Consider the following 144179-nt stretch of genomic DNA (forward strand, 5'->3'; position numbering starts at 1 on the left):
CCATGCTCTGAGATTAGAACAATTGTGCTAGAACTTCAAGATAACCGAGTGTTTCAGCTTGCACGGTCTAAACTTTCACCTGCCTCACACATCACAATCCGGTCCGGACCACGTAAGCCATCCAACGCGGGTCTGTATCAGTCTGTCGAGCAGTCCAGACGTACTTTTTCCTTCAAACCCGAGAGAAACGTGGGGCGCTTTGCGGGATCCCGGATAGAAGACATGCAGGACTCTGACAGCCCCGGCCTACCCAAAACCCTTCCCGGACCTGCGTCTTCACCCTCCTCATTTTCTATCCGTCCTTCTTTCTCTCTTGCCTTCTCTGCCGCTCCACCACCCCGGCCGCCATGCAACACCCCTGTCGGAACTCTACGTCTTTGTCGCCTACATCGTTCCAGTCAGGCTCCACCCTGCTTCTCCTCCATCGTCACTCAATCCATCTCCTCCAACCGCCCCGCCAATTACCATCCGCTATTGCTATACACACCATGTAGGACAATTGTTTGATGAATTGCCGGAGCTAAAAATGTTGCTCTGTCTTCTTTCAAGCAATGAATTCCGATTTGGAGTACATATACGAGCACTATGTTGAGTCGTCCGATGGATCATCCGACGAGTTGGACTACACGGATGAGATAGCGATGATGTAGGCGGTCCTTGAAGACCTAGAGCGTGTGGAGGAGCCATATGCACAGATGTTTAAGAGCACATGCAGAGATACCATGGTCAGGTTTGCAACTTTCCTGGTCGAGGTGGTTGGACCTCGGTACCTAAGAAAACCAAATGTGACAGACACTGAGAGGCTCTTGGCAATCTCAGAAGCAAGAGGATCGCCAGGTTTGCTTGGATCTCTTGACTGCATGCATTGGAAATGAAATAACTGCCCAAAGGTTGTACAAGGGCAATATCGGGATCATGTTAAGAAGCTCACCATCATTCTTGAGGCAGTTGTATCACATGTTGTTTGGATTTGATACATTTTCTTTGGCATGCCTGGGTCTCACAGTGACATCAATGTGCTGCAGGGATCATCATAGTTTGCGAGGCTCGCTAAAGGAAAAGCTCTTCCTTGACACTATGCCTTCAATGGACATGAGTAAACATGGGCTAGTATCTAGTTGACTGTATCTATCCTCCGTGGGATACCTTTGTCAGCACCATCTCTAACCCAGTTGGTCAGAAAAAGTCTCACTTTGCCCCCAAAAAAGAAGCAGCTAGAAAGGATGTCGAGAGGGCATTTGGAGTTATGTAGGCTCGTTTTGCAATTGTTCATGGACCTGCTAAACAATGGGACCCGGAGACCTTGTGGTAGGTGATGACATGTTGTGTGATCATGCACAACATGATCGTCGAGAATGAGGGTGAGCATGCTGCCACAGCTCTACAATTTGAGAATATGGGTGATCCTATCGAACTTCCAGACCAAAATCTGACCATTGAAGAGTTTTTTCAAATGCATCAACAAATTCAGTATCGACCAACTCACGAGCAGCTGAAGGAGGATCTAATTGAGCATCAGTGGGCGGTTAAAGGAGACAACAATGTTGAAATGTAATATTTGAACTTGTTTAAATTTGAACACTGCTGCATGCGGCTATTTGAATGTTTGTAATCTATGTATGCGGCTACTTGCACATCTAAACTCTATGTATGCGACTATTTAAACGTGCAAGCTTTCAAAGAATATTAGAGAGGCCCGATGTACGTGGGCAACGTTGGATGGTGACGTCCCGCATTCATGTCCATGAACTAGTCCCCCTGTCCACTGACAATTGCGGGAGAAAATTTGCAGGCTGCCATTGAAGATGCCCTTAGAACTGGGATAAACCCCAACAGTCGGAACCTCAAAACTAAAAATAGCAATTACTCTCATTATTTTATCTCAGCTCCTACCTTCTTGCAAATTGCTCTCATTTGACATTTTATTTCACATGGGGCTTTGAAGCGCAAAGTCATTTTTAGCGGTTCGGCATGTGCCGGCAATGATCTCACCACTGAATATCTGCTTTAAGATTTGGTCAACGAAGAGCAACTGTTCATCCCTTTTTGCTATACAAAATGAATACTAGGTCAAATACAGCTATTAGCACACACCTTTTGTCGTTACATCACATGCATGGATGTGACAGTTCACTCTATCACTTTTCTCTCACACACGTATGCATCTGTCTTTTCTCCCTAACTTGCAAACAAATTCATGGGCTTTTTTTCATTTTGACCACTTAAAAACATTTATATCTTTTAGATAAGTTCGTTTGTGAAACAATTTATATATTTGAACTCCTGGCGCCAAGACCACTAGAAATAAACCAATTTTTGATATATTTCAAACACGTTTAAATTTCAACGTTTCACATTTCGTATGTGAAACAAACCTATTTCACTTGAAAAATGTGGATTTTGTGAAACCAGAGAGAGGAAGTGAAACATCGGTTTTGAAAGTAAAAAGAAAAAAAGAAACTAAAATGACAACTTGTGAAACTGGTTATTTGGAAATGTGTAACAATTTATTTTCAAAGAGTGAAATATGTTATTTAAAAAATGAGCAACTGAAATAGATGTGCTTTTTATGAAACAAGCGAGTGAATAATAATATGTAGCTTCTGAATTGTGAAATAGCAAGCATAAAAAGTGAAATTATAATTTATCTTTGTGAAACTAATTATTCAAAAATGTGAAACGATTTATTTCAAAACAATGAAATTGTTTATTTCAGAAATGTGTAGTTGAAATATATGTTTTTTGTGAAACAAGCCAGTCAAAAGTGAAATGTAGGTTCTAAATTTTGAAATAGTAACCATGGAAAGTGACATTATAATATATCATTATGAAACAAATTATTTGAAAATCTGAAACAATTTATTTCAAATGAGTGATACAAGTTATTTGAGAAATGTGCAATTGAAATATATGGTTGAAAAATATTCAAGATTAGTCTCATTTTAAAAGTTATGGCAAAAGGAGTTCAAATATAAAAATATATTCAGAAACAAATATATGGTTTAAAAGATATTGATGTTTTAAATTAGTCAAGAGGAAAGAAAAGGTTGGATTTATTGTGTGGGAGAAGAGAGATAGTGGTCCTCCCACATTAGTATCATGCATGCATGTGAAGTAGTACAAGAGAGGGCCAACTGTTTAAAAAGAGGACAGAAATACGGATGTGAGAAATCAAGAAGCAGTGCAATACCAAAATCAAAAATGCTAGGCCCATATAATACTAGTACATGGCAGCTCTCTATTGGACGCCGGCTTGCCGCTACATAGTTCACCGCCCAATTTTCCGTTTTGGGCTTTAATTTGAACCGCAATGCCCAAATATAGCACTCCAAATCTTTTGTTAGGTTGGATCTTGCTGTTGCGACGAGGAGTCTCTCCTACTGCCTCCCTATTCTTAGGCAATCACATTCACATGTTTTTCTTCCCGTTCGTGCCTCTTGGTCACTTTTCCTCCCTCCTTCGCCTTTCTTCCAACTTTCTTGCTCCACGGTTTCTCTGGTGCCCGGTGAATCTGTGAACCATTGAAGCCATCTGTTGGGGGAAGATGGTTGGCGAGGAGCTGCACTAACAGAGAATGGGGTGGAGCAACTTCGGGGATTGCATTTCATCCCGAGGCGCGGAGACGACGGCGGCCGATACAATCGTGGTCAGGGAAGGCTGCTTGATGATTTTCCCAAGGGAAGCATCCGAAAGAAATTCTGATCGCCGGAGAAGAGATCGCGTGAATCTCATAGAGAAGGCATGCCGAGACTAGCCCCGTCGCCAGGTTCATCAGAGGACGCAAGCGATGATCGGTCCGATGGTTCCAAGTCCAAGTCCAAGTCCAAGGCGCCTCCACCCCGACGGTCATCGAGATCATCCGGCTCTTCTTCAGATGAGAATGGCGACGACTCGTCTAGTCCATCTCCGCCATCTTCAGACGACGACGATGGAGGCTCGAGATCTTCCTCGTCATCCTCGGATTCACAAGATTCCTCTCCCTCTGATTCGAAAGGCTCGCAGTCCTCTCGTCGGTCCCCTCCACCATCAAAATCAAAATCATCCCCGTTGCCGTCTTCGTCGCCCTCCCGAGCTTCCAGTTCCAGGAATGGTGGAAATTCCGACTCTTCACCTCCGCCGCCGACCGACGAGTCTTCCGGGGACGGCGAAGATTCCGACTCTTCGCCGCCGCAGAAACGGTCATCGCCTCCGGCGCAGTCGGAAGACTCAGAGCCTTCTCCGTCTTCATCCTCCTCTCGGAGCCCTCCACCTCGCTCATCTCCACCGCCGCCGCCGCGATGGAATGGTAACGTTGACCAAGCAGGTTCTTCACCTCCTGATGGCAGCCAGCCACCTCCTTCTCCTTCTCCCTCTCCTCCTCCTCCTCCGGCGCCGGCGAACCATTCGGTGGTCTTTATAGTAAATAGCCATCCCGGAGCACCGCCAGGGCTTGTATCCATCGCACCCCCTGGTACCGTCGGTGTGATGTCTGCTCAACTCCCAGGAGCACAAGGTGGCGCCGTTGGGGCTGGCGGCATGCAGGCTGTAGGTTCGTCAGCGAGTACATCCAGTACTAATGGTGCTGGTGGAAGCGCAGCTTCTTCGTCTGCACAACAGGTCCACTCATCACAAGCAATAAATGGCCAGGTAGCGGCTGCCATTGCTGGCGCTTCCGTTGCCGGTTTGTTGTTCATCATCGTGGCCATTTTCTTCATCGTGACGAGGAGGAGGAGGAAGATGATGGAGGGAATGGTCTATCACTCGGGTAATCTTCACCGTCGTAGTATATACTCGTAGCTTCAAAAACACGTAGCGCAAAATCCGATAATTTTTTATGTACGTTTGGCTTCAGATGGGAGCCGGAGCTACTACATGCACTCGGGCCAACTCACCGGCTCCAACCACCCGTCGCGGGTGTTCTACGGGCCGCCGCCGCCGGGAGCATCCAGCGGGTTCTCCTACGGCCCTATGTCGACGCCGGGGCCACCGGGCTCCTCGGACAGCTTCAGAGGGGCAGGGTACCCGTCGGGCAGCATGGAGTCCAAGTCGTCCTTCAGCTACGAGGAGCTGACGAGCATCACCAGCAACTTCTCCCGCGACAACGTGATCGGCGAGGGCGGGTTCGGGTGCGTGTACAAGGGGTGGCTCGCCGACGGCAAGTGCGTGGCCGTGAAGCAGCTCAAGGCCGGCAGCGGGCAGGGGGGGCGCGAGTTCCAGGCGGAGGTGGAGATCATCAGCCGCGTCCACCACCGCCACCTCGTCTCCCTCGTCGGCTACTGCGTGGCGCAGCAGCACCGCATGCTCATCTACGAGTTCGTCCCCAACGGCACCCTCGAGGACCATCTGCACGGTCGGTCGGTGAGCAGATGCATGGATCGTCGCGTGGGTTTTTGCTGCGATTGTGACTGAGGCTTCTGGTGTGGTTGATCTGACGCGTGCAGGTCGCGGCGTGCCGGCGATGGACTGGCCGACGAGGCTTAGGATCGCCATCGGTGCGGCCAAGGGGTTAGCTTACCTCCATGAAGACTGTACGTTGATCTCCTGAGGTGTATATATGCATGTTGTGTGTTGCGCAGAGTTCATGGCGAGAAATACTTGTGATTTTCTGATGGTGACTCGTACGTTTTCAAGGTCACCCGCGGATCATCCACAGGGACATCAAGTCGGCCAACATCCTGCTCGATTACTCGTTTGAAGCACAGGCACGGTCAACCAACAGATGAGTTCTTTTCTCTTTGTCTTCCGGTATATTCTTCTGATCGATCTCGTGTCTGGAATGTGCATGGAATGCAGGTCGCGGATTTCGGGCTGGCCAAGCTCTCCAACGACACCCACACGCACGTGTCGACGCGCATCATGGGCACGTTCGGGTACCTCGCCCCGGAGTACGCGTCCAGCGGGAAGCTGACGGACCGGTCCGACGTCTTCTCCTTCGGCGTGGTGCTGCTGGAGCTCATCACCGGCCGGAAGCCCGTGGACCAGGACCGGCCGCTCGGGGAGGAGAGCCTCGCCGAATGGGTACCGACGACTACGAGTTTCCTCGCTTGCAGAACACGTACTCGTCACTGACACAAGTTACAGCTCCCAACTGCTCCGTCGTCTTCTGCATGCAGGCTCGGCCGATCCTCGCCGACGCCATCGAGACCGGCAACCACGACGAGCTGGCCGACCCGCGGCTGGAAGGCAGATACAACAAGGCCGAGATGGTGAGGATGGTGGAGGCCGCCGCCGCGTGCATCCGCCACTCGGCTCCCAAGCGTCCCCGGATGGTGCAGGTAAGTGTGTCAGTCGCATCTTCGAGTGGAACAACGAGCTGGTGGTGACCACGGCCGAGATTTTCGTGGCGCGAATTAAGGAGCGTGGTTCGACCGGCAGGTGATGAGGGCGCTGGACGTGGACGTGGACGAGGGGAGCATGTCGGACCTGAGCAACGGGGTGAAGGTGGGGCAGAGCCAGGTGTTCAACAACAGCCAGCAGGAGGCCGCCCTCGAGCAGCTCCGGCGCACGGCCTTCGCCACCGAGGAGTTCACGGGGGAGTTCGAGCCGTCCGGGGAGTACGGTGCCGCCGCCAATACTCTGAACCAGCCGCGGCCTGCGGGGTGACAATCGACCAACATGTTTGTGTGTCGCTTGTAGTTAAGCTTTTTCTTGTTCTTTTTTTTTTCTTGTATGTGGACCGCCTTGGTTCAAGAAACTGCTCGAGTTTTAGCAAAAGTTGCCCTAAAAGTCGCATTGATTGGTTGAAAAGCTTGAAAAGAATCATAGGGCTTCAAGATTGGGTGCATGACAACGGTGAGAATGTGCATATGGAATTTCTCAACAAAGAAAAAGAGAAGGAATGTGCATGTGGGAAATTCGACCTAGAGATTTGAAATCGAAATCTTGGAGTTCTTTACCTGCCAACTAGAATTCATTTGATGATTCTGAAGCAAATTCAAATTCCACATGACGTCCCATGGCAAGAACCAATTTCTTTGCTCCGGCACTTCATTTGTCTGGAATCGAGCCATCTAATCCCTATGTTCTTACCAAACGCAGATACCCACTCCTTCCACCCTCCACACGATCCTCGATGGTCGCAAAGTTCATGACCACCATCTCTCTCTCTCTCTCTCTCCACTTGTTAATGCGTCCACAACTGAAAGACACTTGTAATGACGGTCCAATCCATTCACGTGCACTGACCTTCATATCCTTCCTAGAGCAGCCATATCCGAGTGAATCTTTGCTAAAATCTTATCCTTTTTGCGGTTTGTTTTTGGTTTTTCCCTTTCTCTTTGTTCAGGATTAACAATCTGAGTTGTTGCTCTTCTAATGGAATTTTCTACTCAAATTTTTAGGTTATTAGTTTTCAGGCTACACTAAAGGTTGCTGAAGGATACTAACAAGTAAGTCTATGACAAGATAATGAGTGGAAGCACGACACTGCGCGAAAGTAAAAAGTAGAGTAGAGTGTTTTACTGAGGTTCATATAGTTGGCGCTATCCTACTCCTCATTGATGGAGGTTTGAACCACAAAGATCTCGGTAGCAACGTACACAAAGAGCCCACTTAGTGGATATGTAGTTTTTCAACACAAAGAAAATGTGCATATGGAAACTTGGCCCCCGAATTAGAGAATGGGATAGAATTCTTGATTCCAGTTGTTTCACTGCCGCCTAGAGTCACTTGACGATTCCGAATCAAATTGAAATTCCAAGTAACGTCCCATAGCTAGAACCAATTATTTTTTCAGACACTTTATTTCTCTCGAACCGAGTCATTTCTCCCACTTGTTCTTCTCAATCACGTGTACACCACTCCTTCCATCCTCCGAACAACATTCCTCCGTGGACATGAAGTTCATGACCCCCATCTCTCTCTCTCTCTCTCTCTCTCTCTCTATCACACACACACATAGTTGTTAAATATGCCCAAAACTAGACACTTGTAATGGTGGTCAAATCCATTCACATGCTGATCCTCGTCAGAGTGGAAAGCCAAATCTGAGCAAATGTTTGTTGACATATTCCTTTTTTGCATCTTGTTCGCTTTTGCATGTTCTCTTGTTCATGATTCATAGTCTGAGTTGTTGGTCTCTAGTGAAATTTTCTGCTACTTTTTATGTTGATAGCATGTAGGCTACACTGACGAGGTAGCTTCAGGATATTAACAAGCAAGTCTATGACAAGGCAAGGAGCAGAAGCAAGACATTGCAGGAAAGTAAAGAGTAAGTAAGGAAATGCAAAGTTGGGGGGGGGGGGGGCTCAATGATGTCTTACTGTGATTTTGGACAGTTGGTGTTATCCTACTCGTTCATGGTGGTCTGAACCACAAAGGTCTCGGCAACATCAACCATAAAGATCCAACTTTGTGCTTATGTTTTTTTAGGACCATGAGTATGAAACTCATGTGTGTTACATTCAGATGTTATAAGCTGATGTTGTTTTTCAACAAAAATAAAATGTGCATATGGAAAACAGGCACTGGAATTAGAGAGTTGGAAACGAATTCTTGGATCCCAGTTGTTTTAGTGCCACCTAGAATCAATTGATGATTCTGAAGTACATTGAAATTTTGAGTGACAACCCATAGCTAGTCCAGACGCTTCATTTTCATTAACTGAGTCATTTCTTCCCTTATTTTTCTCAACCGCGAGTATGCCTCGCCTTTCATCCTCGAGACAACATTCCTCGGTGACCACGAAATTGATGACCCCATCTCTCTCTCTAAATTGTTAATGCGTACACAACTGAGAAAAACTTGTAATGGTGGTCCATCCATTCACGTGCATTGGCACTCATCCTTGCCCAGAACAACCAGATTCGAGCGGAAGTTTGTTGATATCTTACCCTTTTGCAGTTCATGCTCGCTTTTTGCCCATTCTTTTGTTCTAGATTCATAGTGTGAGTTTTTGTTCTTGTAATGATTTTGTCTACTCAAATTTTTAGGTTGGTGGTTTTTAGGCTACACTCAAGATTGCTTAAAGATACTAACTAGCAAGTCTATGAAATGATAATGAGCAGAAGCAGGACAATGCATGAAAGTAAAAAAAATATAGTAAGGCAATGCAAACATTGGGAGGCTCGATGATGTTTTACTCATGTTCGGATAGTTTGTGCTATCCTACTCCTCATCAATGAAGGTTCAAACCACAAAGGTACCGATGGCTTCGACTACAAAGAGCCCACTTGGGGCATGCCCACCTATTTCCACCATAGATTATGGACCATAAAGCGCAAGTCTCACTCGAGGTATCTTTTCCACTAAGACGGCGATATGTAGACCTTGAGCAAACTCTTAATTCCTTCACAATTGTGGATGAAGGATCTCAAATGACTCATAATTGTTTAGGAGGCGTACACATCCTCCAACAGTAACAAGCAAAGTAAAGTGACTTGCTAAACTCCTCAAAAAGATGTTCAATCCAAGCACTCCCAAGAGCTCGTAAGATCTCTCTCTCTCCTCTCACACACACAAAATGATAGATTTGAAGTGAAGAGAGACGAACACTAGGAAAGGAAGGATCTAGGTCTTTGTGATTCAAGAAAGAAGCTCGGAATCACCTAAAACAATCTTTCCTTCGCCAGATCTATCCGTGGCGGCTGCTCCGACGACATTGGTTGTTCGGTGGCACGCTGCTTTGCGGAGACGGCTCATTGGTGAGGGGCCGCCGGCGCGGCAATCATGGATCCACGTGGATTTGGTCCTGTGCACCGGCTGCCTTGGCCTCGTGTTGACCGGCATGGCAACACCGGGTCACACCGGTGGTGCCTCGGGCTGGCTCCTTGCTGGCATGTGCTCACAACGGCAACCTGGATCTGATGGGCATGGCGGCGGGTGATGCGTCAGCGCGCTGGGACGTGTGGACTTGGTCGAGCCGATGCGTGCCTCAGGCGTCGCTTGGGCCAGGCCTTGCTAGATGGCGGCTCGGTCTCCCATCGTCTGTGAGCGATATCTCGGGCGGTAACGGTGATCCAGATCTTATTCGGACTAGAGATGATGGTTGCAAACTATGATGGTGTAGCGACCTCTTGCGGCTCCACGGCGGCAGTGTACATCGAAAGATCTTCGATAGTTCATCTTTTCGATCTGATTGTTCACTTCGGCGATGAGATGCAAACTATGGACGTCAGCTTGATGCAGAGGAATGGTTGTGCAGTGGCGCATCGCATGTAGCTGCCGGGGTCGTGGAAAAGTGGTGGAGACAACACATTTGTGACGTCGATGGTGGTGCTTCTTAAGTACCCGGTATCGAGCTCCGGGGTGAAAGCACATAATTGAATTCTGGCAATGGAGATGGTTATACATCGTTACCTTGTTGAAGGCATTGCTCGGATATGCTCAGACAATTTCTTCAGGGTGAAAACCTAGATTCCGGCGTTGACTGCTGGATCCAGTGACTACAGCGTTTCAGCGTTGCTCCCTTCCTGAAGGTGTTTCTGTTGAAGAATCACGATGTTCATATGGTGTCTTGAGACGGTTGGTGCGGATATGGTCTTTCCTATAGTTTGCCGATCACGGAACTGATCACTTTGATTTTATTTTCTTTCTTTCTTTTTCTCGCCCATGCATAGCTTTGGTCTCATATGACTTTGCTATTTGCTCGCGTGTTTTTTGTGTGGGTTGGTGTTGGTTGTGTGCATTCTAGTTGTGCAGAGGCCGGGTGTGTGCTCATCATGTTTGTATTCTCTTGATGCTTCATTTTGAGCTAATAAAATCCACCCTTTTTCGAAATACAATCTTTCCTTCTTGAATTTTTTGGTCAATAAGTTTCTCTCAGAGAACTTACACAAGTTTTTTTAGGGGTATTCACACAAGTTGGATGGATATGTCTTGGATAAACGGGCCACCATGGACCATGCCAAACATGTTCAGTGGGGACCCACTTAGCCAGGTTTTGCATTGGTCATGACCCATAGACGTGTGTGACAAGCAAGTAAGGCCAACTCCAATGCACGACCCTATTTGGTCCGCGCATGTCCGCTTGGGTCGAAATGGGCAGAAATAGCGGCCCAAAGCGGCGACCCAAACGGACGGGCGTCCCTTTTTTGTCCGTCGGCGGCCCATTCCCTGTTGGGGAACGTAGTAATTTCAAAAAAATTCCTATGCACACGCAGGATCATGGTGATGCATAGCAACGAGAGGGGAGAGTGTCTTCCACGTATCCTCGTAGACTGTTAAGCAGAAGCATTATGACAACGCAGTTGATGTAGTCGTACGTCTTCACGATCGACCGATCCTCAGTACCGAACGTACGGCACCTCCGCATTCAGCACACGTTCAGCTCGGTGACGTCCCGCGAACTCACGATCCAGTGGAGCTCGGGGAAGAGTTTCGTCAGCACGACGGCGTGGTGATGATGTTGATGAAGCTACCGCATCAGGGCTTCGCCTAAACACCGCTACAGTATGACCGGGGTGGATTATGATGGAGGGGGGCACCGCACATGGCTGGGAGAGATCTTTGTGATCAACTTGTGTGTCTAGAGGTGCCCCCTGCCCCTGTATATAAAGGATCAAGGGGGAGGCCGGGCGGCCCTTGTTGGAGAGCCTAGGAGGAGGATTCCTCCTCCTAGTAGGAGTAGGATTCCTCCCTTTCCTACTCCTACTAGGAGGGGGAAAGGCAGGGAGAGAAAGAAAAGGAAAGGGAGGCGCCCTCCCTTCTCCTAGTCCAATTCAGACAGGGGAAGGGGGCACGCTGCCTGCCCTAGGCCGGCCCCTCTCTCTTTCCCTTATGGCCCAACAAGGCTCATTAGTCCCCGGGGGGTTCCGGTAACCCCTCCGGTACTCCGGTAAAATCTCGATTTCACCCGGAACTATTCCGATGTCCAAATGTAGGCTTCCAGTATATCAATCTTTATGTCTCGACCATTTCGAGACTCCTCGTCATGTCCGTGATCACATCCGGGACTCCGAACTACCTTCAGTACATCAAAACATATAAACTCATAAAACCGACCGTCACAGAACTTTAAGCGTGCGGACCCTACGGGTTCGAGAACTATGTAGACATGACCGAGACACGTCTCCGGTCAATAACCAATAGCGGAACCTGGATGCTCATATTGGTTCCTACATATTCTACGAAGATCTTTATCGGTCAAACCACACAACACTATACGTTCTCTTTGTCATCGGTATGTTACTTGCCCGAGATTCGATCGTCGGTATCCAATACCTAGTTCAATCTCGTTACCGGCAAGTCTCTTTACTCGTTCCGTAATACATCACCCCGTAACTAACTCATTAGTTATCATGCTTGCATGGCTTATAGTGATGTGTATTACCGAGAGGGCCCAGAGATACCTCTCCGACAATCGGAGTGACAAATCCTAATCTTGATCTATGCCAACTCAACAAGTACCATCGGAGACACCTGTAGAGCACCTTTATAATCACCCAGTTACGTTGTGAAGTTTGGTAGCACACAAAGTGTTCCTCCGGTATTCGGGAGTTGCATAATCTCATAGTCATAAGAACATGTATAAGTCATGAAGAAAGCAATAGCAGTAAACAAACGATCAAGTGTTAAGCTAACGGAATGGGTCAAGTCAATCACATCATTCTCCTAATGATGTGATCCCATTGATCAAATAACAACTCATGTATATGGTTAGGAAACAACCATCTTTGATCAATTAGCTAGTCAAGTAGAGGCATACTAGTGACACTATGTTTGTCTATGTATTCACACATGTATTATGTTTCCGGTTAATACAATTCTAGCATGAATAATAAACATTTATCATGAAATAAGGAAATAAATAATAACTTTATTATTGCCTCTAGGGCATATTTCCTTTAGTCTCCCACTTGCACTAGAGTCAATAATCTAGATTACACAGTAATGATTTTAACACCCATGGAGCCTTGGTGTTGATCATGTTTTTCTTGTGGAAGAGGCTTAGTCAACGAGTCTGCAACATTCAGATCCGTATGTATCTTGCAAAATCTCTATCTATCCCACCTGGACTTGATCCCGAATGGAGTCGAAGTGTCTCTTGATGTGCTTGGTTCTCTTGTGAAATCTGGATTCCTTTGCCAAGGCAATTGCACCAGTATTGTCACAAAAGATTTTCATTGGACCCGATGCACTAGGTATGACACCTAGATCGGATATGAACACCTTCATCCAGACTCCTTCATTCGCTGCTTCCGAAGCAGCAATGTACTCCGCTTCACATGTAGATCCCGCCACGATGCTTTGTTTAGAATTGCTCCAACTGACAACTCCACCATTTAATATAAACACGTATCCGATTTGCGATTTAGAATCGTCTCGATCAGTATCAAAGCTTGCATCAACGTAACCATTTACGATGAGCTCTTTGTCACCTCCATAAACGAGAAACATATCCTTGGTCCTTTTCAGGTACTTCAGGATGTTCTTGACCGCCGTCAAGTGATCCACTCCTGGATTACTTTGGTACCTCCCTGCTAGGCTAATAGCAAGGCACACATCAGGTCTAGTACACAGCATTGCATACATGATAGAGCCTATGGCTAAAGCATAGGTAACACTTTTCATTTTCTCTCTATCTTCTGCAGTGGACGGGGATTGAGTCTTACTCAACTTCACACCTTGTAACACAGGCAAGAACCCTTTCTTAGCTTGATCCATTTTGAACTTCTTAAAAACTTTATCAAGGTATGTGCTTTGTGAAAGTCCAATTAAGCATCTTGATCTATCTCTATAGATCTTGATGCCCAATATATAAGCAGCTTTACCGAGGTCTTTCATTGAACAACTTTTATTCAAGTATCCTTTTATGCTGTCCAAAAATTCTATATCATTTCCAATCAACAATATGTCATCCACATATAATATTAGAAATGCTATAGATCTCCCACTCACTTTCTTGTAAATACAGGCTTCTGCAAAAGTCTTTATAAAACCATATGCTTTGATCACACTATCAAAACGTTTATTCCAACTCCGAGATGCTTGCACCAGTCCATAAATGGATCGCTGGAGCTTGCACACTTTGTTAGCTCCCTTTGGATCGATAAAACCTTGAGGTTGCATCATATACAACTCTTCTTCTAGAAATCCATTCAGGAATGCAGTCTTTACATCCATTTGCCAAATTTCATAATCATAAAATGTGGCAATTGCTAACATGATTCGGACGGATTTAAGCATCGCTACGGGTGAGAAGGTCTCATCGTAGTCAACTCCTTGAACTTGTCAAAAAACTTTTGCAACAAGTCGAGCTTTGTAGAAAGTAACATTACCATCAGCGTCTGTCTTTTTCTTGAAGATCCATTTGTTCTCGATGGCTTGTCGATCATCGGGCAAGTCAACCAAAGTTCACACTTTGTTCTCATACATGGATCCTGACGGTGTCCTGGACTAGGGGGTACTCACCACGTCGTCTCCCGATCTATTAGATTGGGCCGAGGACCCCGGTGGCCGTATACTCATGGGCCAGTTCGAACAGCTACCGCATACAAGGAAGATTCCACAAGACTTGGCGATCAAGACAAGGACTTCTCCCCACCGGCGTATTCGGCTAGGACTCTTGTTATCCTAGGCCTCCGGTGCATTATATAAACCGAGGCCAGACTAGTCGATACAACATACAATACACATCAACAATCATACCATAGGCTAGCTTCTAGGGTTTAGCCTCTCTGATCTCGTGGTAGATCTACTCTTGTACTACCCATATCTTCAATATTAATCAAGCAGGAGTAGGGTTTTACCTCCATCGAGAGGGCCCGAACCTGGGTAAAACAAAGTGTCCCCTGTCTCCTGTTACCATCCGACCTAGACGCACAGTTCGGGACCCCATACCCGAGATCCGCCGGTTTTGACACCGACATTGGTGCTTTCATTGAGAGTTCTGCTGTGTGATCGACAAAAGGATCGATGGCTCGCCTGCAGATCAACTGCGACTTCGGCATCTTCGTCACCAGCTCGACTGGTCACCTTGGTTCGACCAAGAATTGCGCCCCGTGTTCGGATCACCATGTCCGGACGAGGGCCTTCATCAAACATCAACTCCGATCTCTATCAAGATCACGGAGGAATCATCTATGGAGTTCGGGGGCTCAACGTCAACATTGCCCTCAAGCGACCGTGCTGTTTTTCTGGACAGCGAACTCGTATCTGCCACCACCACCTCCTCAGTATCGCTTTGATGATCGCTTTGGTGGAATTGTGCGGAATTGAGTCTACAACAACCCTGGAAAATTTCGTCGAATTCCGATGGAGGAATCTCTGGCAATCCACGATATACCGGAGCCCTGTCAAATCTGGACGGGAATTTGGATGAGTTTAGGGCGTGGTGTCCATCTTCTAGCTCGGACGTCCTTTGGAAGATCCAACTGTTTATCGGCTGCGGAATTCCTATATCTACCAGCTCTCAAAATTTCGGCTCGATCCGACCGTCCAAACTCCGGGAACCTTCCGATTAGTGCATCACTTTTCGGATCTGTTTTCTGCGCGAAAACGAATCCGACCCGAGTTCATCTTTTTTATGAACAGGATTTCGGACATCCCTTTTGAAGGAAGTTTTGTATGGGGTATTGTGTTTTGTTCCCAAACACATCCCACTAGCTGTAAGATCTTTTGAACATGATCTTCAACATCATGCTGGTGTCAGACCAGTCCGGCAATATTACTCCACGGCTGCCGACCTGCGCTAGACACGGCGTCACTTTGTTGAGCCGAGCTCAAGTTCTTCGGATCATCATCTCGGCAAGCTGAACAAGAGCCCGGCATCGCGAATGATAAATCATCACCAACATCGCCGCCCCACGGATTACATGGAGCGGGCATACCGGCATCGCCGCACGGTCGCTTCATCAAGCCGGCATCGACCACGTCACGACCTGCATCGACAGGGCCGCACTATTGCTTCTTCAAGCTGGTGTCCATCACGCCGACCTACTTCGACTCATCGGCTGACATTGAGGCTTCGACATCTCGGCTGGACCGGGGGCTTCGCCATCTCTTCATCAACCTACTCCGGACACTTCGGCGTCACTAGCCGACCAGCTCCGTCATGTTAGCTGGGCCGAGGGCTTTGCCTCGGCGAGTCAACCTTTACCAGCATTGCCATGCCGTCGTTTTATCGCCCATCAGGCAATGGGTGTGCGGGGCGGGTCCCAATTTTAGGAATCACCTTCCTTCGGATTGCTACAACAAATAAACCAGGTGCTATTAATCCCAGTATTTTTTGCTTGTTTGGGTTCATTTTTCCCAAAGAATTATTACTCTGGTTTGTCCATCATATGTACACAGGTCTATCAAATGGTGGCCGCATTGACGAGAGTCGCATGGTGGTTCGGTCAGTTTCCGTACATAGTCCGGCGAACGCCGCATCCGGAGCTCGGACCAACCTGCGAATTCAGGCTTTGCCACGCCTTTACCGCATCACGCCGACGCCTTGCATCGACTTGACTTCGGCGCCAGGCCATATTTCTTTTATTACTCACTTTGCATAAATTATTTATTATGCAACGATTTTTTTAATTATCATTATTACTATTATCTCCGGTTTGCACTATTTTTTGTGCACAGGAAAATGATCCGGGGACTTCGGAGTCACTCTGCCGGTCTGCATTGACCGTGCTATGTCACCACTTCGTCGTGTCGAGCTCTCCGCTTCGCCACCTCGGGACCGGCTTGAGGGATGGAACCTTGCCCTGCATCAAGCTCGGACCGCGTCATCAATACCGAACACATTAACCAGCTAAGTCGCCTTCATGCTCAAAGCTTTAATTTCTAACTTGCGTTTGGTTCGACCAAGCATTATACTTTTTTGGAAAAAAGTTGCTTCTAAAAAATTTCCTTGTCCAAACTTTGTTTGTGACGCATAAATTCAAATAACCCATTTACTTGGGGGCTTCCTTTATGAAGCTTTTCCTGTTGCATATGATTATACTTGTACGGCTTCGTTCCTTGTTCGTGTTTTACGCCACAATATGCACCACATTGACTTAAGCGATTTCCAAGCTGGGTTGCCTCGCTCCTGTGTTTACCCCTACGTTCCCGATTGTTCGGCTAGGGAGTAAAGGGAGCACCTCTGCGATTGTCACGATCGGGTCACCCGAGCCGGACCTCAGACTGGGTGAAGCCGAAAGCTAGCGCTCTTATAGTTATTCAATGATGGTCGGCACACAACGGAACTCATGAGTACAAAGAATCTATTGCACAAGTCTCATAATAACAATGAGCACCGAAGAAAGGTATCGGTGGGGGTACTATTTTCTTCGAAGATGCTTCTTACTCTTCGCAGTAATATAGCATAAGTTCCCTGAGCGCGCTTTGTCTGTTACAGCCTTATGGCCTGATTGCCTGGTTATTGGAAACACCGTCGATATTCTCGACCGATGGAGTACATAACACTTTTCGGTCCTTTACGGGAGAGGGAGAAGCTGACGGTCGGTTAAGACGCGTTTAAAGTTCGGTTGAACATAGATATGATATAAGTACTTCGGTACATGCAATCATTCTTCTACCCAAGTCACTTGGGGGCTCCTAAATTTATATGAGCTATTTTATAGTAAATGTGTTTTCTTCTTGGTCGTTGCAAAGTCTTTTTCTATCGTTCCTTTTTCGACGTGAGTGTGTGGTCAATAGCCAGCCGTAGGCTGACCCGCTTGAAGTCTTGAGATCGGATGTGTAATGTTAAAGCACGACAGAAGCACTCTTTTTTTCTAAGACCAATTTTCGGATTGGTACCGAACACTTGATCTTGTTTGGATGTCATGTTTTTACTGACATTTCTTGGTTTTCCAAGCTTTTTGGCATTTTTAAACTATTTGTGCTTTTCCAGCATTAGTCTCGCAGTGCAATGCCGGACACCTTTAGGGATTCGACAAAAACATTCTCAGATATTGCTATATATGCATCGGTTTCGAATTGTGTCTTCGGTCAATAGTTGGGTTGCCCGGCTCCTGCACTTGCTTCCTACGTTCCGTTTTGTTCGGCTAGGCGTGCAAAGGGAGAACCACTGCGATTGTGCTTCCAGCTCACATGGTTAAGCACCTCAGTGGAGAAAGCCGAAAACTGACTTTCACAGTAAGCGTAAACTGGTCAGCGATCCGATGACTATGTTAAATGATGGGCCATTCATAACATTGGCCGAAGTGTTTACAGCTTGACCTCGACTGTCGCCGAACACTACCGGGGGCTATTAACTGGCCTCCCAAACTAAATCCTCGATATTTTGCTCTTACATTCGAGCTGAGGTTTCATGATCATGCTTAGCATGACAACCCAAAGAAAGGAACCGATAGCGGGACTATTTTCTTTGGAATACATTTCTTCTGTTAAACAGTAATATAACATATCTCTCTGCGTTCCTTTGTTTATAAAACCGTGTGGCCAGATTGCCTTGTTTGTCGTAAATCTTTGCCCTCATAAAGGCTTTATAAAGTAGGACAAAAATTCCTCGGCTACTGGCCAAGGAGGTGGAAGCCGATGGTCGGTCAACAAAGTTTTGTACAATGCGGATCCAAGCATTAATGACGTAAAGTACTTGGATACATAGAGTCATTACACATAATTTGTGATTTTACTATGGATATTGATCCTTAATTCGGTCACCCGTGCCCGCATTAAGGCTCGGGGGCTACTGGGCTTCGGGCTTATTATTTACAAATATTAAAGGGGCACATCGATCCCCTGATCTGGTGTTGCCACCCGACCAGTGTCTCGGGGGCTACTGCATTGCTTGTCCAATGCAGAAAATTTTATGTGCAATATAGTTTCCGAGGAGATTTTGATCCTCAGGTTGGTCGGCCGCACCCAACTTGAGTCTTGAGGACTGAGCACGCCGCTTTTGTGTCCCGAAGTATTCTGCCGAGCTAGGACTTGATCCTCAGGCCGATTTTGCAAATCAACCTGAGTCTCAGCGGCTACTGGGATCAGCGGTCTTATGTCATCCTTCATGTGCATCTCGGGTTTTAGACCGATACACACCTTGAGGGCTACTGGCTATATATCTCGGCAGAGAATAAATCGCACCAATAAAAAATATATCGGCCCATAGTCGGGGTGGTGCACCACCTCGGAAGCAGTCCGGCATAAAGCTCGGGCGCTAGTGGCTGGCTCCATAGAGGGCATTTCCGGCATTAAGCTCGGCTAACTCCTTCAACTTTTTTGAGGTGATATGACACCTCGGATATAATCCGGCATTGGAGCCTGGACACAGTCCGGCGTTGGAGCTCGGATATATTTCGGCGTTGGAGCTCGGATATACAGTCCGGCATTGGAGCTCGGATACATAGTCCGGCGTTGGAGCTCGGATACATTCCGGCGCTAGAGCTGGGAAGCGGTCCGGCGTTGGTGCTCGGCTGCAAAAGATACCTCGAATGCAGTCCGGCGTTGGAGCTCGGACGCAAGAGGACCCTGCCTCCCGGGAACAACTTCAAACCCGAGGTGTGGCATAAAAATAAACAAGGCATTGATAAAGGCCGTAAACTTAAAGGGGCTCCTCGGATACCCGACATGTAAACTCGTCGAATGCATTTCGGCAATCCTCAAGATCGAAGATAAAGAAGATTTGTTGAACCAGTTTTCAAGACCGGCAACCGAAGATGAAGAATAGTTCGGAAGAATCGAGGAGCGTCCCTAACTTGAAGACCGGTTCAGGGGGCTACTGACGGTGTCCCGGACTAGGGGGTACTCACCACGTCGTCTCCCGATCTATTAGATTGGGCCGAGGACCCCCGTGGCCGTATACTCATGGGCCAGTTCGGACGGCTACCGCATACAAGGAAGATTCCACAAGACTTGGTGATCAAGACAAGGACTTCTCCCCACCGGCGTATTCGGCTAGGACTCTTGTTATCCTAGGCCTCCGGTGCATTATATAAACCGAGGCCAGGCTAGTCGATACAACATACAATACACATCAACAATCACACCATAGGCTAGCTTCTAGGGTTTAGCCTCTCTGATCTCGTGGTAGATCTACTCTTGTACTACCCATATCTTCAATATTAATCAAGCAGGAGTAGGGTTTTACCTCCATCGAGAGGGCCCGAACCTGGGTAAAACAAAGTGTCCCCTATCTCCTGTTACCATCTGACCTAGACGCACAGTTCGGGAACCCCTACCCGAGATCCGCCGGTTTTGACACCGACAGATCCCATCTCAGACTTCATGGCCTCAAGCCATTTTGCGGAATCTGGGCTCATCATCGCTTCTTCATAGTTCGTAGGTTCGTCATGGTCAAGTAACATGACCTCCAGAACTGGATTACCGTACCACTCTGGTGCGGATCTTGCTCTGGTTGACCTACGAGGTTCGGGAGTAACTTGATCTGAAGTTTCATGATCATCATCATTAGCTTCCTCACTAATTGGTGTAGATGTCACAGGAACCGGTTTCTGTGATGAACTACTTTCCAATAAGGGAGCAGGTACAGTCACCTCATCAAGTTCTACTTTCCTCCCACTCACTTCTTTCAAGAGAAACTCCTTCTCTAGAAAGGATCCATTCTTAGCAACGAATATCTTGCCTTCGGATCTGTGATAGAAGGTGTACCCACTAGTTTCCTTTGGGTATCCTATGAAGACACATTTCTCCGATTTGGGTTCGAGCTTATCAGGTTAAAGCTTTTTCACATAAGCATCGCAGCCCCAAACTTTAAGAAACGACAACTTTGGTTTCTTGCCAAACCATAGTTCATAAGGTGTCGTCTCAGCGGATTTTGATGGTGCCCTATTTAACGTGAATGCAGTCGTCTCTAAAGCATAACCCCAAAATGATAGCGATAAATCAGTAAGAGACATCATAGATCGCACCATATCTAGTAAAGTACGATTACGACGTTCAGACACACCATTACGCTGTGGTGTTCCGGGTGGCGTGAGTTGCGAAACTGTTCTACATTCTTTCAAATGTAGGCCAAACTCGTAACTCAAATATTCTCCTCCACGATCAGATCGCAGAAACTTTATTTTCTTGTTACGATGATTTTCCAGTTCACTCTGAAATTCTTTGTACTTTTCAAATGTTTCAGACTTATGTTTCATTAAGTAGATATACCCATATCTACTCAAATCATCTGTGAAGGTGAGAAAATAATGATACTCGCCGCGAGCCTCAATATTCATCGGACCACATACATGAGTATGTATGATTTCCAACAAATCTGTTGCTCGCTCCATAGTTCCGAAGAACGACATTTTTGTCATCGTGCCCACAAGGCATGGTTCGCAAGTACCAAGTGATTCAGAATCAAGTGATTCCAAAAGTCCATCAGTATGGAGTTTCTTCATGCGCTTTATACCTATATGACCCAAATGGCAGTGCCACAAATAAGTTGCACTATCATTATCAACTCTGCATCTTTTGGCTTCAACATTATGAATATGTGTATCACTACTATCGAGATTCAACAAGAATAGACCACTCTTTAAGGGTGCATGACCATAAAAGATATTACTCATATAAATAGAACAACTATTATTCTTAGATTTAAATGAATAACCGTCTCGCATCAAACAAGATCCAGATATAATGTTCATGCTTAACACTGGCACCAAATAACAATTATTTAGGTCTAAAACTAATCCTGAAGGTAGATGTAGAGGTAGCGTGCCGACGGCGATCACATCGACTTTGGAACCATTTCCCATGCGCATCGTCACCTCGTCCTTAGCCAGTCTTCTCTTAATCCATAGTCCCTGTTTCGAGTTGCAAATATTAGCAACAGAACCAGTATCAAATACCCAGGTGCTACTGCGAGCTCTGGTAAGGTACACATCAATAACATGTATATCACATATACCTTTGTTCACTTTGCCATCCTTCTTATCTGCCAAATACTTGGTGCAGTTCTGCTTCTAGTGACCAGTCTATTTGCAGTAGAAGCACTCAGTCTCAGGCTTAGGTCCAGACTTGGTTTTCTTCTCCTGAGCAACAACTTGTTTGCCGTTCTTCTTGAAGTTCCCCTTCTTCTTCCCTTTGCCCTTTTTCTTGAAACTCGTGGTCTTATTGACCATCAACACTTGATGCTCCTTCTTGATTTCTACCTCCGCAGCCTTTAGCATCGTGAAGAGCTCGGGAATAGTCTTATTGCATCCCTTGCATATTATAGTTCATCACGAAGCTTTTGTAGCTTGGTGGCAGTAATTGAATAACTTTGTCAATGACACTATCAACAGGAAGATTAACTCCTAGTTGAGTCAAGTGATTATGATACCCAGACATTTTGAGTATATGCTCACTGACAGGACTATTCTCCTCCATCTTGCAGCTATAGAACTTATTGGAGACTTCATATCTCTCAATCCGGGCATTTGCTTGAAATATTAACTTCAACTCCTGGAACATCTCATATGCTCCATGACGTTCAAAACGTCGTTGAAGTCCCGGTTCTAAGCCGTAAAGCATGGCACACTGAACTATCGAGTAGTCATCAGCTTTACTCTGCCAAACATTCTTAACGTTGTCAGCAGCATCTGCAGCAGGCCTGGCACCCAGCGGTGCTTCCAGGATGTAATTCCTCTGTGCAGCAATGAGGATAATCCTCAAGTTATAGACCCAGTCCGTGTAATTGCTACCATCATATTTCAACTTTGCTTTCTCAAGGAACGCATTAAAATTCAACAGAACAACATCACAGGCCATCTATCTACAACAACATAGATAAGCAAAATACTATCAGGTACTAAGTTCATGATAAATTTAAGTTCAATTAATCATATTACTTAAGAACTCCCACTTAGATAGACACCCCTCTAATTATCTAAGTGATCACGTGATCCATATCAACTAAACCATAACTGATCATCACGTGAAATGGAGTAGTTTTCAATGGTGAATATCACTATGTTGATCATATCTACTATATGATTCACGCTCGACCTTTCGGTCCCAGTGTTCCGAGGCCATATCTGCATATGCTAGGCTCGTCAAGTTTAACCCGAGTATTCTGCGTGTGCAAAACTGGCTTGCACCCGTTGTAGATGGACGTAGAGCTTATCACACCCGATCATCACGTGGTGTCTCGGCACGACGAACTTTGGCAACGGTGCATACTCAGGGAGAACACTTTTATCTTGAAATTTAGCGAGACATCATCTTATAATGCTACCATCAAACAAAGCAGAATAAGATGCATAAAGGATAAAAATCACATGCAATCAATATAAGTGATATGATATGGCCATCATCATCTTGTGCTTGTGATCTCCATCTCCGAAGCACCGTCATGATCACCATCGTCACCGGCGCGACACCTTGATCTCCATCGTAGTATCATTGTCGTCTCGCCAACTATTGCTTCTACGACTATCGCTACCGCTTAGTGATAAAGTAAAGCAATTATAGGGCGATTGCATTGCGTACAATAAAGCGACAACCATATGGCTCCTGCCAGTTGCCGATAACTCCGTTACAAAACATGATCGTCTCATACAATAAATATAGCATCATGTATTGACCATATCACATCACAACATGCCCTGCAAAAACAAGTTAGACGCCCTCTACTTTGTTGTTGCAAGTTTTACGTGGCTGCTACGGGATGAGCAAGAACCATTCTTACCTACGCATCAAAACCACAACGATAGTTCGTCAAGTTGGTGTTGTTTTAACCTTCTCAAGGACCGCGCGTAGCCACACTCGGTTCAACTAAAGTTGGAGAAACTGACACCCGCCAGCCACCTTTGTGCAAAGCACGTCGGTAGAACCAGTCTCGCATAAGCGTACGCGTAATGTCGGTCCGAGCCGCTTCATCCAACAATACCGCCGAACCAAAGTATGACATGCTGGTAAGCAGTATGACTTGTATCGGCCACAACTCACTTGTGTTTTACTCGTGCATATAACATCTACACATAAAACCAGGCTCTGATACCACTGTTGGGGAATGTAGTAATTTCAAAAAAATTCCTACACACACGCAGGATCATGGTGATGCATAGCAACGAGAGGGGAGAGTGTCGTCCACGTACCCTCGTGGACCGTTAAGCATAAGTGTTATGACAACGCGGTTGATGTAGTCGTACGTCATCACGATCGACCGATCCTCAGTACCAAACGTACGGCACCTCCGTGTTCAACACACTTTAGCTTGGTCACATCCCGCGAACTCACGATCCAGTAGAGCTCAGGGAAGAGTTTCGTCAGCACGACGGCATGGTGACGATGTTGATGAGGCTACCGCAGCAGGGCTTCGCCTAAACAACGCTACAGTATGACCGAGGTGGATTATGGTGGAGGGGGGCACCGCACACGGCTGGGAGAGATCTTTGTGATCAACTTGTGTGTCTAGAGGTGCCCCTGCCCCGGTATATAAAGGACCAAGGGGGAGGCCGGCCGGCCCGTGTTGGCGTGCCTAGGAGGAGGAATCCTCCTCCTAGTAGGAGTAGGGTTCCTCCCTTTCCTACTCCTACTAGGAGGGGGAAAGGCAGGGAGAGAAAGAGAAGGAAAGGGGGGCGCCGCCCCCCCTTCTCCTAGTCCAATTCGGATAGGGGGAAGGGGGCACGCTGCCTGCCCTAGGCCGCCCCCTCTCTCTTTCCCTTATGGCCCAACAAGCCCATTAGTCCCGGGGGGGTTCCGGTAACCCCTCCGGTAGTCCGGTAAAATCCTGATTTCACCCGGAACTATTCCAATGTCCAAATGTAGGCTTCCAATATATCAATATTTATGTCTCGACCATTTCGAGACTCCTCGTCATGTCCGTGATCACATCCGGGACTCCGAACTACCTTCGGTACATCAAAACATATAAACTCATAAAACCGATCGTCACAAAACTTTAAGCGTGCGGACCCTACGGGTTCGAGAACTATGTAGACATGACCGAGACATGTCTCCGGTCAATAACCAATAGCAGAACCTGGATGCTCATATTGGTTCCTACATATTCTACGAAGATTGTCGGTGTCAAAACCGGCGGATCTCGGGTATGGGGTCCCGAGCTGTGCGTCTAAGGCGGATGGTAAGAGGAGGCAGGGGACATGATGTTTTACCCAGGTTCGGGCCCTCTTGATGGAGGTAAAACCCTACGTCCTACTTGATTTATTCTTGATGATATGAGTGTTACAAGAGTTGATCTACCATGAGATCGGAGAGGCTAAACCCTAGAAGCTAGCCTATGGTATGATTGTATGTTGTTCTAAGGACTAAAACCCTCCGGTTTATATAGACACCGGAGGGGGATAGGGTTACACAAGGCCGGTTACAAAGGAGGAGATATCCATGTCCGTACTGCCTAGCTTGCCTTCCACGCCAAGTAGAGTCCCATCCGGACACGAGACGAAGTCTTCAATCTTGTATCTTCATAGTCCAACAGTCCGGCCAAAGGATATAGTCCGGCTGTCTGGAGACCCCTAATCCCGGACTCCCTCGATAGCCCCTGAACCAGGCTTCAATGATGATGAGTCCGGCGCGTAGTGTTGTCTTCGGCATTGCAAGGTGGGTTCCTCCTCCGGATATACCACAGAAGAGTTTGAATGAAAAGATAGTGTCCGACCCTACAAAATAAGTTCCACATACCACCGTAGAGAGAATAATATTTCCACAAATCTAATCTGCTGACACGTTTTGGCAACATGACATCATGCCATGGCTCGGCGATTATTTGAACCATTTTTCTTTAACTAGCCCCGCACATAACGCGAGGCAGTTTCTTGACACGTCTTATCAAAGCAGAGATCGTGTCCCCCTTATTACGGGATTCTCATTAATACGGGCGTGGGTAACCCAACCGCGCCTAGGACTCCTAGATTTTAGGCAAGTCCCAAACGGCTACGGGGAGGACACTTGATATTCACCCTCTTTATAAAGGGACAAGGCTTTTACTTTTTCCCTCCCGTGCTCAATCGAATCCTTCCCCCGCCTCGAGTTCTAACACCCAAAGCCCAGGTCAGGTGCTTCGGATCTCCAATCATGTCCGGATCCAGCCTCCAGGGCCGGTGGATGCCTTCCTCCGTCACGGAGGAGGACATCAAAAAGTTGAGGGAGGCCAGATATCTGACCACCGAGATTTCGCACAGGCTACCCGCCCGAGGGCAGGTCATCCCTACTCCCGAACCCAAAGAGAGCATCGTGTTCGTCCCCCACTTCCTCCGAGGACTAGGCCTTCCTCTGGATCCCTTTGTCAGGGGTCTTATGTTCTATTACGGGCTGGATTTTCATGATCTAGCCCCGGATTCCCTCCTACACATATCGTCAGTCATTGTCGTTTGTGAGGCCTTTCTCCACATTACCCCTCACTTCGGCCTGTGGCTCAAGACTTCTGTCGTGAAGCCGAAGATAGTCGAAGGGCAGCACGCAGCGTGCGGAGGCGCTCTAATAAGCAAAATTGCTGGCGCTTCATGGCCGAAGGGTTCCTTTCCAGAGGTATCTGGATTATGGCAACGGGAGTGGTTTTACATCACAGCTCCCAGAAGTGCCAAGTGGGTAGCTGCCCCTGCTTTCTGCTCGGGCCCTCCACCACAACTGATGTCATGGCTTAGCAGAGGGCTGAGCTGGGGTCCAGCCAAGGACGTGCTCATACTGCAGAGCCGCATTCAAGATCTCTTCGAAGGAGATTTCAATCTGGTTATGGTGGTGCAAGTCATGCTGGTTCGTCGAGTCCAGCCATGCAAACGTCGGCCCCTCCGCATGTGGGAGTTCAACCCAGAAGGACCGCGCACTATTCAGAATTTCCTCGGCCTGACGCACGAGGAGATGTATAAATCATTCGTCGGACCCTAAATAGAGTGTCCGGATACTACCGAGGATGTGGGCCTGAGAAGCAACCGCACCGCCGACCAAGTAAGTACTCCTCTAGCCGAACACACCGTCTTTCATTTATCATGACGTCATTCTGAGAAATCGCCCTCCGACCAGGACTGGCTAACAAAGGCGAAGATGATTCGGTGTTCGGCCCCCCTTCCCGAGGGTTTGGACAATCTGGTACTGGAAAAGATGCTCGAGCTAGCACCTTGCCCGGAGCCCTCGAAGGAAGATAAAGGGGGAATAATGAGGGCGAAAGCGGGCCCCCATCGCTACCAATTCCGACCGAGGGAATGAGCGCCTCCGCGAGGGGGGATAACCAAGGGGAAGATTCTGACATTCTCTCATACCGGGGAAGGAAGGGGACTACCTCTGAAGATCCGGAAACCAAGGCTTCCAAACGGGAGAAGAAGTCTCCAACCGAGGGTCCTGCCTTGGGGGTGCCCTTGCCGCACAAAGTCCGCGCGGGGATCAGCCCTCTAACGAGCCGTAAGTGATCAAAAAAATACTTAATAGTAAAGATATTCTACCTTACTTCCGAGGAAAATAACCGAAGCGTTTATCTTGCAGTTCAGATCTTAGCCCTTCTCAACAGAGCTCGTCTTCAGGGGACCTTCTTCCGGAGATGATGGAGAGCGAAACGCCTCCCCCAGACTCCCCCGCTCAAGAAGCGGGCGACCTTGAAGTGTCGTCAAGGAGGGCCTCTCTGGATCTGGTGAGGCCAGAAGATAATCCTATAGTCACCCGAAGTACCCAGCAACTGGCTCTTGAAGAGAGAAAACAAAGGAGTCCGGCGCCGTCTAGTATGCGGTCGGACGCACCGAGGGATCTGCTAAAGCGAGCGACCATCTCGGGAGAACACCGTACATTGATGGGTACGGTGATGGAAAGGATTTCGTCTGCCGAAAGCGGGTTGCATGATGCCTTTATGAGTCTACTAACGGGCTTTGAGGTACATAAAATGATATACATTTGTGATAGTACCGCATATTTTTAGGTCTGCCCTGTGTAGATAGTAGTCCCTGAGACTCTGGTTGTTGCCGAGAGCGGTGGCAAACAGAGGATCATAGTCCCATGTAATAACCATACTGCTTTTATGTGCAGGTGGCGGAAGCTCCGGTGGCTAGCCGGACTAATGAGTTTGCCGAACTAAAGCGGCAACTGGATGCGGCAGATGCCGACATCGAGCTTGTTAACAAGCGGCTTGATGAGACACAGGGTAAGTGATGTTTTCTGGTGAATGTCACATAGTAAGAGCAGCGTGATGCCAGTATCTTTAATATGTTTTGACTGCAGATGGAGCCGCCACCGTGGAGACCCTTCGGGCGGAACTTGCCCGAGCCAAAGAACAAGCAAGGAGTAGTAATGTGGCTGCTTTGAAGGCGGCCGAAGAGTTAAGAGCCAAGAAGGCCGCGCATTGCGAGAGCAAAGAGAAGATGGCCAAGATGGCTGTAAAGTTGAAAGACACTGCCGACCGTTGCTAGTTCCTTGAAGAAGAAAACCAAGCGAAGGCGACGGACCTCGAAAAGGCCACGATGGCGACCAAGGACACCCGCTCTGCCATGAGAGCGAAGAAGGAGGATCTGCGTGAAGCCTGTGATATTGTGGCTGGGAAGCCCTTTTTGCCGCGAAGGAAGTTTGGAGATCCGCGGTATGCCCCTCTGGATCGGTTTTGGAGTTCGGCAGACGCATATCTGGATTTGACGGCGAGTGCTGTCGATGCGGCCGAATACTTCCGAGATCAAACAGATCATGAAGTGGACAAGCTATTCTGGTCGCAGTTTAATGTTTCAAAGCGTCCGCTTCCACTAATTGATCAGCTTGCCGAGTGGGCCGAACTCAATAGATTGTCCAGACTCGCCATGAGGTCCGTCGTAGATCATCTGTGGCCGGAAGGGCCGAAGCCGAACAGCTATTTCAGCTTAGTGAAGCAGTTCCTTGGTGCGGTGCCGCGCATCAATGCAATGAAGAGGTCGGCGTGCATAGAGGGCTCGCGGATGGCCCTTGCCCGTGTCAAAGCATACTGGGCGGAGATGGATGCTGCCACTATTGCGGCGCAGGGTTCGGCCATAGGCCGAGTGGCTGTCGAGCACTATTTTGAAGAAGTTCTTGAGGCTGCTCGTTCGATAGAGGCCTAGTGCTCGAAGAATATTATGTTTGAGTGATATGTATTCCCATTGTAAGAACAATGTTTTATTATATTTATCGAGGCTGTGTTTATACTTTTGCCCGAAGGTGATGTGGTGCCTCCTATGCGGCCGTTTACGTATATATATGTATGTCCTGAAAGATTGCAGTCGTCGGCTTCAGCCCCCACGCATATAATGCGGGGGTGTTCACAGAAGACGCGTGTTCACACTTAGTCCAACGTCTTGGTCCTATTAAGGAGGTGATAGCGCAGCGAACTAGGCAACCGGACTATAATGCTTTAACACTTTCACTTAGCCAGAGGAGTTTGACAGTGGGGCTACTATATAGCCCCTGGTGGCTCCGCACTCACCCGAGTTCGGGGTGCGTACATGCCTGGCGGGAAATGGCCCTTCGTTAAGGCGGAGGAATTCTAAGATTCCAATAGGTCATCGAGTGGTTGACCAGTCTCACGCTTTATCATGACAGTCAGTTTTCGGCTTTCTCTACTGAGGTGCTCGTCCGGATGAACCAGGGCACAATCGCAGTACTTCTCCTGGTGCCGCCTTAGCCGATAGAGCAGAACGTAAGGCAGCAAAACACAGGAGCCGGGCAAACCCAACATTTGACCAAAGACATGATTTGGAGCTGATGCATATAAGGCCAAACTCGCGACGCCGAACACTCCCTAAGGTATTCGGTCTTTATGGTGTAAGCCGGGCCTAAACAGTGCCCTTTGTAAGAAGCCCCTGGTGTCCAGGTACGTGCATTATTCTGACGTGGCCACATGCCAAGACGTCGGCATCCTTCTCAATTGTACTGAGAATCCGAGGGATGTGTATCAACAAGAGACAGTAAAAAAGGTTGACGCATGGTCTTAATCTAAAAAGAATCCTTGGAATGGGTCCCTGCTGCACGTATGCGCCTATGTCTCCGTTGTGCCGTATCCTGGACGGGTGTAGCACGATGGTCATCTGTAAAAGAGAGGAACTTAGGTGAAAAGTTGTCGTGCAAGAAGGTAGGTTTAAAGAAACCATGTACAGTTCAAGATGAGTAAAAATTGCCACTTGTCTGCGCGCGTTGAGCTTCTTGTATTTGTAATAGGGGTGTGGCCATCAAACCTGTATGAATTACATATAGCTGCACCGGACTCGTCTAACCGTGTCCGTGGTCTTGACGACCTATCGAATGCTTTAGTTGGTGAGGCCGTTTTAGTGTGCGGCTGCCAAGGTAGCCGCACTCTCTTCGGCGCGCAGGGATCGCTCAATATTTCCTTTTACTATAATGATGCCACGTGGACCGGGCATCTTAAGCGTGAGGGAAGCGTAATGCGGTATTGCATTAAAGCGAGCGAAAGCTTCGCGTCCAAGTAGTGCTTGATAGCCACTTTGGAATGGAGCAATGTGGAAAGTTAAATTTTCGCTACGCAAGTTATCGGGGAAGCCGAATATAACCTCTAGTAGCAGGGAGCCCGTGCAATGAGCCCCTGGGCCTGGCGTTACTCCTTTAAAGGTAGTATTGTTGTGGCAAATTTTCGTTGGGTCTATCCCCGTTTTGCGGATTGTGTCCTGATATATCAGGTTTAAGCTACTATCGCCGTCCATCAGGACTCGTGTAAAGTGGTATCCGTCAATTATTGGATCTAATACTAAGGCAACCCATCCTGCGTGCCAGATACTTGCTGAGTAATCCTGATGGTCGAAGGTGATCGGTTGAGACGGCCAGTGGCAGAGCTCCGCGGTGATATGCCCTTGGGCATGTTTATCTGGGAGTGTCGCGTTGTTTCTTCCCTTTATCATGTGTAACACGTTTACTGTTTTGACTTCTGGTGGAAATTTCTTCTGTTCCCCAGTGTTTTGCTTGCGAGGCTCATCCTCGTCTTTGCTTGGTGTATCCTGCCCTTTATGTTCAGCATTGAGCTTGCCGGAATGCTTGAAGACCCAACATTCTCTGTGGGTATGATTTGCAGGTTTATCGAGGGTGCTATGGATCTGACATATTTGGTCCAGAATTTTGTTTAAGCTGGACAGTTCATCTCTGGCGCCTTTAGAGGGCGGCTTTTGCTGACCTGGCCGAGAGCTTCTGAATCCAGCGTTTACCGCCGTGCTCTTCGGGCTGTCTTCTTTATTCTGGCGCTTATTGTTTTTGCTGCGTCGTGATTTCCCGTTTCCGTCTCTAACTTCGGGCGTACTTGGGTCGCTGGTGCTGCATCGGGCTAGCCAGCTGTCCTCGCCTGCGCAAAAGCGGGTCATGAGGCTTGTTAATGCTGCCATTGTTCTCGGCTTTTCTTGGCCGAGGTGTCTGGCAAGCCATTCGTCTCGGACCCTGTGATTAAAGGCTGCCAAGGCTTCGACGTCCGGACAATCGACTATTTGGTTTTTTTAGTAAGAAACCTGTTCCAAAGCTTTCGGGCCGACTCTCAGGGCTGTTGAGTTATATGACTCAAATCGTCCGCATCCGAAGGTCGGACATACGTCCCTTGAAAATTCGCCCAAAAAGCGTCTTCAAGTTCTTCCCAGCTTCCAATGGAGCTTTCGGGGAGGCTTTTAAGCCAGTGCCGAGATGGCCCTTTGAATTTGAGGGGTAAGTACTTGATGGCATGGAGATCATCTCCTCGAGCCATATGGATATGGAGGATATAGTCCTCAATCCAGACCCCAGGGTCTGTTGTTCCATCGTATGCCTCTATGTTTACGGGTTTGAATCCCTCTAGAAATTCATGGACCAGCACCTTGTCGGTGAAACATAGGGGGTGTGCGGCACCCCTGTATCTGGGTGTACCGTGGTGTTCGGATGTTTGTTGTGTTGCATCGTATGCTGGAGCGCGCTTGCATGGTCCATAAATGGATCTGGTTGCGCCGTCCTTTTGATGTGAGCCCTCGCGTGGATCGCGTATTGGCTTATGTGCGGCATTGTTTGCCACTCTATGTTGGTCGTGAGGTCGTCTATCCGGCCGGATGGCCGTTTTAATTTTTGGTTGCGGGGGATCTAAGGCCTCCTCATCGAATTCAGGTAGCAACTTCCGCTTCGGGTAGCTCTTGGTGTGGTGATTACCGCTGTACTTCGCTGTTGTGTTGAGTACTTTACTCCATTTGATTCTGAGTGTGTGTTGCGCAGCCTTGAGCCTTTGCTTCTGCTTTTTAGACTCCTCGCGATGGCAACAAGCCTTTGATGGGAATTCTGTTGCTCCGGGTGTCTGTCCGGTGTGATGTCGTCCGGATTATTATCTTTGACAGAGTCGGGCTGTTCCGTTTGATTCTCCGTGTTGCCGTAGTCCGGCGATGGTTCACCCTGTTCTAACGCTAGGTCTATATGATCGTTGTTTCTGCCGAGGCGGGATTTGGGGCGGCGCTTACGGTGCCGCTTTGACTGCTTCTCGAGGGGACAACCCTTCGTTGCGTCCTTCCGTTCCTTGTCGTCGTTTCCTTTTGGTGTGTCCACCATGTATAAGTCATGTGATGAAGTGGGCGTCTGGTGCCCTGTGGGCAGTGGTTCCTGTTCGTCTCCTGCATCGTCGTCCATACCGTTGATGTCTTCGGAGTCGAAGTCGAGCATGTCGGTGAAATCGTCGACAGTGGCTACTAAATGGGTGGTGGGTGGGCGGCGAATTTCTTCATCATCCGCATCCCAATCCCACTGGACACAGTTTGGCAAGGATCCTCCTGACAAGGAGAGAGACCTTAATGAGTTCAGTATGTCGCCGAAGGGCGAGTGCTGAAAAATATCCGCGGAGGTAAACTCCATGATCGGTGCCCAATCGGATTCGATAGGAGCGGGCGCAGGCGGTTCGGAGTCCGTGGCCGGAGAAGGATCCGGCAGTTTGACAACACGGCTCTCGTGAAGGGTAAGGTCGATATTCGGCTCGATCACCGCTGAGGATGAAGCCTCCGTGGCGGGGTCTATCCACCCGCCCATGGACGGCGCAACTAGCTCCGAATTGAGGGTCAGAGCGGTTGCCGGTGCGATTTCTCGAACACTGTCCGATGGTAGAGCTAAATCGTACTCATCGTGACCGCGCGACGCACAAGGCAGGGGCTCGAATCCGTCGAAGATCAAATCTCCACGGATATCGCCATGTAGTTTAAGCTTCAAAACATGACCTGGTGGCCAGGGGCATAACTTTCGATCTGCTCCAGATGGCCAAGCGAGTTGGCCCGCAGTGCGAAGCCGCCGAACACAAAGATCTGTCCGAGGAGAAAAGTCTCACCCTGGACTGCATCGCTATCGATGATCGTAGGAGCCATCAATCCTAATGGCGATGACACAGAGGAACTCTCAATGAAAGCACCAATGTCGGTGTCAAAACCGGCGGATCTCGGGTAGGGGTCCCGAACTGTGCGTCTAAGGCGGATGGTAACAGGAGGCAGGGGACACGATGTTTTACCCAGGTTCGGGCCCTCTTCATGGAGGTAAAACCCTACGTCCTTCTCGATTTATTCTTGATGATATGAGTGTTACAAGAGTTGATCTACCATGAGATCGGAGAGGCTAAACCCTAGAAGCTAGCCTATGGTATGATTGTATGTTGTTCTATGGACTAAACCCTCTGGTTTATATAGACACCGGAGGGGGCTAGGGTTACACAAGGTCGGTTACAAAGAAGGAGATATCCATGTCCGTACTGCCTAGCTTGCCTTCCACGCCAAGTAGAGTCCCATCCGGACACGAGACGAAGTCTTCAATCTTGTATCTTCATAGTCCAACAGTCTGGCCAAAGGATATAGTCCGGCTGTCCGGAGACCCCTAATCCCGGACTCCATCAAAGATCTTTATCGGTCAAAACGCACAACACTATACGTTCTCTTTGTCATCGGTATGTTACTTGCCCGAGATTCGATCATCGGTATCCAATACCTAGTTCAATCTCGTTACCGTCAAGTCTCTTTAATCGTTCCGTAATACATCACCCCGTAACTAACTCATTAGTTATCATGCTTGCAAGCCTTATAGTGATGTGTATTACCGAGAGGGCCCAGAGATACCTCTCCGACAATCGGAGTGACAAATCCTAATCTTGATCTATGCCAACTCAACAAGTACCATCGGAGACACCTGTAGAGCACCTTTATAATCACCCAGTTACGTTGTGAAGTTTGGTAGCACACAAAGTGTTCCTCCGGTATTCGGGAGTTGCATAATCTCATAGTCATAAGAACATATATAAGTCATGAAGAAAGCAATAGCAGTAAACAAACGATCAAGTGTTAAGCTAACGGAATGGGTCAAGTCAATCACATCATTCTCCTAATGATGTGATCCCATTGATCAAATAACAACTCATGTATATGGTTAGGAAACAACCATCTTTGATCAATTAGCTAGTCAAGTAGAGGCATACTAGTGACACTATGTTTGTCTATGTATTCACACATGTATTATGTTTCCGGTTAATACAATTCTAGCATGAATAATAAACATTTATCATGAAATAAGGAAATAAATAATAACTTTATTCTTGCCTCTAGGGCTTATTTCCTTCAGTCTCCACTTGCACTAGAGTCAATAATCTAGATTACACAGTAATGATTTTAACACCCATGGAGCCTTGGTGTTGATCATGTTTTTCTTGTGGTAGAGGCTTACTCAACGGGTCTGCAACATTCAGATCCGTATGTATCTTGCAAATGTCTATGTCTCCTACCTGGACTTGATCCCGAATGGAGTCGAAGCGTCTCTTGATGTGATTGGTTCTCTTATGAAATCTGGATTCCTTTGCCAAGGCAATTGCACCAGTATTGTCACAAAAGATTTCCATTGGACCCGATGCACTAGGTATGACACCTAGATCGGATATGAACTCCTTCATCCAGACTCCTTCATTCGCTGCTTCTGAAGCAGCAATGTACTCCGCTTCACATGTAGATACCGCCACGATGCTTTGTTTAGAACTGCTCCAACTGACAGCTCCACCGTTTAATATAAACACGTATCCGGTTTGCGATTTAGAATCGTCCGGATCAGTGTCAAAGCTTGCATCAACGTAACCATTTACGATGAGCTCTTTGTCACCTCCATAAACGAGAAACATATCCTTGGTCCTTTTCATGTACTTCAGGATGTTCTTGACCGTTGTCCAGTGATCCACTCCTGGATTACTTTGGTACCTCCCTGCTAGGCTAATAGAAAGGCACACATCAGGTCTGGTACACAACATTGCATACATGATAGAGCCTATGGCTGAAGCATAGGGAACACTTTTCATTTTTCTCTCTATCTTCTGCAGTGGTCGAGCATTGAGTCTTACTCAACTTCACACCTTGTAACACAGGCAAGAACCCTTTCTTAGCTTGATCCATTTTGAACTTCTTCAAAACTTTATCAAGGTATGTGCTTTGTGAAAGTCCAATTAAGTGTCTTGATCTATCTCTATAGATCTTGATGCCCAATATATAAGCAGCTTCACCGAGGTCTTTCATTGAAAAAATTTTATTCAAGTATCCTTTTATGCTGTCCAAAAATTATATATCATTTCCAATCAACAATATGACATCCACATATAATATTAGAAATGCTATAGAGCTCCCGCTCACTTTATTGTAAATACAGGCTTCTCCAAAAGTCTATATAAAACTATATGCTTTGATCACACTATCAAAACGTTTATTCCAACTCCGAGATGCTTGCACCAGTCCATAAATGGATCGCTGGACCTTGCACACTTTGTTAGCTCCCTTTGGATCGATAAAACCTTCAGGTTGCATCATATACAACTCTTCTTCTAGAAATCCATTCAGGAATGCAGTCTTAACATCCATTTGCCAAATTTCATAATCATAAAATGCGGCAATTGCTAACAAGATTCGGGTCTCATCGTGGTCAACTCCTTGAACTTGTCGAAAAACTTTTGCAACAAGTCGAGCTTTGTAGACAGTAACATTACCGTCAGCGGCTGTCTTCTTGAAGATCCATTTGTTCTCGATTGCTTGTCGATCATCGGGCAAGTCAACCAAAGTTCACACTTTTTTCTCATACATGTATCCCATCTCAGACTTCATGGCCTCAAGCCATTTTGCGGAATCTGGGCTCATCATCGCTTCTTCATAGTTTGTAGGTTCGTCATGGTCAAGTAACATGACCTCCAGAACTGGATTATCGTACCACTCTGGTGCGGATCTTGCTCTGGTTGACCTACGAGGTTCGGTAGTAACTTGATCTGCACGATCATCATCATTAGCTTCCTCACTAATTGGTATAGATGTCACAAGAACCGGTTTCTGTGATGAACTTCTTTCCAATAAGGGAGCGGGTACAGTCACCTCATCAAGTTCTACTTTCCTCCCACTCACTTCTTTCGAGAGAAACTCCTTATCTAGAAAGGATCCATTCTTAGCAACGAATATCTTGCCTTCGGATCTATGATAGAAGCTGTACCCAATAGTTTCCTTTGGGTATCCTATGAAGACACATTTCTCCGATTTGGGTTCGAGCATATCAGGTTGAAGCTTTTTCACATAAGCATCGCAGCCCCAAACTTTAAGAAACGACAACTTTGGTTTCTTGCCAAACCATAGTTCATAAGGTGTTGACTCAACGGATTTTGATGGTGCCCTATTTAACGTGAGTGCAGCCGTCTCTAAAGCATAACCCCAAAATGATAGTGGTAAATCAGTAAGAGACATCATAGATCGCACCATATCTAGTAAAGTACGATTACGATGTTCGGACACACCATTATGCTGTGGTGTTCCAGGTGGCGTGAGTTGCGAAACTATTCCACATTGTTTCAAATGTAGGCCAAACTCGTAACTCAAATAATATTCTCCTCCACGATCAGATCGCAGAAACTTTATTTTCTTGTTATGATGTTTTTCCACTTCACTCTGAAATTCTTTGAACTTCTCAAATGTTTCAGACTTATGTTTCATTAAGTAGATATACCCATATCTGCTCAAATCATCTGTGAAGGTGAGAAAATAACGATACCCGCCGCGAGCCTCAACATTCATCGGACCACATACATCAGTATTCATCGGACCAAAATAGATAATATAATAGCATGGAGCAATCAAAAATTATAGATACGTTGGAGATGTATCAAGCATCCCCAAGCTTAATTCCTTCTCATCCTCGAGTAGGTAAATTATAAAAGAAGAATTTTTGATGTGGAATGCTTTCTAACATATTTCTCAATGTAATTTTTTCTTTATTGTGGCATGAATATTAAGATCTGAAAGATTCAAGACAAAATTTTAATATTGACATAGAAATAATAATACTTCAAGCATACTAACTAAGAAATTATGTCTTCTCAAAATAACATGGCCAAAGAAAGTTATCCCTACAAAATCGTATAGTCTGGCTATGATCTATCTTCACCACACAAAATATTTAAATCATGCACAAGCCCGATGACAAGCCAAGCAATTGTTTCATACTTTTGATGTTCTCAAACTTTTTCAATTTTCACGCAATACATGAGCGTGAGCCATGGACATAGCACTATAGGTGGAATAGAATGGTGGTTGTGGAGAAGACAAAAAGGAGAAGATAGTCTCACATCAACTAGGCGTATCAATGGGCTATGGAGATGCCCATTAATAGATATCAATGTGAGTGAGTAGGGATTGCCATGCAACGGATGCACTAGAGCTATAAGTGTATGAAAGCTTAACAAAAGAAACTGAGTGGATGTGCATCCAACTTGCTTGCTCATGAAGACCTAGGGCAATTTGAGGAAGCCCATCATTGGAATATACAAGCCAAGTTCTATAATGTAGAATTCCCACTAGTTTATGAAAGTGACAACATAGGAGATTCTCTATCATGAAGATCATGGTGCAACTTTGAAGCACAAGTGTGGAAAAGGATAGTAACATTGTCCCTTCTCTCTTTTTCTCTCATTTTTTTATTTGGGCCTTCTTTTTTTGGCATTTTTCTCTTTTTTTATTTATTTTTCGTCCGGAGTCTCATCCCGACTTGTGGGGGAATCTTAGTCTCCATCATCCTTTCCTCACTGGGACAATGCTCTAATAATGATGATCATCACACTTCTTTTTACTTACAACTCAATACTTAGAACAAAATATTACTGTATGTGAATGCCTCCGGCGGTGTACCGGGATATGCAATGAATCAAGAGTGACATGTATGAAAGAATTATGAACGGTGGCTTTTCCACAAATACGATGTCAACTACATGCTCATGCATGGCAATATGACAATGATGAAGTGTGTCATAACAAACGGAATGGTGGAAAGTTGCATGGCAATATATCTCGGAATGGCTATGAAAATGCCATAATAGGTAGGTATGGTGGCTGTTGTGAGGAAGGTATATGGTGGGTGTATGATACCGGTGAAAGGTGCGCGATAATAGAGAGGCTAGCAAATGTGGAAGGGTGAGGGTGCGTATAATCCATGGACTCAACATTAGTCATAAAGAACTCACATACTTATTGCAAAAATCTATTAGTTATCGAAACAAAGTATTACGCGCATGATCCTAGGGGGATATATTGGTAGAAAAATACCATTGCTCGTCCCCGACCGCCACTCATAAGGAAGGCAATCAATAAATAAATCATGCTCCGACTTCATCACATAACGGTTCACCATATGTGCATGCTACGGGAATCACAAACTTCAACAGAAGTATTTCTCAAATTCACAACTACTCAACTAGCATGACTCTAATATCACCATCTCCATATCTCAAAACAATTATCAAGTATCAAACTTCTCTTAGTATTCAATGCACTTTTTATGATAGTTTTTATTATACCGATCTTGGATGCCTATCATATTAGGACTAAATTCATAACCAAAGCAAATTACCATGCTGTTCTAAAGGACTCTCAAAATAATATAAGTGAAGCATGAGAGATCAATAATTTCTATAAAATAAAACCGCCACCGTGCTCTAAAAGATATAAGTGAAGCACTAGAGCAAAAACTATATAGCTCAAAAGATATAAGTGAAGCATATAGAGTATTCTAATAAATTCCGATTCATGTGTGTCTCTCTCAAAAGGTGTGTACAGCAAGGATGATTGTGGTAAACTAAAAGGCAAAGCTTCAAATCATACAAGACGCTCCAAGCAAAACACATATCATGTGGTGAATAAAAATATAGCTCCAAGTAAAGTTACCAATGAACGAAGACAAAAGAGGGGATGCCTTCTGGGGCATCCCCAAGCTTAGGCTTTTTGGTGTCCTTGGATTTACCATGGGGTGCCTTGGGACTCCCCAAGCTTAGGCTCTTGCCACTCCTTGTTCCATAACCCATCAAATCTTTACCCAAAACTTGAAAACTTCACAACACAAAACTTAACAGAAAATCTCGTGAGCTCCGTTAGCGAAAGAAAACAAAACACCACTTCAAGGTACTGTAATAAACTCATTATTTATTTATATTGGTGTTAAACCTACTGTATTCCAACTTCTCTATGGTTTATAAACTCTATTACTAGCCATAGGTTCATCAAAATAAGCAAACAACACACGAAAAATAGAATCTGTCAAAAACAAAACAGTTTGTAGTAATCTGTAACTAACTCAAACTTCTGGAACCCCAAAATTCTAAAATAAATTTCTGGACGTGAGGAATTTATCTATTAATCATCTGCAAAAAGAATTAACTAAATAGCACTTTCCAATAAAAAATGGCAGCAATTCTCGTGAGCGCTAAAGTTTCTGTTTTTTACAGCAAGATCAAAAAGACTTTCCCCAAGTCTTCCCAATGGTTCTACTTGGCACAAACACTAATTAAACACAAAAAACACAAACACAACAGAGGCTGGATAAATTATTTATTACTAAACAGGAGCAAAAAGAAAAGAATAAAAATAAAATTGGGTTGCCTCCCAACAAGCGCTATTGTTTAACGCCCCTAGCTAGGCATAAAAGCGAGGATAGATCTAGGTATTGCCATCTTTGGTAGGCAATCCATAGGTGGCTCTCATAATATATTCATATGGTAATTTTATTTTCTTTCTAGGGAAGTGTTCATGCCTTTCCTTAACGGAAATTGGAATCTAATATTCCCTTCCTTCATATCAATAATTGCACCAATCGTTCTAAGGAAAGGTCTACCAAGAATAATAGGACATGTTGCAATCTATATAAAGAACAATGAAATCTACGGGCACATAATTCCTAACAATAAGAACATCATTAATATTTCCCATAGGTTTCTTAATAGTGGAATCCACAAGGTGCAAGTTTAAAGAACAATCATAGCATGGAACAATATAATAGCATGGAACAATCAAAAATTATAGATACGTTGGAGACGTATCACTCTTCAAACCCCATCTTTTTTGGCGCCTCTTTCAGATGATGAGATATATGTTCAACTGTTCGAGGGGGAGTGGTAGCATATGGTGATTACTTTGAGTGCAAGAAGGATGCCCTTGAAAAGGTTGGCTTCTCCACTTACCAGAAATGCACTACGGCTATTTGTATGCTTGCATACGAAATTCCCGGTGATCTCGTGGATGAGTATGTACGCATGAGTGTTTGACCCTGAGTACTTGACAGAGCCAAATGTCACAGATATAAACCGGTTGTTGGCGAGGCTTCCCAAAAATGCTTGGTAGCATAGATTGTACGCACTAGAAGTGGAAGAAATGTCTATTTGATTGGTAGGGGCCATGCAAGGGGCATGTAAAATGTTGTGCCTGAGCACCAACAACCGACAACAATTCTACAGTTTATTCAATTTCATCATGAAATGCATGATTGGCGAAATCACATTCAACTCCAAATGTTATGGTTGAGCACATGTGGACTCACCTTGGTAACTAGTAGATGTATTGGTTCATTTTCTTTCGATGTATTTGTGGCAATTTAAATTTGATTGTAAACTTTGTGATTTTATGGTTGTAAACTATTTTTTATTGTGATACTATGTGATTTATTTGGTTGTGAACTATATGCGATGTTTTTTAGACGTATGCATTCAGAAATTGTATATTTGGCCGCCGGATTGCTAGTCAGACCAAATGTGTCGGCCAATTAGACGTACCGTCAACACAACCACAAAATGTGGCTAACACAACATAAAAAGTGGCTAGACATTGTCCCTTTACCCGACCCAGACATATAGGACACGTTGGTTACCCACATAAGGTCCAACCAGGCCCGTGCGGGAAGGAATCGGGTTGTTTGGTTGTCCTGTATACACTGTTCGGCCTGCACGACATGAACTTTACAACACTCTGAGCCAGGCCCGCGACCTACGCCTAGATCGACAGTTTCTCCAGAGCCAGGCTCATGCGAGGCATGGGAGGGGAAAGCGGCGCTAAGCTCCAGTGACTAGGGAGATGGCGCGAGCTCGCCCACGTCTCCGAAAAATCGGCGGGGGGATTTCGGCTCACCCCCCGCCGATTCGGTCGCCCTATTTAGCCTCCATCCTCTCACCGCCCAAAGCCCTGCCACCCTTCTCCCTCCTTTTGATCTTTCCCACCAACGCGCATCGGCACCGACGACCAAGTAATTAAGCAGAGCTCCTTCATCGTCTGACGGTCCACGGCGGCGGCCACTCCCGTCCTCAACTTCTTCGACCCTTTCCGCGTCCCCCCGAGCTGCATCCATGGCCTCTGTGAGTTCAATGACCTCTTTCTCTGTGTTTGTTCTAGCTTGATCTAAGAGGATGTGGTCGTAGGGTTAGATGTGCAAGCATGTGGTAGGGTTGACTCGTGCATTGATCTTTGAGCAGATGCTAGATTTTGATGTAGTGATAGCTTTTTGTGCTAGATCTGTGTAGATTGAGTAGTATGATAGTGATGCACACTATGGTCTATGGATGAACACTATGGATTCATACCTAGTTGTGTAGGATTTGTAGCATGCTAGAGTAGCTATTTGTGATGAACACAATGAACTCATAGCTAGTTCTGATGTTGTGGTAGCTATTGGTGATGGAGTCATATCTAGGTTGCATGTATGCTCCTACTTTCATGGATCGTCCGGTTGTTATGTTGTGGTACTGTGTGTTCTATGCTTACTATGTATGCCCGATACGATTGTAGGACATGACCACGCAGGCGCAATATCCTAGGCAGGCCCTTGTCCTGTCGGACAACTAGTTTGCGGTCTCCTATATTGAGGACTTGCAGCCCCTGATACGTCCATTTTGCATCATGTTTTATTACTATTATTTATAATGTTTTATCCATAATAATGCTTTTGGAGTAATTCTTATGCCTTTTCTCTCATAATTTGCAAGGTACACATCAAGAGGGAGAATTCTAGCAGCTGAAAATCTGGACCTGAAAAAGCTACGTCAGGCCACCTATTCTGCACGACTCCAAACGAGCTGAAACTTCACGGAGAATTTTTATGGATTATTTAAATTTTTTTGGAGCAAATAACTACTATAGGGGGCCCACCAAGTGGGCACAACCCACCTGGGTGTGCTAGGGAGCCCAAGCGCGCCCTGGTGGGTTGTGCCCTCCTCGGCCCACCTCCAGTGCCCATCTTTTGGTATATAAGTCATTTTAACCTAGAAAAAATAAAGAGAGGACTTTCGGGACGGAGCGCCGCCATCTCGAGGCGGAACTTGGGCAGGAGCACTTTTGCCCTCCGACGGAGCAATTCCGCCGGGGGAAATTCCCTCACGGAGGGGGAAATCATCGTCATCATCATCACCAACAAATCTCCCATCTTGGGGAGGGCAATCTCCATCAACATCTTCAACAGAACCATCTCCTCTCAAACCCTAGTTCATCTCTTGTGTTCAATCTTGTTATCGGAACTATAGATTGGTACTTGTGTGTGACTAGTAGTGTTGATTACATATTGTAGTTGATTACTATATGGTTTATTTGGTGGAAGATTATATGTTCAGATCCAATATGCTATTTAATACCCCTCTGATCATGAGCATGTTTATCATTTGTGAGTAGTTACCTTTGTTCTTGAGGTCACGGGAGAAATCATGTTGCAAGTAATCATGTGAATTTGATATGTGTTCGATATTTTGATAGTATGTATGTTGTGATTCCCTTAGTGGTGTCATGTGAACGTCGACTACATGGCACTTCACCATATTTGGGCCTAAGGGAATGCATTGTGGAGTAGCAATTAGATGATGGGTTGCGAGAGTGACAGAAGCTTAAACCTCAGTTTATGCGCTATTCCGTAAGGGACCGACTGGATCCAAAAGTTTAATGCTATGGTTATGATTTATTCTTAATACTTTTCTCATAGTTGCGGATGCTTGCGGGAGGGTTAATCATAAGTAGGAGGTTTGTTCAAGTTAGAACAATACCTAAGCACCGGTCCACCCACATATCAAATTATCAAAGAATCAAACACGAATTAAACCAACATGCTGAAAGTGACTAGATGAAATTCCCGTGTACCCTCAAGAAAGCTTTGCTTATCATAAGAGACCGTTTTGGCATGTCCTTTGCCTCAACAGGATTGAGCTACCTTGCTGCACTTTTGTTACTACTATCGTCATTTCCTCGTTACAAATTATCTTGCTATCAAACTACTCTACTACTTAAAATTTCAGCACTTGCAGACATTACCTTACTGGAAACTATTTGTCATTTTCTTCTGCTCCTCGTTGGGTTCGACACTCTTATTTATCGGAAAGGGCTACAATTGATCCCCTATAATTGTGGGTCATTGATACGTCCATTTTGCATCATGCTTTTATATCGATATTTATTGCATTATGGACTGTTATTACACATTATGTCACAATACTTATGCCTATTCTCTCTTATTTTACAAGGTTTTCATGAAGAGGGAGAATTCCGGCAGCTAGGATTTTGGGCTGGAAAAGGAGCAAATATTAGAGACCTATTCTTCACAGCTCCAAAAGTCCTGAAACTTCATGGAAGTTATTTCTAGAATATATAAAAAATATTGGGCGAAAGAAGTTCCAGAGGGGGGGCACACCCTGGCCACGAGGGTGGGGGCGTGCCCTACCCCCCTGGGCGCGCCCCCCTGCCTCGTGGGCTCCCTGTTGGCCCTCCGATGCCCATCTTCTGCTATATGAGGTCTTTTGTCCGAGAAAAAATTGTAAGCAAGCTTTGGAGAAGAAACTCCGCCGCCACGAGGCGGAACCTTGGCGAAACTAATCTAGAGCTCCGGCAGAGCTGTTCTGCCGGGGAAACTTCCCTCCGGCAGGGGGAAATCATCACCATCATCATCACCAAAGATCCTCTCATCAGGAGGGGGTCAATCTCCATCAACATCTTCACCAGCACCATCTCATCTCAAACCCTAGTTCATCTCTTGTATCCAATTTTTGTATCCAAACCTCAGATTGGTACCTGTGGGTTGCTAGTAGTGTTGATTATTCCTTGTAGTTGATGTTAGTTGGTTTACTTGGTGGAAGATCATATTATCAGATCCATTATGCAGACTAATACCCCTCTGATTATGAACATGAATATGCTGTGTGAGTAGTTACGTTTGTTCCTGAGGACATGGGAGAAGTCTTGCTATAAGTAGTCATGTGAATTTGGTATGCGTTCGATATTTTGATGAGATGTATGTTGTCATCCCTCTAGTGGTGTCATGTGAACGTCGAATACATGACACTTCACCATTGTTTGGGCCTAGAGGGAGGCGTTGGGAAGTAATAAGTAGATGATGGGTTGCTAGAGTGACCGAAGCTTAAACCCTAGTTTATGCGTTGCTTCGTAAGGGGCTGATTTGGATCCATATGTTTCATGCTATGGTTAGGTTTACCTTAATACTTCTGTTGTAGTTGCGGATGCTTGCAATGGGAGTTAATCATAAGTGAGATGCTTGTCCAAGTAAGGACAGTACCCAAGCACCGGTCCACCCACATATCAAATTATCAAAGTACCGAACGCGAATCATATGAACGTGATGAAAACTAGCTTGAAAATAACTCACATGTGTCCTCGGGGGCGCTTTCCTTCATATAAGAGTTTTTCTAGGCTTGTCCTTTGCTACAAAAAGGATTGGGCCACCTTGCTGCACCTTATTTACTTTTATTACTTGCTACTGCTACCTCTTGAGCACTGCGTTGGTTTTCCCTTGAAGAGGAAAGGGTGATGCAGTAAAGTAGCGTAAGTATTTCCCTCAGTTTTTGAGAACCAAGGTATCTGTCGGAGTAATGGGCCACGAGTAGGCCAACCTGAGCCCTAGAAACTTTCAAGACATCGGGGCAGGTTGTGCCCCTCAAGACCCCAGGACGAAGAGCCGCCTTCAAGAAGTCAACGACAAGATGGCCGACTGACCACTCACGGCTGAGTCCCAGGGACGACTTCAGGGAAAGCCGACTCCTGACTGGCGACTTCTAGAGAAGCCGGCGTAGGGGAGTCAGCCTGCGACTCAAACACACCCCACGACCTCATCAAGTGGGACGGGGCAGGGGAGTGGCAACAATGAAGCCCGCTCCCGCCCCTTACCAAGGGCAGGCATGGCCACAGCACGCCGTACCCCAGAAGATCTCCGTGCGGCGTGGCACTGTTGCCATACCGGCCCTGACATCAGCATCGCAGGACCGAATCCTGCACCCATGACAGCTTTTCTGTACGGCCCAGAGGCAGCGGGTCCCACCAGTCAGTGAGACCCCAGGAGACGGCAAGAGGACCACCAGTCGGGCCCGTCGGGAGTCGGCCCCGGGAGTCGGCCGAGCCCTCCCCCGGGGCCCACGCACCATTAATCAAGATGTGATGGAGAGTGGCACTAGTGATCGCCCGCCAGGCGGCGGGGCTGTTGCCACGACTCATGATCAAGCCCGCATCATCAGAAGCACGGCTACAGTAATCAGCAGCCGGCAAGACCCGCCCGCGGCAGACGCGGCCTGTCGGCTCCGTACCAGGCCAGTCGGCGGGGCCCGCCAGTCGGCGGGGCCCGCCAGTCGGCGGGCCCCAGCGGTCGGCAGGGAAGACGGAGGCCAGAGGCGTTGACGGCTGTGCCCGCGTCCAGCCGGATTACCATTGTACCCCTGGGAGGTAGGCCTATATAAACCCCCCCGGGCACCCATGCAAAGGGTTGGAACCCATTAGCTCTAGACCAGATCATATAGGAGGGAGAGAGCTAGCCTCGCCCTCTCCTACCTCCAGGAAACAGCTCAAGGAGCAATCGTGTAGACACTTTGCCATAGTGATCATGCGGAGACCCCGCAGAGCAGCAATAGGGGTATTATCTCCCCGGAGAGCCCTAAAGCTCGGTAAGATTCGCCGGCGTGCATGTCTTCGCCTCATCCCGTTTTCAAGCACCGGCGACGTTCTACTCGCCCCCACCATGATAAGCCATCCTTTGGCATATGTCGCACCTAACCCCCGACATTTGGCGCCCACCGTGGGGCCTGGTGCACCGCCATCCGGAGACCTGTTCTGGACGGGAACCCTTTTCCTCCCTGGCGAGCGCAGCCAGCCAAGCGCGCCAGACGGGGTTTGCGCCGACGCGCTGCGCGGCGTTGAGATCGCCTGCGCAGCCAGCTGCCTAGCCGAACTTGTCGGCGAGGTTCGCCTCTCCGACGAACCTGCATCCGACGCAGGCACGGGCGGCTCCGAGAGCCTCCTCGCGGGCCTCCTCGATCAACTCCACGTTTCCGGTGAGCCTGCCGTAGACTTGGAGTCTGTAGGCTCCACCGACCCGATGCTGGTCGACTCCGACACCGCGTCGCTTGACGCGTTCCCCACTAATGTGGTGGTCTACGACGAACCTCTCCCTCATGCGGAGAGCGACGGAAGCACCGTCAACGAGGTGCTCATCATTACTCATGACGAGCTCCCCGGCAGAGGAGCGCACGACTCACTCGGCGCGGTGCTACAAGACCTAACTGCGCCCATTCCGGAAGACGCTGACGCAGAGGCGTTGGAGGCGCGCCGCCTTCAGCTCGTTGAAGGCGCGAAGAAGCTGGCCAGCATGAGACGCTTGTCAGAAGCCTACCAGCGGGAGATGGATCGCGCCATCGGCGGCTCGCCGGCCCCGGCGGGGCCCAGCCACCTTGGCGCGGTCTAGCAGCGCGGCGTAGCCATCGCCAACCTGTTTGGGGCAAGCAGCCCTGTGTACGCTACACCAGGGGAGAACATCTGAGCCGTCCAGGCAGCGGCGAATGAGCTGGACAATTTCGAGGGCGAAGAACGCCGCCTCATGATGGAGCGAGTCCAGCAGCTCCTCTACGCGGCCGCCGCGGAGAACGAGGCCGGCTGCCGCACGGAGGCACCGCAGCGGCAAAACGACGACCTTCGCTGAGATCAAGGCGCGACGTCTCGAACGCCGACTGGCGGCGCCCGAGGAAGAAGATACAAGGATCCGGCTGTCAGCCATAGTCGGACTCGCATTACCATAGAGCGCGACCGAGACGGCCGCCCGAGAGCAGTGGAACGACGGGACGACTGTCCGCCTCCCCCTCCTCGCAAGGAGAGGCGAGTCTCCCCGCCGCCTGTTGACCATCCGACTCTCGGCGACCGCCTTGGCCGCCGAGAGGGAGTTGGAGAGAATGACGCCCGCCACCGGATCGACCGACTTCACCGATCCCTAGCACTGGAAGAAGAAGACGAGCTGGGTCCGCCTTGTTTCAAGCCCCGTATTCGGGACGAGCCCTTTCCCAGAGGGTTCACGCTCCCAAGAGACATGCCCAAGTATACCGGCTCCATGAAGCCGGAAGACTAGCTAGTCGACTACTCCACGGCTGTCACATAGCAAACGGCAACAAGCGTGTCGCCGTAAAGTACGTTCCGCTCATGCTCTAGGGCACGGCCCGGACATGGCTGAACAGCCTAAAGCCCCGCAGAATCAACAACTGGGTCGACTTCACCGAAGCGTTCGTCCGCAACTTCACCAGCACGTACAAGCATCCTCCCAAGCCTCGTCAGCTCTCCTTGTGCGTGCAAGGCCCAGACGAGTCGACTCGCGATTACCTCACGCGTTGGGCCGAGCTTCAGAACTCCTGCAAGGGCGTGCACGAGGTGCAAGCCATCGAGTACTTCACAGCCGGGTGCAGAGAAGGCACCCTCCTCAAGCACAAGCTCCTCTGTGACAAGCCAGAAACCCTCGACGAGCTGCTGATCATAGCGGACAAGTACGCCACGGCCAACTCCTCCATGAAGGCAGAGATTCAAATCAGCACAACTGGCAAAGTGGCCCCTCAAGCTCCAAGAACTCCGGCGGGAGACGCCAACCGGCGACAACAGCAGGCCGACCACAAGCGCAAGGCCCCGCAGCCGGCAGGTCGCGACCGTTGAAGCCCAGCAGCCGGATGGGCAGCCTCCGCCCAAGCGACAGAAAGGCGGCAAGCCAAACTGGTTGCCGGCCTTCTCCTACGAGCAGACCCTGGATGGACCTTGCAAGTTCCATAGCGGTGCGAAGCCGTCGAATCACACCACCCGGAAGTGCCACTGGCTCACCAGGATCGCCAAGGGAGACGGCCTCCTGCCACCCCCGCCTGCTGGGCAGCCGCCTCCGCCTCTGCCCCAGCAGCCGGCTGTCAGGTCAGTCGGCGCAGTACAAGACGAATACCCTGAAGAACACGAAGCCTACGTGGTGATTACCAGTATGGCTAATGATCGACGCAGCAGGCGGCTGCGGCGACAAGAGGTGAATGCGGTAGCATCAGAGACGCCATAGTTCATGCACTGGTCCGAGAAGCCCATCAGCTGGAGCAGGGCTGACCACCCAAAGGTGATGCCAAGTCCGGGCTCCTATGCCTTGGTCTTGGACGCCACCTTTGCTACGGATAGACGAGCCGCGCGTTTCTCGCGAGTTCTGATAGACGGAGGCAGCAACACCAATATCCTGTACAAGGACACCATGGAGAAGTTAGGAATCAAGAAAAGACAGCTTCAGAACAGTCGGACTGTGTTCCACGGCATTGTTCCTGGGCTTTCCTGCTCACCAATCGGCAAGATCCTGATGGACGTCCTCTTTGGAGACAAAGATCACTTCTGCCGAGAGTCTGTTTGCTTTGAGGTGGTGGACCTCGAGAGCCCATACCATGCGCTACTCGGCCGACCCGCCTTGGCCAAGTTCATGGCGGTCCCCCACTACGCCTACCTCAAGATGAAGATGTCCAGTTCCAGGGGAATTCTGACTGTGGCCGGTGACTACCGGAAGTCGTCTGCCTGTGCGGCTGAGAGCAGTCGGCTGGCCGAGTCCCTGGTAATCGCGGCCGAGAAGCGGCTCCTTGAGCGAGTTGTGGCGATGGCCGGCAAGCAGCCAGAGGTATCACCCAACCCAAAGGAGTCGGAGGCTGAAGGTTCATTCAAACCGGCCAAAGAGACAAAGAAGATACCCTTGGATCCGGAGCACCCGGAGAGGTACGCTGTCGTAGGTGCAAACCTCGACAGCAAATAGGAAGGCGAGCTCGTCGATTTCCTCCGTGAGAATCGGGACATCTTCGCATGGTCCCCCAAAGACATGCCAGGTGTACCGACGGAATTCGCCGAGCACAAGTTACATGTCTGATCTGATGCAAAGCCAGTCAGGCAGCCCCTGCGCCGCCTATCATAAGAGAAGAGAAGAGTTGTCGAAGAAGAGATAGCCCAACTCCTCGCAGCCGGCTTCATTATGGAAGTGTTCTTTCCAGAATGGCTAGCAAATCCATTCCTGGTACTGAAGAAGAACAAGCAGTGGCGAATGTGTATTGACTACACGAGCCTCAACAAGGCCTGCCCCAAGGACCCATTTGCTCTACCAAGAATCGACCAGGTGATAGACTCCACAGCCGGATGCGAGCTGTTGAGTTTTTTGGATGCATACTCAGGATATCACCAGATCAAGCTGAACCCGGCTGACAGACTGGAGACCGCCTTCATCACGCCGTTTGGAGCCTTCTGCTACCTCACCATGACGTTCGGCTTAAGGAATGCCGGCGCCACCTTTCAGCGCTGCATGCAGAAGTGCCTCCTCAAGCAGCTCGGCAGGAACGCCCACGTCTACGTGGACGACGTGGTGGTGAAGACGAAAAAGTGTGGAACACTGCTGGAAGACCTCAAGGAGACCTTTGAGAACCTGCGCCGATTCCAGATCAAGCTCAATCCCGAGAAGTGTGTCTTCGGAGTACCAGCTGGCCAGCTCCTTGGCTTCCTGGTCTCTGAACGCGGCATAGAATGCAACCCAGTAAAGATCAAGGCCATTGAGAGAATGGAGGTACCTAGCCGACTGCTGGATGTGCAAAAGTTCACCGGCTGCTTGGCGTCCATCAGCCGATTCATCAGCCGGCTGGGCGAGAAAGCTCTCCCCTTATACCAACTCATGAAGAAGACCACTTTTTTCGAGTGGAACCATAAGGCAGACGAAGCTTTTCTCCAGTTGAAGAAGATGCTGACTACTCCACCCGTCCTGGTGGCTCCGACTCCCAAGGAACCTATGCTCCTGTACATCGCCGCCACTAGCCGGGTAGTCAGCACGGTCACTATAGTGGAACGCAAGGAGGAAGGCAAGGCACTACCTATCCAGAGACCGGTATATTACCTGAGCGAAGTACTGTCGACCTCCAAGCAGAACTACCCCCACTACCAGAAAATGTGCTATGGCGTACACTTTACTGCCAAGAAATTGAAGCCTTACTTTCAAGAGCATTCAATCACGATGGTCTGCACGGCCCCGCTTGCCGAGATGCTTCTGGCCGAGTGGCCAAGTGGGCCATAGAGCTGACTCCCTACACCATCCACTACCAGCCCCGCACCGCTATCAAGTCACAAGCACTGGCCGACTTCCTCGTCGACTGGGCCGAGACCCAGTACCTACCTCCAGCGCCTGACTCCACCCATTGGCGGATGCATTTCGACGGCTCCAAGATGCGCACCGGCTTGGGAGCCGGCATCGTCCTCACCTCTCCTAAAGGCGACAAGCTCAAATACGCACTGCAAATCCATTTTGCCGCCTCCAACAACATCGCCGAGTACGAGGCGCTCATTCACGGGCTCCGGCTTGCCAAAGAACTTGGCATCCGCCGGATCTTGTGTTATGGCGACTCGGACTTAGTGGTCCAGCAGTCATCTGGCGACTGGGACGCGAAAGATGCAAACATGGCGAGTTACCGTTTCCTCGTGCAGCAACTCAGCGGGTATTTCGAAGGGTGTGAGTTCCTCCATGTGCCAAGAAATGACAACGACCAAGCAGACGCCTTGGCACGAATAGGCTCTACCCGCCAAGCAATACCATCCGGCGTCGCCCTTCAACGCCTCCTCAAGCCGTCTGTCAAGCCTTCACCAGAATCAGACTCCATTTTTGTGCCGGCTCCTCCCGAAGACGTCGGATCCGACTCCAGAGCCCCGGCAGTCGGTGAAGGGATTTTGGCAGATGGCTCCAAAGCCTCCACAGTCAAACCCGGCCCGGGGACTGCGGCGGCGGACTCGAAGACTCCAGAACTCGACCCAAGGGCCGCGCCAGTCGGCCTGGGGACTTCATTAGCCTAGCAAGCGGTTGTTGACTCCAACCCGCCGCCTCCCAGGCCAACCGCCCTCGTCCAAGTCGCAGTTCTGGCAGTCAAAGAAATAGCAGCACCCTCATGGGCCCAGCCCATCCTCAAATTCCTGGTGAGCAAAGAGCTGCTGACTGATGAGACCTCAGCTCGGCAAATACAATGCCGAGCGGCAGCCTACACCATAATCAACAGAGAGCTGGTCAGGCGCAGCGTCACTGGTGTCTACCAGCGCTGCGTAGAGCCAGAGCAAGGCCAAGCAATTCTCAAAGACATCCATCAAGGCGAGTGCGACCACCATGCGGCTTCGAGAGCACTCGTCGCCAAAGCCTTTCGACACGGTTTCTTCTGGCCGACTGCCCTAGAAGAGGCCAAGGAGTTGGTCCAAAAATGCAAAGGGTGCCAAAAGTTCAGCTCCAAGCCGCACCAGCCGGCTTCTGCACTCAAGACCATCCCCATTGCCTAGCCTTTCGCAGTTTGGGGTCTAGACATGGTGGGACCATTCAAGACAGCACGAGGTGGCTTAACTCACTTACTTGTCGCAGTGGACAAGTTCACCAAGTGGATAGAAGCGAAGCCAATCAAGAAGCTGAACGGTCCGACTGCCGTGACTTTCATCTCCGATATCACAATTCGGTGCGGCATACCACACAGCATCATCACCGACAATGGCACAAATTTTGCCAAAGGCGCCTTGGCCCATTTTTGCGCAACACAGGGCATCCTACTGGACCTAGGGTCCGTCGCCCATCCACAGTCAAACGGCCAGGTGGAGCGAGCAAATGACCTCATCCTGTCCGGCATCAAACCCCGGCTGATCGAGCCTCTGGAGCGCTCGGCTGGCTGCTAGCTCGATGAGGTACCAGCCGTCCTCTGGAGTCTGCGCACGACTCCAAACAAGTCAACCGGCTTCACGCCTTTCTTCCTCGTCTACGGTGCCAAAGCCATCATCCCAACGGACATAGAGTTCGACTCCCCACGAGTCACCATGTACACCGAGGAGGAAGCGGAAGAAGCACGACAAGACGGCGTCGATCTGCTGGAAGAGGGCCGGCTGTTGGCACTCAGCAAGTCCAGCATCTACCAGCAGAGCCTGCGCCGATACCACAACAGGAAGGTCAAGTCAAGATCTTTCCAAGAAGGCGACCTTGTGCTCCGGCTGATCCAGCGAACAGCCGGCCAGCACAAGCTGCCGGTGCCTTGGGAAGGCCCTTTCATCATCAGCAAAGTACTGGGCAACGACTCCTACTACCTGATTGACGCTCAGAAGCCCCGAGCACGCAAGAGGGACGACTCCGGCAAGGAGACAGAGCGGCCATGGAATGCAAATCTCCTCCGAAGATTTTACAATTGATGCAGTATGTACCATGCTACCTTTTGTATTAAAGTACCAAGACTTCGGGCCCCCCGAGACGAGCTCGGGGACTGCCCTCTTTTGTCTGTATGATAAAAATTATGCCTACAAGTATGTTACTCTTTGTTATGCCGCTTGGCACTGGGCTCGACAAGTCGGCCCGGGGACTTGCCGCCTTGCACTGTGAAATGCTTCCTGCAGCCGGACTAGTGTGTAACACCTAAACCGTCTCCTGTCAGAAGCCGCAGCTCGCAGAAGCGACTGTACGGTGGGCAGAAGTAAGGTAGAACGGGCGTTCGCATGAAAAATGGCTAAGGACTCAAAGCATAAAACATAGCTCAAGATGGTTTCCAGCCTTTTTTCACAAACCGACTCTCGAATAGTCGGATTGCCGCCTTCTATTCAACTTGCTCAAAAACTCTTAAAAACGGCTAAGTACTTGCCTTCCCAAGTAGCCAAGCATTTTATCCAGCGGCAGTCCGCAGAGCGGCTGTCCGATTAGCAAGGCAGGCAACTAAGAGAAAGTGGCAAAGGAAAAAGGCCAAAAGAGCAATGAGCAAGAAAATATAGAACTCAGATAAATATATTTACATAACGTAGGCCCTTGGCCGAATCTTCGAGCAGAAGTTCAAAATACACCCCGCGGGTGGAATTGTGTGAATTAACAAGTTCTTCAAAGACTACTGAAGCAGATAAAATAAAGATAAAGCGGCAGCTTAGAAAGCAGCAGACGGATTCGGAGGGTCGGAGGAGGCGGCAGCGTCAGGCGTCGGGGCGGCCGGCTGGGTAGTCTCAGCTTGATCGCCTCTGGAGGCAGTCGACTCAGTCGCACACGGCTCGTTGCTGGAGGCGCGGTCGCGTCTGCTCCGTCTTCTGGTGCCTCCGCCTCACCTCCGTCCTCCGCCTCGCCTTCCTCCTCGACGCTGGAGCCAATCACCTCTGCCGAGTCCTCGCCGTAGTCTGGGTTCATCCCAAACCACTCCGGCGGTACCTCCTCGCCATCTTCAGACCGCTCGGGGACGAAGATGCTGGTGTCGGTGTACTCGGCGATCGCCGCAGCACGCTTGATGAGGGCGTCTTCCGCGGCTGCCAGCTCTGGCTGGGCCTCCGATCGAAGCGTGGCCAGCCGGTCTAGATCCAGCCCCGGATACCACGCCTTGACGAACTCCAAGGCCCGGCGCTCCAACTCGGGCCGAAGAACCCTTCTAGGCCTCAAGACGACCAGCCGCGACCTCTAGCCAGTCGGCCGTCAGGCTGGGGGTGCGCGGAGACTGCATATCTGGCCACAGGGCGGCAATCACCTGGGCACCGACACGCTGAAGCCGGCGCAGCATCCGGTGAGTCGGCCGAAGGCGAGCCTCGATGCTCAGGATGCGCTCGTCAAGGGTTCAGGGGGCGTCGGCGGCGATCTCTGCACCCTCCGCCCTCCGACCTTCACGGTCAGCCTCGATGGCTTGAATGGCGGCCTGCGAGTGCCCAGGAAAGAAGTCTGCCAAGACGGAAGAAACGAAGAAGCAAGTCAAAAACCAGGAGTCGGCACGACTTATAATCGGCAGCTCGAAGAAAGAAAGTAAAGAAACTCACCATCAATGATGTCTTCAATCTCATGGAAGCCGGAGGCCAGCATCACCTCCTTGTCAGACCAGGAGGAGCGCTCGCTCGCGAACTCAGCCAAGAGGGCGGTTTCCGTCTCTTGCGCCTCCCTCTGCGTCTTCGCAAGCAGCTCCTCCTGCTCTGCCAATTGAGTGGCCAGCAGATCGCGCTCCGTGGCGAGCTTGCTGCACTCCTCCCCTTTGGCGTGCAATACGGAGTTGGCTTCGCTCAGCTACTGTTGAAGAGCAGCGTTGGCTCCTGAAAAGAAGGAAGAAAGAAGGCGTTAAGTCATCAATAAAGAAGATCGCCGGGGAGATCCGGCCCGACTGCTCAGTAGTCGGCCCGAATCTCGGGGACTACAGCCCGCGGGTGCGCCAGCGCGCCCCTGCAAAGAAGAAAAAGGACTTACTCTGGCTCTCCGACAAATCGGCAGTCCGCTTGCCTAGCTCTTCAACGTTACGGTTGAAGGCAGTGACGCGGAGGTTGTGGTAATCCTGCGTCAAGCATTTCAGACCAAAAAAATTAATACCCAGAGTTCATCAATTGGAGTTCCGGGCCGCCTGCTTAGCAGCCAGCCCAACACTCGGGGACTACACCCAGTGGGTGCGCTGGCACGCCCCCACAGAGAGGAACAAGGAAACAAGGACCAAAGGAAAACACATACCCGGACGGCTGCCCGCGACGCTAGGTACGCCTTGGTGCAATTCTGGAGAGCGTCGCCCTCAGCACGAAGCTTCGCCTGGACGTCCAGAAGCACCTGGTTCAGCGGCCCCATGCCGCCTCCTCGCACCCACCCAATGGGCGCGGCGCTCGTCGCTTCGGCATCTGGGATCGCGGAGCTGGCGGTGCCGGCCTCCAGGGGGCGGGGTGCCGAAGTCGCCTTCTCCAGACGGCGGTGTGTCGGCGAGACGACTTGGAGGAGTAACCTTGCCACGGCCTCGTCTTCGGTCGGCGGCACCGGAGGGTCCGCTGGCTGCTTGCCTTGCGCACTCTCAGACGGCGGCGGAGGCGGCGGCGGAACGATCACGTCCGGCGTAGAGGGGTCGTCGCCTTCCCTCTCCACGACGGGGTTCTCGCCGCCGGCTTCCCCAGTCTGCCCCGTGAACTCCGGAGGCGGCGGCGCAGAGTTCAACGGGGTGACGAACACCGCCAATTGGCGGCGTGCGGCCTCCTTAGCCTGCCGCTTCGTCGCGGCGGCAGCTTCGGCCTCTGCCAGTTTTTTCTTGGCGGAGGCCTCCGCCCTATCGGCCTCCGCCTTCTCCAGGCGAACGGCCTCTTCTTCGTTGCGCTTCTCCAGTGCATTCCGCTCTGTTGCCTCCCGGAGGTCAGCAGCGGGGTCAATCCGCCAAGTGGTGGCGGACGTCCCCGCTGACCCCATGACGGAGGCGGCGGTGACCCTCTCAAGAGTGAGAGGAGCCCTGAAGCAAGGGGAGCAAGCAAAGACTCAAACAAAGCCACAAAGAAAGAATAAAGCATTGAGACAGAATACTCACGCGGAGACCAATGGCGGCTTCTTCACTTCCTTACGGAAGCGGATGGCCTTCGCAGCCGCCTCGTCCCGCCGGGTCGCCGCAGCCGAACCCCTGGGTTTCTTCGGCCGACTGCCGAACAAGGTCGGCACGGCCCTGCGCTTCTTCCTGCCGCCTGGAGCACCCGGCGCGGCAGAAGAGCCCGCGCCAGGCTGGCTGGCTCCTGGCCGATGGCGGGGGGCGACTTCTCCCTCGGCGTCGTTGTCAGGCCAGTCGGCGAAAGTGGCCGAAGGCCTGAAGTCGCCTGCTGCTCCTCCTCCTCCCTCGGCGTCGTCCTCCAGAGCCGCCGCCCCCAGATCGGGGTCGTCGACGTCGCTCTTCGCCCGGTCGGCGAGGAACTCGCGGGCCGGCCCCGAGGTGCCAGCTGGCGGGTGGAGGAGGGGATTCTGACCAAAGCCGACTGGTCAAAACAAACTCGGCGAGAAAGAAGACAATCCAAAGAAATAAAGGAAAGGCAACTCACCACGGGCGGGGGGTTGGCGCGGGAGTACGGCTCCTTGCCGAACCGCCAATCCTCCAGGAGCTTGCTATCCGAGAGGTAGTTCACCATGAAGGCCACCTCCTCGTGTGGCATGTCCTTGGTGCACATCCGACTCGGGTCGCGGTGCCCGCTCATTTGGCATATCATATGGGGGCGGCCTTGGAGCGGGAGAACTCGGCGTGCCACGAAGGCGGCCAGCAGGTCTGGACCAGTCAAGCCCTCCGACTGTGTCAGCACTCGGAGTCACGCGATGGCGCCGGCTCCCGCAGGCGTCAGCGACTTGGCCCGGTACGACCAGTTGGGCAGTCTCCCAGTCGGTGGGCCAGCTTCGAAAGCCGGCAGGTTGACCCAGTCGCCCCTCACGGAGACGCTCCTGACGTAGAAGTACGATCTCTGCCACATCTTCACCGACTTTATCAGCGAGATGGAGAGGAAGGGGTTGTCGGCCCCCGACCTTCGCATGGCGATGAAAGCGCCGCATTGAACCGGCACGCCTGCAGCCTGGGTGCCGAGCTTGGAGAAGAAGAACTCCCCCCAGAGCTCGAGGGTGGGGAGGACTCCAAGGAAGCCTTCGCACAAGGCCACGAAGGCGGACAGCAGCACCACTGTGTTGGGGTGAGGTGGTGCGGCTGGAGGCCGTAGAACTCCAGGAAGGATCGGAAGAAACTGCTCGCCGGCAGCCCCAACCCGCGCAAGCAGTGCGAGCGGAAGATGACCCGCTCGCCCTCCTGCGGCGCGGGGGAAATCTCCCCCTTCGGCGCAAGGCGCACCCGCATGTGATCCTCGCCGGGGAGCCGACGAGTCCTGCGGAGGAACTCGATGTGGTCGTCGTGAACTTCGGAACCGTCCCAAGTGCCGGAGCGCACCAGGGGAGGCGCGGCGGCAGAGGAGTAACTCATCGCGAGCTGATCGCCGTGGCGTTCACCAGAGCTTGGGCGCGCGGCAGAGCGAAGAAGAAGAAGAAGGAGGAGAGCGAGGAGCAGTAAGAAGGAAGAGAGCGAGGAGGGGTGGGAAGGAGGGGCGCGCATGCCCCCCTCTTTCCCCTACTTATAGCCTCGTGGGCTGCGAAGCCGAGGGGGCGGTCGTGGGATTTACTGCGCCCACGGCCCCACGACCCCCACGTTCCACGACAAAGTTACTGCGCGCAGTAACTCCACGGGAATCCCAACCGTCCGTCGGGGCCGCAGCGGATCCGCTCGGGCGCCGAGGCGCGGTAGTGGCGGGCCCCGCCTATGGGCCTGTCCCATCGCGCGCGTAGGCTGGCAGGATGGCCCAGCCACGTGTCATTGCATGACAGGCCTAGAATGGGTGGCGGCCTGGAGGCTTAGCTAGCACGCTACTTGGATCCCGCCACGACGTTCGAAATATTGTGTGAGTCGGAATTGAGCGAGTCCGAATTGAGCGAGTCCGACTCCTTCTAGTCGGCCCGGCAGAAGTCAATCACAGACCATGTGTTGAGCACCCGGAAAGAGAAACTGCTGAGGCTTCTCGACCGATCGTCCGTGGCGCCTCACCAGCTTCGGGGACTACTGTCGGAGTAATGGGCCACGGGTAGGCCAACCCGAGACCCAGAACCTTTCAAGACATCGGGGCAGGCTGCGCCCCTCAAGACCCGAGGACGAAGAGCCGCCTTCAAGAAGTCAACGGCAAGATGGCCGACTGACCACTCACGGCCGAGTCCCAGGGACGACTTCAGGGAAAGCCGACTCCTGACTGGCGACTTCCAGAGAAGCCGGCTTTGGGGAGTCGACCTGCGACTCCAACACACCCCACGACCTCATCAAGTGGGACGGGGCAGGGGAGTGGCAACAATGAAGCCCGCTCCCGCCCCTTACCAAGGGCAGGCATGGCCACAACACGCCGTACCCCGGAAGATCTCCGTGCGGCGTGGCACTGTTGCCATGCCGGCCCTGACATCAGCACCGCAGGACCGAATCCTACACCCACGACGGCTTGTCTGTACGGCCTAGAGGCAGCGGGTCCCACCAGTCAGTGAGACCCCAGGAGACGGCAAGAGGACCACCAGTCGGGCCCGTCGAGAGTCGGCCCCGGGGAGTCGGCCGAGCCCTCCCCCGGGGCCCACGCACCATTAATCAAGATGTGATGGAGAGTGGCACTAGTGATCGCCCGCCAGGCGGGGGGGGGGGGGGGGGGCTGTTGCCACGACCTCATGATCAAGCCCGCGTCATCAGAAGCATGACTACAGTAATCAGCAGCTGGCAAGACCCGCCCGCGGCGGACGCGGCCTGTCGGCTCCGTACCAGGCCAGTCGGCGGGCGCCAGCGGTCGGCAGGGAAGACGGAGGCCAGAGGCGCTGATGGCTGGGCCCGCGTCCAGCCGGATTACCATTGTACCCCTGGGAGGTAGGCCTATATAAACCCCCCAGGGCACCCATGCAAAGGGTTGGAACCCATTAGCTCTAGACCAGATCATATAGGAGGGAGAGAGCTAGCCTCGCCCTCTCCTACCTCCAGGAAACAGCTCAAGGAGCAACCGTGTAGACACTTTGCCATAGTGACCATGCGGAGACCCCGCAGAGCAGCAGTAGGGGTATTATCTCCCCGGAGAGCCCTGAAGCTGGGTAAGATTCGCCGGCGTGCATGTCTTCGCCTCATCCCGTTTTCAGGCACCAGCGACGTTCTACTCGCCCCCACCATGATAAGCCATCCTTTGGCATATGTCGCACCTAACCCCCGACAGTATCAATCCAGTAGGAGATCACGCTCGAGCTCCACACACCTACACAAACAAATAAGAACCTTGCAACCAACGCGATAAAGGGGTCGTCAATCCCTTCATGGTCACTTACAAGAGTGAGATCTGATAGATATGATAAGATAATATTTTTGGTATTTTTATGATAAAGAGAAATAAAGATGCAAAGTAAAATAAACGGCAATAGAAATAACTAAGTGTTGGCAGATTAATATGATGGAAGATAGACCCGGGGGCCATAGGTTTCACTAGTGGCTTCTCTCAAGAGCATAAGTATTACGGTGGGTAAATGAATTACTGTTGAGCAATTGATAGAAAAGTGAATAATTATGAGAATGTCTAGGTATGATCATGTATATAGGCATCACATCCGCGACAAGTAGACCGAAACGATTCTGCATCTACTACTATTACTCCACACATCGACCGCTATCCAGCATGCATCTAGAGTATTAAGTTCATAAGAACAGAGTGATGCTTTAAGTAAGATGACATGATGTAGAGGGATAAACTCATGCAATATGATGTAAACCCCATCTTTTTATCCTCAATGGGAACAATACAATACGTGTCATTTCCCTTTCTGACACTGGGATCGAGCACCGCAAGATTGAACCCAAAGCTAAGCACTTCTCCCATTGCAAGAAAGATCAATCTAGTAGGCCAGACCAAACTGATAATTCGAAGAGACTTGCAAAGATAAACCAATCATACATAAAAGAATTCAGAGGAGATTCAAATATTGTTCATAGATAAACTTGATCATAAACCCACAATTCATCAGATCTCGACAAACACACCGCAAAAGAATATTATATCAAATAGATCTCCAAGAAGATCGAGGAGAACTTTGTATTGAGATCCAAAGAGAGAGAAGAAGCCAACTGGCTAATAACTATGGACCCGTAGGTCTGAAGTAAACTACTCACACATCACCGGGAGGGCATGGAGTTGATGTAGAGGCCCTCCGTGATCAATGCCCCCTCCGGCGGAGCTTCGGAAAAGGCCCCAAGATGGGATCTCTCGGGTACAGAAGGTTGCGGCAGTGGAATTAGATTTTCGTGGTGCTCCTAGTGTTTGGGGGGTATGTGGATATATATAGGAGGAAGATGTACGTCGGTGGAGCAACGAGGGGCCCACGAGGGTGGAGGGCGCGCCCAGGGGGTAAGCGCTCCCCCCCCCCCCCGACTCGTGGCTTCCTCGATTGTTTCTTGACGCCCACTCCAAGTCTCATGGATCACGTTCGTTGAGAAAATCACGTTCCCGAAGGTTTCATTTCGTTTGGACTCCGTTTGATATTCCTTTTCAGCGAAACTCTTAAATAGGCAAAAAAACAGCAATTTGGGTTGGGCCTCCGGTTAGTAGGTTAATCCCAAAAAGGATATAAAAGTGTAAAATAAAGCCCATTAACATCCAAAATAGATAATATAATAGCATGGAGCAATCAAAAATTATAGACACGTTGGAGACGTATCAAGCATCCCCAAGCTTAATTCATGCTCGTCCTCGAGTAGGTAAATGATAAAAGAAGAATTTTTGATGTGGAATGCTTTCTAACATGTTTTTCAATGTAATTTTTTCTTTATTGTGGCATTAATGTTCAGATCCGAAAGATTCAAGATAAAAGTTTAATATTGACATAAAAATAATAATACTTCAAACATACTAACTAAGCAATTATGTCTTCTCAAAATAACATAGCCAAAGAAAGTTATCCCTACAAAATCATATAGTCTGGCTATGCTCTATCTTCACCACACAAAATATTTAAATCATGCACAACCCTGATGGCAAGCCAAGAAATTGTTTCATACTTTTGATGTTCTCAAACTTTTTCAATCTTCACGCAATACATGAGCGTGAGCCATGGATATAGCACTATATGTGGAATAGAATGGTGGTTGTGGAGAATACAAAAAAGGAGAAGATAGTCTCACATCAACTAGGCGTATCAAAGGGCTATGGAGATGCCCATCAATATATATCGATGTGAGTGAGTAGGGATTGCCATGCAACGGATGCACTAGAGCTATAAGTGTATGAAAGCTCAACAAAAGAAACTAAGTGGGTGTGCATCCAACTCGCTTGCTCATGAAGACCTAGGGCATTTTGAGGAAGCCCATCATTGGAATATGCAAGCCAAGTTCTATAATGAAAAATTCCCACTAGTATATGAAAGTGATATCATAAGAGATTCTCTATCATGAAGATCATGGTGCTACTTTTGAAGCACAAGTGTGGAAAAAGGATAGTAGAATTGTCCCTTCTCTCTTTTTCTCTCATTTTTTTATTTGGGCCTTCTCTTTTTCATGGCCTCTTTTTTTTCTTTCTTTTTTCATCCGGAGTATCATCCCGACTTGTGGGGGAATCATAGTCTCCATCATCCTTTCCTCACTTGGGACAATGCTCTAATAATGATGATCATCACACTTTATTTACTTACAACTCAAGAATTACAACTCAATACTTAGAACAAAATATGACTTTATGTGAATGCCTCCGGCGGTGTACTGGGATGTGCAATGATGCATGAGTGACATGTATGAAGAGTTATGAATGGTGGCTTTGCCACAAATACGATGTCAACTACATGATCATGCAAAGCAATATGACAATGATGAAGCGTGTCATAATAACGGAACGGTGGAAAGTTGCATGGCAATATATCTCGGAATGGCTATGGAAATGCCATAATAGGTAGGTATGGTGGCTGTTTTGAGGAAGGTATATGGTGGGTCTAAGGTACCGGCGAAAGTTGCGCGATACAAGAGAGGCTAGCAATGGTGGAAGGGTGAGAGTGTGTATAATTCATGGACTCAACATTAGTCATAAAGAACTCACATACTTATTGCAAAAATCTATTAGTTATCGAAACAAATTATTATGCGCATGCTCCTAGGGGGATAGATTGGTAGGAAAAGACCATCGCTCGTCCCCGACCGCCACTCATAAGGAAGACAATCAATAAATAAATCATGCTCCGACTTCATCACATAACGGTTCACCATACGTGCATGCTACAGGAATCACAAACTTCAACACAAGTATTTCTCAAATTCACAACTACTCAACTAGCATGACTCTAATATCACCATCTCCATATCTCAAAACAATTATCAAGTATCAAACTTCTCATAGTATTCAATGCACTTGTATGAAAGTTTTTATATTAAAGAAAATTTCCATGTTGTTCTAAAGGACTCTCAAAATAATATAAGTGAAGCATGAGAGATCAATTATTTCTATAAAATAAAACCACCGACGTGCTCTAAAAGATATAAGTGAAGAACTAGAGCAGAAACTATATAGCTCAAAAGATATAAGTGAAGCACATAGAGTATTCTCATAAATTTGAAATCATGTGAGTCTCTCTCAAAAGGTGTGTACAGCAAGGATGATTGTGGTAAACTAAAAAGAAAAGAGTCAAATCATACAAGACGCTCCAAGCAAAACACATATCATGTGGTGAATAAAAATATAGCTCCAAGTAAAGTTACCGATAGACGAAGACGAAAGAGGGGATGCCTTCCGGGGCATCCCCAAGCTTAGGCTTTTTGGTGTCCTTGAATTTTACCTTGGGGTGCCATGGTCATCCCCAAGATTAGGATCTTGCCACTCCTTGTTCCATAATCCATCAAATCTTTACCCAAAACTTGAAGACTTCACAACACAAAACTCAAAATAGAAAATCTCATGAGCTCCGTTAGCGAAAGAAAACAAAACACCACTTCAAGGTACTGTAATGAACTCATTCTTGATTTATATTGGTGTTAAACCTACTGTATTCCAATTTCTCTATGGTTTATAAACTCTTTTACTAGCCATAGATTCATCAAAATAAGCAAACAAGACAAGAAAAACAGAATCTGTCAAAAACGGAACAGTCTGTATTAATCTGTAGCTAACGCAACTTCTAGAACCCCAAAAATTCTAAAATAAATTTCTGGACGTGAGGAATTTATCTATTAATCATCTGCAAAAATAATTAACTAAATAGCAATCTCCAAATAAAAATGGCAGCAATTCTCGTGAGCGCTAAAGTTTCTGTTTGTTACAGTAAGATAAAAAAGACTTTCCCCAAGTCTTCCCAACGGTTCTACTTGGCACAAACACTAATTAAACACAAAAAACACAACCAAAACAGAGGCTAGATAAATTATTTATTACTAAACAGGAGCAAAAAGCAAGGAATAAAAATAAAATTGGGTTGCCTCCCAACAAGCGCTATCGTTTAACGCCCCTAGCTAGGCATAAAAGGAAGGATAGATCTAGGTATTACCATCTTTGGTAGGCAATCCATAAGTGGCTCTCATAATAGATTCATATGGTAATTTAATTTTATTTCTAGGAAAGTGTTACATTCCCTTCCTTAATGAAAATTGTAATTTAATATTCCCTTCCTTCATATCACTAATTGCACCAATCGTTCTAAGGAAAGGTCTACAAGAATAATAGGACATGAAGGATTGCAATCTATGTCAAGAACAATGAAATCTACGGGCACATAGTTCCTATTTGCAACAATAAGAACATCATTAACTCTTCCCGTAGGTTTCTTAATAGTGGAATCTGCAAGGTGCAAGTTTAAAGAACAATCATCAAAATCACGGAAACCTAGCAAATCACACAAAGTTTTTGGAATCGTGGAGACACTAGCACCCAAATCACACAAAGCATAACACTCATGATATTTAATTTTAATTTGTATTGTAGTTTCCCACTCATCATAGAGTTTTCCAGGGATAGAAACTTCCAACTTAAGTTTTTCTTCATAAGATTGCATCAAAGAATCAACGATATGTTTAGTAAAAGCTTTATTTTGACTATAAGCATCAAGAGAATTTAGCACGGATTGCAACAAGGAAATACAATCTATCAAAGAGAAATTATCATAATTAAATTCCTTAAAATCCAAAATAGTGGGTTCATTGCTATTTAAAGTTTTGACTTCTTCAATCCCACTTTTACCAATTTTTACATCAAGATCTAAAAACTCAGAATTTTTGGAACGCCTTCTAGGTAAAGGTGGCTCATCTTCAGTCCCATTATTATCAAGACTCATATTGCAAAACAAAGATTTAATAGGAGACACATCAATAACTTTTATATGTTCATATTTATTTTCATAAAAAAAATCCGGCTTAGCGGCCATCTTATTGACTAAGGTGGCCTGCTTATCCGAAACTTCAGCAATTAATTTTTCGAGATGAGCAATCTGAGATTTCAAACCATAAAATTCTTTAGACATATCATCGAGCTCTTTATTCATATAACCCATAAAGCTTTTTTGTTCCTTAAGCTCGTTCCTAAAGAAATTATTGTGCTCAAATTGTAAAGTCATAAAACTCCTGACGTTGCTTTCGATCTATTCTAACCTTTTAAGGTGAAGATCACAAAATCTAGGTAGAGTCATCGTATAAAACCCTCGATGCGACTATAGCTCCCACGTGTCGAGGTACGACTTAGAGACATAATCGCATGGAAGGCATATGTCGCAAGTTAGGCAATCTTCACAACATCCCATGTAATATGATAATAAAAAGGGAGATAACATAGTTGGCTTACACTCGCCACGTCAATCAAGTACATAAATAACATTACATCATCCAAACACTCATGGCCCGACTACGGCGCCAAAATAAAAGAGAACTCAACATGCGACACGGTCCCGTTCACCCCCAACTGGGCACCACTACTGATCATCAGGAAAGGAAACATAGTGTCGTTGAGAGTCTTCGTCGAACTCCCACTTGAGCTCATACGCGTCTCCTGGAGCGGAATCATCAATCCCTGCATCTGGTGTAGTAGTAATCTGTGAGCCACAGGGACTCAGCAATCTCGCACCCTCGCGATCAAGACTATTTAAGCTTATAGGTATGGCAAGGTAAAATATGAGTGGAGCTGCAGCAAGCGACTAGCAAGTATGGTGGCTAACTTATTCGCAAAAGAGAGCGAGAAGAGGAGGCAAAGCACGAGCGAGAAGCTAGAGAACAACCTGTGTAAACATTACTCCAACACCGTGTCCACTTCCCGGACTCCGCCAAGAAGAGGCCATCACGGTAACACACTCGGTTGATTCATTTTAGTTAAGTTAAGGTTCAAGTTATCTACAAACGGACATTAACAAATTCCCATCTGCCCATAACCGCGGGCACGGCTTTCGAAAGTTCAATCCCTGCAGGGGAGTCCCAACTTAGCCCATGACAAGCTCTCACGATCAACGAAGGAATAGACCTCCTCCCAAGACGTTCCGATCAGACTCGGTATCTCGGTAACTCAAGACACTTCGACAGGTTAAAACAAGACCAGCAACACCGCCCGAATGTGCCGACAAATCCCGATAGGAGCTACACATATCTCTTTCTCAGGGCACACTCAGATGAGACATCCTACGAGTAAAACCAACCCTCAAGTTGCCCCAAGGTGGCCCCGCAGTCTACTTGGTCGGACCAACACTCAGAGGAGCACTGGCCCGGGGGGTTAAAATAAGATGACCCTTGAGTCTGTAGAACCCAAGGGAAAGAAAAGGCTAGGTGGCAAATGGTAAGACCAATGTTGGGCATTGCTGGAAAAGCTTTAATCAAGGCGAACTATCAAGGGGTTCCCATTATAACCCAACCGCGTAAGGAACGCAAAATCTGGGAACATAACACCGATATGACGGAAACTAGGGCGGCAAGAGTGGAACAAAACACTAGGCGAGAGGCCGAGCCTTCCACCCTTTACCAAGTATATAGATGCATTAAGATAACATAGCAATATAGTGATATCCCAACAAGTAAATAAATGATGTTCCAACAAGGAACGGCCTCCAATCTTCACCTGCAACTAGCAACGCTATAAGAGGGGCTGAGCAAAGTGGTAACATAGCCAAGCAACGGTTTGCTAGGACAATGGTGGGTTAGAGGTTTGACATGGCAATTTGGGAGGCTTGCAAGCAAGTGGTAGGCATCGTAGCAATGGCATAGCAAAAGAGCGAGCAAACTAGCATAGCAAAGATAGTAGTGATTTCGAGGGTATGATCATCTTGCCTGAAATCCCGCAAGGAAGAAGAACGAGTCCATGAAGAAGACAAACGGACGTAGTCGAACGGGTCCTCACAAACGCGACGTTACCGGAACCAACCCGAAGAAGCAACACCGGAAAAGAAGCACACAACATAGTAAACAACCACCACAACATGGCAAGATGCACAACAAGTATGATGCATGTCCGGTTTAATGAGTCATGGCATGGCAAAGTGCACAAAAAACCCTACAAATTAAGTGGAGCTCAATATGCAACTCCGTTGCATATTGACGAAACACCACGTGACTTATTTAGTTCGATCTTGTTTATGTACTCAGCAATATTAAATGTTGTTAAGCAAGTCAAGAGGTGAAAACATAACAAAACTATACCATCTAGACAATTTAAATGGGGCCGGATATAACAAGCAACAAATCCTGCAAATCCCCATATGCAATTATCAATTTGGTGCAACAACAATTTTAAACATTTAAATGTTATTATCATGATGCGAATGACATGTGCAAGTTTTATGCAGTATTTATGAAAACGTTGACATGATAAGATATGAGGCATTTGTCATCGTGGCGAAAACTAAAGGGGTGCCAGGGCAACGACAACGGAAATGGTGTCACGGCAACATTCCGGTTCCGGTAACTCGATTGAGATACCGATGCAAAGGAGAAGTGTGCGGATGCGTTCAAAAGATGGTGGGACGCTCCCGGATTCCGGGCGTCCCACGAGTTGGCGACAAGGAAACGGGTGACAAATTGGACATGGTGCAAACATGAGCATCTCAAACATCGCAAGCATTCGTTCACGGATGTCGTCTCGGGGTTATACCTTTGAAGCGTGCATTATCGGAACGGATCGAGTTCGGGGGTAGGGGTACACGTGTCGAAGGGAAAGTAGTTGTTCACGGGTCGTCGTGGGAAGTAGAGGAAGTAGTCGTTCAAGCGCCCGATGGTAATGGTACTCGGTCGTTTCGAAGAGGTACTTGGGGTCATTCGAACTTGCCGATCTCGTCATCTCGAAGGGGTACTTGACATTCTTAGCGATTCCGAAGACGAGGTAGAGGTACACTTGTTGTAGGGGTACTTGTCGGATCCACGGCGATGGTAGAGGTACAAATGTTCTCGCGATACTTGTCGGTCCAGTCTTGGTGTAGATGTACATCGCAAACATAGTGGTACTCGCGGACTTCGGCGCCGGTAGTCGTACACGGTTTGTAGGGGTACTTGGCGTTTTCGTGTAGCCGAACTTGAGGGGCACCGACATCGTGGTACTTGGCGTCCAGGGGCCTCGCGGGTCATCCTATACTTTGGCGTTCGGTGCGGTGGTCGTCCGTGTGCCGTAAGTCATTGTACTTGCCATGGTACTCCCTGGTGGCACCGAGGTGGTCTAGCAGCAGCAGTAAGGGCGTCGGGGAGGTGATGGCCGTGGTAGGACTGCTCGAGGTAGCTGCGGGCTGGTGAGGAGTTGGACGTCGATGGCCGGATGTGCGGCGATGTGGTGGAGCAAGGCAGGGGCTCCGGTCCACTGTTAGTTGTTGACGCCGGCAGCGCAGGCGAGGTAGGGAGACGACGCGGCGCTCTTGGGGTCCCCTGCCCGCGAGCACAGGGGTGCGCGGGGCTGGTCCTCGAGTAGAACACCGGCGAGGAGGAAGGGCGCGAGGGAGATGGCTGCAGATCGACGGAACTTGGCGCCTCGATGAAAAGCAACAGCAACGAGCGGCTCCAGGAGAGGGACTGCTCGGCAAAGGTCATGGAGGCAGGGTCGGCCGGAGCTTCGAGCTCGGCGTCCATGGCAGGACGATGAGGAGGCCGAAGGAGGAGGGCCATGGAGGAGGCGCAGGAGTCCTGCCAGCGAGGAGAAGCAGAGGCTTCAAGGCGGCGGAGGTCGCCGACAGAGGGACCTGGCGTGGGGGTCGAGCAGGGAGCGAGAGAGGAGGAGGCAGAGGAGATCGGGCGCTCTCCCTGGCGTCGATGTGTGGCGGCGGCACAGGAACGAGGGGGAGATATGGGGATCGGGAGAGAACGTGGCTGCGAGGCTAGGGTTATAGGCACGGCTGGGCCTGCGGGAGGCCTTGGGCCAAATGGGCCAGCGCGGATGGAGCCGGCTTGGCAGGTTGCAGCTGGGCTGGGAGGCCCAGCCGGGCTCTTTTCTCTCCCATCTCCTTCTCTTTACAAAAACAAAGAAAATAAGAGAAGGAAAAAAGAGAAGAGAAGGTTAGAGGAAGAATTTGGGCACGGGGATAATTTTCACGGACTCAGAAAAAAATGTTCACGGTCCGGGAAAATAGAAAAAGGTCAAGTTTGAAAGATTAAATTCAAATTCCTTTGAATTTAATTCAAAAGGTTTGAGCTAGGATAGGTTTTTCGAAGTGCCCAAAAATGTCAAGAAATTAGGTGGAGCTCCGGAAAATGATGAAAGGACATGTGGCAAAGTTAGAGGCCAAGAGTTGAAATAATAAAAGGCTTTGGGATTTTTGCAAGTGTGTTAAGGTAATTCCACATAATGGGAATATAATTTATATAGCTCCCTAAAATATTGGGAGAATAAGTTTTAAAGAGTAATCACCATAGTGAATATCCCTCGATTTAAATGGACCGAAGATCCATGCAATTTATTTAGTTGAGTTAAGAAAGAAAAAAAATGACATGATGGCATGATGACATGATGCAATGCACATGATGCAAAGATGAAAGCGGTGAACCAAACAAATCACACGACGAAACCCGGAAACCCTGGAAGGCATCTGAAGCTCCGGTCTTGGGGAGTTACATATCGTGACAAGCAACCAATCCAACACACGATCAAACAAGAAGCAAGCGAAAAAGAGGCGAACGGAAAAAGAGAGGGCGAATAAAATGGCAAGGGTGAAGTGGGGGAGAGGAAAACGAGAGGCAAACGGAAAATAATGTAATGCGAGGGATAAGTGTTTGTGATGGGTACTTGGTATGTCTTGACTTGTGCGTAGACTCCTCGGCCACGGCGCCAGAAATGGCTCATTGTCAGGAGTCAAATCTTGACTTGACTTGGCGCGAATCTCCCTGGCAACGACACCAGAAATCCTTCTTGCTACCTCTTGAGCACTGTGTTGGTTTTCCCTTGAAGAGGAAAGGGTGATGCAGTAAAGTAGCGTAAGTATTTCCCTCAGTTTTTGAGAACCAAGGTATCAATCCAGTAGGAGATCATGCTCGAGTCCCACACACCTACACAAACAAATAAGAACCTCGCAACCAACATGATAAAGGGGTTGTCAATCCCTTCACGGTCACTTACGAGAGTGAGATCTGATAGATATGATAAGATAATATTTTTGGTATTTTTATGATAAAGAGAAATAAAGATGCAAAGTAAAATAAACGACAATAGAAATAACTAAGTGTTGGAAGATTAATATGATGGAAGATAGACCCGGGGGGCATAGGTTTCACCAGTGGCTTCTCTCAAGAGCATAAGTATTACGGTGGGTAAATGAATTACTGTCGAGCAATTGATAGAAAAGCGAATAATTATGAGAATATCTAGGTATGATCATGTATATAGGTATCATGTCCACGACAAGTAGACCGAAACGATTCTGCATCTACTACTATTACTCCACACATCGACCGCTATCCAGCATGCATCTAGAGTATTAAGTTCATAAGAACAGAGTAATGCTTTAAGTAAGATGACATGATGTAGAGGGATAAACTCATGCAATATGATGTAAACCCCATCTTTTTATCCTCGATGGCAACAATACAATATGTGTCGTTTCCCTTTCTGTCACTGGGATCGAGCACCGCAAGATTGAACCCAAAGCTAAGCACTTCTCCCATTGCAAGAAAGATCAATCTAGTAGGCCAAACCAAACTGATAATTTGAAGAGACTTGCAAAGATAAACCAATCATACATAAAAGAATTCAGTGGACATTCAAATATTGTTCATAGATAAACTTGATCATAAACCCACAATTCATCGGATCTCGACAAACACACCGCAAAAGAAGATTACATCGAATAGATCTCCAAGAAGATCGAGGAGAACTTTGTATTGAGATCCAGAGATAGAGAAGAAGCCATCTAGCTAATAACTATGGACCCGTAGGTCTGAAGTAAACTACTCACACATCACCGGAGAGGGCATGGAGTTGATGTAGAGGCCCTCCGTGATCAATGCCCCCTCCGGTGGAGCTTCAGAAAAGGCCCCAAGATGGTATCTCTCGGGTACAGAAGGTTGCGGCGGTGGAATTAGGTTTTCGTGGTGCTCCTGGATGTTTGGGGGGTACGTGGATATATATATAGGAGGAAGAAGTACGTCGGTGGAGCAACGAGGGGCCCACGAGGGTGGAGGGCGCGCCCCTGCCTCATGGCTTCCTCAATTGTTTCTTGGCGCCCACTCCAAGTCTCCTGGATCACGTTCGTTGAGAAAATCACGTTCCCGGAGGTGTCATTTCGTTTGGACTCCGTTTGATATTCCTTTTCGGCGAAACTCTAAAATAGGCAAAAAAACAGCAATTTGGGCCGGGCCCCCGGTTAGTAGGTTAGTCCCAAAAATGATGTAAAAGTGTAAAATAAAGCCCATTAACATCCAAAATAGATAATATAATAGCATGGAGCAATAAAAAATTATAGATACATTGGAGACGTATCAGCTACTCGTCACAAATTACCTTATCACAAAACTATCTGTTCTGATAATTTCAGTGCTTGCAGAGAATACCTTACTAAAAAACTGCTTATCATTTCCTTCTGCTCCTTGTTGGGTTCGACACTCTTACTTATCGAAAAGCTATGATAGACCCCCTACACTTGTGGCTCATCAAGACTCTTTTCTGGCGTCGTTGCCGGGGAGTGGAGCGCCTTTGGTAGGTGGAATTTGGTAAGGAAAAATTTATATAGTGTGCTGAAATTTACTGTCACTTGTTACTATGGAACATAATCCTTTGAGGGGCTTGTTCGGGGTATCTTCACCCTGACCAGTGGAGCAAAGAGTTGCTCCTCAACCTACTGAACCTACTGAAAATGTTTACTTTGAAATTCCTTCGGGTATGATAGAGAAACTGCTAGCTAATCCTTTTGCAGGAGATGGAACATTGCATCCCGATTTACACTTAATCTATGTGGATGAAGTTTGTGGATTATTTAAGCTTGCAGGTATGCACGATGATGTTATCAAGAAGAAGGTCTTCCCTTTATCTTTGAAGGGAGAGGCATTGACATGGTATAGGTATGTGATGATATGGGATCATGGGACTACAAGCGATTGAAATTGGAATTTCATCAGAAGTTTTATCCTATGCATCTTGTTCATCGTGATCGTAATTATATTTATAATTTTTGGCCTCGCAAAGGAGAAAGCATCGCTCAAGCTTGGGGAGGCTTAAGTCAATGTTTATTCATGCCCCAATCATGAGCTCTCAAGAGAAATGATTATTCAAAAAAATTATGCTCGGCTTTCTCTCAGTAATCGCTCCATGCTCGATACTTCTTGTACTTGATCTTTTATGATGAAGACTATTGAATTCAAATGGGATTTATTGGAAAGAATTAAACGCAACTCTGAAGATTGGGACCTCGACAAAGGTAAGGAGTCAGGTATAACACCTAAGTTTGATTGTGTTAAATCTTTTATGGATACCGATGCTTTTCGTGAATTTAGCACTAAATATGGACTTGACTCTGAGATAGTAGCTTCTTTCTGTGAATCCTTTGCTACTCATGTTGATCTCCCTAAGGAGAAGTGGTTTAAATATAATCCTCCCATTGAAGTAAAAGCAGTTGAACCTATTAAAGTTGAAGAAAAGAGTATCACTTATGATAATCCTATTGTTCCTGCTGCTTATATTGAGAAACCACCTTTCCTTGTTAGAATAAAGAATCATGTTAAAGCTTCAACTCTGGTTAACAAAAGTAATATTAAGACACCTAAACCCCCTGAGCAAATTAAAGTTGAACCTAGTATTGCTATGGTTAAATATCTCTTGGCCGATAATATTGATGGGCATGTTATTTACTTCTGCAATGAAGCTGCTAGAATTGCTAGACCTGATGCTAAAAATAAACATAGACCTGTTGTAGGCATGCCTGTTATTTCTGTTAAAATAGGATATCATTGTTATCATGGCTTATGTGATATGGGTTCTAGTGCAAGTGCAATACCCCATTCTTTATACCAAGAAATTATGCATGATATTGCACCTGCTGAGATAGAAGATATCAATGTTACCATTAAACTTGCCAATAGAGATACTATTTCACCGATTGGGATTGTTAGAGATGCTGAAGTCTTGTGTGGGAAAGTTAAATACCCTGCTGATTTTCTTGTTCTCGGTTCCCCACAAGATGACTTTTGTCCCAGTATATTTGGTAGACCCTTCTTGAATAATGTTAATGCTAAGATAGACTGCAATAAGGATATTGTTTCTGTTGGTTTAGGGGATATGTCTCATGAGTTTAATTTTGCTAAAGTTCGTAGACAACCCCATGATAAAGAATTTCCTAGTAAAGATGAAATTATTGGTCTTGCTTCTATTGTTGTGCCTCCTACTGATCCTTTAGAACAATATTTGCTAGACCATGAAAATGATATGTTCATGAATGAAAGAAGGGAAATAGATGAAGTATTCTTTAAACAGGGACCTATTCTGAAACACAACTTGCTTGTTGAAATCCTAGGGGATCCTCCTCCACCCAAGGGTGATCCCATGTTTGAGCTTAAACATTGCCTGATACTCTTAAATATGCTTATCTCGATGAAAAGAAGATATATCCTGTTATTATTAGTGCTAACCCTTCAGAGCATGAAGAAGAGAGATTATTGAAAATTCTAAAGAAGCACCGTGCTGCTATTGGATAGACTCTTGATGATCTTAAGGGCATTAGTCCCACTCTATGTCAACACAAAATAAATTTGGAGAAAGATGCCAAACCAGTTATTGATCACCAACGACAGATCAATCCTAAGATGAAAGAAGTGGTAAGAAAGGAAATATTAAAGCTCCTTGAGGCAGGTATAATTTATCCCGTTGCTGATAGTCAGTGGGTAAGCCCTGTCCATTGTGTCCCTAAGAAAGGAGGTATTACTGTTGTTCCTAATGATAAAGACGAATTGATTCCGCAAAGAATTATTACAGGTTATAGGATGGTAATTGATTTCCGCAAATTAAATAAAGCTACTAAAAAGGATCATTACCCTTTGCCTTTCATTGATCAAATGCTAGAAAGATTATCTAAACATACACATTTTTGCTTTCTAGATGGTTATTCTGGTTTCTCTCAGATACTTGTGTCAGCTGATGATCAAGAAAAGACTACTTTTACTTGCCCTTTCGGTACCTTTGCTTATAAACGTATGCCTTTTGGTTTATGTAATGCACCTGCTACCTTTCAAAGATGCATGATGGCTATATTCTCTGACTTTTGTGAAAAGATCTGTGAAGTTTTCATGGATGATTTCTCTGTTTATGGATCCTCTTTTGATGATTGCTTGAGCAACCTTGATCGAGTTTTGCAGAGATGTGAAGAAACTAACCTTGTCTTGAATTGGGAGAAGTGCCACTTTATGGTCAATGAAGGTATTGTCTTGGGGCATAAAATTTCTGAAAGAGGTATTGAAGTTGACAAAGCTAAAGTTGATGCTATTGAAGATGTCGTGTCCCAAGGACATCAAAGGTATAAGAAGTTTCCTTGGTCATGCCGGTTTTTATAGGAGGTTCATTAAGGACTTCTAAAAAAATTCTCGGCCTCTGACTAACCTATTACAAAAAGATATCCCTTTTGTCTTTGCTGATGATTGTGTAGAAGCATTTGAAATACTTAAGAAAGCCTTGATTTCTACACCTATTGTTCAGCCACCTGATCGGAATTTACCCTTTGAAATTATGTGCGATGCTAGTGATTATGCTGTAGGTGATGTTCTAGGACAAAGAGTTGATAAGAAATTAAATGTTATCCAATATGCTAGTAAAACTCTAGACAACGCCCAAAGAAATTATGCTACTACTGAAAAAGAATTCTTAGCAGTTGTATTTGCTTGTGATAAGTTCAGACCTTATATTGTTGATTTTAAAGTAACTATTCGGACTGATCATGCTTCTATTAAATATCTTATGGAAAAGAAAGATGCTAAACCTAGGCTTATTAGATGTGTTCTCCTACTACAAGAATTTGATTTGCATATTATTGATAGAAAGGGAGCTGAGAACCCCGTTGCAGATAACTTGTCTAGGTTAGAGAATGTTCTTGATGACCCACTACCTATTGATGATAGCTTTCCTAATGAACAATTAGCTGTCATAAATGCTTCTCGTACTGCTCCATGGTATGCCAATTATATTGTTGCTAAGTTTATACCACCTAGTTTCACATACCAGCAAAAGAAAAGGTTCTTATATGATTTAAGACATTACTTCTGGGATGACCCACATCTTTATAAAGAAGGAGTAGATGGTGTTATTAGACGTTGTGTACCTGAGCATGAACATGAACAGATCTTACGCAAATGTCACTCCGAAGCTTATGGAGGACACCATGCTAGAGATAGAACTACACACAAGGTATTGCAATCCGGTTTTTCTTGGCCTACTCTCTTCAAGGATGCCCGTAAGTTTGTTTTGTCTTGCAATGAATGTCAAAGAATTGGTAATATTAGTAGACATCAAGAAATGCCTATGAATTATTCACTTGTTATTGAACCATTTGATGTTTGGGGCTTCGATTATATGGGACTGTGTCCTTCCTCTAATGGGTATACACATATTTTAGTTGTTGTTGATTACATTACTAAGTGGGTAGAAGCTATTCCAACTAGTAGTGCTGATCATAACACCTCTATTAAGATGCTTAAAGAAGTTATTTTTCCGAGGTTCGGAGTCCCTAGATATTTAATGACTGATGGTGGTTCACATTTTATTCATGGTGCCTTTCGTAAAATGGTTGCCAAGTATGATGTTAATCATAGAATTGCATCTCCATATCATCCACAGTCTAGTGGTCAAGTAGAACTTAGCAATAGAGAGCTTAAATTAATTTTGCAAAAGATTGTTAATAGATCTAGAAAGAATTGGTCCAAGAAACTTGATGATGCATTATGGGCTTATAGAACTGCATACAAAAATCCTATGGGTATGTCTCCGTATAAAATGGTTTATGGTAAAGCATGTCACTTACCTCTTGAATTAGAACATAAGGCATATTGGGCTATTAAAGAGCTCAACTATGACTTCAAACATGCCGGTGAGAAGAGGATTTTTGACATTAGCTCACTTGATGAATGGAGAACCCATGCTTATGAAAACGCCAAGCTGTTTAAAGAAAAAGTTAAAAGATGGCATGATAAAAGGATACAAAAACATGAGTTCAATGTAGGTGATTATGTATTGTTATACAACTCTCGTTTAAGATTTTTTGCAGGCAAACTTCTCTCTAAATGGGAAGGTCCTTACGTTATCAAGGAGGTCTATCGTTCCGGTGCCATAAAAATCAACAACTTCGAAGGCACAAATCCGAAGGTGGTGAACGGTCAAAGAATCAAACATTATATCTCAGGTAATCCCATAAATGTTGAAACTAATATTATTGAAACCGTAACCCGGAGGAATACATAAGGGACACTTTCCAGAACGTTTCAGACTCCGAAAAGGAATAGGTACGTGGTATGGTGTAGCGACCCGACCTCAGATGGTCAAGTCTTTGTGCTTCAGTATCATCCCTGGATCGGTAATGCTGACACACACAGTACTCGAAGGATTTATAACAGAGTAGCAATCACACACTATTACATCGAATGTCTCCAAAGAGAACTTATTACAATAATATGGCTTAAGGCCATCTAATGCGATAACAGCGGAAGGCTTGGAAGATAAGGTGAGTCCATCAACTCCAACGGCATAGTTGAGCTGCACGACAACGACCTAACGAACCTTACTCCTCGTCTGAAAAGTCTGCAACATAATACGTTGCAGCCCGAAAATGGGTCAGCACATGGAGTATGCTGGCAATATAACACAGTAGAGCAGAAACAGAATAATGCTATCACTACATGCATATATGGCTAGTGGAAAGCTGTATGGTTGTAGTTTTGCGAAAAGCCAATTTTTCCCTACAACAACGGAATAGATTTTAATTTTACTATCATGGTGGTTGAAACATCATTGAGAAGGTAACCCCAACTCAATCCCAATTAAAGTGATTAACAACCCAACAGTATTAATTAAGCATGGTGAGATACATGTGATAACCCAAGTACTAGATACTCAAGAATTGTCCATAACCGGGGACACGGCTAACCATGATTAGATTGTACACTCTGCAGAGGTTTGCACACTTTTCCCCACAAGACTCGATCGCCTCCGTTGGATTTCTCGCACTACATGGTATTTGAGAAACGGATGACCGAGACACGGTCTTTCAAAAACATTAACTCTCTACTCCGGGTAGACCATACCAAACCTACAAAACCCACTACCTGCTGATCTACCTCTTCAAGAGCTTCACGTAACTTACTCAACTATGCTAGAGCCCATAATAGCTTGTGGCTGCACACGGAAGTTTCTAGCATGAATCATCTCAGTTCCCTTTGAGCCTGGGTGGCGGTCCATAGGAAGATCACACGGGTACCCCGGGATTTCCAAAAAAACAGACAACACTGGGTTCCCCAGGTGCCTCAATCCACCCAGTTGTTTGATTAAGTTGCCACCTTAAGTTGAACCATTAATTAACAATCTCACATCTGACATGAATTTCACTCAAACCCAAAACCACGTCTACGAGCATAGCATAGCAATAAGCAATACGTAGAAGTAACTCCCAAGGGTTTGAATGTAACAGGGCAATAGGTTCTACCTCAGCAACTACTTCCCAACCCACAAGTTAATGACATCCTAATCATGCAATGTTTGAGGATTGGAACTAATGCATAAAAACTGGGTAATAATGGGATATGATCAAAGTGTTACTTGCCTTGCTGACGATCCGCGAATCCTAGAGACTCATAGTAACACGCTTCGCACTCCGGAAATTCTATCGCAAGCAAACAATAACATATATAAGTAACAAGCAACGATGCACAAGCAAAACTCAAATAAGAGAGGTTGACCAGAAAGTTCAAATTAAGAACTCCGGTTCGCAAAAAGAATCAAAACAAACGGAGCAACGAAACTCAAACGGCGAAAGAAAGAAGCTTCGTTTACTAATCTGAAACTAGGTCAAATTTTACAGTAGCAAAACTTGTTTGAGTTGGTTAAACGGAAAGAGGGTTTCGAGACGGAACTCCAAGCGCTTGAATCGCCTGATTCCGTTAAACGAGCGAAAAGATAAACAGAAATTAAGATCGGATCAGAAATCACGATCAGAAAAATCGCGGAATAAATCCGATAAAAGAAAACTCACGAACAGACTAATGAACGAGCGTTCGTTAGTTGTTTCTAACGGGCGAGGAACCGTTCGTTAAAACGAACGTTCAGACAAACGTCCGCTAACTAGAAGAACCGAGAAAAACCGGCGAATCCGAAAAAACGGATCTAGGGTTTCTGAAAAAAATGAACGATTTTTATAAAAAAAACCGGCGGCGGGGCGCGGTGGCTACCTTCGGCGAGGGGCTCCGGCGGGGCGGGGTGCGGGCGGCGGCTCGCGGGGCGACGGGGCTTGGCGGCGGCGGCGCTAGGCGGCGGCGGCTGCGGCGGCGAGCGCGGGCGGCGGCGGCTACGCGAGGCAGCGGCGACTGCGGCGGCGATGGTGGTGGTGTTGGGGGCGGGGTGGCGACGTATATAAAGGGGCGGGGGCGGCGACTTGGAGGAGGGGGCAAGGCGCGGCGGAGGCGAAGTCCAACTCGGACTCCGGTCCGAGTGGCGGCGGCAAGGTGCGGCGGAGGCGAAGTCCAACTCGGACTCCGGTCCGAGTGGCGGCGGCGGCAGCACGCGCAGGAGGCGGCAGCGGCAGCGGCGGCCTGGCACGGCTGGGCCTTAGGCCCAGTCGGCGCGGAACCTCTTTTTTTAAACTTCGCCGACCGAAATAAAATCCTAGAAATAAATAAATAAAAACCTAAAAATGCCAAAACAATTTTTCACCGTCTAAATAAAATATTTAGAACAAGATGAACATTTTCTTGGCCCTAAAATGCAATTTTGAAAAACATGCAATTTTTCTAATGCAAATAAAATCCGAATAAAATCAAATAAAAATCAATTTCATGATTTTAATATTTTTCCTCCAATATTTCATTTATTTTGGAGAAGTCATATTATCTCCTCTGTTTAATTTTTAATGTGAAATATTTTTCGAAGAGAAATAATTAAAATCAAATCCTCTTTTCATTATTTGATAAAAGAATCAAATATGAAGACCGGGAAATCCCCAACTCTCTCCGAGGGTCCTTGAGATGCTTAGGATTTCGAGGATTACGGAACTAAAAAGCAATAAAACATGATATGGATGGATGATCTATGTATAACATTCCAAATTGAAAATTTGGGATGTTTCATACGGTAAGTAAACCGACTCCAAAACAGTTCTAGTGGAAATATTTCTCCGTTTTAGAATATATAAAAAATAGGAAAATAAGAAGCAGACCGGAAAGGACACGGGGCTTCCACGAGGGCGGAGGGCGCGCCCTACCCCCTGCCTCGTGGGCACCTTGTGTGCTCTCCGGACTCCGTTTTCTTGCACGATACTTCTTTGGTCGGTAGAAATTCATTATATAATCTCTCGAAGGTTTTGACCACCGTATCACACAAATATCTCTTGTCTTTGTTTCGAGATGTTTCTGTTGCAGATTTAGAGCAAGATGTCTTATCAAGAGTCAGTCGAGGAGAGTCGAGTGTCTCATCCAACACCGGGGCCAAGACCAAACAGCAATGATGAACACTTTGGGCCATCAACTGAGGAAGAGATGGAGGCCGATTTGAAAAGGATAGATGCCATGGAGGAGGATGAAGAAGTTACTTCCCGCCTCCGAGCAGGATTCACCATGGGGGAACTACAGAGCTCGGCTATTCCAAACTCGGTCATCCCTTCCAATGTTAGATTTCTTTCTTATGAAAATATGAAAAAGAGTGTTACTTGTTCTCCCACATCTATGCAACATTCTTGGGTGAAGGGAGCTTTAGCCGTCACGAGCAAGCTCCATAAGGAAATAATGGGCCTCAAGCAGCAAGTCAATAAGCTCGAAGAAGAGAATCGTATCTTGCGGGGCATCATCGCCAAGAATATCACATCACCACCCCCGAAGAAGGAGACATAAACACATGGGTATGGGCACTCCCCTTGGCAACTGCCAAGCTTGGGGGAGTGCCCCGGTATCGTATCACCATCACTTTTATCTTTACCGTTTTTCTTAGTTCGATCCTTTTGATAATATCTTGATCTAGTAGAATAAAGTTTTAGTATGATCTAGTTGTGAGCTTTGCTTTATGATCTTCCTATGTAATCGAGTCCGTGAGCTATATAATAAAGATTAGTGTTGAGTCAAGGGCTTGCTTATTTTGCTACGATCTTGAGGGAATAAAATAAAAGAGAAGAAATAAAAATAAATAAAGAGATCATATGGATCTTATGAAAGAGTAATGAGCTCACATATAAAGAGTATGATGAATAAAAGTTGTTGAGAGTTGACAAACATAGTTTTGGTCATCATTGCAATTAATATGAAGTAATAAAGAAAGAGAGGTTCACATATAAATATACTATCTTGGACATCTTTTATGATTGTGAGCACTCATTAAAATATGACATGCTAAAGAGTTGACGTTGGACAAGGAAGACAACGTAATGGGTTATGTTTTCTTACATCTAAGATAAATTATATTGTCATGGATTATCCAACATGTTGAGCTTGCCTTTCCCTCTCGTGCTAGCCAATTTCTTTGCACCAAGTAGAGATACTACTTGTGCTTCCAAATATCCCTAAACCCAGTTTTGCCATGAGAGTCCACCATATCTACCTATGGATTGAGTAAGATCCTTCAAGTAAGTTGTTATCAGTGCAAGCAATAAAAATTGCTCTCTAAATATGTATGTCTTATTAGTGTGGAGAAAATAAGCTTTATACGATCTTGTGATATGGAAGAAATAAAAGCGACGGACTGCATAATAAAGGTCCATATCACAAGTGGCAATATAAAGTGACGTTCTTTTGCATTAAGATTTTGTGCATCCAACCATAAAAGCGCATGACAACCTCTGTTTCCCTCTGCGAAGGGCCTATCTTTTATTCTTGTCTTATACTTCATGCAAAGAGTCATGGTGATATTCACCTTTCCCTTTTTAATTTTATCCTTTGGCAAGCACAATGTGTTGGAAAGATCCAGATATATATAGCAAATTGGATGTGAGTTTTCATGAACTATTATTGTTGACATTACCCTTGAGGTAAAACATTGGGAGGCAAAACTATAAGCCCCTATATTTCTCTGTGTCCGATTAAAACTTCATAACCATAAATATCGCGTGAGTGTCAGCAATTGTGAAATACTAAATGATAGTTGAGTATGTGGACTTGCTGAAAAGCTCTTATATTGACTCTTTCCTATGTTATGATAAATTGCAATTGCCTCAATAACTGAGATTAGAGTTTGTTGGTTCTCAATGAAGTTTATAATTTATACTTGAAATTGTGATTGAATTATTACTTTAGCATAAGAGATCATATGACTATATATATATGTTGTTGTTCTAAGAATGATCATGATGCCTTCATGCTAGTATTTTATTTTTATCGACACCTCTATCTCCAAACATGTGGACATATTTTTCGATTTCGGCTTTCGCTTGAGGACAAGCGAGGTCTAAGCTTGGGGGAGTTGATACGTCCATTTTGCATCATGCTTTTATATTGATATTTATTGCATTATGGATTGTTATTACACATTATGTCACAATACTTATGCTTATTCTCTCTTATTTTACAAGGTTTACATGAAGAGGGAGAATGCCGGCAGCTGGGATTCTGGGCTGGAAAAGGAGCAAATATTACAAACCTATTTTGCACAGCTCCAAAAGTCCTAAAACTTCACGGAAGTTATTTCCAGAATATATAAAAAATATTGGGCGAAAGAAGTTTCAGAGGGGGGCCACACCTTGGCCACGAGGGTTGGGGCGCGCCCTACCCCCCTGGGCGGGCCCCCTGGCTCGTGGGCTCCCTGGTGGCCCTCCTATGCCCATCTTCTGCTATATGAGGTCTTTCGTCCGAGAAAAAATAGTAAGCAAGCTTTGGGGAAGAAACTCCGCGGCCACGAGGCAGAACCTTGGCGGAACCAATCTAGGGCTCTGGCAGAGCTGTTCTGCCAGGGAAATTTCCCTCCGGGAGGGGGAAATCATCACCATCGTCATCACCAACGATCCTCTCATCGGGAGGGGGTCAATCTCCATCAACATCTTCACCAGCACCATCTCATCTCAAACCCTAGTTCATCTCTTGTATCTAATCTTTGTATCCAAACCTCAGATTGGTACCTGTGGTTTGCTAGTAGTGTTGATTACTCCTTGTAGTTGATGCTAGTTGGTTTACTTGGTGGAAGATCATATGTTCAGATCCATTATGCATATTAATACCCCTCTGATTATGAACATGAATATGCTTTGTGAGTAGTTACGTTTGTTTCTGAGGACATGGGAGAAGTCTTGCTATAAGTAGTCATGTGAATTTGGTTCGTTTGATATTTTGATGAGACGTATGTTGTCATCCCTCTAGTGGTGTCATGTGAACGTCGAATACATGACACTTCACCATTGTTTGGGCCTAGAGGGAGGCACTGGGAAGTAATAAGTAGATGATGGGTTGCTAGAGTGATAGAAGCTTAAACCCTAGTTTATGCGTTGCTTCGTAAGGGCTGATTTGGATCCATATGTTTCATACTATGGTTAGGTTTACCTTAATACTTCTGTTGTAGTTGCGGATGCTTGTAATGGGGGTTAATCATAAGTGGGATGCTTATCCAAGTAAGGACAGTACCCAAGCACCGGTCCACCCACATATCAAATTATCAAAGTATCGAACGCGAATCATATGAACGTGGTGAAAACTAGCTTGACGATAATTCCCATGTGTCCTCGGGAGCGCTTTCCTTCATATAAGAGTTTGTCCAGGCTTGTCCTTTGCTACAAAAAAGATTGGGCCACCTTGTTGCACCTTATTTACTTTTATTACTTGCTACTCGTTACAAATTACCTTATCACAAAACTATCTGTTATCGATAATTTCAGTGCTTGCAGAGAATACCTTACTGAAAACTGCTTATCATTTATTTCTGCTCCTCGTTGGGTTCGACACTCTTACTTATCGAAAAGCTACGATAGACCCCCTACACTTGTGGGTCATCAGTCATCAGCCCCTCCTTGATCAGAACATGCCTGATGATTCAAAGGTGTTTGAGGTATCACCTGGTGCTTCTAACTTTGTGCCAGTCGTGCTCGTTGAGCCAATTGCCACTTCTGCTGCCGCTTCACTGAAGGCCAAGAAGGATGGTAGGGGAAACAACATGAGTGGCAGCCGTTCATGTCCACATTCGTGCTAAACAAAATGCGCAAGCTCATCTCTAGTGGGGTTAGGACTGACAAGGGCTTCAAGGAGGTGCATTTGAACACTTTTGCGAAGCAGGCGTTCGAGTTCTGTGGCCAGGAGGTGACCGCCACCCAGGTGTACAACCACCTGAGGAAGTGGAGAGCTCGTTGGATCCAAGTGTCCAAGCTCAGAGACCTTAGCGGCGCGTCCTGGGATTAGAGCACTTGCTCTATCTTTTTGGAGGCAAAGCACTACACTAGCCATGTCGTGGTTAGCTCATTGTTCCCTTGGTTTGCACACCATCAAACATTGCCTTCTAGCAACTAACAACACTTGTGCTTCTATCTTAGGACCACCCCAAGGATGCTGAGTTTCTCAACAAACCCATCCAAAACTACAACTAGATGCAACACATCTTCTCCTTTGGCATTGCAACCGGCAAGCATACCATGGGCTCCGGTGAGCCTCTCGGTTCTCCCATGCCAGAGTTCCCAGGCACCCTGGACGTAGAGACGGTCCTTTATGGACCTGATAAGCCATTTGAGCGTGTCCCTGTGGTCGTTAGGAAGAGGAAGAGGGGCGACCTGATGGAGGAGGAGACCGGTGTCTTCACCAACATGACTGAGGCTGTGAAGGAGGTGGAAACACCATTACAGAGAGCAAGACCCTGGAAATCCACCCTGACCTAAACAACGCCATCATGGAGCAAGGTGGCTTCAGCGACGAGGCTCTCATGGCAGTCTCTGAGCCACCTGTTGGACAATAATGAAACGCCCTCGATGCGGCTATATCTCCTACGTGTCGAAGCACGACTTAGAGGCATAACCGCATTGAAAGCAATGTCGCAAGTAAGGTAATCTTCACACAACCCATGTAATACATAAGGGAAAGAGATACATAGTTGGCTTACAATCGCCACTTCACACAAATACATGAATAAAGCATTACATCAACCAGATACAATCAAGGTTCGACTACGGAACCCAAAATAAAAGAAGACTACCCCAAAAGCGACACGGTCCCTGATCGACCCCAACTGGGCTCCACTACTGATCAACTAGAACGAAACAACACAAAGGAAAAGATCTTCATCGAGCTCCTCCTTGAGCTTGGTTGCGTCATCTGCACGGTAACCTCGGCACCTGCAAGCTGGTTTTGGAAGTATCTGTGAGTCACGGGGACTCAACAATCTCACACCCTCGCGATCAAGACTATTTAAGCTTATGGGTAAGGTAAAGGTATGATGTGGAGCTGCAGCAAGCGACTAGCATATATGGTGGCTAACATACGCAAATGAGAGCGAGAAGAGAAGGCAAAGCACGGTCGAGAAACTATGATCAAGAAGTGATCCTAGAACAACCTACGTCAAACATAACTCCAACACCGTGTTCACTTCCCGGACTCCGCCGGAAAGAGACCATCACGGTAACACACGCGGTTGATGTATTTTAATTAAGGTCAACTTCAGGTTTTCTACAACCGGACATTAACAAATTCCCATCTGCCCATAACCGCGGGCACGGCTTTCGAAAGTTCAAATCCCTGCAGGGGTGTCCCAACTTAGCCCATCACAAGCTCTCACGGTCAACGAAGGATATTCCTTCTAGCGGGAAGACCCGATCAGACTCGGAATCCCGGTTACAAGACATTTCGACAATGGTAAAACAAGACCAGCAAAGCCACCCGAATGTGACGACAAATCCTGATAGGAGCTGCACATATCTCGTTCTCAGGGCACACCGGATTGTCCAAACTTCCGGTAGGCCAGCCCAGAGTTGCCCCTGGTGGCCACCGGCGGCTGACAAGGTGGACCAACACTCAGAGGAGCACTGGCCCGGGGGGGGGGTTAAAATAATGATGACCCTTGAGAGCGCGACTCCCAAGGGAAAAAGAAAAGGCTAGGTGGTGAATGGTAAAACCAAGGTTGGGCCTTGCTGGAGGAGTTTTATTCAAAGCGAACTGTCAAGGGGTTCCCATTGTAACCCAACCGCGTAAGGAACGCAAAATCCGAGAACATAACACCGATATGATGGAAACTAGGGCGGCAAGAGTGGAACAAAACACCAGGCATAAGGCCGAGCCTTCCACCCTTTACCAAGTATATAGATGCATTAATTAAATAAGAGATATTGTGATATCCCAACAAGTAAACATGTTCCAACAAGGAACAACATCTCCATGTTCCCACATGGAACAAACTTCAATCTTCACCTACAACTAACAACGCTATAAGAGGGGCTGAGCAAAGCGGTAACATAGCCAAACAACGGTTTGCTAGGACAAGGTGGGTTAGAGGCTTGGCTTAACAATATAGGAGGCATGATAAGCAAGTGGTAGGTATCGCGGCATAGGCATAGCAAAAGAGCGAGCAACTAGAAAGCAAAGATAGAAGTGATTTCGAGGGTATGGTCATCTTGCCTGAAATCCCCCCAGGAAGAAGAACTAGTCCATGAAGAAGACAAACGGACGTAGTCAAACTGGTCCTCACAAACGCGACGTAATCGGAACCAACCCGAAGAAGCAACACCGGAAAAGAAGCACACAACATAGTAAACAAACCACACACGAACATGGCATGATATGCGGGATGCGGTATGCGATGCATATGCATGATTTGGAAAGGAATGATTGAACCTAGCCTCAACTTGGAAATCCAAGAGTGCCACTGGAAAGGTGAGATGATTTTGTTTGAAATCGATATAAAGATCACCGGAATCGGATGCACGGTTTGGAAATGGCAAGCAAAACAAATATGGCACCGGTCTGCGATAAACAGCAAGTAGCCATCTAAATGCATCAAGTTAAATATGCTACATCACTCAAACATGGCAACAAAATACATGGCAGGGATCCACTCAAGATGCTTGACAAAAGATGAACACTGAGCTATGGCTAATTCACTCATTAACAGGTTCAAACAAGCATGGCAAAAGGGCAAACGATAACAGGTTTCAGACTTAGTGAAATTAACACAAGTCTGGAATTTATCATCAGGAAGCACACTTTAGAGTATGAAAAGTACATGCTATGACACTTTAGTGAAATATCACAAAAATACATGATAAGCACCTTTGTAAAGATGGCATGGCATATAACAAAACACATGTAGAGCTCAGAGTCATAGCATGCACACATTAAACATGGCAAAAATGACAAAAGTCTATTTGATGAAATAGATCTGCCAAAATACTCACATAGCCCTCTTCCAACAACATTTCGGGCATCAAGATGAGCTCAAATTAAAATGATGCAATGAGATGAATTGATGTACTCGTCGAGACAAACATTTTGATATGCTACACGCCCGAAACGGAGCTATGGATGCAGAGTTATGGCAGGTCAAAGTATACAAAATAATTAGGGTTAGGGACGAGAAAGTCAACCGAGGGGGGATTTTCAGATCTCAGATTCGGATCGGGCGGCACGCAGAACGAGGAACGCCGGGGAGCTCGTGGCCGGAACAGTGGCGCCGGAGAAGAGGGGCCGGCGAGGGGGAGGTGCGCCGACGACGAGGAGGCCGGACGGCAGGGCGGCATTGCGGCGCACCGGGCGGCGACGGTGGCCTGGGGACGCGGGAACCGGCTGGCGCCGGAGTAGGCGGCGGGTCCGGCGGGCGGTGCGGTGGCGCGCTGGTGGGGCGAGGTCGCCGGAGCAGCGGCTCCGTGGCGGAGCGACGATGAGGTGGCCGGGCGGCGCGCCCCGCGGGCGGCGCATGCCTCGGGAGGCCGCGGGCAGGCGGCGGCGACGGGATGGGCTCGCGCGGGCCCGCAATGGGCTCGGCGGGCCGCGCGGTGGAGAGGCGGGGCGCCGGGACGATGTGGCGGTGCGCGATTGGACGAGGCGGCGGCGGAGCTGACGTGGCAAGCCCTGATTGGCTGGGGTGAGGTGGAGGCTGGACACGTCCGGCGGGCGCGGACATGTCCGGCGGCGGAGTGGGAAGAAGCTAGGGTTTGGACTGCGCGAAAATCGGGGAGAGCCACATATATATAGGTAGAGGGAGCTAGGGGAGTCCAAATGAGGTGCCGTTTTCGGCCACGCGATCGTGATCGAACGACCGAGATGATGGAGAGGTCTTAGGTGGGTTTTGGGCCAAATTGGAAGGGTGTTGGGCTGCAACACGCACGAGGCCTTTTCGGTCCATCGGTTAACCGTTGGAGTATCAAACGAAGTCCAAATGACACGAAACTTGATAGACAGTCTACCGATAATAAACCAAGGCCGCATGACAAGTCTCGGTCCAATCCGAAAATGTTTAACACCCGCACGCGAAAAGAGGTAGAAAGGGACACCGGATGACATAGGAGCGCCGGATTGCAAAACGGACAACGGGAAAAATGCTCGGATGCATGAGACGAATATGTATGCAAATGAAATGCACATGATGACATGATATGCAATGCATAGGACGCAAGCAATGACAAGGCAACAACAACGAATACCTGGAGGACACCTGGCACATCGGTCTCGGGGCGTTACAAATAAGGGCCAGGGTGTTGGGTTTGTTGCCATGGCTGACGCCCATGGGGTGCTTTGGCTTAGGAGCTGGCTGAGCAAGCACTACTACTAGAGCTTGCTGTTGGTTACCGTGTGCATTATCCTGGATGGCGATGGCGCTAAGCCTTGAAAACTGTTTTATGGTATGTATATTTTGTTGAGGTGGTATATACTGACCCCTCATGATGATCGTGAACTTGCGGTGGTAGGATGACACCCTCTTTTCGGTGTGGTGGTACGATGTCATCATAGTAGTGCTATGTTAGAATTTGCTATGCCATATGATCATGCATGCTTACTACTTCTACTCCATTGCTTGCTTCTTGATTGTTCTTTTGCTTACTGCTTCAGCTGCTGCTCTTGTGCACTGCTAGGACAAATGGTATGCGGTGTTTGTCAGAAAAGCACCAGGGGTTTACAGTTCATGAGAAACTTGCAGTGAACAAGTTACACCTTACAACAAGAACAAGCATAGAAGTTTTAAGACTAGACGGGCGGCAAAAGAAGGTTACGCCAACTATGTGCGAAAAAGCACACAATTGACGTGGTTGATGTTGGCAATGTTGCAGTTGCCAAGACGGCGCCCCGCCTTGCGGTGAAGAACTTCATCATCATCGTGCAGTTCGTCGCCATTCCAGCAGTATTATGACGTTGGTGTGCTAGATGTGATCATATGTAAGGTAACCTCCACATAAGATAAAAAGTCAGCATACCTCGCATCGTGTGTGCAACCAAACAACCATGCTTATGTGTCAGTTCAGACAATACGGACAAGCAAACTCCATGTGCTAAACTATACCCTAATGCGGGCAATCAAACAGGTTGCAGATGTTGATTTAGAGGCTGCATTTACTCAACCAGACTCGTGTAAGGGCATCTTCAACAGTTGTAAGATTGGTGTTGGTAAATTTGCCACCTAGGATATAGTGATGATGTGGCATGTATTAAATGTGAAGAGAGAGCAAAGTTGTATGTAGATTGACCAACAAGCTTTGCACAAGCTCCAAGGTAAAATAAAGAGCAATCACATTTATTTTCTCACCATCTATTAGATAGCTTAAGCTGGTCATAGTGGAGAGTAACTTATACTAGTGTCATGCATATGACACTAGTCTAAATTACTACCTTCATAGTGCAAAGTAATATAGTAGTGGTGTCATAGATGACTTCATTTATTAGTTTGTAGACTCATCTTGTCTTAAAAACCGTTATGTTACATTAACATATTATGTTACCACTTCTCATTAACTACATGCCACATTAGCAAAAAAATTTTGAAGTGCGCTATGTTACTAGCTAAGTTACTCCCACTATGACTAACCTTACATACAATCCATTGAAGTAGTTGTATGATAGCTTGTTGGTTGATGACATAAACATTTTACCAACAAAATTAAATACGACCTATTCTAAGCCAGACATGAGCTAGCAGGCCCGGTCAGGCGGTCACTGCGGCTGCCAAACACGCCTACAGAATCTGCGCAAAACGGATGTTCGGTCGTGGAGTTCGGCTAGGCAACCCAGCTCGGATCCCGCAGAAAAGGCAGGCAACACAGGCAGCGGCACACGGTACAGCCGCAGGAGACACAGAGGCGAGATCCCGTGGCGGATCAGCGGCTGCCTGTCTGAACCGGCAACGCATCTCCTCCGTCCCCCCTCTCCAGTCTCCCTACTCCGACGATCTATCCGTCGAGCCTCCTCACCGCGCCACTCGCAGCAGCGCCGGAGGGGGAGGATGGGGCGGCCGCCGAGCAGCGGGGGCCCCGCGTTCCGGTTCACGCACGCGGAGGTGGCGGAGATGGAGGAGCACCTCCGCCACCTCAACAATGCCATCCCGCAGCGCAACGTCATCCAGGGCCTCGCCGAGAAGTTCACCGCCTCCGCCGCCCGCGCCGGCAAGATCCCCGTCCAGTACAAGCAGGTACGTACTAGGTTTTCCCCACTCGAATTTAATTCCCCCCTATTTCCCTCCCTGGGGATACGAGACGGGCCCGTCTTATTCCGATCTATGTTGGATTTTGCGGGTCGGCGCAGGTCTGGAACTGGTTCCAGAACCGGAGGTACTCGCAGCGGGCCAGGACCCCCAGGGGCGCGCCGCCGCCGCAGGGGAAGATGCTGCCCACGGGGGCCGAGGAACACCACCCGGCCTCCTTCAGGGCTCAGGGGTCTTCCTCTTCCTACCCCGGATCCCACTCAGGTGGCTGCTGGAACGCCCATAACTCGATATTTACTTATGCTGTTCATTTCCATAGCATGCAATTCCGCTGGTGGTTAGGATGATAATGATGATGGTATATTGGTACTATTGCTTTGGTGGTGCAGAATTTATGCATGATGGCTGTGCTGCTTATGTTGGGTGTAGGGGTGCCTCTGAATGTCTAGGGCTTATTGTTTGGGTGCTGGCTGCTATAACAATTTCAGTATTTATTATCGTTTAGAAGATTTTAGTTTGTAACCGACCTGCCATGAACCATGTATCATGTTGATTATGGATTATTGATATTGTCGTTACCAATCAGGAAAGAGTGCTTCGGATGGTGGCCAGGCCGAGTTTGAAGCAAAGTCAGCTAGAGATGGCGCGTGGTATGCAGATATATATATATTCATCATTTCCTCTTTTGATGTCAGATCAGATGTGGTCTGTTTTTTTGTGTATAGTTGATTTATTTTTGTGTGTGAGTGTGGGTTGGTTTGTCTGTCGGTGTGTGTGCGGGGGGTGGGGGGTTTAATCGTTGATTCGGTTTACTTGCATAAACCTTTTAGTTCTATATGCATGACTAATCTTTGTTGTTACAGGTATGATGTTGCTGCCTTTCTGTCCCACAGGCTCTTTGAAACAGGGGACCCGGTAATGACCATGTTTTTTGTTGTTAAATATGATTGATTTACTAAATTCACTTCTGCCATTATTTATTCAAGCGCTTTACCAGCACTAAAACTAGAGATGATTCTGGTTTTCATCTATTTATAGTTAGATGACATTGTGTCCTAGATTTCCCCAACACTTATTGCCGGATCAGTGTTGGTGTTCAAACATTTTGAACACCTGTCTTATCTAACTTTGTGTTGTAGAAGACCTGTGAGTCGGCACAGTATCACTCCATCCTGCTCTACACTTTTACAAGATGGTACTAATAAAGTACTGATCAGTTAACATAACTCCAAGAACCTTGTGTACTTTCTACTTTATTAGGCTTATATGGGAAGCTGATATTAGATGGTATAACTTTTACTTTTCACCATCTCTGTGTTTTGACATGTAAAACAAAATACATAGATTGAATGTTTGTTTTAAAGATTGTATAGCAGTATAGACATGCCAGAGTTTTTAAAACAAATAAGTTAATTCACCCCCTTCAATTATCATGAGAAGCGATTTAAATGCTGAACCACAATGCTATTTACACCCTTGAACTGTAGGAACTGAAGCGTATCAGACTACAGTGGCAGTTTTCATTTCAGTTTGGTCATGTAACAAGCGAATTCAGCTGCATTGCCACCATGGACCCCCCCACCCACCCATTATACCAATCCCATGATCTATATTCAGCATAGGGAAAATATTGGAGATTTGATATGGTGTAAACGTGCAATATAACATCCTTACATGCGACACAGTGTGCGCCATCCAATTCCGATTGCTTGCCGTGATCGTGATGTCATGATCCGAGCATCAATGATGTGACCGTGATGACAGCTCCACAGGACTTTATCATTGTCCCTGCAAGGTCCATTCATAATCAAAGCCTGGCTGCTTCTCTTCCACACAGCCAGCAAAAAGCAGGGGCATTTTTGAGCCAAAGAGCCCTCCTGCACTATGCTGCAGCGTGTGGCCTCGAGAAACAAGCACACCTACTCCAGAATCTTGTCCCAAGAGAAGACCCAGACTCATACGCATGTGAACTGCAAAGCATAGGCTTCCATGCTGGGTCAGTTTCCAAATTAACTAACTGATTCATCCAACTCTGTGCTAACTACTAGTCACCCACCACCACTGTACTAGCCGCCAAAGCTTTGTTTCTTGATGTATTTGCCCAAGCTTGATGATTTGCCATAATTCTAGTACTCCCTCCGTCCCAAAATAAGTGACTCAACTTTGTACTAGCTTTAGTGCAAAGTTAGTACAAAGTTGAGTCACTTATTTTGGGACGGAGGGAGTATTTGCTTAATGGAGAATTACAGAAGCAGTAGCAGTAGTATTGTTTTAGACAATTAGACTTTTAGTTGACTCCACACACACCAAAGGAAGAAGCACAGCCATAGTACGGAAATAACTTTGCATCCAAATTAGTCTGTACATCACCTTGCGGGAACTGTGTGTGGTTGAAGTGCGATGTGAACCACTGTACGTGTAGTGTATGTTGCAAGCACGGAAGGCAAACATGTTTGACGGGCACCCAAGGGTTAGTGCGGTGTTGCACAAGCTGTTGAGTTCTAAGTGATACATGTGGCTCAGTTGCTGCGAGGCTTGTGAGCCGACTTGAGTATGGTTTGAGAAGAGAGAAACAAACTGTTGATGACTTGATGTGGCTTGTCAAGCTGGTACTTAAGATTCACAAAGATCGAGGATTTGGCTGCCAACGTGGCAAAGATTACTGTCAAAACCAGTCTTAGGGGTGATTTGTGTTTTTCACAGTTGAGGGTTGAAAACCAGACTCGCTCATTTTTCAACAATTATATAATGCCCACGTTCCTCTAGTGTTTAATCATTCTCCACAGTGGGTTTACTACCTGTGCGTTACGCCAACTGTGCTTGCACTTATTAACTTTTTGTGTTTCAGGAAGTAAAAGTTCGATTTTCTGGATTTGGGCCTGAGGAGGATGAATGGATTAATGTTCGTAAATGTGTGCGGCTGCGGTCTCTTCCATGTGAATCTGCAGAATGTGTTGCTGTGCTTCCTGGGGATCTCATTCTTTGTTTTCAGGTAGTCATCATCTTAAAGGACTTCTGTTCACCTGACTTGGCACTTGAAAATTCTGCTTGTTAACTTATTATTCCGAGATTATTTTATTTCTATTACTTGTTGGCCTCTGATAGAGTGGGGGTATGTCGGCCGGGTTTCACCTGCCAAAAGTCTTGGGTCTTCCAAAGTTTCTGTTTTGACTGCGGTGCACATGGCAAACAGATTACTGTTGCTTATTAAGCCAAGTCACTTGTTTGGTCCTTTTTAAGAGTAATTGATTATATATTTCAACCTTGTTGATACTCAAGGCTCTGCAATTCATAGCCTCTATTTCTTGTTTGTGTGAACTATAAAGTTGTAATTCCAGTCTGTGCATTTTCAAGTGTTGTGATTGACAGTACATATACTTCTTAAATGCCTTTACTTTAATCTGTAAGAATTATAAGTTCCAGTGCTGCATGTATTTTATACGTATGATATATGCAGTGCTATAGTTGCAATGAATAGGACATTTAAGTACAACATCTGTTTCCTGTGGCTTTCCATTTTCTTGGTAATCATATTTCGTAATAGAATTTCATTGTGATGCCACTTGGTCCAACTGGCAGCATTGATTGTACAATTTATTAGTTGAGGTGTGAATGGCAAAAGGACTGAAATCGCTGCATTTTATTTCTAGTCATACTTATGAGTAGAAGAACTGATTTTTAATCTAAATTGGGTGTGAATTTATCCAATGAATATTCTCATTACTTTATTATTGAAGTGAGCCCTGAAAGCTTCTCTTGGAAAATGGAGGCTGTAACCTATCTCTGGTCATTTATAAAATGGATAAATCAACTTCCATCAAATAAAGGCTGCCTAAAAAATCATTGTGTTGGTAGTTGGACAAACACCTGGAACGGTAAATTAGAGCGTTAAGATTAAATGTGCATGAGTTTACTGCTAGTTCAAGACAGTATTGTACTCAAAATTGGAGTATTGTTGAGGGTCTTAGTAAGGAATTTTGGTCAGTGGGTAAGTAGTGAAGTAAAGTTGAACAAAGGGCCAGTCTATTTTGATTTGATTTAGTTGTCTTGTAATGTAGTGTTACCGTTTATCCAAGTTGATTTCTCACATGAGTAAATATTTCTTTGCTGAATTGAACAGGAAGGCAAAGAGCAGGCCCTCTATTTTGACGCTCGTGTTCTTGATGCTCAAAGGCGCAGGCATGATGTAAGAGGGTGCCGCTGCAGGTTTCTTGTTCGGTATGATCATGATCACTCTGAGGTAATTCTCCTTCTGTCTAACTCTGTTGAGCGTTCAGGCATTTACTCTGGTTCCAGTGTTACACCATTTTGGATGTCAGATGTGGGACTAGGGTCCTGGAGTTGCGATTCTGGTTCCAGGGCTATTTGCCTGCATATAGAATTTGATTTTGGGCTTTATCCTTGATTCCACGAAGATTTGATGACACATACAACCCGAGCTGGCAAAAATCAGACCTCCACCCCTCTGATTTGTATGTAGTTGGCCATGGTTTTCTTCATAACATGCCTGGACATGAATAGTGGGTAGCACGCCATGGTCCTTTGTGGACCCATTATAAAACCCACCCCAGTTTCTGAAGGCAACAAAACCTGCTTTGGAATTTCCTTGTGATTTCATTTCCAACCTGCAATTTCTTTGGCAGCCAAACAAAAAAAAATGTTAAAGGAAGAAATTATGGGAAAAATTATTGCAAGATACTATGGTTTTTGTTCAGGCTAATTATCTTGTTATGTAGTCAAATAAAACGGAAAGCAGAGTGACGGTATGATGTTTCAGACAAATACTTAGATTTTACATTTCTTTTGACGTGACAGGAGATTGTTCCTCTGAGGAAGGTATGCCGTCGACCAGAAACTGATTTCAGGCTCCAGATCTTGCACGCATCTAGAGCGGCGGCGTCTGCAGATGCTCAGAATGTTAGCCCAGTTGAGCAGAAACCCCAAAAGGCACACAAGATGATGGACGTGAACACTGCCGAGGTGACCGTGGTTCGCAACCCAGATCAAGGAGGGCCATCTGATAAGCCGGCTGCTCCCTTACCAGCTGCGGCTGCTGGCACCCGCGGTGATTCAGTTTCAGATGTGCAGATGGGGAATGTGGAGGTTATTCCAAAAGTTGAAGCTGCAAATGAAGCACATGACGACAAGATGAACGTGGGAACTTAGTTGTTTTGCTTCCCTGTGTGCCTCGTTGTGAACTTATTAAGTCCAAAAAAATGTTTGCTTAGGAACTTCCGATCGAGGAAGGATGGTCGTCCGGTAACTGTAATGTGCCGATGTCGACTTGTTTGCTGGTGTGTGTACAGAGTGTTGGATTGTCGGTATCTATATAGCTATATCGTGAGACGAATGTTGTTTTCTGGTGGTGGTTGTCTTTTATCTGTTTACACTCTTAACAATTTTGAACAGAGAAAACGCACCATGCAACACGCTCATGCACCAGAAGATTTGCAAAAGCTCCAAAGCCAAGATAATCCTTGCATGTCCTGGTGCATAACTTAGGCAGAGTTGTCTGTTTTCAATCCTCTTGCTTGCTCAATGAAAAGGCAGAGCTCTGCTGATTGCTTGAAAATAAAATGTCAAACTATAATTTTACATAAAGTCGTAATTTACCTTATTGCCTAGACATGGTATCTAGGTGAATGCCACCAGGTACACTGCAATTATCTCAGTTTGGTCGTTTCAATCAATTTTCTACATCTATTTGCCATTCTCCCTAACCTCTATTCCTATTTTTCGCCTGATGATTGCATAAAGCAAGCAACGATAGACCTCAAGTGGATCAGTCACATGAAAAGCAAACAAAGATCAAACCTGGGATTCTAACTCTTGAATCCTTTGGACAAGTAGCTGCCATATCAAAAACAAAATGCTAATTATAGCCAAAAAATATATTTCTTATGGAGGTAATGCCAATCACACACCAAATTATTGATCCATCAGTTGGCGTGTACATGAAAAGTGTATCCTACAAAAGAATGTCTTCATGTCGGTCCTGGCAGTGGCCTTGGTGTACAACAGTTTAATTTTTGCCATGCAGATCTCGATTACTAGTTGCCAGCCGCCTCACCTGGAGTCTTGGTGGTCATTTGGTCCACAGCATGCACGGTGCTCTGAAGCTCCTCCCATATAACCTTGTAAACCATTCTCTGCCTGTTCACAGCGGATTTCCCCTCGAACGCCTTCGAAACCACGTCTATGCTGAGGCCAAAAAAAGGGACAAGTCTAGTTTCAGAAATATAACCAAAGGAAAATAGTAGGACCAATCAAGCATCAGTTAATGAAAGAATCCCAAACAATGTTGCCTCAAATATAGTATATTTAAACATAAGTACCCTACAGATATAACTAATGTTATTTTTGTCAACTCATGAACAGAAAACTGTTGGTGCTAGCAGCAGACTATCCTGGATTTCCGTAATTGTAGAATTACTAAGTTCATGTTGAGAAAAGGAGGGATCCATTTGCAGTTGAAGGCAATCCTCAACATTACTGGACTAGCTGAAAATAATAAAAATGCCTACACACGGGTATGGAAAATGCCTGATAACTATTTTAACAGATTCATAAGAGAAGGTTTGATGCAGAATATGAAGGTTGATAACTTCTGATGTCAATCATGTCAATTAAGTTGTATTGCCATTTTTATCTCTTTTCAGTGTCAATTTCTAGAATTTTCCACAATCCATGATGCACGAAATAATAGAGAGATGGGAGTAATATGTATCTAAGTGATGTCTGCCACACTAATTCACTTAAGGGTGCATTTTGCATACATGATATTTGATCAATCTAACCTAATTATTGTCCAGTTTAATATTTCTGATAATGACCAGTGCCTTGGAATTTAGTTTCACCGTCTAAAATTTACGTTGCGTTCGAATAGCAAACTCATTGAACATCAATTTTGCGCACATCAATTTTTTCAACGGGAACAGGTAGCATGTCAGTATGCTGAATGCTGTTGCCTCTCCCACTGCAATAAACGATGAATGTGATGATGCTCAATGAACTATCCATATCACGTTAACACAAAATCAACTCCTATCTTTTTGAATTGATCAACATAGCCCTCCAATATCTATAAGCTGCCTTGCAGGAATTGCGCCCCCTGAGTCCCTGACCTCTCCTGCGATAGCTTCATTGCTCATCAAATACACTGGCAGTTAGCTTTCTTCTCAGATTATCATTGGCATGAAAATACTATGCCAAGCTTGTGGGCTTTTTTCTTTACATAATTGCTCAATATGGTGTCTGAGTCTGCACAAGTCCTCCACTACTTAACATGTCCGGATCATGGACTGTACCAGTAAACTCTTGTATAGCAAAAAACATTATATCCATCGTTGCTAACAACACAACTGCTAGCACCACTGCAGTTGTCATTGCTAATAGGTAGCTTCTGCCATGCTGACGCCCCGCTATGGCGCTATCCCTTCGCCTTGCTGCCGCGTCCGAGACCCTGGCTCTGGCACTACCACTGTCCGCGATAACTCAGCAGGTCCCTTTCCTCAAAAGTTTACATCATGTATCTAAAGGGTTTTAAGAATATTAACTTATTAATTGCTGCATTAGTGCATTACATCCATTTTATGCATCCTTCCTAGTCTAATAAAGTAACTGAATCTAAAAGCGAATGAGCTAGTCCCTTGCGTATTCATATAACTCCACACATAACTCCTAAAGTATCCCGACTATATCACCATACTACCGATGCTCCATACGCAAATGTCACTCGCAACCAAGAGGTGATCAAGAGACCACAGATTAATTCCATCTACTGCTTGAGTACAGTTACAAGTCTAGACCATAGAGTGTGTGCTCTCCACAGATAGCCCGAGGACCTAAATTACGCCCACGAAACAGCAAGCGTTCTTGACATCTACTGTAGTCAATCATGGAACCGATGGCAGGGTCAATTTTGTTACCAGACGTGGCGGCCATCCCCTGAGGCGTCGACGACGGTGACAGTGTCCGCCTCCAGCTGCTCCTTGATCTGAAAAAAGGATAACAACAACATGTAAGCGACCAGAGGATTTACATCTGGGAGACATCGGCTCCACCCGTGGAGAAACCAAGATTAGAAGCAAGAGGCGCCAACGGGGTGCCAAGAAGTACCTTGGTCTCCATAGACAGCGTGATGGTGGAGCCGGTGGGCCCCTCCGGTCCCGGCGCCGACGCCCAGGCCGAGAATCCCCCGGTCCGGGTGCTGCCGGAAAGAGGGGGAGGGGACCAGGTGGTGAATCTAGCAGAGGAGGAGGAGGAGGAGGAGGAGGATAGGGAAGAGAGGGCCAGGGTGGCCTGACGGCGGATGGCGTATGAAGCGGAGGAGGAGGTGGTGAAGCGGCGGAGGAGCATGGAGGTGAAGGAGCAGGGGGCGGCGGCGGACCTCATCAGCAGCATCGTCGCAGAGGAGAGAGAGAGAGGACAGGAGAATATTTCAGATTTTTATTTTTTTGATGAGAAACAGAAGATTTCAGAAATGTGGTCTTGCTTCAGCGGCCATTTGCTTTGGGCCTAATCCAGGTCCGAAAAGGGCCGCGTCGAGAGGTAGTGCCGTGGGCTAAAAGAAGTAGGGCCGCCAATTCATTAAGAAGAAGATATGTCACATACCTTTTTTTTTCTTATTTCTCGCACACCCTATCTCTATGAGCACCCGCGTCTCGTAGTTTACGGAAGCATCTCCTCACTAAATGAACATCAAAGTCTGAAATAAATCCAGAAAAATGGAAGCACCAGCGCCCAATCTAGGCCTCAACACTTGGTGTGTTGATTTCACCGCAAGAATCTATCCATCCAAGTAATCTCCGGTTCGTCTAAAAAAGAATTTGTAATAGTATTATTATAAAAACACCAATATTTGGGGAACAGCCGCTGGGAGCGATTTCCCAACGAACACTTAAATTATCATGCAATTTCAACTAAGTTGTCATGGAAAATTTATAAGAATTGCCATGGGTCAAAAGAAAGTTACCATGTAGCACACAAAAATGCCAGCGATCTATTTTTTTTTTTGCCATCTGCGTGATGCGGATTCAGGCTATGGTGGCATTCGCTAGGGCCCCACAGAGGGAACGTTCAACAGTTAACATTTTCCTATTATAAGCATAATAAGCATACTACTACCGTGTGTTATGAGCGCCTATCTAAATACTCCCTCCTTTTTATAATATAGTGCATATAGACCCTTTTAAAATTCAAACTTTGCAATCTTTGACCAAATTTATGAAGAAAACTATCTACAACACCAGAATGTATACAATATGAAAGTATACATTGTGATGTATCTAATGAAATATATTTGGTATTCTAAATATATATGTTTTTCTCTACAACTTGGTCAAGCTTAATAAAATTTGACTTAATATATAGGAGTAGAATTTTCTACAAGTGCTTGCCACAGAACTAGTTAAGAGTTTCAACGGTGCAAAAGTTCTTAAAATTTTTGAAAAAAATACTATAATATAACATGATCCAACGGAGGGATTAAAGAAATACGACTGTATGTGTCCTGGACAAAAAAACAAATAGTTCAGTATATATTTATGTCGCGGTGAGCTGAAATGCTTATTATTTTTGGCTAGGACACATAAATGCATATTTTGACAATCCCTCCGTTGGATCATCTTATTACATTAGAGAGATGCTCCCATATTTATTTCATATTTTTTGATAACTTTTGAACCGTTAAAAGTTTAGGGACACTTAACTAGTTCTGTGGCAAGCTATGGTAGACACAGTTTTACCTATATATATATATATATATATATATATATATATATATATATATACATACCCAGTGTGCAGAATAAGTTATTCTTCACCCGAGGTAATTTTATGATCGCTTTCTAAATAAATTACGTTTAGAATATAAATAGTTACATGCATATTGATTCAATATGTAACATTTGGTATAAAAAAGCAAAAATATAGGTTATAAGATCAGAAAAATCACATTTTATGTATGTTTTATACTATGTTTTTACATTCATAATTTTACGTAACATAAAATATTTTTTACGGCGAGTACATATTTTCTTACGTTCTCTTTTTATGTACGAAATAAGACAAATTTTACGAAACGTAAAAATACGGTGCCTTGATGTCAAAATAGAGAGGGGGTGAAGAATAACTATTCCTCACTCAGGATGACGAATAGCGCGACCCTATACGCTATTCGTCACCCTGGGTGAGAAATAGTTATTCTTCACCCCCCCTCTATTTTACCATCAATGCACCGTAATTTTACGTTCCGTAAGTTTTGTCTTATTTCCGACGTAAAAAGCGACCGTAAAAAAATATATAATCACCGTAAAAAATATTTTATGTTATGTAAAATTACAAACATAAAAAACATAGTCTAAAATACACATAAACTGCAAATTTTCTTGTCTTATGATCTATATTTTTATTTTCTTATGTCAAATTTTACGTAGTGAATCAATAGAAATGTAACTATTTAAATTCCAAACGTAAACTTCATCCATTTCATAATTAAATTACGTTTGGAATTCAAATAGTTACATTTCTATTGATTCACTACGTAAAATTTGACATAAGAAAATAAAAATATAGGTCATAAGACAAGAAAATTTGCTGTTTATGTGTATTTTAGACTATGTTTGTAATTTTACATAACATAAAATATTTTTTACGGTGATTATATATTTTTTTACGGTCGCTTTTTACGTCGGAAATAAGACAAAACTTACGGAACGTAAAATTACGGTGCATTGATGGTAAAATAGAGGGGGATGAAGAATAACTATTTTTCATATATATATATATATATATATATATATATATTGTGAAACGGAGGGAGTATGAGTTTTGACCTTAATTTGTTATAAAAAAGACCTTAATTTATTTGTATAAATATTTGGCAAATAGTTACAGTCTTACAGAACTTGTTATAGAAAACCCTTAATTTATTTGTATATATATTTCGCAAATAGTTACAGTCTTAGAGAATCACAAGTACCACGTAATCCACTCGTTCGAATCCATGGCTAAACTGTTACTGGAAACGCAAACTCGAATTTCGAAACTAGAAACACAACTCAATGTTCACAGACTATTACAGGATGTTGTAGTTAATAGTTTTTTAGAAAAGGAGAAATCATTCTCAGCCTTTGCATCTGGGAGATGTATGCGAAGCCGTAGTTAATAGTACTACTGCTGTATATTGGAGCGTACTATCAAGAAACATCGTGCGGCGATCATCTACTTTGTTGGCCTCGCAGGAGCAGTGCACGAATCTCCAGCACCCCTGACCTGCGGCGGATGCGCCTGCCTCGCTACGCCGGCGCCGTTTGCAGGAGCAGGAGCGCACCTGAAGCCTGCTGCCGCGTACTGCCGGGGCGGGCCGAGCAGCGGCTGAGGCAGCGCGGGCACCCTGCCACCGCCATCGCCACCGGCGCCGTGTTTCTCCCACTCCGCCGGTGGCTTCACGTGCGCGAACTTGATCTCGAAAACGTCGTCGTCGTCCATGTCGTGCACCGTGGCGCGGGAGCTCGGCAGGGGCCTCATAACCGCCGGGCACTTTGCAGTACCCAACCCCTTCTCCGCATCTGCAGTGCTCTGCTGCTCTGCAGAGGACTTTCCTCTCGACGACGACGACCTCCGGCCGCACAGCCGGCCGGCGATGCACGCGGCGGCTGAGAGGAAGGAGACGACGGCGAGCACCACGAGCACCGGCCCGAAGGAGCCTCCGCCCTCGTCGGGCGCCGGCCTGCCAGTGTGCCGGACGGAGCCGGCGGAAGGATAGTAGCTGCTGCCGTACGGCAATGGCTGGGGCAGAGAAGCCATTGATGCTCACCGACTCCTGCAGCGCAAAATACTCGGTCTGCTTCGTGTGGTGGGTGCCGAGGGCTTGTTATGTAGCAGCAGCAGCGTGCCGCTAAAGGTGGCCATGTGAGATGTGACGGTGCTTTGCCCAACTTTTGTGCATGTCTCTGGGCATCTTTGAACGCTTCGGGACGCGAGAAAGTGGATCGTATGTGTTCTTCCAAGGATCTCGTCTAGAATCTGTTTCAGATCAGAAGATTTGGCTACGGCATGAGGAACTGTTTTTTTGTTCTTTGCTTGCTTTTGCCTTTGCTTTCGGGAGGGCGTTGCACTTGCACTTGCACCGGAACAAAGCACGCGCCCAGGTAAGGTGACCAAAGCATGAGGCGGGCGGTCGCTAAATAAACTTTTTTTTTCTTGAAAACTCACATGTGTGCGTATCATATATTAAAAAAAAAAAGGAGAGAGTCCTCCACGGTTACATTACATCATGAATGTACAGGCACCACATCACCGTCCGCCGTTGCACTAAGCCGACTACTCGCCTTATGCCCACTCCAGTGCCGCTAAGTCACCCCGCAAGATGCCCGCCCGCTTCCAAACCCTGCTCTCACTTGTGATTCTGTCGATAAGCCGTGCCATACCACCGCCCCATCAAATATTATAGCGTTCATGTGCTTCCACGACTCCCATAGAGTTAGCAGGTAGATGGTGCGGATCGTCTTCGCGTGATGCCCGTGCGCGCTCTGCCTTGTGCACTATGCCTGCAATGCCTCTCCTACCTGCGGCGCGCCTCCCGAATTACCTAGGGCAAAGAAGACCCTGGTCCAAACCTCCCTTGCTAGCACACACCCTGGTCCTTTCTTTCCTTGTCCGTGCTGGGACTGCGCTGTACGCCCGCGGTGCCAACTCCTGCAGCCGATAACCGTCTAGCCACCTATCTTTCCAGAATAGTGTGTCCCGTCCGTTGCCAATGACAGCTGTTGTTGCAGCCTAGAAAAGTTGCGTTGCTTCCTTCGGCACTGAGAATGAGAACTCCAGCCAGGGTCTTTCCCGATCCACCCTCTGCAGCCATAGCCATTTGGCCTGCAATGCCACATTCGTCCAGGCCAAGTCTGGTATGCCAAGACCGCCGGACCACTTGGGCGTGCACACCCGACTCCAGGCTACGGCGCACGCACCTCTGCCCACTTCCGCCTTGCCAGCCCATATGAATCCACGACAGACCTTATTCATCGCGGCAATTGTCTTTGTTGGTAAGCCTAGTGCCAGCATAGAATGTATGGGGATTGCGCAAAGCACCGACAGTACGAGCATATCACGACTGCTCTTAGGAAGGGTTGCTGCCTTCCAATGTGGTAGTCGCGCAGCCAACTGTTCCACCAGGCCCCGGAGTTGGGCCGCCGTGAGCTTCCTGAGTGACAGTGGGAGGCCCAAGTATTTGCACGGGAAGGTAGTGCTCAAGCATCCCAAAGTGTGACAAACTAGGGCCAACTCCTCCTGGGAGCACCGGATGGGTAGTGTTGCGCTCTTTGCCATGTTAACTCGCAACCCAGAGGCTTGCCCAAAGATGTGGAGGATGGATTCACACGTTGCAAGTCCAACCGCCAAGGCTTGATGAAGATAGTGACATTATTCGCAAACATTGAGAGCCGCTGCCGTACACCTTGTTGCGCCAGGGGTGTGAGGATGCCCGATGCCGTGGCCTTGAGGAACAGCCTGTGCAACGGCTCCATGCATAGGATGAATAACATTGGGGAGACCGGGTCCCTCTGGCGCAGGCCGCAATAGCTGAAGATCGTCTCGTTGGGCACACCATTAACAGTGACTCTCGTGATCGACGTGGAGAGAATACCGCATATCCAAGCCCTCCACCTCGCACCAAACCCCATGGTCTCCAAAACCTCGAGGAGAAACGACCATTGGATGGTGTCGAAGGCCTTAGAAATGTCCAGCTTCATAAGCACCATGGGCTCCCGTAGGGCATGCAACCGCCTAGCCGTGCACTACACGAGCATAAAATTGTCATGGAGGGATCGCCCGCTGACAAATGCACTCTGGTGATTGCCCACAAGATGTGGGAGCTCCGCCGCCAACTGCGTAGCCAGGATCTTCTCGAAAATCTTGATGGCACCATGCATGAGGCTCACCGGCCTGAAGTCCTTCAGCCCCACCGCACCCATTTTCTTGGGCAGCAGCGAGATGATCGCCTTGTTAATTGAGGGCAGTCCACGCATGTCACCGCGGAAGAAGTGCTCAAGCACCCGCATGATGTCCTCCTTGATGATATGCCAGCACGAGGCATAGAATCGTCCCGTAAAGCCGTCCGGTCCCGGCGCCTTGTCGAGTGGCACCCCTTTCACAACCTTCTCCACTTCCTCAAGGGTGAAGGGGGCTTCTAGGTGGGAAAGATCCCGAGCGGGCAATCCCAATGCGTCGCTAAATAACCTTGATTCACCCACTGACCCACCTATCTTTTGCTTTCATTTCTTTCTCTCGTCTTCGGCTTTGATTTGAATTGTCTGAGATTTTTTGTGACTTGTTTGGCGATCTGAACCCCTTCACTGATCAAAATGTTGATTACGTGACGCTAAAAATCTTTCCTTGTCTAGTTAAGCTTTTTAAAAAAGGGAAACACTAAAAATATGACGGCAAGTTTTTAGGCATGGCAAAACTGACGTTTTTTATGACAATTTATATTGGCGCGATTATGAAAAATTAGTTTACAAGCACGAAAATTTCCTGTCAAAAAATAAACTAAGGTAGATTTTTCCATGCTCGTCAACTAAACTTGCCATCCTCGACGAACAAAATTTGCCATGATTTTTTTGATTTGCCATGCCTAAAAATTTGATGTTCGCTGGATATTCAGGTCCTAAAAAAACTAGTTAAGATTTCGTTTAATATACATGAACTCAAAATGTAAGAATAAGAAGAAAAAAGGAAACATTTGGCCTCACCCAGCTGAAACTTGTTCTTCGTCGGCCGCGTCTAACGCTGCCTGATCGGTTCAGATCGTACGGCGCGAAGGCATGCACACGACTGTCTTCGACCCCATCCCCCCCACCAGCCATGTGTCCCACGAATGACCCCATACCCAACCTTAGCTTCTTGCATCTATTGTCTTCCTCGTGTAACGGTGTCCTGGCTAAGGGGCTTCCCAATATGTCGACTCCTGGCCTAGTGAACCGGCTGAGGACCCCTTGTCAGTTCCGTCCTAGGCTGCATCAGGCAGCCCATGACGTATACAAGGAAGATCCGGAAGACTTGACGTATACTCCAAGACATTGGATTCGTGGAAGGATCTACCTCGTACGTAGCTGATTAGGATCATGTTCCCTAGGACCACCCGGTATCTATATAAACTGAGGGGCCTGACTCGTAGACAATATATTCAATCTCGTTGCAGTTTACACTCTATACACACTCCAACGCAATAAATCATGACCATGCATATAGTTTTATCTCTTCGGAGAGCCTGAACCTGGGTAAATCTTGTGTCCCTGTTACCATCGGTCCACGACATCTTGCTTAGGATCCCCTATCCCGAGATCTGCCAGATTTAGCTCTGTCAGTGGTGGCCCATGCAGGTCCTACTAGGTGATCATTGCAGATCGACAGGAATCAAGATCAACGCTCAGATCGGGACTAGTGCAATCTTTGTGCCGGGCCAGATGTTCGTCTTCGACGATGTCACCCTCGTCGCCAAGACTGCTGGCCATCTCGGCTAGGTCGAGTCCTTTGCTCCAGGTTGGATCATGATATTCGACAACATGGAGTACACCGCGGATCTCCGCGGAGAGCTCATCTTCCCGGGCCTAGTTGCGTGCCAGGCCAAGGATCAACACGAGCCACTTCCCTTGGTCCTGATGTTAGATTTGGCTGAGGAGGAGCGTGAGAAGCCTTTGCCGGGATTGACCTCAAGTCAAATCCTGAAGTTGCTCTCGTCGGGCTCGATGTCAAATCATGCCCAGGATGATCGTGAGACTATTCTGGGGTCGATGTCAATTGTTTAGCGCAACGAACCAGGCAACCAGACTATGCGGCTTTAACGCCCTCACTTAGCCATAGGAGTTCGATAATAAAAACATGGGCGCAGCCCCTAGTATCTGAACTAGAGTGCTATAAGCGTCTGATCGGGAAGTACCGATCCTTCGCGTAATGCGGAAGAAATCTCCAATGATTTACAACCTCCGAACAACTGACCGGCTCTCGCCGCATCACGATAGTCAGTTTTTGGCTTTCTCTACTAAGGTGCTCCTTTGGATAAACCAAGGCACAATTGCAGTAGTTCTCCCTTTACTACCTTAGCCGATATAGAGGAACATAAGGTAGCAAGCACAGGAGCCGGGCAACCCAACTATTGACCAAAGACATGATTCAGAGCCAATGCATACAATGCTAAATTCAGGGTGCCGAACTATACTATAAAAAGTGTTCGGACTTTTGTTGCCATAGTATGGGGTGCTATGAAGCCCCTGGCAAACATCAAACGTACCAAAGTGTACGGGTGCTACCTGATAGGGTTTACTAGAAAAGAAAAGAAAAAAAACGAAGAAAAAGAAGAACAAGTGATAAGCTAGGGCCGTAAAATTTGAGCCACAAACTGTTCTTATTATAATTTCATTGGTGCGTTAAAGCGCGTTTATACAAGTAATGAAAGAAGCAGGAGGCTAGTTACTATGCCTTAACCAAGGGAGAGCTGCACGTGGGTCCTGAAAAATTGGTAGGGTGATTGTTAACGAGACCACCAAGAGAAGTCCCCCATATGCCTGTGTTTCTTGCCGCCTTGGTGTGTTTGTCCTTCAAGAGTACCGATGATCAGGCCATCAGATGGGGCATGCGGGATTGAAGCCTGAAAAGGAAACGAATAAAAGTGAAAGTATGTGTGTATCCGGTGTCGGTTGAGCCGCACTGTGGATCACAAGCTAGCTATGCCTCCGTCGATGCCCATGGAATTTTGAGTGCGTAGTTATGTACACGCGGTGCGAATGCCACTACTTGACCAGGACTGAGACGGAGGCCGAATTGCTAGTCCAGCTCCTGACGAGCCGAGCTGTCCTGCTGCAGGGTAGTTTGGAACCTCTTGACGGTGTTCGTGGGCTCGGCAGCCGAATTAAGGTTTTGCTTGAGAAGGCCGCTCTGTACTTCTGCTGCTAAGGCAACTATGTGCTCTTCCGTATGAAGGGAGCGTTCCGTATTTCGATTGACTGTTATGACGCCACATGGACCGGGCATCTTGAGTTTGAGATACACATAGTGTGGCACTGCGTTGAATCGAGCAAATGCGGTTCGTCCGAGCAGCGCATGATAGCCGCTGCGAAAGGGGACGATATCGAAGATTAACTCCTCGCTTCGTAAGTTGTCCGGAGATCCGAAGACAACCTCTAGTGTGATTGAGCCCGTACAACGGGGCTCTACGCCCGGTATGACTCCTTTAAAGGTAGTCTTGGGCTTGATCCATGATGGGTTAACGCCCATTTTGTGCATTGTATCCCGATACAACAAATTGAGGCTGCTGCCACCGTCCATCAGGACTCGCGTCAGGTGGAACCCATCAATTATTGGGTCTAGGACCAGTGCGGTTGAACCACCGTGACGGATACTGGTCGGATGATCCCGGTGATCAAAAGTGATCGGGCATGACGACCATGGATTAAATTTTGGGGTGACTGGCTCTATCACGTAGACGTCCCTGAGCGCGCGCTTACGCTCCCTCTTGGGGATGTGTGTAGCGTATCATGTTTACCATTTTGACCTGAGGGGGAAACTTCTTCTGTCCCCCTGTGTTCGGCGGTCGGGGCTCTTGTCGTCGTCCTCGCTTTGCGATCCCTTATCCTTGTTTTCGGATTAACTTGCCGGCCTATTTAAAAACCCAACAATCTCTATTGGTGTGATTGGGTGGTTTGTTTGGGGTGCCATGAATCTGGCATGGATGGTCAAGTATGCAGTCCAAGCTACTGAATCCGGCGTTGACTGCCGTATCCTCGGTGTTGTCATTGTTGTTTCGTCGCTTGTATCTGTTGCGTCGAGACTTGTCTTTGTTATTTTTAACTTCAGGGGTGCCGGCGTCGCTTGCATTATTTTTGCTACGGGCCAGCCAACTATCCTCACCCGCGCAAAAGCAGGTCATGAGTGCCGCAAGGGCTGCCATAGATTTTGGCTTTTATTGGCCGAGGTGGCGGGCGAGCCATTCATCGCGGATGCTATGTTTAAAGGCCGCTAGGGCTTCGGCATCCGGACAGTCAACGATTTGGTTCCTTTTGGTTAGGAACCTAGTCCAGAATTTCCTGGCTGACTCTCCATGTTGTTGAACTATGTGGCTTAAGTCATCGGCGTCTGGTGGCCGGACATATGTACCTTGGAAGTTGTCGAGGAAGGCTTCTTCCAAGTCTTCCCAGCTGCCGATAGAGTTTTCAGGCAGGCTATTTAACCAGTGCCGAGCTGGTCCTTTAAGATTTAGAGGGAGGTATTTGATGGCGTGGAGGTCATCTCCGCGGGCCATATGTATATGGAGAATGAAGTCTTCAATCCATACCGCGGGGTCTATGGTTCTGTCGTATGATTCTATGTTCACAGGTTTGAACCCTTCTGGGAATTCATGTTCCATGACTTCATTAGTGAAGCAATGAGGATGTGCGGCGCCTCTATATCGGGCTTTATCGCGATGTAGCTCTGATGGGGTCCATCTGCGGCTTTCGGCCCACGCATGACTAGGTTTGTCACGTCCGAAATAGATGGCCGTCGTCGCGTGTCGGGGCACGTCCTCGCGATCCGTAGATCGATCTAGTATGTCCTGCTTTATTGTTCAGTTCATGCCGAAGGTCATATGTATGGCCGTGGGCTAATTTGCCTCTGCCTTTGCGATGAGGCAGGGCGGGCTGGTGTTCAGCTTGAGTTGCCATTTTGTCCCGACCACGTGGTGACCGGTCAGCCGCATTGTGCGATGGTGGTATGTATTCCGGCGCCTCATCGTCGAACTGAGGTAGCAATTTGCGCTTCGGGTAGCTTTTGGTTGGGCGCTTGAGGCCGTATTCTTCGGCTGCTGGGACATTGGTCGATTTATCATTGAGCAGATCTTGGTCAGCTTGAAGCTGTTGTTGCTTCTTTTTTAGGCTCCTTGTAGTGGCTATCAGCTGGCGCTTGAAGCGCTCCTGCTCAAGAGGTTCCTTAGGCATGATGAAATCCTCGGTGCCGAGGCTCGCCTCGTCCTCAGAGAGCGGAAGATAATTGCCGTCCTCCAAGTCTTCGTGCGTGGCCTGTTTTCTAGGGCTGACCTGCCCATCTTCCCGTTCATCTTGCTCAGTAGCTGTGTCAACGGGGTCTTCGTTGTCTTCGACACCTTCTGGAGTATTATCTTCTCCTGTGCCGGTATTGCTGTCTCTACTGCGGCGTGACTTAGAGCAGCGCCGCTGACGCCGGCGCTTTGATTGTATTTCAGAAAGTTTATCCTCTAGTGGGTCTTCCTTGTCATCGCCGCTGTTCTCCTTTGGTGCATCCACCATGTATACATCATACGAGGAAGTGGCCGTCCAGCGTCCGGTGAACGGCAGGTTCTAGGCCTCTTCTTCTTCGGCATCATCATCCATACCATCGATGTCGTCGGAGCCGTAAGCAAGCGTGTCAGTTAAATCCTCGACAGTGGCTATAAAGTGGGTGGCGGGTGGGGAGCAAAATTTTCCGCCATCAGCCCCTAGTTCGAACCGGACATAGTTCGACTGTGGGTCCCCCGCCAAGGACAGGTTCTTTAATGAGTTTAGCACATCGCCAAAGGCCGAGTGCTGGAAGATGTCTGCGGCGTTGAACTCGAAGATCGATAAACAATCAAGTTCGGCATCCGCGGGCTCACATGGTGCGGAACTTATGGCCGGAGATGAGTCCGGAGTTCCGGTGACACAGATATCATGTGAGGTTAAGTCCATGTGCAGCTCCAACGCCGGGGAATATGTGGCCTCCGTGGTGGGGTTGAGCCTCCGATCCTTGGATGGCACAGTATGCTCCGGATCTAAGGCTAGAGCGGTTGCAGGAGCTATCTCCTAAATGCGGTCTGATGACAGATTTAGGTCATGTTCATTGAGGTGACCAGGAGCGGTCGCCGCGGTCTCAAATCCGGCAAAGATCAAATCTCCACGGATGTCCACGATGTAGTTCAAGCTCCCAAATCTGACCTGATGGCCAGGGGCGTAGCTTTCGATCTGCTCCAGATGGCCAAGCGAGTTGCCCCGCAGTGCGAAGCCGCCGAACACGAAGATTTGTCTGGGGAGGAAGACCCCCCTGGACAGCATCGTTGTAGATGATTGAAGGAGCCATCAAACCTCTTGACGACGACACAGTGGAACTCTCAATGAAAGAACCAATGTCGGTGTCAAAACCGGCGGATCTCGGGTAGGGGTGAGGGAGTCCTAGACTAAGGGTCCTCGAGCGTCCGGCCTGTTAGTCATGGGCCGGACTGATGGGCTTTGAAGATACGAAGACTGAAGACTGCACCCGTGTCTGGATAGGACTCTCCTTGGCGTGGAAGGCAAGCTTGGCGACAGAATATGTAGATTCCTTTATTTGTAACCGACCTTGTGTAACCCTAGATCCTCCCGGTGTCTATATAAACCAGAGGACTTAGTACGGAGGAGATACTCATTATCATAACCATACAAGCTGGAGCTTTAGGGTTTAGCCATTACGATCTCGTGGTAGATCAACTCTTGTAATACTCATATTCACCAAGATCAATCAAGTAGGACGTAGGGTATTACCTCCATAGAGAGGGCCCAAACCCGAGTAAAACATTGTGTCCCCTGTCTCCTGTTACCATCGACCTTAGACGCACAGTTCGGGACCCCCTACCCGAGATCCGCCGGTTTTGACACCGACATTGGTGCTTTCAATGAGAGTTCCCCTGTGCTGTCCGCCAAAAGGTTTGATGGCCCCTTCAATCGTCAATAATGACGCTGTCCAAGGAGAAATTTTCCTCCCCGGACAAAACTTTGTGTTCGGCAGCTTCGCACTATGGCCAATTCGTTTGGCCATCTGGAGTAGTTCGAAAGCTACGCCCCTGGCCATCAGGTCAGATTTGGGAGCTTGAACTACGTTGCGGACATCCGTGGAGACTTGATCTTGCTGGATTCGACCGCGGCTACCACTCCGGGTCACCCCGAGAGACATGGCCTAAATCTGTCATCGGACTGCATCCAGGAGACAGCTCCCGTAACCGCTCTGGCCTTAGATCCGGAGCAGACTGCGCCATCCAAGGACGGGAAGCTCAACCCCGCCACAGAGCCACAGATTCCCCGGCGTTGGAGCCGCACATAGACTCGATCTCACATGATACCTGTGCCACCGGAACTCCGGACTCGTCTTCGGCCGTAAGTTCCGAACCATGTGAGCCCGCGGACGCTGAACTTGATTGTCTATCGATCTTCGAATTCAGCGCCGGAGACATCTTCCAGCACTCACCTTTGGGCGACGTGCTAAACTCATTAAAAAACCCATCCTTGACGAAGGACTCACAGCCGAACTATATCCGGTCCGAACTAGGGGCTGATGGTGGAGAATTTTGCTTCCCACCCGCCACCCACTTCATAGCCACGGTCGAGGATTTGACCGACACACTTGATTACGACTCCGAGGACATCGACGGTATGGATGACGATGCCAGAGAAGAAGAGGCCCATAACCCGCCGTTCACTGGACGCTGGACGACCACTTCCTCGTATAATGTATACATGGTGGATGCACCAAAGGAGAACAACGGCGACGACAAGGAAGATCCAGCTGAGGATAAACCTTCCGAAATACAATCCAAGCGCCGGCGTCAGCGGCGCCGCTCTAAGTCACGCCGTAGTAGAAACAACAACACCGACATAGGAGAAGATAACACTCCAGAAGGTGTCGAAGACAACAAAGACCCCATTGAAACAGCTAATGAACAAGATGAACGGGAAGATGGGCAGGTTAGCCCTGGTAAACAGGCCACACACGAAGACTTAGAGGACGGAAGTTATCTTCCGCTCTCCGACGATGAGGTGAGCCTCGGCACCGACAATTTCATCATGCCAGAGGAACCTCTTGAGCAGGAGCGCTTCAAGCGCCAGCTAATAGCCGCTGCAAGGAGCCTAAAAAAGAAGCAGCAACAGCTTTAGGCTGACCAAGATCTGCTCAATGATAAATGGACTGATGTCCTAGCAACCAAAGAATATGGCCTCAAGCGCCCAACCAAAAGCTACCCAAAGCGCAAATTGCTACCTCATTTTGATGAGGAGGCGCCGGAATACATACCACCATCGTACAATATGGCTGACCAACCACCACATGGTCGGGACAAAACGGCAGCTCACGCCGAACACCAGCCCGCCCCGCCTCATCGCACAGGTAGAGGCAAATTAGCCCACGGCCATACATATGACCTCCGGCAAAACCTGAACAATAAAGCAGGACATACCGGATCAATCTACGGATCACGAGGACGTGCCTCGACACGCGACGACGGCCACCTATTCGGACGTGACAGACTTAGTCATGCGTGGGCTGAAAACCGCAGATGGACTCCATCAGAGCTATGTCGCGATATGGCCCGATATAGAGGCACCGCACACCCTCATTACTTCACTGTTGAGGTCATGTATTATGAATTCCCAGAAGGGTTCAAACCCGTGAATATAGAATCATACGATGGAACCACGAACCCCGCGGTGTGGATCGAAGACTTCATTCTCCACATTCATATGGCCAGCGGCGATGACCTCCATGCCATCAAATACCTCCCTTTAAAACTCAAGGGGCCAGCTCGGCACTAGTTAAACAACCTGCCTGAAAATTCTATCGGCAGCTGGGAGGACTTGGAAGAAGCCTTCCTGGACAACTTCCAAGGTACATATGTCCGGCCACCAGATGCCGATGACTTAAGCCACATAGTTCAACAACCTGGAGAGTCCACCAGGAAATTCTGGACTAGGTTCTTAACTAAAAACAACCAAATCGTTGATTGTCCGGATACCGAAGCCCTAGCAGCCTTCAAACACAGCATCCACGATGAATGGCTCACTCGCCACCTCGGCCAAGAAAAGCCAAAATCCATGGCGGCCCTTGTCGGTGTCAAAACCGGCGGATCTCGGGTAGGGGGTCCCGAACTGTGCGTCTAGGCCGGATGGTAACAGGAGGTAGGGAACACTTTGTTTTACCCAGGTTCGGGCCCTCTCGATGGAGGTAATACCCTACTCCTGCTTGATTAATATTGATGATATGGGTAGTACAAGAGTAGATCTACCACGAGATCAAGGAGGCTAAACCCTAGAAGCTAGCCTATGGTATGATTGTTGTGTATGGAGTTGATTGACTACGGACTACAACCCTCCGGTTTATATAGACATCGGATAGGGTTAGGGTTACATAAAGCCGGTTACAATGGTAGGAGATCTTGAATATCCGCATCGCCAAGCTTGCCTTCCACGCCAAGGAAAGTCCCATCCGGACACGGGACGAAGTCTTCAATCTTGTATCTTCATAGTCCGGGAGTCCGACTGAAGGTATAGTCCGGCTACCCGAACACCCCCTAATCCAGGACTCCCTCAGTAGCCCCTGAACCAGGCTTCAATGATGACGAGTCCGGTGCACAAATTGTCTTCGGCATTGCAAGGCGGGTTCCTCCTCCAAGTCCTTCATAGAAGATTGTAAACACCAATAGTAGTGTCCGGCTCTGCAAAATAAATTTCCACATATTGCCATAGAGAGAATAATATTAACACAAATCAAATCTGCTGACATATTCCGTAGTGCGTCATCACACTACGGCCAAGTTCTTTACTCGAATCGTTTTTACTTTTCCACCTCAGCATGTTTTGCGAGGCGGTTTCCTTGGCACGTCTTGTCAAAGCAGAGATCGTGTGCCCCCCTTTTACGGGATTCTCATCAATACAGACGTGGGTAACCCAATCATGCCCGTTAGCGTGTTTTCTCGATTAAAGGCGAGTCCCAAACGGTTACGGGGAGGGCTTCTGGTATTCAACCTCTTATAAAGAGACCAAGGCCTTACTCCTTTTTCCAATCTCAAACGAGTTCGCCCGTCGCCTCGAGTTCCAACACCCTAGGCTCCAAATTCCAGGTGCTTCGGACCTTCGACAATGTCCGGTTCCGACCTTCAAGGCCGATGGATGCCCTCTTCCGTCACGGAGGAGGACGTGCTAAAGTTGAGAGAGGCTAAGTTCTTGACCACTGAAATTCCGCATAGGTTGCCTACTCAAAGGCAGGCTATTCCCAGTCCCCAGCCTGGTGAGAGCGTAGTGTTCATGTCTCACTTCCTTCGGGGGTTAGGCTTCCCGATGGATCCCTTTGTGAGGGGGCTGCTGTTTTATTATGGGCTGGAATTTCATGACTTAGCCCCGGAGTCCATCCTCCACATTTCCTCATTCATCGTTGTGTGTGAAGCGTTCCTCCGTGTTACTCCTCACTTCGGATTATGGCTCAAGACTTTTGGATTGGAGCCGAATATGATCGAGGGACGGCAGCAGAGTGCGGAGGCGCTGTCATAAGTAAGAATGCTGATGCTCCATGGCCCGAGGGCTCCTTTCAAGAGGAGCTCGGATTGTGGCAACGAGAATGGTTCTATGTCACTGCTCCCAGGAGCGCCAAGTGGGCGGCGCCTCCTGCCTTTCGCTCGGGTCCCCCATCACGGCTAGCGTCATGGGTCAACAAAGGATTAGATTGGGGTTTGCCCAAAGACGTGCCCCTGTTACAGGGCCGAATTAAGGATCTCTTGGAAGGAGCCTCAGTTTGGTCAAGGTGATGCAGGTCATGCTGATTCACCGAATATTGCCCGGAAAACGTCGCCCCCTTCGCCTGTGGGAGTTTAATCCGGAGGGACCGCGAGCTCTCCAGAATTTTATGGGCGCAACGCCCGCGGAGATGTATAGAATGTTCTTCGGATCACAAGAGATGTGTCCGGATTTAACCGAAGACGCAGGCCTAAGCTGCAATCTCCCGGATACTCAATTAAGCAACCCTGTGCCCGGACCTTCTATCCGTATAATTGTCATAAACTTGCCCCTTAAAGAGCCGTCCTTTTAAACAGGAGTGGATAGCGAAGGCAAAGCTGATCAGGTGTCCGGCTCCCCTTCCTGAAACCAGGCCGGATCCCGTGCTAGTCAGGATGCTGGAGATAATGCCTTTGGAGGGGGAGGACAAGGAAGCTATGGCCTCCTCGAAGGAGGCTGCCTCGAAGGGAGGAACCGACAATTCCTCTCCTAAGGGGAAGAAGAGAGCCGCCTCTGACGACCGGGAAACCATGGCCTCGAAACGGGGGAGAAAATCCTCGTCAGAGGGTCCGACGCCGGGGAGTTCCTCGGCCGGACTACGCTCTCAAGGGGATCAGCCCTCCAGCAAGCCGTAAGTAGAGAGAGGTTTTCCTTTTGAGGGATGAGAGAAATCCTTGATTTATATCTGAGAAGATTAACCGAAATTTTACCTTGTAGCTCGGACCTCAGCCCTTCTCAACAGAGCTCATCTTCGGGGGATCTTCTTCCGGAGATGATGGAGAGCGGGATGCCTCCCCCTGCCGTACCGCCTAGCGAGGCGGGCGACCCTGAGGTGTCGTCGCGGAGGGTTTCTCTGAATCCGGCAGGGGCGGAAGATAGCTATGTGGGCTCCCAAGGTTCTCCGCGTCCGGCCTTCGAAAGAGGCCATAGGACAAGTCCGGCACCGTCTGGTGCTCGGCTGGAGGAGCTGAAGATTCTGCTGGGGCGAGTTTCTATCTCAGAGGAGCACTGTGCATTGATGGGCACGGTGATTGAAAGGATTTCATCCGCAGAAAGCTCGCCCTGTATAGATAATGTACACTTTTGTCAGTTGCGCATAAGTAAGATGCGCCCTGTATAGATAGTAGCCCCTGAGACTCTGCGCGTTGTCAAGAAATGACGACACACAGAGGATCATAATCCCAGGTCTAAGATGTCGCCTTTGAATGTAGGTGGCGAGGTGTCCGGAATCAAGCCGAACTGATGATGTGGCCGAACTAAAGTAGCAACTGGACGTGGCAGACGCCGACATTGCGCTTGTCAACAAGCGGCTTGATGAGGCTCAAGGTATGTAATTCTTCGGGTGGCATCATGTAAGAGGAGCTTCATGTCAGTGTCTTACAATGTGTATGCTTGACGCAGATGGTACGGCCGCTGTGGAGAATCTTAGGGCAGAACTTGCCTGAGCTAAGGAGCAAGCCAGAAAAAGTGATGCGGCTGCCGAGAAGGCCCTTGAAGAGCTGAAAGCCGAACAGGCTGCTCACTGCCGAAGCAAAGAAGAAATGACCGAGATGGCCGAGAAGTTAAAGAGCACTGCAGACCGTTGCAAACTTCTTGAGAAAGAAGACCGGGCGAGACAGGCGGACTTAGAGAAGGCCGTTGCCGATGCCAAGGATGCTCGCTCTGCGATGAGAGCTGCAAGGGAGGAGCCACGTCAGGCCGAACAGATTGCGGTTGGAAAGCCCTTTATGCTGCGGAGGAAGTTTTGTGATCCGAAGTTTGCTCCGTTGGACCGGATGTGGAGCGTGGAGGATACCTATCTAGATTTGGCAGCGAGTGCTGCTGATGCGACCGAACACTTTCAAGATCAGAAAGATCGCGAAGTGGAAAAGCTTTTCTGGTCGCAGTTTCACAATCCAGAGCGTCAACTGGCAGTGGATGATCGTTTGGCTCAATGGGCCGAACTGAATAGGTTGTCTGGACTCGCCATGAAGTACGTCATGGGTCACCTGTGGCCGGGGAGATCGGAGCCGAAGAGTTACTTCAGCTTGGTGCAGCAATTCCTTGACGCGGTGCCGCGTATAAATGCAATGAAGAGGTCAGCATGCATAGAGGGCGCTAGGATGGCTCTTGCCCATGTTAAGACATACTGGGCAGAGATGGAGACCACCATTGTTGCGTCCCGAGATTCGGACAAAAGCCGAGTATCCTCCGAGCACTATTTTTAGGAAGTTCTTGAAGGCGCTCGTATAATAGAGACGCAGTGCTCGAAAGATGCTATGTTATGATAGCATATGTAATTATAAAGTAATATTTTGATAAACTGTAGTGGCCTTTTTTATACTTGTGCCTCCAAGTATTGGGACCACCTCCTATGCGGCCGTTTTAAGATATATATATATAGAATCTGAAAGATGGCAGTCGTTGGCTTCAGCCCCCACACACATAGTGCGGGGGTGCTCGCAGAAGACGCATTTTCACACTTAACCCAACGTCTTGGTCCTACAAAGGAGGTGATAGCGCAGCGTGCCAGGCAACCGGACTATAATGCTTTAACACTTTCACTTAGCCATAGGTGTTTGACAATGAGACTCTTTAGGTAGCTCCTTGGTGGCAACTGCGCTCGTCCGAATTCGGGGCGCGTGTGTGCCTGACCGGGAAGCGGCCCTTCGTTAAAGCGGAGGAATCTGATAGATTCTGATAGGTCATCGAGTGGCTGACCAGTCTCACGCTACATCATGACAGTCAGTTTTCGGCTTTCTCTACTGAGGTGCTCGCCCGGCCGAACCGGGGGCACAATCGCAGTAGTTCTCCTGGTGCTACCTTAGCCGATAGAGCGGAACGTAAGGTAGCCGAACTCAGGAGCCGGGCAACCCAACATTTGACCAAAGACATGATTTGGAGCTGATGCATATAATGCCAAAACTCGCGACGCCGAACACTCCCTAAGGTGTTCGGTCTTTATGAGTGCGGGCGAAACGACACTCTTTATTAAAAAAGCCCCTAGTGTCCAGGTACGTGCAAAAATTCTGACGTGGCCACATGCCAAGATGCCAGCCTCCTCCTTGGTTATATCAGAAAGAAAAAACCAGGGGATGTGTAGCAACAAGAGACAGTAAAAAAGGTTTACGCAGGGTCTTAATCTAAAAAGAATCCTTTAGGACGGGTCCCTACTGCACATCTGCGCCTGTGTCTCCGTTGTGCCGTATCCTGGACGGGCGCCGCACGACGTTCATCTGTAAAAGATAGGAACTGAGTTGAAAATGGGTCGTGCCGAAAAAAGTTTAAAATAAACAAAGTATAAAGTAAGATATATTATTTCTCTTATTGTATATGAGTGGAGCCCCTAGTGCGGGGGGTATATGGCTTCTAGGCCTGCATCAATGATGATTTTGCACCGAACTCGTCTATCCGCGTTCGTGGTCTTTAATGACCTATTTCGAAGTTTTCTGGCCGGTGAGGCCGTTTTGCTGTGGGGCTGTCAAAGCGGCCGCACAGTCCTCCGCTTGGGGAGGCGCACTTTAGTGCTTCCCCTTCAAAGAGATGATGCCTTGTGGACCGGGCATCTTAAGCGTAAGAGATGCATAATGCGGTATTGCGTTAAAGCGAGCGAAAGCTTCGTGTCCCAGTAGTGCTTGATAGCGACTTGAGAACGGGATGTATGGAAGGTCAGCTTTTCGCGGCGGAGGTTATCGGCCGAGCCGAATATGACTTCGAGCCGGAGAAAACCCATACAATGGGTGTCCGGACCAGGTATTACCCCTTGAAAGGAGGTTTTGCTGCGGCGGATTCTTGCTGGGTTTATCCCCATGTGCTGGATTGTATCCTGATATATCAGGTTTAGTCCACTGCCGCCGTCCATAAGGACATTTGAAAACTGGAGTCCTCCAATTATTGGATCGAGTATCAAGGCAGTCCAGCCTACATTCTTGATATTCCTAGAATAATCCAGCTGATCGAAGATGATTGGTTTTGACAACCAGTGGCGGGACCCTTTGGGGATGGGCCGTGTGGTGCGTACCTTTGCGGGCGCCGCACGTTTTGTTATGTGAAGTAAGTTCACTGTTTTTACTTCTTGTGGGAAGCTCTTTTGTTTCCTGGTGCTCTGCTTTTGGGGTTCGTCCTCGTCTTCGCTTGGTGTGTCGAGCCCCTTGTGTTCGGCATTTAGTCTGCCGGATTGTTTGAAAACCCAACAGTCTCTGTGGGTATGGTTAGCGGGCTTCCCGGGAGTACTGTGTATCTGACATATCCTGTCCAGGATTTTATTTAGGTTGGATGGATCGTCCCTGTTATCCTGGGGGGGGGGCGATTTTTCCTGTTTTTGACGTGAGCCTTTGAGTCCGGCATTGACTGCCGTGCTCTTTGGACTTTTGTCCTTAGTCCAGCGACGGTCCTTGTTGCGTCGCGGTTTTCCGTTTCCATCCCTAGTTTTGGATGTACTTGGGTCGCTGGGGCTGCACCTTGCCAACCAGCTGTCCTCCCCTGCACAAAAGCGGGTCATGAGGCTTGTTAGTGCGGCCATTGTTCTTGGCTTTTCTTGGCCGAGGTGTCTGGAGAGCCATTCGTCTCGGACGTTATGCCTGAAAGCTGCTAAGGCTTCGGCGTCCGGACAGTCGACTATCTGATTCTTTTTAGTGAGGAATCTATTCCAGAACTGCCAAGCTGATTCTCCGGGTTGTTGAGTTATGTGACTAAGATCGTCTGCATCCGGAGGGCGGACATAGGTCCCTTGAAAGTTTGCTCGGAAAGCATCCTCGAGCTCTTCCCAGCTTCCAATTGTGTTTTCGGGAAGGCTTTTAAGCCAATGCCGGGCTGGCCCTTTAAGCTTAAGGGGTAGGTATTTTATGGCGTGGAGATCATCTCCTCTAGCCATGTGTATGTGGAGGATATAATCCTCGATCTAGACTCCAAGGTCTGTTGTTCCATCATATGCCTCTATGTTTACGGGTTTGAATCCCTCTGGGAATTCATGGTCCAGGACCTCATCGGTGAAACATAGGGGGTGTGCGGCGCCCCTGTATTTGCTTACGAGAGCTTGCTTTCTTGGCCCATAAATGGACCTGACTGGGCCATGATGCGAATCCTTAAGTGGGTCGCATGCCGATTTAGGTGCGGCGCCGCTTACCGCTTTATGGGGTCGTCTATCCGACCGTGTGGCTTTTTCATTTTTTGAATGCGAGGGCTCTAGGGCCTCTTCGTTGAATTCAGGCAGTAGCTTTCTTTTCGGATAGCTTTTAGTGCGGCGACTGTCGCCGTACTTATCTGTGGTATTGATTACTTTGCTCCATCTAATCCAGAGTGCGTCTTCCGCTGTTTTTAGCTTCCTCTTCTGCTTCTTTAGGTTGCGTGCAGTTGCAACGAGCTTCTCGTGGAGATTCTTCTGCTTCATAGGTTTATTCGGCGTGAGGTCGTCCGGAATGCCGTTTTCGTCGGGGGAGGGATGTTCGGTTTCTCTATCCGTGTTGCCCTGTTTGGACGGTTGCTCTAAGGCCTGCTCGTCGTCTACCGGCTTGTCCTGCTCTATGGCTGGGTTTTTGTCGAGGCGGGGCTTGGGTCGGCGTTTACGCCGACGCTTTGATTGCTTTTCGGAGGGTCGATCTCCCGTCCCATCCCCTTTTTCCTTGTTGTCGCTTCCTTTAGGGGTATCCACCATGTACACATCGTGAGATGAGGTGGCTGTCCAATGCCCTATGGGCGTTGGTTCGTCAGTATCTCCTGCATCGTCATCCATGCTGTCGATGTCTCCGGAGTCGAAGTTGAGCACGTCGTTTAAATTGTCGACAGTGCCTACCAAGTGGGTGGTGGGTGGGCTTTGAATTTCTTCATCGTCCGTATCCCATCCTCGCTGACCGTAGTTCGGCCAGGGCTCTCCTGATAAGGAGAGAGACTTGAGAGAGTTCAGGATATCACCACAAGGCGAGTGCTGAAAGATGTCTGCGGTGGTGAACTTCATTATCGGCGCCCCATCGGATTCGATTGGCGGGGGCGCGGGGGGTTCGGAGTCCGGGGAGGAGTCCGGATCCTCGGAGTCACAGGTAGTGCAGAGTGCGGGGCTAGCGTTCGGCTCGATCGCTTTTCGGATCGCAGCCCCTGAGGTGACGTCCAACCGTTCATCCTCGATTGGCGCAATAGGCTCCGAGTTAGGGGTCGGAACCGATGCGTATGCGGCCTCCAAGGCGCTGTTCGGCGGCAGAGCTATATCATGCCTATCGAGACAGTGCGGCGCGCTTGGCCGTGGCTCAAACCCATCGAAGATCAAGTCTCCGCGGATGTTGGCCGTGTAGTTTAAACTTCCAAACCTGACCTGATGGCCAGGGGCGTAGCTTTCGATCTGCTCCAGGTGGCCGAGCGAATTGGCCCGCAGAGCGAAGCCGCCAAAGACGAAGATCTGTCCGGGGAGAAAAGTCTCACCCTGGATCGTATCGTTGTTGATGATCAAAGGAGCCATCGGGCCTAAGGGCGACGACACAGAGGAACCCTCAATGAAAGCACCAATGTCGGTGTCAAAACCGGCGGATCTCGGGTAGGGGGTCCCGAACTGTGCATCTAGGCCGGATGGTAACAGGAGGCAGGGAACACTTTGTTTTACCCAGGTTCGGGCCCTCTCGATGGAGGTAATACCCTACTCCTGCTTGATTAATATTGATGATATGGGTAGTACAAGAGTAGATCTACCATGAGATCAAGGAGGCTAAACCCTAGAAGCTAGCCTATGGTATGATTGTTGTGTGTGGAGTTGATTGACTACGGACTACAACCCTCCGGTTTATATAGACACCGGATAGGGTTAGGGTTACATAAAGTCGGTTACAATGGTAGGAGATCTTGAATATCCGCATCGCCAAGCTTGCCTTCCACGCCAAGGAAAGTCCCATCCGGACACGGGACGAAGTCTTCAATCTTGTATCTTCATAGTCCGGGAGTCTGGCTGAAGGTATAGTCCGGCTACCCGAACACCCCCTAATCCAGGACTCCCTCAGCCCTCACGGCACTCATGGCCCACTTTTGTGCGGGCGAGGGCAGTTGGTTGGCCTGTAGCAAACACAATGCAAGCGATGCCGGCACCCCTGAAGTTAAAAATAACAAAGACAAATCTCGAAGCAACATATACAAGCGTCGAAACAACAATGACAACACCGAGGATATGGCGGTCAATGCCGGATTCAGTGGCTCTAAGTCCGGTCAGCGGAAGAAGCCGTTCCAAAAGAACAATTCAGACCCATCTAGCTTGGACCGCATACTTGATCGTCCGTGCCAGATTCATGGCACCCCGGACAAACCACCCAATCATACAAATAGAGATTGCTGGGTTTTTAAATAGGACGGCAAATTAAACGCTGAGAACAGGGAAAAGGGATCGCAAAGCGAGGACGATGATGAAGAGCCCCGACAACCGAACACAGGGGGACAGAAGAAATTTCCCCCTCAGGTCAAAACGGTGAACATGATATACGCTACCCACATCCCCAAGAGGGAGCGCAAGCATGCGCTCAGGGACGTCTACGCGATAGAGCTAGTCGCCCAAAAATTTAATCCATGGTCGTCATGCCCGATCACTTTTGATCACCGGGATCATCCGACCAGTATCCGTCACGGTGGCTCAGCCGCACTAGTCCTAGGCCCAATAATTGACGGGTTCCAACTGACTCACGTCCTTATGGACGGAGGTAGCAGCCTCAATCTACTCTATCAGGATACAACGCGAACAATGGGCATTAACCCATCACGGATCAAGCCCACCAGGACTACCTTCAAAGGAGTCATACCAGGTGTAGAGGCCCGCTGTATGGGCTCAATCACACTAGAGGTTGTCTTCGGATCTCCAGACAACTTCCGAAGCGAGGACTTAATCTTCGATATCGTCCCCTTCCACAGTGGCTATCACGCACTACTCAAACGAACTGCGTTCACTTGATTCAACGCAGTACCACACTATTCTTATCTCAAGCTCAAGATGCCCGGTCCACGCGGCATCATAACGATCAATGGAAATATGGAACGCCCCCTCCATACAGAAGAGCACACAACTACCTTAGCAGCATAAATACAGAGCGGCCTTCTCAAGCAGAACCTTAATTCGGCTGCCGAGCCCACGGACACCGTTAAGGGGGTCCGAACTACTCTACAACAGGAGAGCTCGGCTCATCAGGAGCTCGACTAGCAATCCAGCCTCCATCTCAGCCCCGATCAAGTGGTGGCATTCGTGCCGCGCGTACATACTACGCACTCAAAATCCCATGGGCATCGACGAAGGCATAGCTAGCTCGTGGTCCATACTACGGCTCAACCGGCATCGGATATACACATACTTTCACTTTTACTTGTCTCCTTTTCAGGTCTCAATCCCACAGGCCCCATCTGGTGGTCTGGTCATCGGTCCTCTTGAAGGATAAACACACAAAGATGGCGAGAAACGCAGACATATGGGGGACTTTTTAGGTGATTCCGTTAACGATAACTCTACCTGTTTTTCAGGACCCACATGCAGATCTCCCTTGGTTTCGGCATGTTAAATAGCATGTTGCTTATCGCACTACCTGTATTAATGTGCCTTGACGTACTAATTAAATTACAATGACAACAGTTTGCGGCTGGAGCTTTAGGACCCCAGCTTTTTACCTTTGCACCTTTTCTGTTTTCTTTCTCTTTTTTCTCTCAGCTTCCCCGTGGATAACCCTATCAGGTAGCACCCGTACACTTTGGTACATGTGATGTTTGCCAGGGGCTTCATAGCACCCCACATTGCGGCAACAAAAGTCTGAACACTTTTTATAAGTATAGTTCGGCACCCGAATTTTGCATTATATGAATTGGCTCCGAATCATGTGTTTGGTCAATAGTTGGGTTGCCCGGCTCCTGTGCTTGCTACCTTATGTTCCGCTATATCGGCTAAGGTAGTAAAGGGAGAACTACTTCGATTGTGCCTTGGTTTATCCAAAGGAGCACCTCAGTAGAGAAAGCCGGAAACTGACTGTCATAATGCAGCGAGAGCCGGTCAGCTGTTCGGAGGTTACAAATCGTTGGAGATTTCTTCCACATTACGCGAAGGATTGGTACTTCCCGATCAGACACTTATAGCACTCTAGTTCGGATACTAGGGGCTGCGCCCATGTTTTTATTGTCGAACTCCTATGGCTAAGTGAGGGCGTTACAGCCGCATAGTCTGGTTGCCTGGTTCGTTGCGCTAAACAACTCCTTCAAGGACCATCTAATTGGATCAAGATTGTTTAGATTCCATCCCAAAGACCCACGTACTACCTACGTGGGGGCAGAAGCCGATGACTGGTTAACCCTCAGATTTCATACAACACGGCCGCACAGGAAGTAAAAATTTAAAAACATAACCAGCATTATATTGCACAATTACTTTGTTTTATCATACAAGGTAGAGGGAGCTCGAATACATTCATTCAAAGATAGTGTCTTTCGCACAATGATCCGCAACAATGCGGGACCCCTCCAAGACATCGCTGAAGTATCGCTCGGGTGTGCGGTGCACCTTGCTCTCCGGTGGCCCCTCAGTCGCTAATTTCACAGCGTCCAGCTTCGCCCACCAGACCTTGCAATAGGAGAAGGCCAGACGTGCGCCCTCGATGCAGATGGACCGCTTGACGACGTCCAGCCGAGGACAGGCATCCACCAGTCGCTTCACGAGGCCGAAGTAACTGCCGGGTATAGCTTCGGCTGGCCACAACCGGATTATTAAATCCTTCATGGCTAGTTCGGCCACCCTATGCAGCTCGACCAGCTGTTTTAGCTAATCGCTGAAGGGCACCGGATGTTCTGGTGCGAGATATTGCGACCAAAACAGCTTCTCCATGGAGCTCCCTTCTTCAGCTCGGAAGAACTCTGCGGCGTCAGCCACACTGCGTGGCAGATCAGTAAAAGCCCCTGGAGAACTCCGAATCCGGGTTAGTAAACAATATTTCATCTTCACATTCTTGCTTTGCATATTGAATGCCTTACCCACCACGATCTTCCTGGCCTCCTGGATCTCCTGGAGGGCACCCTGGGCCTCATTCCGGGCTGCCTCCGCACTCTGACAAGCCTTGGCAAGTTCGGTCTCTTGAACCGACGCATCATGCTCCAAGGCCTTGCACTTCTTCACCGCGTCCTCGAGCTCCTGTTGGACCTTGTTGACCCGGGCCTTGAGATTCTTCCGAGCGGCCTGCTCCTTGACAGCCTTCCCTTCGGCTTCAATCAGGGCCTTTTTTAGGGCCTCAACCTCGGTCGTCGCCTCTGTACACATCATGGCATTTCATTCATTGCATATCATTTTTCTTTTTTTGAATACATAACAGGTTATTACTTACCTTGTTTTTCCTGGAGCTGCCTCTTCACCTGGCCCAGCTCCTCATTGGCCTCCGCCAGTTTCTGCTTCAGTCCGGAGACTTCGGCACTATGCGAGGCTGCGGCCAACAGCGACACCTGTGTTTACATTTCAGAAAATTTTAGTTAGTTTCCTGCAATAGGAGATTGATCCTCTATCCGCCTTTTTCTTTCCGAACACCGGACAGTGTCTCAGGGGCTATTGTCTACATTGAGATTTTCTCTTTTTTGCGTTGCTTACCTCAAAACCTGTCAGCAGGCTACTGCAGGCTTCGGTTAGTCCGCTCTTGGCGGACTGAACCCTTTCAATTACCATGCCCATAAGGACATGGTGCTCATCCACAATGGAAGCGCCTCGCAGCGCCTCCAGCAGATTATCCGGTGCCCCTGGTTGGACAGGGGTCACTAGCGAAATAGGCACCCCCTTCTTTCGAAGGAGGTTGCGTGCCGGATTCCAGAGCCGCATCGGTCTCCGGAATTGAGTCTGGCTGAGGGCCAAACTAAATACGGCCCTCCCCACCAGTCTCCATGGGGATTGATTCCCCTTGGTGTCCGGCGACGGAGGTTTCGCCTTCTGGCGCCTCCTGAGCCTCTCCCCCTCTTGGAACAGTCCTTCGGGATAGCACCTCCACATCGTCCTTGGCCTTGGGGGAGTGAGCGGCTTGTGGTGAATCGCTGGCCATCACCTTGGAATCCAGCGAGCCTCCTGACGAGGATCGCGGGGAGCTGTTGTGGGCCGGACTACAATAACCTCACCAATCATGTTAATACAATGAGGAGGAGAAACTTTATGGGCAGATATAAGTGTTAGCACTTATGATGCGGCCCGCGGCTTAGTGCGGGGGCGTTGCTCCAGACTGCTTTCAACGTCCCATGCGGAGCTGCCCACGAGTGGGCCTTTCCCCTTCTTGGGCGCCTCCGCCTCCAGAATGGTGGAGGCCGCCCTCTTCTTCTTCCCTTCATCAGGGGAGGGTTGTTTTCCTCCTCCTCCTCATCGTTGTCGTCTTCGGCGGCGGAGGAATGAGTCTTATCTTCGGACGTTGCGTCCGAAGCACCCTTGTGGCAGGGGCCACTCCGGACCCCCTTGGCCTTCCCTGTAGCCTTCTTCTCCGGCGCCTTGTAGGGCGTCGGCATCAGCATCTTCGCTAAACGCGGGATGACTGGTTCTTCAGGCAGCGGAGCCGAACATTGGATCCGCTTCGCCCTCTCCATCCAGTCCTGAAGAATCAATGACGATAAAAGCTTAGACATCATCCTTGAAACAAGCAAGTAAGGGATGTAGTAAGAATAATATACCTCGTTGGCGAGGTGGTTGATGTCATGCCCGCGGTCCGAATCTATGGCCGGCGGTGTTTCATTGCCCTTAAAAATCAACCTCTAGGCATCCTCGTGAGTGGTTTCAAAGAGCCTCTTCAGGGTATGGTGCTTCTTCGGATTGAACTCCCATAGAGGGCGACTTCGGCTTTGGCATGGAAGAATCCGGCGAACCAGCATCACCTGGATTATATCGACGAGTTTGATATCTTTATCCACCATGCTTTGAATGCGCGTTTGCAGCGCTGTCAGCTCGTCTGGCAAACACCAGTTCGGGCCCTTCTCGACCCAGGAAGTAAGTCGCACGGGAGCACCAGAGTTGAATTCGGCAGTTGCAGCCTAGGTGGCGCCGCGGGGCTCAGTGATATAGAACCAATGTTTCTGCCATTCTTTTACAGTCTCCACGAAAGTGCCTTTCGGCTAGGAGATGTTGGCCAGCTTGCTCACCATGGCGCCTCCGCACTCCGCGTGCTGGCCATCCACCACCTTCGGCTTCACATTGAAGACCTTGAGCCATAGCCCAAAGTGGGGTTGGATGTGAAGGAAGGCCTCACACACGACGATGAACGCCGAGATGTTGAGGAGGGAGTTCTGGGATAGATCATGGAAGTCTATCCCGTAGTAGAACATCAGCCCGCGGACGAAGGGGTGGAGTGGAAATCCTAACCCGCGGAGGAAAGGAGGGATGAATACTACCCTCTCGTTGGGCTTCAGCGTGGGAATGATTTGTCCCTGGGCCGGAAGGCGGTGGGCGATTCCCTTTGCCAGGTACCCGGCCGCCCGAAGCTCGGCGATGTGCTCCTCCTGGACGGAGGAGGCCATCCACTTTCCTTGACCTTCGGATCTGAACATGGTTGAGTGCTTGCTCGAGATGGATAAGATGAGAACTTGGGCGCTGGAGCTCAAGAGTGGAAGGGCAGAGGAAGAGAGAAGGCGTGGGTGAAGAAAAGGGATTCTTATCTCCTTATAAAGGCAGTAAATATTGAACACCTCCCCACTCGCCTTAAAATTCGCCTACTCCCAAGGGCTGTGTAAACGGCATGGTTGGGTTACCCATGCCCGTATTGATGAGAATCCCGCAATAAGGGGACATGATCTCTGCTTTGACAAGACATGCCAATGGAAATCGCATCTCGAAACACGGGATGGCAGACAAAACGGTTCGATATAGTGACCGGGCAGACGTGATGTCATGTTGTAAAAAGTTGTGAGCAGATGGGACTCTTGGAATATTATATTGTCTCTACGGTTGTGTGTGTTGTGTGTTACACGTCTGGACACGTTCAATACATACGAAGACTACCTTGGAGTTCGGAAGGAGGAACCCGCCTTGCAATGCCGAAGACAGATCTACGCGCCGGATACCTTGTCATTGAAGCCAGGTTCAGGGGCTATTGAGGGAGTCCTGGACTAAGGGGTCCTCGAGCGTCCGGCCTGTTAGCCATGGGCCGGACTGATGGTCTGTGAAGATACGAAGACCGAAGACTACACCCGTGTCCGGATAGGACTCTCCTTGGCGTGGAAGGCAAGCTTGGCGACAAAATATGTAGATTCCTTTCTTTGTAACCGACCTTGTGTAATCCTAGATCCTCCCGGTGTCTATATAAACCGGAGGACTTAGTCCGGAGGAGATACTCATTATAATAACCATACAAGCTAGAGCTCTAGGGTTTAGCCATTACGATCTCGTGGTAGATCAACTCTTGTAATACTCATATTCATCAAGATCAATCAAGCAAGACGTAGGGTATTACCTCCATAGAGAGGGCCCGAACCTGGGTAAAACATTGTGTCCCCTGTCTCCTATTACCATCGACCTTAGACGCACAGTTTGGGACCCCCTACCCGAGATCCCCCGGTTTTGACACCGACAAGGGGGTCCCGAACTGTGCGTATAAGGTCGATGGTAACAGGAGACAGGGGACATGATGTTTACCCAGGTTCGGGCCCTCTCTATGGAGGTAATACCCTACGTCCTGCTTGATTGATATTGATGAATATAAGTATTACAAGAGTTGATCTACCACGATATCGTAATGGCTAAACCCTAGAGGCCTATCTTGTATGGCTATGGTAATGAATATCTCCCGATCCGGACTAAGCCCTCCGGTTTATATAGACACCGGGAGGATCTAGGGTTACACAAGGTCGGTTACAAAGAAAAGGAATCTACATATTTGGTCGCCAAGCTTGCCTTCCACGCCAAGGAGAGTCCCCTCCGGACATGGGTGCAGTCTTCGGTCTTCGTGTTCTTCATAGCCCATCAGTCCGGCCCATGGCTAGCAGGCCGAAAGCCCGAGGACCCCTTAGTCCAGGACTCCCTCAGTGGTTGCTTTGGTAAATCCTCAAGAGGTGATGGCATGAGATCAGATTCCTCATCCCATGACTACAAGAAAAGAACTTGCCACAAATGCAAGAAACCTGGTCACTACATTACTGATTGTCCTCAATTGAAGAAGGAATCAAAGAAGAAGAAATACAAGGATTACATTTCTAATGACTCAAAGAATAAGAAGAAATCTTCAAAGTCCTCATCGTCAAAATCTTCAAAGTCTTCATCTCATAAGAAGAGCAGCTCCAAAAAGGCCCGAGCATTCATTGGAAAGGAAATGGACTCTGAAGCTGAATCTGAGGAAAATGAGGAAGAGGAGGCATCTAAGGAGTCAGACTCTGGTGTGGAGAGCCTAGCCCTCGCTACTACTTTCGTCAGCAAGTCCATCTTCAACTCTGAGGAAAATGACTTCCCCAACACTGCTGACGACATTGATGATGACTACGCTCCCACCTATTGCTTCATGGCAAAAGGTGCCAAGGTACTCAAATATCCCTCCTCTGAATCAAGTGAGGATATATCTGATGAAAACCTCAAGCCTAGCTATTCTAAACTTGCTAAGATTTCTATGAAACAACAAAACGCTTTTGAAAAGGTTCAAAATATGCTAGACAAAAGCGATGACTTGTTGGGTGAAGAAATGGATCGAACTCAAACTCTGACTGATAATCTTCAGAGACTTCAGTCTAAGTTTGATAACCTTCAGAGTCATCATAACACTCTCTTAGCTGATCATGAGAAGCTTTCTTATGAATTTCTTCAAAGAAAGCAAGATCTTGAGAAGCTAAGGGTGAGTTATGAAGATCTTTAGAAGGAACATGATTCATTTCTAGCTCAACAGATCAGTTTCGCTCAGGTTGAATTCATTCCACCATGTTTGAAATGCATTGAAAGAGAATCTGCTAATTCTTCACCTGAAAGTTCAAATGCTTCTATTGCTGAAAATTCTTCAACTGTCTCTGTTATCACAAATTCCTCATCTAAGGATACCTCTAGTATCACTGACAATGCAGGGTTGAAGGAATTGTATGTGAGAGGCATGTACAAAAGCCTCAAAGGGCATCAGGCTCTTTGTGATGTGCTTAAGAAGCAGATCCTCAACAGGAACCCTAGGAAAGAGGGTATTGCCTTTGAGAGGAAACTCAATGCTGATGGGACCTACTGGAAACCTGAGAAGTATCCCAAAACCTCATGGGTTGCTGCAAAGGGACCTCCCGTAGATCCATCCACTTTATCTGGCTTTACATGTGAATCTTCATATTCTTCTGATGAGTCATTTGACTCCAACTATAAACTATTCAAAAATCGAAAGGGTGAAATATTTGCTAGATATGTTGGAACTAACTATAGGAACGACCCCCCTATGAAGAGAATCTGGGTCCCAAAGGGTGCCTTGAAAGTCTTCAGGTGAATGTCATCATGACACCACCTGTGAGGAATAGGAACTCTAGATCAAATTCTTCATATGGACCAAAGTCTTCATATGGATCCAAGTCCTCATATGGACCAAATTCCTCACGTGGATCAAATTCCTCATATGGATCAAGATCATCATATGAACATCATCGTGCTAACACTTCAGTTTCACAGGGAAAGCCTAAGGGCTATGAATATGTGCATTATTCTTCAAATCATTATGTTCATAATTCCTCGAAGAATCTCTCTGCTTATTCATATGCTTACTCTAACCCCTCTTATGTGAAACAAAGTGGACTGGCTTCGATGCCACCTTTTTCTTATGGAGCTCGCAGAATGATGAACTCTTTGCCACCCCTCCAGATGTGGGTGGTGAAGAAAAAGAACTAATCTCTTATGCACGGTAAGGTCTCCAGACAAACTTAATTGTCTGAAGAATTTGCTGGAGACCTGAATATATATGCTCGTAAGGACGCAAGCCAATCATGAATAAATGATCTTTCATTTCTCACATCGTAATACTACTATATCTGTTGTATTGTTTGATGAAATTGATCTGATGAATTTGATGTCATGTTCTTCACTGATGAAGTATATGAGTTCTTAAGATGCACTAATTCATCCGCAGGATGATCAACCCAAAGCCACTAAGTGGGTCCTCAACAGTGGATGTACAAATCACATGACTGGTGACAAGAACCTATTGATGGACACTACTTTATCTCCATCGCATCTGAAGCATATCACCTACGCTGACAAAGGGAAGAGCAAGGTATTGGGTCTAGGTAGGGTTGCGATCTCAAAGGATCGACACATGGACAAAGTCATGCTTGTCGAGTCCTTAGGGTTCAACCTCATGTCTGTCTCAATGCTTTGTGATCTTGATATGGTTGTTGTCTTTGGCAAGTATCGTTGTGTTGTGATCATGGAAGCTGACAATTCCAAATCTTCGAAGGCTTTAGGAGAGGAGACTTGTATATTGTTGATTTCTCTACAGGACCCCAACCTGCCACATGTCTACTTGCAAAAGCTTCAGAAGGCTGGTTATGGCATCGATGACTAGGTCATGCTGCCATGAGGAACTTGCACACACTCGCAAAGAAGAAGCATGTCATTGGCATTGAGGGTGTCAAATTACTCAAGGATCACCTGTGTGGAGCTTGTGAAGCTGGAAAGAGGACCAAGTACAAGCATCCCTCAAAGACTATCATGACTACCACTCGTCCATTTGAATTGCTTCACATGGATCTCTTCGGCCCTACTCATTATGCCACATTCACTAATGATGCATCTTTATATGGATTTGTTATTGTTGATGACTATTCTCATTACACATGGGTGCATATCATCACTTACAAAACTGAAGTGCAGGAAGTCTTCAAATGATTTTCCTCGAGGGCTTCAACAAACTTCAGTGTGAAGATGTGACAATGGGACCAAGTTCAAGAATGCTGGTCTTGATGACTATCTTGATGAACTTGGTATTACTCATGGATTATCTTCTCCTTATACTCCTCAGCAGAATAGCGTCATGGAGCGCAAGAACAAGACTCTTGTTGAGATGGCTCGCACTAGCTAGATGAATACAAGACACCTCCCCGCTTTTGGCCTAAGGCAATTGATACTGCGTGCCACATCATCAACATGGTATATCTTCACAAATTCTTCAAAAAAAACCTCATATGAACACCTCACTAACAAGAAACCCAATGTGAGTTATTTCAAAGTCTTCGGTGCTAAATGTTGGATTAGAGATCCTCGTCACAATTCTAAATTTGCACTGAATGTTGGGGAACGTAGTAATTTCAAAAAATTTCCTACGCACATGCAAGATCATGGTGATGCATAGCAACGAGAGGGGAGAGTGTTGTCCACGTACCCTCGTAGACCGAAAGCGGAAGTGTTAGCACAACGCGGTTGATGTAGTCGTACGTCTTCACGATCCGACCGATCAAGTACCGAACGTACGGCACCTCCGAGTTCAGCACACGTTCAGCCCGATGACGTCCCTCTAACTCCAATCCAGCCGAGTGTTGAGGGAGAGTTTCGTCAGCACGACGGTGTGGTGACGATGTTGATGTTCTACCGACACAGGGCTTCGCCTAAGCACTGCTACATTATTATCGAGGTGGACTATGGTGGAGGGGGGCACCACACACGGCTAAGAGATGATCAACTTGATCAACTTGTGTGTCTAGAGGTGCCCCCTGCCCCTGTATATAAAGGAGCAAGGGGGGGGGGGTGCGGCCGGCCAAGGGGAGAGGCACGCCGGAGGAGTCCTACTCCCACCGGGAGTAGGACTCCCCCCTTTTCCTAGTTGGATTAGGACTTGGGAGGGGGGAAGAAGGAAAGAGGGGGGACGGCCCCCTTTGCCCTAAAACAATTTGGTTTGGGCCTTGGGGGGGGGGCGCGACCCACACTTCCCTTCTTCCCTCCTTTTCCACTAAGGCCCATGTAGGCCCATTAAGCCCCCGGGGGGTTCTGGTAACCTCCCGGTACTCCGGTAAAATCCTGATTTCACCCGGAACACTTCCGATATCCAAACATAGGCTTCCAATATATCAATCTTCCTGTCTCGACCATTTCGAGACTCCTCGTCATGTCCGTGATCACATCCGGGACTCTGAACAACCTTCGGTACATGAAAACGTAAAACTCATAATATAACTGTCATTGTAGCGTTAAGCGTGCGGACCCTACGGGTTCGAGAACTATATAGACATGACCGAGACACGTCTCCGGTCAATAACCAATAGCAGAACATGGATGCTCATATTGGCTCCTACATATTCTATGAAGATCTTTATCGGTCAGACCGCATAACAACATACGTTGTTCCCTTTGTCATCGGTATGTTACTTGCCCGAGATTCGATCGTCGGTATCTCAATACCTAGTTCAATCTTGTTACCGGCAAGTCTCTTCACTCGTTTCGTAATACATCATCTCACAACTAACTCATTAGTTGCAATGCTTGCAAGGCTTAAGTGATGTGCATTACCGAGAGGGCCCAGAGATACCTCTTCAACAATCGGAGTGACAAATCCTAATCTCGAAATACGCCAACCCAACAAGTACCTTCGGAGACACCTGTAGAGCACCTTTATAATCACCCAGTTACGTTGTGATGTTTGGTAGCACATAAAGTGTTCCTCTGGTAAACAGGAGTTGCATAATCTCATAGTCATAGGAACATGTATAAGTCATGAAGAAAGCAATAGCAACAAACTAAACGATCAAGTGCTAAGCTAACGGAATGGGTCAAGTCAATCACATCATTCTCCTAATGATGTGATCCCGTTAATCAAATGACAACTCATGTCTATGGTTAGGAAACATAACCATCTTTGATCAACGAGCTAGTCAAGTAGAGACATACTAGTGACACTCTGTTTGTCTATGTATTCACACATGTATTATGTTTCCGGTTAATACAATCCTAGCATGAATAATAAACATTTATCAAGGAAATAAACAATAACTTTATTATTGCCTCTAGGGCATATGTCCTTCAGTCTCCCACTTGTACTAGAGTCAATAATCTAGATTACACAGTAATGATTCTAACACCCATGGAGCCTTGGTGCTGATCATTTTTTGCTCGTGGAAAAGGCTTAGTCAACGGGTCTGCAACATTCAAATCTGTATGTATCTTGCAAATTTCTATGTCTCCCACCTAGACTAGATCCCATATGGAATTGAAGCGTCTCTTGATGTGCTTGGTTCTCTTGTGAAATCTGGATTCCTTCGCTAAGGCAATTGCTCCAGTATTGTCACAAAAGATTTTCATTGGACCCGATGCACTAGGTATGACAAATAGATCGGATATGAACTCCTTCATCCAGACTCCTTCATTTGCTGCTTCCGAAGCAGCTATGTACTCCGCTTCACATGTAGATCCCGCCACGACGCTTTGTTTAGAACTGCACCAACTGACAGCTCCACCGTTCAATGTAAAAACGTATCCGGTTTGCGATTTCGAATCGTCTGGATCAGTGTCAAAGCTTGCATCAACGTAACCGTTTACAATGAGCTCTTTGTCACCTCCATAAACGAGAAACATATCCTTAGTCCTTTTCAGGTATTTCAGGATGTTCTTGACCGCTGTCCAGTGATCCACTCTTGGATTACTTTGGTACCTCCCTGCTAGACTTATAGCAAGGCACACATTAGGTCTGGTACACAACATTGCATACATGATAGAGCCTATGGCTAAAGCATAGGGAACATCTTTCATTTTCTCTCTATCTTCTGCAGTGGTCGGGCATTGAGTCTTACTCAACTTCACACCTTGTAATACAGGCAAGAACCCTTTCTTTGCTTGATCCATTTTGAACTTCTTCAAAACTTTGTCAAGGTATGTGCTTTGTGAAAGTCCAATTAAGCGTCTTGATCTATCTCTATAGATCTTAATGCCCAATATGTAAGCAGCTTCATCGAGGTCTTTAATTGAAAAACTCTTATTCAAGTATCCCTTTATGCTATCTAGAAATTCTATATCATTTCCAATAAGTAATATGTCATCCACATATAATATCAGAAATGCTACAGAGCTCCCACTCACTTTCTTGTAAATACAGGCTTCTCCAAAAGTCTGTATAAAACCAAATGCTTTGATCACACTATCAAAGCGTTTATTCCATCTCTGAGAGGCTTGCACACGTCCATAAATGGATCGCCGGAGCTTGCACACTTTGGTAGCTCCCTTTGAATCGACAAAACCTTCCGGTTGCATCATATACAACTCTTCTTCCAGAAATCCATTCAAGAATGCAGTTTTGACATCCATCTGCCATATTTCATAATCATAAAATGCGGCAATTGCTAACATGATTCAGACAGACTTAAGCATCACTACGGGTGAGAAGGTCTCATCGTAGTCAATCCCTTGAACTTGTCGAAAACCTTTCGCAACAAGTCGAGCTTTATAGACAGTAACATTACCGTCAGCGTCAGTCTTCTTCTTGAAGATCCATTTATTCTCAATTTCTTGCCGATCAACGGGCAAGTCAACCAAAGTCCACACTTTGTTCTCATACATGGATCCCATCTCAGATTTCATGGCCTCAAGCCATTTTGCGGAATCTGGGCTCACCATCGCTTCTTCATAGTTCGTAGGTTCGTCATGGTCTAGTAACATAACTTCCAGAACAGGATTACCGTACCACTCTGGTGCGGATCTTACTCTGGTTGACCTACGAGGTTCAGTAACAACTTGATCTAAAGTTTCATGATCATCATCATTAACTTCCTCACTAATTGGTGTAGGTGTCACAGAAACCGTTTTCTGTGATGAACTACTTTCCAATAAGGGAGCAGGTACAGTTACCTCATCAAGTTCTACTTTCCTCCCACTCACTTCTTTCGAGAGAAACCCCTTCTCTAGAAAAACTCCGAATTTAGCAACAAAAGTCTTGCCTTCGGATCTGTGATAGAAGGTATACCCAACAGTCTCCTTTAGGTATCCTATGAAGACACATTTCTCCGATTTGGGTTCGAGCTTATCAGGTTGAAGCTTTTTCACATAAGCATCGCAGCCCCAAACTTTCAGAAAGGACAACTTTGGTTTCTTACCAAACCACAGTTCACAAGGCGTCGTCTCAACGGATTTCGATGGTGCCCTATTTAACGTGAATGCGGCTGTCTCTAAAGCATAACCCGAAAACGATAGCGGTAAATCTGTAAGAGACATCATAGATCGCACCATATCTAGTAAAGTACGATTACGATGTTCGGACACACCATTACGCTGTGGTGTTCCGGGTGGCGTGAGTTGCGAAACTATTCCGCATTGTTTCAAATGTAGACCAAACTCGTAACTCAAATATTCTCCTCCATGATCAGATCGTACAAACTTTATTTTCTTGTTATGATGATTTTTAACTTCATTCTGAAATTCTTTGAACTTTTCAAATGTTTCAGACTTATGCTTCATTAAGTAGATATACCCATATCTGCTTAAATCATCTGTGAAGGTGAGAAAATAACGATATCCGCCACGAGCCTCAACATTCATAGGACCACATACATCTGTATGTATGATTTCCAACAAATCTGTTGCTCTCTCCATAGTTTCGGAGAACGGCGTTTTAGTCATCTTGCCCATGAGGCACGGTTCGCAAGTACCAAGTGATTCATAATCAAGTGGTTCCAAAAGTCCATCAGTATGGAGTTTCTTCATGCGCTTTACACCGATATGACCTAAATGGCAGTGCCACAAATAAGTTGCACTATCATTATCAACTCTGCATCTTTTGGCTTCAACATTATGAATATGTGTGTCACTACTATCGAGATTCAATAAGAATAGACCACTCTTCATGGGTGCATGACCATAAAAGAAATTACTCATATAAATAGAACAACCATTATTCTCTGATTTAAATGAATAACCGTCTCGCATCAAACAAGATCCAGATATAATATTCATGCTCAACGCTGGCACCAAATAACAATTATTTAGGTCTAATACTAACCCCGAAGGTAGATGTAGAGGTAGCGTGCCGACCGCGATCACATCGACTTTGGAACCATTTCCCACGCGCATCGTCACCTCGTCCTTAGCCAATCTTGCGCTTAATCCGTAGCCCCTGTTTCGAGTTGCAAATATTAGCAACAGAACCAGTATCAAATACCCAGGTGCTACTGCGAGCATTAGTAAGGTACACATCAATAACATGTATATCACATATACATTTGTTCGCCTTGCCATCCTTCTTATGCGCCAAATACTTGGGGCAGTTCCGCTTCCAGTGACCAGTCTGCTTGCAGTAGAAGCACTTAGTTTCAGGCTTAGGTCCAGACTTGGGTTTCTTCTCTTGAGCAGCAACTTGCTTGCTGTTCTTCTTGAAGTTCCCCTTCTTATTCCCTTTGCCCTTTTTCTTGAAACTAGTGGTCTTGTTGACCATCAACACTTGATGCTCCTTCTTGATTTCTACCTCCGCAGCCTTTAGCATTGCGAAGAGCTCGAGAATTTTTTTATTCATCCCTTGCATATTATAGTTCATCACGAAGCTCTTGTAGCTTGGTGGTAGTGATTGAAGAACTCTGTCAATGACAGTATCAACCGGAAGATTAACTCCCAGCCGAGTCAAGTGATTATGGTACCCAGACATTCTGAGTGTATGTTCACTGACAGAACTGTTCTCCTTCATCTTGCAGCTATAGAACTTATTGGAGACTTCATATCTCTCAATCCGGGAATTTGCTTGAAATATTAACTTCAACTCCTGGAACATCTCATATGCTCCATGACGTTCAAAACGTCGTTGAAGTCCCGGTTCTAAGCTGTAAAGCATGGCACACTGAACTATCGAGTGGTCATCAGCTTTGCTCTGCCAGATGTTCTTAGCGTCGTTAATTGCATCAGCAGCAGGCCTGGCACTCAGCGGTGCTTCCAGGACGTAATTCTTCTGTGCAGCAATGAGGATAATCCTCAAGTTATGGACCCAGTCCGTGTAATTGCTACCATCATCTTTCAACTTTGCTTTCTCAAGGAATGCATTAAAATTCAACGGAACAACAGCACAGGCCATCTATCTACAATCAACATAGACAAGCAAGATACTATCAGGTACTAAGTTCATGATAAATTTAAGTTCAATTAATCATATTACTTAAGAACTCCCACTTAGATAGACATCCCTCTAATCCTCTAAGTGATCACGTGATCCAAATCAACTAAACCATGTCCGATCATCACGTGAGATGGAGTAGTTTCAATGGTGAACATCACTATGTTGATCATATCTACTATATGATTCACGCTCGACCTTTAGGTCTCCGTTTTCCGAGGCCATATCTGTTATATGCTGGGCTCGTCAAGTTTAACCTGAGTATTCCGCGTGTGCAACTGTTTGGCACCCGTTGTATTTGAACGTAGAGCCTATCACACCCTATCATCACGTGGTGTCTCAGCACGAAGAACTTTCGCAACGGTGCATACTCAGGGAGAACACTTATACTATGATAATTTTAGTGAGGGATCATCTTATAATGCTACCGTCAATCAAAGCAAGATAAGATGCATAAAAGATAAACATCACATGCAATCAATATAAGTGATATGATATGGCCATCATCATCTTGTGCTTGTGATCTCCATCTCCGAAGCACCGTCATGATCACCATCTTCACCGGCGCGACACCTTGATCTCCATCGTAGCATCGTTGTCGTCTCGCCAATCTTATGCTTCCACGACTATCGCTACCGCTTTGTGATAAAGTAAAGCATTACAGGGCAATTGTATTGCATACAATAAAGCGACAACCATATGGCTCCTGCCAGTTGCTGATAACTCGGTTACAAAACATGATCATTTCATACAATAAAATTTAGCATCATGTCTTGACCATATGACATCACAACATGCCCTGCAAAAACAAGTTAGACGTCCTCTACTTTGTTGTTGCAAATTTTACGTGGCTGCTACGGGCTTAGCAAGAACCGTTCTTACCTACGCATCAAAAACCACAACGATAGTTTGTCAAGTTGGTGCCGTTTTAACCTTCGCAAGGACCGGGCGTAGCCATACTCGGTTCAACTAAAGTTGGAGAAACTGACACCCGCCAGCCACTTATGTGCAAAGCACGTCGGTAGAACCAGTCTCGCATAAGCGTACGCGTAATGTCGGTCCGGGCCGCTTCATCCAACAATACCGCCGAACCAAAGTATGACATGCTGGTAAGCAGTATGACTTATATCTCCCACAACTCACTTGTGTTCTACTCGTGCATATAACATCAACGCATAAAACCTGGCTCTGATACCACTGTTGGGGAATGTAGTAATTTCAAAAAATTTCCTATGCACACGCAAGATCATGGTGATGCATAGCAACAAGAGGGGAGAGTGTTGTCCACGTACCCTCGTAGACCGAAAGCGGAAGCGTTAGCACAACGCGGTTGATGTAGTCGTACGTCTTCACAATCCAACCGATCAAGTACCGAACGTACGGCACCTCCGAGTTCAACACACGTTCAGCCCGATGACGTCCCTCTAACTCCGATCCAGCCGAGTGTTGAGGGAGAGTTTTGTCAGCACGATGGTGTGGTGACGATGTTGATGTTCTACCGACGCAGGGCTTCGCCTAAGCACTGCTACAGTATTAACGAGGTGGACTATGGTGGAGGGGGGCACCGCACACGGCTAAGAGATGATCAACTTGATCAACTTGTGTATCTAGAGGTGCCCCCTGCCCCTGTATATAAAGGAGCAAGGGGGGTGCGGCCGGCCAAGAGGAGAGGCGCACCGGAGGAGTCCTACTCCCACCGGGAGTAGGACTCCCCCCTTTTCCTAGTTGGATTAGGACTTGGGAGGGGGGAAGAAGGAAAGAGGGGGGCCGACCCCCTTTGCCCTAAACCAATTCGGTTTGGGCCTAGGGGGGGCGCTCCCCACACTTCCCTTGCTTCCCTCCTTTTTCACTAAGGCCCATGTAGGCCCATTAAGCCCCCGGGGGGTTCCGGTAACCTCCCGGTACTCCGGTAAAATCCCGATTTCACCCGGAACACTTCCGATATCCAAACATAGGCTTCCAATATATCAATCTTCATGTCTCGACCATTTCGAGACTCCTCGCCATGTCCGTGATCACATCCAGGACTCCGAACAACCTTCGGTACATCAAAACATAAAACTCATAATATAACTGTCATCGTAGCATTAAGCGTGCGGACCCTATAGTTTCGAGAACTATGTAGACATGACCGAGACACATCTCCGGTCAATAAAAAATAGCGGAACCCAGATGCTCATATTGGCTCCTACATATTCTACGAAGATCTTTATCGGTCAGACCGCATAACAACATACGTTGTTCCCTTTGTCATTAGTATGTTACTTGCCCGAGATTCGATCGTCGGTATCTCAATACCTAGTTCAATATCGTTACCGGCAAGTCTCTTTACTCGTTCCGTAATACATCATCCCACAACTAACTCATTAGTTGCAATGCTTGCAAGGCTTAAGTGATGTGCATTACCGAGAGGGCCCAGAGATACCCCTCCGACAATTGGAGTGACAAATCCTAATCTCGAAATACGCCAACCCAACAAGTACCTTCAGAGACACCTGTAGAGCACCTTTATAATCACCCAGTTATGCTGTGAGGTTTGGTAGCACACAAAGTGTTCCTCTGGTAAACGGGAGTTGCATAATCTCATAGTCATAGGAACATGTATAAGTCATAAGAAAGCAATAGCAACAAACTAAACGATCAAGTGCTAAGCTAACAGAATGGGTCAAGTCAATCACATCATGCTCCTAATGATGTGATCCCATTAGTCAAATGACAACTCATGTCTATGGTTAGGAAACATAACCATCTTTGATCAACGAGCTAGTCAAGTAGAGGCATACTAGTGACACTCTGTTTGTCTATGTATTCACACATGTATTGTGTTTCCGGTTAATACAATTCTAGCATGAATAATAAACATTTATCATGATATAAGGAAATAAATAATAACTTTATTATTGCCTCTAGGGCATATTTCCTTCACTGAAAGCACATGAAGGTTTCATGCTTGGTTACGGAAAGGACTCGCACACCTACAGTCTTTAACACCTATCACCGCAAGGTTATTAAAACTGTAGATGTGCAGTTCGATGAAACTAATGGCTCGCAAAGAGAGCACCTACCTCCTGTGCTAGATGAAATGTCACCTGAGGAATCCATTAAATTCAAGGCTACTGAGGATGTCATTCCTATCGAAGAATCTGCTAAAGAAGTCATTCTAGAACATGAAGAACATCATGCTTATGCACCTGAGGAAAATGGCTCTGAAGAAAATGCTGAGCCCACTCAACGTCATCAACCCGCTCATCCTCGCGTCGCAAATGAAGTACAAAATGAGAAAAATCATCAATGACATCAAAGCACCAGGTCCTCTCACACGCTCAAAGGCTTCTCTTTTGTCTAACTTTTGTGTGCACTTTGCTTTTGTCTATATCACAGAGCCAACAAAGTAGATGGGGCATTTCTAGAGCTTGAGTGGATTCAAGCGACGCAAGAGGAATTACATCAGTTCGAGCTCAACAATGTATGGGAACTCGTCAAGCGACCAGACCCTCGCAAGCACAATATCATCGGTACCAAATGGATCTACCGCAACAAGCAAGATGAAAATGGCCTTGTGGTGACGAATAAGGCTCGTCTTGTAGCTCAAGGCTACACACAGGTTGAAGGAATTGATTTTGATGAAACTTTCGCACCTGTTGCTAGACTTGAGGCTATTCGCATATTGCTTGCTTATGCTAACCAACATAATATCATCTGATATGGAATGGATGTGAAAAGTGCATTCCTTAATGGTAATCTTGAGGAAGAAGTATATGTTGCTCAACCCCCAGGTTTTGAAGATCCTAAGCATCCTGACCAAGTCTTCAGACTCAATAAGGCCCTCTATGGCCTCAAGCCGGCCCCTCGGGCGTGGTATGATACCTTGAAGGAATTCCTCATGAAGAAAGGCTTCAAACTCGGTTCACTTGACCCAACTCTTTTCACCAAAACCTATGATGATGAATTATTCGTGTGCCAAATATATGTTGATGATATTATCTTTGGCTGCACTAACCAATGTTGAAGTGACGAATGTGCATATATGATGAGTGAGGAATATCAAATGTCTATGATGGGAGAATTGAAATTCTTCTTAGGTCTTCAAATTCTTCAATAGCGCAACGACATCTTCATATGTCAGGAGAAATACCTCAAGGATGTATTGAGGAAATTTGGCATGCAAGATTGCAAAGGCGTCAAAATCCCTATGCCCACAAATGGTCATCTATGCACTGATGAAAATGGTATAGACTTTGATCAAAAGGTATACCGCTCCATGACTGGCTCTTTATTGTATCTATGTGCATCTAGGCCAGATATTATGCTTAGTGTTTGCATGTGTGCCCACTTTGAAGCTACACAGAAGTAATCACACCATAAGGCCGTGAAGCATATTCTTCGATATCTAGCTCACACTCCAACACTTAGATTATGGTATCCCAAGGGCTTGACTTTTGATCTCATTGGATATTCTGACTCCGACTATGCTAGTGATCGTGTGGACCACAAGTCAACATCAGGCACATGCCATTTCCTCGGACGATCGTTAGTATGTTGGTCCTCAAAGAAGAAGAACTGTGTATCACTCTCTACCGTTGAAGCTGAGTACATTGCTACTGGTTCGTGCTGTGCTCAATTGCTATGGATGAAGCAAACCCTCAAGGAATATGACATCAATGTGAAGAATGTGCCACTCTTGTGTGACAATGAGAGTGCCATCAAGATTGCTCATAACCTAGTTCAGCACTCGAAGACAAAGCACATCCAGATTCGTAATCATTTTCTTCGAGATCATGTGTTGAAGGGCGACATCTCTATTGAGCACGTGAAGACTGAAGAACAACTAGCCGATATCTTCACAAAGCCCTTGCATGAGAAGAGATTTAGCAAGTTGCAGTATGAGCTAAATATCTTAGAATCTTCGAATGTTCTTTGAAAAGGACACACATCCTAACATTTATGCAAATTGATGACTTATATGTGCAACCATGAAGTAATGTTTATCTTCAATCAATGAAGACTAACCCTCTAAGTGTGAAGAAATTAACGAAGAATTTGATTTTCAGAGCCCTAAGACAATTGTACGCGACGTCTGAAATCATCATTCTTATACGGTGGGTCACGCCACCAACAAAAGTTGTAAATCTTCAATTTGAGTTTTTTTCTTCCAGTTTTTGAAATTCCTCAGTTTGTTCAAATTCTTTAACTTTACAAGTCTTCACTCTTTCTGACTATGTTCTTCATTGACTATATATATATATTTGAGTTTTCAAGTCCTCTACAACATTCACTTATTGCTATTTCTTCAAGTTGACTTTTTTGCTAAGTGAATGTGATCGGACACTTCCCCCTCTATGCTAAACTCAATCCAGTCTATTCAAAATTTTTCATGTGCATTCTATTTGAAGCCCATTCAAAATCTTCACCGCGTCCTTATCAGCTGAAGAATTTGTGAACGAAACTTTAAAATTTTCATATCTCAATTTTTGGCTTTTGCCGCTCAAACCGTTCCGCATCCCACAATAAGATTATTCTATTCACCCACGATCTCACACGATCTCCTCTTCACAGTACGTGGGTAACACATGTCGCTAGGATGAGAAGGGTCAGGGGCACGTCCATCCATTTTACTCGGACGAGCGGTTTTTCACTTTGGCCATAAATACCCCATCCTCCTCTTACCTCATTTACCCCGCTCGATCTCACTCCCCTCGCTCGAGCTCTCTGACCTAGCACCATCGCTACCTTTCATCGTCGCAGGTTAGGAAGAGCTTCACTGCCTCGACCTCGTCGCCTACGTATTCGCGCCGACCGCGGAAATCTTCACTCCGCCGCCGCCATAGCTGTCTTCCGCCGCCAAGTTAGGGCGTGGAAGATCTGAATGGATGAACTTCTCAACTTCAACTCCCAGTTCGTCGTGTTCTTCGTCAAGGGTAAATAAAATCTATTTTTACCGCCCTTGTTGATTCTGATGATTTCCACAAAATCTTCAAAAGGTGTTTATTGTTCAACTTCCACACTCTTAAACACCACACATGCATTTGTTCCTTGATTTGTTTCTCTAAGCAACGTTTTTCTTCAAGATTCTTCAATTGTGTGGATTTTCAACCTATACAACTCTGGAACTTAAGTCAAAGACCGTTTAGTGAAATTCCTCAAGACGCTCCTGGTCAAATTCCTCAAACTTGATTCTTTTGCAAAAACTTCTGAGAACGCATGTGACCTCCCCAAATTCTTCGCACCTATACTCTGTTCACAGGTACACATGTCCGCCGTTGAATCTCTAGGTTCTCATCAACTTAACTCATTTGCAGTGTCCCTTGAATAAAAATTACATACCTTGTTAGAGAATTCTATTGTTAAAAATCCTCAGCTGAAGAAAATGGCTGATGGCAAAAGACCTCAGAAGGTAGGACAGAGACCAGAAGCAAACACTACTTTTGAAATTCCTGATGACATTTATGAGGAATATTGCACTCCTGATGAAGCCAAACATGGCAAGGAGAACAAAAATCAGCGCAAGGTGCGCATACAATGGATTGAGAGGAGAAGGGCCAGAGAATGGAGGGAGTACAGATATGTGTCTGTGGGAACGACACCTATGGGATCACAAGAATCCCTACTAGGTTAGCGGGGCGCGGGGTCATGAGAAGAGCGGATCAAACAGATAGTACACAGTTTGTTTATCTAGGTTCGGGCCGCGAGGATGCGTAAAACCCTACTCCTGCTTTGGTGGATGTATATTCCTGTTCTTGAGCTAGCTCTGGGGCATTAGGAGCTCCAAAAAGCCGAATCCTACTCCTGGTCGCCTCGGGCCTCCTTTTATAGAAAAAGGGGTCACCACAGTGGCATACAAGAGATGGAAAGGGTACAGTGATGCGAGGTTATCCCTCGCATTACATGACAAGGTGCATTTAATGCGTCTTGCTTAGGTGTCCTTGCTTTATCGGGGACGGGGGAGAAACCTGTCTCATCCGTCGCCGCTCCTTCTTGTGTCGACACGCGCCCTGGCAAGCGATGCCTGTGATGCCATGTAGGTAGGTAGGCAGCTGAGGTGGCGCAGTGGTGGGTCTTCACGAAGATCTGCATGCCGCCACGCAGGTGCCTGCCCAGCTGGTTGGGTTGGCAGTTGCATGCGTACGATGGTGGAGGTTTAGTCGGCGTGGGCCTGATGGTGGCCCTGTGGATGTCCTCGGCAAGGGCCTTGCCGGGGCCCCGGCAAGGGTCTTGCCGAGGCGCCTGCTATCATCCCTGGCAAGGCGCTTGCCGGGGGTCTCGTGGTCTTCCCTGGCTGGTATCTTGCCAAAGGTCGTCGTCTTCTTAGTGCGTATCTAATCTTGAATGTCTTCACAAAGATCTGCATGCCACCACGGGGATGTCTCCCAAATCCTTACCCCTTGGGGGCAGTGGACTCAAGTGTAATTTGCTCCGTAGGTGTGGGGCAAGTCGCCGCGGCAAGGGTCTTGCCGGGGTTGCCAAAGCTGTCTCCCGGCAAGGATCTTGCCGGGGGAGTCCGCTTCGTCCCTTTTGCTCTTCGTGGTCTTGGCCTTGGCGTCGTCCTAGTTCCCTTGAGCTTCGGTCTTTCCCTAGCTTACCTCCCTTGCCTTGCTTGGTGTGGTGGCGCCCGTGGCTCAGACTGCCCGTGCACAGTTATAGGGGTACAAAAAAAAGTATACCCCTCTTTTTGTACACCGACAGGAGCCCCCGGGCCTGGGCCACACATAAGCGCAACACGTTGTTGGGCTAGGCCCAAAAACGGTGCGCGGGCAGGCGGGGCGTTTTTTTACCGCGGTAAGATTTTTCGCGCGTTGCGCTTCCCACGACTCCTGCGCGTGGCGCGGCGTGGGGAGGTGCGTGTGATGTGGGCGGCATGCGTGGGGTTGGTTCTCGCGGGCATGCGTCACATCACAGTTAATGTGAAAGGAGGCGGCCCGTGTTTTCCCCCATAAAAAAGGAATAACCGTGGGTGCGCTGCTCACTTTCTCCTCTTTCCTCGTGCCTTCTCCAATCTTAGAGCCGCCGTTTCCTCTCTTCCT

General features: G+C 47.3%; 5 protein-coding genes across 6 annotated transcripts; 2 read left to right on the forward strand and 3 right to left on the reverse strand.

The window, feature by feature from the left end:
* Positions 1 to 3439: 3439 nt before the first annotated feature.
* LOC125524691 (uncharacterized) lies at positions 3440 to 6877 on the forward strand. The gene is made up of 7 exons (XM_087535890.1): positions 3440 to 4744; positions 4832 to 5329; positions 5421 to 5507; positions 5611 to 5681; positions 5773 to 5997; positions 6093 to 6254; positions 6355 to 6877. The coding sequence occupies exons 1-7, from the start codon at positions 3742 to 3744 to the stop codon at positions 6580 to 6582; spliced, it is 2274 nt and encodes a 757-aa protein (XP_087392016.1). The 5' UTR covers positions 3440 to 3741; the 3' UTR covers positions 6583 to 6877.
* Positions 6878 to 10058: 3181 nt separating this feature from the next.
* LOC147959115 (uncharacterized) lies at positions 10059 to 67780 on the reverse strand. The gene is made up of 3 exons (XM_087532474.1): positions 67136 to 67780; positions 65792 to 65859; positions 10059 to 10245 (listed from the first exon to the last, which is right to left on the reverse strand). The coding sequence occupies exons 1-3, from the start codon at positions 67607 to 67609 to the stop codon at positions 10059 to 10061; spliced, it is 729 nt and encodes a 242-aa protein (XP_087388600.1). The 5' UTR covers positions 67610 to 67780.
* A 20466-nt stretch (positions 67781 to 88246) lies between these two features.
* Positions 88247 to 94045, forward strand: LOC125525578 (protein SAWADEE HOMEODOMAIN HOMOLOG 2). 2 transcript variants are annotated; one of them, XM_048690584.2, is made up of 7 exons: positions 88247 to 88673; positions 88787 to 88949; positions 89272 to 89335; positions 89549 to 89600; positions 91534 to 91677; positions 92806 to 92925; positions 93504 to 94045. In XM_048690584.2, exons 1-7 carry the CDS (start codon positions 88488 to 88490, stop codon positions 93849 to 93851), a joined length of 1077 nt encoding a protein of 358 aa, XP_048546541.2. In that variant the 5' UTR covers positions 88247 to 88487; the 3' UTR covers positions 93852 to 94045. The 2 variants fall into 2 exon arrangements, with proteins under 2 accessions (XP_048546541.2, XP_048546540.2); XM_048690583.2 differs by having other exon boundaries at positions 88250 to 88673; positions 93501 to 94045.
* A 431-nt stretch (positions 94046 to 94476) lies between these two features.
* On the reverse strand, positions 94477 to 97145 carry LOC125525579 (BolA-like family protein). The gene is made up of 3 exons (XM_048690585.2): positions 96804 to 97145; positions 96614 to 96681; positions 94477 to 94886 (listed from the first exon to the last, which is right to left on the reverse strand). Exons 1-3 carry the CDS (start codon positions 97086 to 97088, stop codon positions 94736 to 94738), a joined length of 504 nt encoding a protein of 167 aa, XP_048546542.2. The 5' UTR covers positions 97089 to 97145; the 3' UTR covers positions 94477 to 94735.
* Positions 97146 to 99603: 2458 nt separating this feature from the next.
* On the reverse strand, positions 99604 to 100541 carry LOC125531528 (uncharacterized). Its single transcript, XM_048695905.2, has one exon. The coding sequence runs from the start codon at positions 100491 to 100493 to the stop codon at positions 99909 to 99911; it is 585 nt and encodes a 194-aa protein (XP_048551862.2). The 5' UTR covers positions 100494 to 100541; the 3' UTR covers positions 99604 to 99908.
* Positions 100542 to 144179: the final 43638 nt, after the last annotated feature.

Source organism: Triticum urartu, chromosome 7A (genome assembly GCF_056163025.1).
Source record: "Triticum urartu cultivar PI428250 chromosome 7A, HENAU_Tu73, whole genome shotgun sequence".
Lineage (NCBI taxonomy): Eukaryota > Viridiplantae > Streptophyta > Magnoliopsida > Poales > Poaceae > Triticum > Triticum urartu.

Excerpts from the sequence above, each read along its gene's own strand:
- LOC125524691 (XM_087535890.1), top strand. The coding sequence starts at position 3,742 with ATGCCGAGACTAGCCCCGTCGCCAGGTTCATCAGAGGACGCAAGCGAT. Across the intron at positions 5,508-5,610 it reads AGCTTACCTCCATGAAGACT|GTCACCCGCGGATCATCCAC; the intron begins GTACGTTGATCT and ends TACGTTTTCAAG. Across the intron at positions 5,998-6,092 it reads AGGAGAGCCTCGCCGAATGG|GCTCGGCCGATCCTCGCCGA; the intron begins GTACCGACGACT and ends TTCTGCATGCAG.
- LOC147959115 (XM_087532474.1), bottom strand. The coding sequence starts at position 67,609 with ATGGCCCTCCTCCTTCGGCCTCCTCATCGTCCTGCCATGGACGCCGAG. Across the intron at positions 65,860-67,135 it reads ACCAGGGAGTACCATGGCAA|GAGGACCCGTTCGACTACGT; the intron begins GTACAATGACTT and ends CGTCGCGTTTGT. Across the intron at positions 10,246-65,791 it reads TCTTCCTTGCGGGATTTCAG|AATTCAATTATGTGCTTTCA; the intron begins GCAAGATGATCA and ends CTCCATTGCCAG.
- LOC125525578 (XM_048690583.2), top strand. The coding sequence starts at position 88,488 with ATGGGGCGGCCGCCGAGCAGCGGGGGCCCCGCGTTCCGGTTCACGCAC. Across the intron at positions 88,674-88,786 it reads TCCCCGTCCAGTACAAGCAG|GTCTGGAACTGGTTCCAGAA; the intron begins GTACGTACTAGG and ends GGGTCGGCGCAG. Across the intron at positions 91,678-92,805 it reads ATCTCATTCTTTGTTTTCAG|GAAGGCAAAGAGCAGGCCCT; the intron begins GTAGTCATCATC and ends TGAATTGAACAG.
- LOC125525579 (XM_048690585.2), bottom strand. The coding sequence starts at position 97,088 with ATGCTGCTGATGAGGTCCGCCGCCGCCCCCTGCTCCTTCACCTCCATG. Across the intron at positions 96,682-96,803 it reads CGCTGTCTATGGAGACCAAG|ATCAAGGAGCAGCTGGAGGC; the intron begins GTACTTCTTGGC and ends TCCTTTTTTCAG. Across the intron at positions 94,887-96,613 it reads GGGGATGGCCGCCACGTCTG|CATAGACGTGGTTTCGAAGG; the intron begins GTAACAAAATTG and ends TTTTGGCCTCAG.
- LOC125531528 (XM_048695905.2), bottom strand. The coding sequence starts at position 100,493 with ATGGCTTCTCTGCCCCAGCCATTGCCGTACGGCAGCAGCTACTATCCT.